The sequence below is a fragment of the Cupressus sempervirens genome, chromosome 1 (assembly GCF_028749045.1).
Source record: "Cupressus sempervirens isolate cs-2001-9-10 chromosome 1, ASM2874904v1, whole genome shotgun sequence".
NCBI classification, from domain to species: domain Eukaryota; kingdom Viridiplantae; phylum Streptophyta; class Pinopsida; order Cupressales; family Cupressaceae; genus Cupressus; species Cupressus sempervirens.
Window position 1 is genome coordinate 553,931,017 of NC_143118.1, and position 144,179 is coordinate 554,075,195.

Genomic DNA, 144,179 nt, shown 5'->3' on the forward strand with positions numbered 1-144,179 from the left:
ATGGGTTTGTATGTAGACTAATTTCAATCTTGCTTTGGTTCCTTTCTAGATTGATTCCATATTTTTTTTGCATAGAATCATCAACTACTTGCTTATTTATAAGATCCCAAGTCTGCGCCAGGGCGTGGCACTCAGTATGTTGTTTGGCTCTAAAATCTAGGGAGGTTGAATTGTATTCCTATTTTGTTTCCATGGAGCTGTTTGTTTTTCTCTGCTAGGCTATTTTGTTTTGAAGAAAAATACCTCTTGGTCTTTGAGGCATTGGTGTATGCCTTCGTTCCTTTTGTCTGGTGTTGAATTTTGATTTTTATACATTCGCCTCATTCTCTTTTTATTGATGATGGTCTTCCATTCTTGTTGGCTCTTACTAATTTGTGATTTTTGAATGGGTGCATTGCGTTCAGAATGGAGCCAAATTAGGGTTTCAAAACTTGTTGATTTTTTAGGTGTTCTAGGTTTTTGTTGAAACCCTTGGATTTTTGTTGATTCATCAAATTGATGTTTGCCTAATTTCGGATTTCTTATCCTTGGTTGAGAAGGAAGTTCGATTTTGGATTCTTCTTCAACTATCCGAGCTTCATACTCTTTTGCCATATTTTAGGAGGAGTTTTCCTTCTGATTGCCATTTGCTAATGCTTCTAATTTGTTTCCGATTGGAATGCAGGGGTGCGCTTGTCTACCAATTAGTTCTGCAGCTGGTGTTATTGTTTTGCTATCATATCTGGATATTTTATTTTTATCGTGAAAATGTTTTTGAGATGCTCGAAAATGATCTTTGCAAAAGTCTGCTTTTTTCGCATTTCCTACTTTTTTCGCCATTATTTATTATTTTCTAAAATAATTTAATGCATTCTTATTTATTTATTCAATAAATGTAATACAATATATTAAGTATTTTTCCTACATATAATCTATCATCAAACTATTTAAATATTTAATATAATATATATTATCTTAAAAATATTTTCAAAAGTGAAATATAGAATCTATTTAAAAAATATTTAAATCTATAATTTAAAAATAATTATAATTATAAAAAAATTATTCTATACTTCCTAGAAGTTAAATAATGACATTTTTAGAATAATAATAATAATAATTTAAACAAATTGTATTTAAAATTAATTATTAATATACTATGTTAAAGTATAGTGTGGTGCTGAAATGCACCCATACACTAAATTCATTCATTTAATGTACCTTATTTTTTTCAAATTAGCAAATTGTAAAAAAAGGATTTTTTAATGAGTTTAAACATTTACTTTTTCATTTGAAAATAAATGAGTTAGAAGTTGTAGTGGTCAAATCAATTTGAATTTTATAGTTTTTGATAATTTGTTGGTTTTCAATTTTTGATATAAATAAACTTATAAGTAGCGTTTATGATATGATAGTACATTTAGTACAAATAGTATCTACATACTCTTTATTGTGAAAATTTGTATTTTTGTTTGAGAAAAATGAATTTTCTCATTGCAAAAATTAGAATAAGTTAATCAAATGAAAGATAAATCAGAATTATATAATAATGTAAAATACAATATAAATACAAACATTAGAAATTACATTTATGAACTAAAAATTCTATCATTTGATTGGTAGTTTAATTGTAAAATGGAATTGAATGATTCCAATACTAGCATTTATGATATGATAGTACATTTAGTACAAATAGTACCTACATGTTCTTTATTGTGAAAATTTGTATTTTTGTTTCATTACAAAAATTAGAATAAGCCAATCAAATGAAATATAAATCAGAATTCTATAATCATGTAAAATACAATATAAATACAAACATTAAAAATTACATTTATGAACTAAAAATTCTATCATTTGATTGGTAGTTTAATTGTAAAATGGAATTGAAGGATTCCAATAATATCCTGCCAAAAGGGAACTAATAACCAGTGCTAGCTTGAATATGATACATTATAAATATTAAATATTAAATTAAATTAGCAAGAAACGCTACGCTTAAGTTCAACTGTTGGACCTCCTCCCTATAAAGTCGAAGATGGTTTTAAAACGAACTCGTTTTAGATGAAGGGAAAACGGAAGCAAAGCGGTACGGGATTTAGTTAAAATATAACTTTGTTGGCTGTTTAAAGTTTACAGGCGCACGAAGAAGAGGATGTGTGAACTGGAGAAGCTCTCCGTTTAGAAGTTGCGCAAGGCTAATGTTTTCAGTTTGCGCTCCTCACCCCTTTTGTAGGTATTTTCTCTGCTTTCCAGTAGTTTTTCATGTAGAGTTTAAGCGCAAAGTTTTTAATAATGAAAGAACGGTCTTGGACGGCCAAGATATTATTGCCATTAGTTTGGCTGGAGTGTGGATTATTCAGAGATTGCAGTTTGCAAATTTTTTTTGTTTGGTGGCTACTGCTTTTATGTTTGCAAAGCAACATTAATTCGAGAAAGACGGAATTTCAGTAGGCACTTGCCAGTATTTGTGTTTAATCTTCAGGCATTTTCGCAAACTGTAGAATACACGGTTTCATAGAGAAACTTCGGAGCATCGCGCTGGTGGTTAATTTGGTTAAAGTAAAAACGGATTACTGTATGATTTAATATGATATGTATACAAATTTATTCAATTTATTATTAGTTTTAGATTTAGCCCGGACAGGATTGTTACAATTCTGCTCAGTTATTTAGTTAATTATGTATTTAAAAATTTTTATCTTCTTTTTTAAAGACAGTTTAGATACAGCTAGGCTTTTGATGTGAGCGCTTCTTACGGTCCAAGGGTTCGCGAGAAGGAAACAGGTGGAGTTAAGTATATAGTATTTTGAGGTAACTTGATCGAAAATTTTTCCTTACAAGCTATACATTTTGGTTTGATTTTGGGGTTTTTCTCTCTTGAACTCTAAGGTTTTGTCTGGTTCAAGCTATTTTTATTTGTAAAATACAATATATTTCTTTAGGGTAGTGTTGTTTAATTAATAAATGTAATTAATCGAACATGATCAGTCCAGATTAATTTAAAATAGATGGGCTATGATAAATTGATATTTTGCACCAACTAATTTTGGGGTGATAATAAATGTATTTAATTTATATCTGAAGAATGAATGTCAAGGAGGAAGATCCTGGAATTAGACAATGCCTTAGTATTTGCACTCAATCTGCACAATGTAAGAGTGCAAGTTGCTGATATGGGAATGTCACATTCGCAAGTTAATCCTTTGTGTCATGATTAAATGTTTGCTTTACTCTTCCTAAAGGTATGGGGATTGGTAGCATATAGAAATACCTTAAAGAACTGTCAATTCATTGCAAGAAGAAAAACTCTCCTAGATCAACTCGTAGATGGTGTGCAAAGAAAAAAGATAGTTGATAAGGGCTCTCGTATGCAGATTCCTTGCTCCTTTTTAGTGCATCAAATAGCTGTCGCTATTGACTTATCCTTATTAAAGGCCTAGACTGAGAAGATCGATCGATATAACACCTACTTTTCTATGGATACACCATTGACTCAACATCTCGAGATAGTACCAATGCCAGCTGTCACCTTCCCACACCCACTTTGCTCTTTTTTCCTAGAATGAAATTTAGATTTTTTTTTTTTGTATAGGCTAATGTTCTCAAGAAAAATATGGTTCCGTAGACTAGGGCTGGGAATTCTAGTTCGGGGGTGGGGGAAGCCCGTTACCCCCCCTCACCCAACCCTACACAATAGTTCAAGTGGGGGGAATAGAAGGGTTGCCTTCACTACCTTTCTTTTCTTTGGACCACAAAGGCCAATGACAACATCAAATCGGTCCTGCTTGATCCATAGAACCTGGGACAGGGCCACTATTAGTGCTAGAAGGGATTGAATCAACAAGCTTACAGAAAAAATGAATGAGTTCATCAGCAAGCCCATTGAACTAAAAGGTAGTCATGTCCAATGACTAGAGATGGAGGCAATCATGAAAAAAAGTTTGGATTGTGAAATTGGTATCAAGATTTAATTGTGTAGTTCTTGAGTCCAACTCATTGACTCATGTTTCATGAGTCGTGGTTCACACGAACCCATCTCTTTGAGAATAAATGGAACACTTAGGCAGTTCCCGGTAGAATATTATTGTTGTCTATTTTAATTCAGCCGTAGGGGCCGTAGAATAGTAGGGGCCCTACTATTCTAAGGTGATTATTGTGGGAAGTAATAATTCTATTAATTGATAGTTGTCAAGTTACGTATAGAATCTAATCTCCTGCATGATGATGGTGCACCGATGGGATCCTGTATCTACATAGCTCGCGACCGACTGAGTCATTGTGAATCAACACTCGTCTCAACCTCAACTATATATTGAGTTGGATGCATCAATATACCGAGGATAGATATTACGTTTGTAATATAGGATAGGAACTGAAGCAACCCCTCTATATCTTTAGACAGGCCATTTTAATTCAACCCCTTGTCCATATATGGGTCATATTCGTGCACCACCAACCCCCTATGGGCCTCTACATGTACCGACAATATACATACTATGGGCCAGTTCATACAAAGGGCTACTATTCTATTGCCGGTGCATGCATAGGGTTCATTATATTGCCAGTGCATGCAAAGGGTTTATATTGTGAAGGGAACCAATCCCAATTGAATAAGTTTCATAACTAGCACCAATGACTATCTAACCACTAGCAAATGTACAACTACAGATAGGGAGATAAGGATGGGAGAGAGAGGTAGCCCCAACTACAATAATAAAAAAAGGGGTGTGAACAATGACATTATGCATGTAGAGAACCCTCCCGCTAATTCAGTATATATCGTCTCCAATTCAATACATATCGTCTCACCCTGTGGCTTAGTTTCGCCTTCCCTCCTCATCCTACCCATCCCCTGGGTTAAAGCCCATAACCTACCCACAACCCCTAGTAACAACATTCCTCAGTCCGTCCTGAACTTGCAGGGTCTCATTCGAAGCCTTAATAAAGGTGCTATTGAGATATTGAGCCCATATGGCATTTTGTACACATCAACATTACTAACAAGAGCCAAAGCCAACTCCTTAGCCCACTATATCCCTTACGATTTGAAAACCCCAAAATAGAGGGTGCGCAAACAGGCTCGACCAGTGGGCCGAATAATCTAAAATAGGGGACCCAGAACCAGTAACATTTATTTATCGTCAAGAAACAACAGTCGATTCTATTGATGCAATGGATTCAGTCGATCGAGCAAATGTTTATTCTTTCTGCCATGAATTGGAATAGCTACCCTGGCAAACCGCTAGTGTTGTGAGTTAGGCTAGTGAAGTTCTCCATTTAGGTTCTTTTGTGCTGATTGAACCTTCCTCTCTATAGGGGTGGAACCCCTACACGTTGTAGGGGGGACCAACACTCATTGGATCTAGGTGACGCTCAGAGAGGTGAAGCACAGGGACTTCTTGGGAGGTCACCCATCCTAGTAGTACTCCAGCTCAAGCGCGCTTAAATGTGGAGTTTCCTCCATGGTTAAATTGGCTCTGCATGCAACCCCATTTGCAAGCTAGGTTGCAAGTAGAGTGGGTTTAACCATGGAGGAAACTATGTAGTTAGGTGCGCATGAGTCGGAGTAGTATTGGGATGGGTGACCTCCAGTCTTGATGCTTCACCTTTGTGAGCATCAATGAGTGCTAAGTGTTCCATTTATTCTCATGAGAGATAGGTTCGTGTGAACCACTAGTCATGAAACATTAGTCAATGAGTTTGACTCAAGAACTATATAGTTGAATTTTGATACCAGTATCACAATTTGACTTGCTATGGAAAATATCTCCTACTTATTGAAAATTTGAATTTCAAATACTGAGATGGTCATAGGACGATTAGCATGAGCACATTAAATCAAAATGTCTTTAAATGGTAGCACATATCATTAGTTTTGGCAAACGTGTATTAAGTCGACTCAAGGTGGGAGCATGAATGGGGCTAGTTAGCAAAATTTGAAAAGAAAAGGGACAAGTCATTGTTTATAGGGTACCAATGTGTGTAAACAATTATATCTGAGGAGGTAATAGATAAATTGTATGTAATGCCCTAATTTTTATGCCTTTTGAGTCTATTTGATGCAGGCACTTGTTCTTGTGCTGCCTCTACCGGTACCTCTATTACTGGTTCAGTTAGTGGATTGTATACAAACTGTTTGTAATCTTTCGGCTCTTTCTTGCTTTTTTCTTCGTTCTTCTCAGAGGACTCATCTACCTTCATATTGGTAGATTCTACAATTTTGTTTGTTTGGATGTTCAAACACTAGTATGCCTTACTTTTTGTAGAGTATCCCAAAATGATACCTTAATTGCTTTTTGGCTCAAACTTCCCTTGATATTCGTCCCTTTTATGTAGCATTTGCTTCCGAATACTTTGAAGTAACTCAGTGATGGTGAGTGCAAACTATAGCTCGTAGGGCTTCTTGTTTGTAACCTTCTTCACCTGTACCCTATTTAAGGTGTGCATAGTTGTGCTCATAGCTTCTCTCCAGTAGATTTGTGCAACATTCTTCTGAATCATCAATGTCTTGGCACAATATATGACTGTTCGGTTTCTTCTTTATGCCACATCATTTTGTTGTGGTGTCTTTGGAGCTGACCTCTGCATCTTGATCTCGTGTTCTTGGTAGTAGCTCTCAAATTCTTGTGAGGTTAACTCACCTCCTGATTCTGATCTCAAGCACTTTAGTGCCTTACCGGTCTCCCTTTTCACTCTTTTCTCTGTAGGCTTTAAACATATGAAAACTTTTCCTTAAAGTAAACAATCCACATTATTCTAAAGAAATCATCAATAAACAACATAAAATATATGTCATGAGATACACTCTTAGTCCTCATATGACTGCAGAAGTTAGTATGTTCTAGCTCTTAAACCTTTTCAAAAGTAAATGACTTGCTAGAAAAACTAGAACTAGCCAACCTTCCTAGTTTACAATCTTTACACATTACATTGTTAGGATTGTTTATTTGAGACAGGCCTCTTACATATTTCTTTCTCCCTACCTTGACTATACTCTCAAAATTTACATGACATAACCTCTTATGCCACAACCAACTACTATCATATCTAGCTACATAACAAGTATTTACAAAAGTTTTAAGGTAGAAAAGATTCCTTTGCTTTGTTCGCCTATACCCAGTAGCTTACCTATCTTGTCCAGGATTTGTAAGACCCTTTGTTGAACTCAAACTCTTAACCCTTGTTGATCAATTGAGCAACACTCAACAGGTTATATTTAAGACCTTCTACTAGGTACACATCTTTACAACTAGTGAAGTCATTAAGGGATGTAGTACCCTTACCTACCATTGTGCATGGAGAGTTGTTGCTGAATATCACCATACCTCTATCGAATTCTTCTACTTCATGGAACTTGCTCTTGTCATTGGTCATGTGGTGTGAGCAGCCACTATCAATGATCCAATGCTTATTTTGACTTGTGCTTGATACTATGGCTCTTTCCACCCTTTCTTTTGTTATAATAAGGAATGCTATTTCGTCATCATCATCATCATCTGAATTGGTTGACTCCTCATCAATCACACCTTCTTCAGCAATGTAACACTGCTTCTTTTCTTTCCCTTTGTAGCTCATCCATCGTTTGTTCTTTTCTGTCCTCACAGCTTCGGTACATTTTGGTAGCTATGTGTCCTACCTTCTTGCAGTTAAAAAAACTTGTAAGGGAGCTTGCCTTAATACTTCCCCTTACCTCTCGAGAATCTTGTTGCAAATAGAGCCTTCAACTCTTCTTGTTTGGATTCTTCAGTGTAGAGATTCTCCAGGTCTCTTTCGTATCTGGAAGTGCTTTCTTCTTCCTTTCCTTTTTGGGTTGCAACCGGTGCAACTGAGCTTTGAATGGAGCTTCAACATTTGGTTGACTATTGTTGCTCAGCTCAAACGGAGTGAACTTTCCTATAAGGGCGTCAAGTGACACCTCCATTGTCTCTATTGACTTGTGCTTGATACTATGGCTCTTTCCACCCTTTCTTTTGTTATAATAAGGAATGCTATTTCGTCATCATCATCATCATCTGAATTGGTTGACTCCTCATCAATCACACCTTCTTCAGCAATGTAACACTGCTTCTTTTCTTTCCCTTTGTAGCTCATCCATCGTTTGTTCTTTTCTGTCCTCACAGCTTCGGTACATTTTGGTAGCTATGTGTCCTACCTTCTTGCAGTTAAAAAAACTTGTAAGGGAGCTTGCCTTAATACTTCCCCTTACCTCTCGAGAATCTTGTTGCAAATAGAGCCTTCAACTCTTCTTGTTTGGATTCTTCAGTGTAGAGATTCTCCAGGTCTCTTTCGTATCTGGAAGTGCTTTCTTCTTCCTTTCCTTTTTGGGTTGCAACCGGTGCAACTGAGCTTTGAATGGAGCTTCAACATTTGGTTGACTATTGTTGCTCAGCTCAAACGGAGTGAACTTTCCTATAAGGGCGTCAAGTGACACCTCCATTGTCTCTATTGACCTTAGTTCCTAATAGATGAGACTCTTATGACATACTTGGGTTGCAAGGTTCTCAGTATCTTGCTAATCACGTTATCTTCATGTATTGTGCCTTCAACAGCTTTGATGACTAGCATCACATCCTTCACTCTTTTGTCATATGTTTCAATGTCTTCTCCTTCTTGTGTTCTCATCTCATCATACTTTCCTCTTAGGCTATGAGCTTTAGCCTTTTGGACATACTTATCTCCGCTTAGACGATTTTAGGCTTTTCTCACATCTCATATGCTGTCTCCAACTCCTCTACATCCTTATATTTTGCATAAGACAAAGTGCTAGCTAGGGCATCCATTGTAGCCATGTTTGTCTCTTTGTCCTTTATTTGGTTAGTAGTGAGTGGTGTAGCAGGTTCCACATTTTTGGTCTCAATGTGACTTCAGTATGCATCTCCAAGAGTTCTTAGATGCAACCTCATTTTTCTACACCATGAGTAGTAATTTTCTTTAGAAAACTTCGAAGCTTCTCTTTTCAATGTCTTTATCTTTTACCTTGAGTTGTTAGTCTCCTTTCTTTAGAGGACCTAGGCTCTGATACCAATTGTTGGTCCACACGCAGATGAATATATTGTGGGGGGGGGGGGGGGGGGTGTGTGATTTAGTATATCCTAGATAACCTCAACTTTTACCACTTGTCTTCACACTGGTTGTTGGTTAATGATAGCTATTATTTAATCGGTTAGGTTTAAGAAAAAAAAAAATAAAGATAGTCATAGCATTACACAACATGAGTATTTATCTCTTGGAAACCTAGCTAGGTTGAAAACCACGGTGTGTGAGATTATCCTCACAAAGTTTGCACTCTCCTGAAGTGCACCCGGTCAAGCGCGTATCTCTGCTAGAAGATTACAAGGACATTGTTAAGTGCCATCCAGTTAAGGGATTTAGAGAAGACCTATAAGAGTCTTGCTTGGTTAAGAGCAACCTAGTTAAAGGACTTTTCAACACAAACTCTTGCTTGTTAAGAGCAACCTAGTTAAAGGACTTTTGGACACAAACAATTGTGCCACTTTATTAGGGGATTTGCTACAACGAACTTGTTAAAGTCCACCCTCGATGGGATTTACTGTTGTAGTGACTAGAAAACAATAGAAGTAATAATTTAAGTAGATCACTTCGATTATAGATCACTTAGATTATAGATACTATTTAGCTTGGTATAGATCACTTTGATGCTTCTTAGACCTATCTGCAACTTTGCTCTGCTCTCCCTTGACTCAACAACTCCAACACAATCACTAATGTGCTTGGCTTTGCTAGCTACTCCATTGTTTGTCACTAATGTTAATTGGGCTTACTGGTTTCTCTACAACACACTATCTTTCGCATTTTGTTCTTGACTCCTCAACGTCACTTTTTTCTCTTTGAGATTACACTTAGCTTAGCTCCGTGACACTCTTTTCTATTCAATATGCAATTTGACCTTTTTCCTTGAAACAACATTCTCTCATGTAATCTTTATGTGCAACCCTAATCTACAAATTCAAAATTTGAATTCTCAAGCCTATGCTTAGCTTGTACTTCTATTGCTGTCTTGTGCCGTTTTAGTTAGATGTACCATGTATGAATGAAAGTCACAGATGTTCTGTGACTTTGATGGCTTCCACTGGTGAAAAGAATTCAAATTTGAATTATTTTGTTTGTCCCCTGTTGGTGTTTGAAAACGCTGGAGGGTTTTCAATTATCCCAATGAGAAGATGACATATCTAGGGGCAGCTAACTCCCATTTTCAACATGCCATTTCAGACATCGGGCCAACTATAAGGCTTGACCCTTCTTCTACTTCAGGCTTTGCAAGACTTAGGCGGGTAGACCTCAGATTCAATTGATATCGTACTAGTGCAAAACATATCCCTGAATTTATTTACTGCAGATAAAACCCTTATTTCTCCTATGAACTCATGCAATAACGTAGATCTGCAGTAGCAAGTTGCAACTCTATGAAATCCACAAGCTGAGTGAGGGCATCCTTTTCAGATCTTCAACATTTAAAGGGAAATTCATTTGATTAATAATGTTGATTTTCAGCAAAACATGACATGAACAACATAACCCTATGATCCTTCAAAATGATCAGTGCCTTCTCTATTGGGCAATCAAACAAATCCCTAACACACATCCTTGAAAGTCATTGACATATGCCATATATCATGACTCTCCTGATCTATCTATCCACTTTGTGAATTAGACATCTGCATCTTTCTGGATCTCATACTCGACCTATCCCTTCATGAGATCTGCAATCCTATGATGATGAATTAAGCATTTACATAACCAATCAACAGATTGCAACTGAGTTTCACAACCTTTGTTTACAAAACACAAAAGATCACACACAGCATGAATGGGAGACAAGATACCAAAATGAAGATTAACTTGTTGCTGAATCTTATTTATCTCCTTGAAACAAATACAAGAGATGCATGAAATTGAAATGCCAAACTACATAATAGGTTAGAACTACCTGTATAAAACTTAATTTCTGTTCATACAAGAAGAAATGCTAAAGAATGGTCTCTCAGTAGTGAGTAATTTTTTCTCCCCAAAACTGGAACCTGTACAATGAGAAAGAAAGAGATAGATATAGGAAGAAGTGAATTCTCGGATCTGCTCTGCATCTGACATGTGTCCACTCAGAATTCATTCCCAAGAAGATGAAAAAACCTCTTTCTACCCTCTCTCCTCAATAGGTGAATCAAATCTTCATCATCTAGCCTCCCAAATGCAAAAATATCTCAGAACGTAATGATGAAAGAAAGTAACTGATTCTGATGTTAAAATGAATTCACAAGGTAAAAGTAACTAATCAGTTGAAAATGGCCTCAAGAATGCAAAATAATCTTTTCCAGCTTATCTTTACCACATTTAGGCTTCAATAAGTCTTCAAATCCGCCCTCTAACAAACTTTGATGCTCAATGATCAAATTTGCTCATTCCACTGAGAAGGCCTTGCGACTCAAAAAATGGCTATTAGCGAAAATTAGTGAGCAACTATGCACAAACTGACTTCATATTTGAAAAATTCAGCTCTTTCCGGTTCCGGTGGTATATTGGAATGCCTATTTTGGATAAAAAACACCCAGGTTATGGCCCTATGAAGTTTTAGGCTCCCATTCATAGTTCCACAAAAAGAATAAAATGAAAATTTTAAAATATTCTATAGTTCTCAACTATAGAGATTTAAAATTTGAAATCAAATTTTTTCATCTTCAAAATGAACGTGCACACAGGGATATATTTTTTATATTTAAAATCTCACTTTATACCCTTCAGCCAATCAAACAGCTCCACTTGTCCTCATCTTATTGGCCTGTCCTCTAGGTAAGCGCCACTTGTCAAGCTCTGATTAGCTTGCGACCTCATCCTTTGCTGCCACGTGTCATCACCACCTCTACCCTCACTATGTTGCCATGTTATCGTGTGAGCAACTTCTCTTTGGCGAGATAGCGATGGCCGCATGATCCACCACGTGGCAACATCTCCTTCTTCGGTTTGCGATTTGGCCACATCATTGCTTAGTCATTCTGTCCGCTACCATTTGGTGGTACTCGATTCGTCGTCAGATTGGAAGTGGGACCCACATGCTCATCTGACTTGGTCGGATTTTCGGCGACTCGCTATGTCGCTAGCCGGAAATCCATGGATTTTCCAGCTAGCGAGGTAGCGATCGCCGGATTCTAGACTTTTCCGGCGACCTGCAACATTGATGACATCATCATTTTTAATGTGCAAGTTCGTTCAAAATTATTTGTCTTTGACCCCGCGGGCCCCTCTACTATATGGCTCGGCTTTAGAAGCCGTGTGTCTTTCAAGACATAAGTCAACTTGCCTCTTTTAGTATTTAAGGAACAAAACAATGCTCCCATGGTAAATGTGGGATAAACCAACTGTTCACGGCTTCACCCTTTTTTATTTTGGCATGAAATCTTCTTATTATGCATGAGCCGTGAGCTTCTCTTCTTCTTACTGCGGTTTTGGCTCTGAAGTACGTCTAATTGCCTTTGATTGGCATGGAATCTTCTTATTACTGGATGTGTGACTGCTCCTTAATTGGCTGCATTTTCTTTTGTGTCATGCTTGGGCTTTGTTTTTTCTTTTTGTATAGAAAGTCCATTTTTCATCTGTCTCTTCTCAGTTCTGTCTTTGCATTACGGGCTGAGGTCTAATACTATGAGTTGGTTGGATTGAATTGAATGAAAGCAATATGTGTGGTAGTCTTCATTGACCTTCCCCTGCGACTGAACTGCTCTTTAATGCCGTGGTTCTGGCTCTTTAAGTACCTCTTAATGTTGACTGGTGTCTTCTAAGTTTGCCGCTGCTCCAAGTGTAGGTGCTCCTTGAAAATGGTTTCCTCTACCTTTTTACCTCCTTGCTGCCCCTGATTGCTTGTTATGGCGTGGAGTCGGCTAATGTGGAGGCTTCAGAGTGTGAGCTATTTCCTTCCCTTAGCGTGGGTCTTTGGCGGCATTTCCATCCAATTCACCATTTTGTAATTACCTAAAGATGTTATCCCCTCAAGTGTATTTAATTTGTCACTCACCATAAATCTTTGCAGATGAAGTTATGAGACAGGATACACGAAGACCACTAATCCCAGTTTCTACAAAACTATGACTTGTGCATAATTGAGCAAAAGGGCCTATTTCTTTACATTTATAGCACCTTGTACCTCCGGTGTGCAAACAGTTATACATTTTTAACGCTCAAGTTTACTAAGTGACTCTGTAGTAAAATCCAGATCACATTTGCATGCCTCATACATACTTTTGACACTCTCTTCCAATAGATTAGGAAAACATTTTGCAAGAAGCTCAATGGAATGCACCTTATTTTCTTCTTCATGTGATTGCAAACCCATTAGATCATCATCTAGATTACGGAAGTATAGCGCATTATCATCTAGAGGTTCCTAGTAGTGTTTATTCTAATCATTGAGAGAACTTGGATTTGAAGAGACATTTATAGCCATAGAATTTACATTGGAATCTTGGGCTGATACAAAACTCTGCACACCTGAACTGTTTGCTTTCAAAATGATTTAGATTAAAGTCTATCTCAGATTTTGCCCTGATTTCTAATTTGTAGTAGCTCATTTCTTTCCAGAAAGTACAAACTTGCAATTTGTTGAAATCAGTGGGACCCCAAAGTGGGTCCGGCTAATTTTTGTTTTGTTTTCAAACACTTGAACTATCCAATTGATCCATTGATCATCTCGAATTGATTAGAATCAAGTTCGATCCCTGAACCATCAATTAAGACTCATTTTACCACTTATCTGCAAACTGTCATTTTTGCGCTAGGAGGTCCTTTGACTGGCCTTAAAAACTGATCCGAACACCTGACTGGGCTCTGAAAACTGGCACACTGAATCTCTGTTCCACGCACTTGCACCCTGTCGAATCTCGTCTCATGAAGAACTCGAGGTCAAAAGATATTGACCGTCAAAGTTGACCCTTCAGAGCTGCCTGCAAGTAAACATGTCAGAAAGCAATAAACTGGGTTTAGATTTGGCTTCAAAAGCTAGGTAAACTGACACTTGGGAAGATGAAAATTGGTGCATTGATTCACTGTCATGAGGAGAATATGGATCTGCAATTTGGGCTCATGATGAATAACAGGGCGCAAATGGCGAGTGGTCAAAGTGAGCTACCTGGATTTGTAGACTGGAAACAATGTCAGAAAAGCGATTTTTGCAAATGGAATTGACCTGGGAAAGTGTGCAGACGGATTCGTCAAGACTTGAAACCTGGCACACTTAAAGTATTTTTGGAGGACAACACAGTGGTACAATCCATTTTATCTGACCTGTCACAGATTTCAAGATATAATGTCATGAACAGGGGTTCCAACAAATATGCAAATGCTGACACCAGTAAAAACATAGAAATTCCATTTGGAATCGTGTTTGAAAACTGATCAAACGGATTCGTCATGAGCTGAAACTTGAAACATAACAAGTCTCTGACGTTTGTAATGCAATGCAATAGGAATTTCAACATTTCGGTCAACTGTTCAAAATTTATAACACGTCAAACAGGGCTTCCCGGAATTCAGAATTAATTGCCAAAACATAAAAACAGTAAACTACCAACTTTGAGGGATTCAAAACTTAGTCAAACAGACTCGAAACGACTCAAAATCTGAAACATAGGTTCTCGGGTATGGACACTATATACTCCCAAAGTGGTAAATCATGAAATATTTCTGGGTACGAGATATTCAATCGCAAACATAGCCTATTGTCACTGTTTGACACTAGGTGAATGTAGAAATGACACTGGCTCAAAACAGGACTTCACCAAATGACTTGGAATGTCAATTTATCATCATGGAACCTTTAGACAGGCTGAATGGAAGGTGCTAGAAGCATTGAACACCTCTTAGGCCTCAAAGGTACGACTAGATACACATGCATTTATGGGCATTTAAAGGGTTTGAATTGACTCAAAATTTGAAATAGATGCTCAAAATGAGAAAGCAATTTTGAGCACCAACATCCCCAATGTGACAACACCATCACCATTAAATGCAATGTCGAGTGCATTCTACCTTCTTCATGAGGTGTTAGTCATGGGTAGTTTGCCATTAGCTTGCTCTTACTTTCATGGCTTAACCTTTCTTCATGACCACTAGTCACACCTCCTTGCCTGTATTCTTGGTATCATTCTTCATACTTAGCATGACTTCGTCTAAGTGTGGTTGGCTATTCATTGCGTCTTCTTGGCTTGTCTTTTTCATTCCTCTGGTCACACTCGTGAGCTACAGTTGCACCTTCGTGTACATAATGCCTCACCGGTCTGACTTTATACTGATCGATGATCTATCTTTACCTTGACATCAATGACAACTTAGTTATAATTGATCACACCAGTATCTCCACTGGTTAGTCCTTAAGACTTTAGACAATTATGTCAACGACATACATATACATATACACACATATCAATTATGTGGTAATTTATTTATACATATATAATCCATTTGAAGTTAGCACACTCCTAGTCTATTCCTTAATCACTTGCTATGGCCCCTTAAGACTATAGGATGGTTTTGTTAAGGAGACAGTAAATCTTCACAAGGTAGGTGAATCACAAGATAGGATATGGATGGGGTCCTTAAGGCCTAAAAGAGCCTACTTATCTTATAGATTGGTTTCGAAGTCCCCGATGCAAGTAAATTCCCATCTTCCCTAGGGTTGATGATCAAGAGGAAGTAAGGAATCGGGGCTTGGGTATGTTAATTTTTAAATGAATTATGAACTGTTATAATCTGCTTAAGTGCATAGTGATGCATGTTAATCATTGAGAATTGACAACCTCCTAGTAGTGAACATTTTAGAGACCAAGGAAATTGCATTTCCAAATTCAATCCAAACCCCGGTTGGGAATTTTAGGGTAAACCAAGTAAAGTCCCAATATAATACGTTACAAACAAACATAATATAATAATGGTAAAGCAGGTCTGAAAAAAAGCCAAAGCTACTATAAAATGAATCCAACCAAAAACAAAGAGACACAATGGCTCAGAAGAAGCCACTGCATAATGCTCCAATTGCTAACACCATCTAAGCAACCAAAGTACCACTATCTCCTTGCTTACATTCAACCATTACTTTGTTAGCATTTGAATTTCTTTAGCTAGACAACACAAAATATAACGTGTTAAGTGAATCCTCTCTTCAAATTTCGATTAGAAACTTCCTAAGATCTAAGTGAATCTAAGCATAAGCTACGCTAACCCTATGTTAAAAAGTATAGACAAAATATACAATTAGGCACCCTTCATGATTTTCTTTGAGGGTGTTTGACATAAAGAAATGATATTTACCTTATATAAATGCAAAGAAAGAAATAAAGAGACTTGAAGGCAAACCTAATCTAAATACATTATATAAATGTCTAAACTTGAATGGTGATGTGCTGTATAGTTATTGCAGAGCAGCACACATACAAGCACAAGCAAAGAGACACAAGGCAGGTAAATGCACATACAAACACTTAGATATGTAGACACACAAAAACAAACACCTATAGACATGCACATAGACAAACACATAGACAGATGTAGATAAACATAGACACACAGGCATACAGACAAATGAACACAAACACACAGACAAACATATAGACACAAAGACACAAACACAAACACACAGAAACGTAGACACAAACACAAACACACAAGACATAGACAAATACACACACACTGAAAAACACACACACATACACATAGACATGCACACACAGATATACAACTACTTAGACACATAGATAGATAGACAAACAAACACATAGACATGCAGATAGATAGACACAAACACACAAGCTCACAAAATCACAAATTCAGTCGAAATAAGAAATGTAATATGGTTATCAACATAAGTCCTGGTTTATGTCATGTAATCATGTGAGATAATATTTGAGATATAATTTATAAGATTATTTATTTCTATTAGGCTTTGAGATTCAACAACAAATATAAATACATATAATTGCAATACCCCTTTTGTTAGGATTAACCACAGACAAAAATAACAATTATGTGCAAATATAAACAATATCAAAAAATAATCAATCACAGAAAAGAGGACACAAGACACCAAGATTTGATGTGGTTCACCCAATCCCTAGGCTATGTCCACCAAACAGCGAGTCCAATAGTATTACTATCCAATGATTGCAACTTGATTACAATCTGTAATCCCTTCTCAATATCACCACAAAAAGCAATTTTTGCATCACACCTAATAAAAATCCCTAACCCTAAGCCATTTTTATACAGGTATTTTTGCCGCTTTAGGGTTAAAATTAGTTACAACATGTTGGCCATAAAATGCCGATAAAATAGCCCCAATTTTTTTTTTCCCTTATCAATCACCACAAACTAACAATCTCCCACTTGGGGACTGATCAGGCTCCACACTAAACAACAATCTCCCACTTGGAGATTGATCCTGTAGCAACGTCACTACTCCCCGAGGCTCCCACTAGATCAAACCACCCTAGACTATGTTGTTCTTTTATTGTGTTTAGTCTAGAAGACCAACCGAAGTTGAAGAGGAGTTCAACTTCTCCCTTGTCACTACCTTTGTAAACATATCTGCTGGATTGTCATTTGTATGTATCTTCTTTGGCTTTAATTGTCCATCGCCCAAAACTGACCGAATGAAATGGTACCACAACAATATGTGTTTTGTCTTTGAATGTAGAGCAAGATTTTATGCAAGATGAATGACACTCTGGCTATCTATAAACAAATAATTATCCCTCTTTGGGTGTCCCAATTCTTCTAGGAAGAACTGAAGCCATATCATCTCCTTGGCTGCCTCTGTAGCGGCAACATACTTTGCCTTTGTAGTAGATAAAGCATTGACCTTTTGCAGTTGAAAAACCTAGCTCACTGCTGCCCGACTAACAATAAATACATAACCTGTAGTACTCCACCTGGTATCAATATCCCTTGCCAAATTTGAGTCAACATAGCCCTGTAAATTAGTAGTAGAGCCCCCAAAATGAAAACACTTACTAAATGTTCTTATCAAATATTAAGAATTCATTTAACTAAATTCCAATGCTCTATCAAATATTAAGAATTCATTTAACTAAATTTCAATGCTCAAGCCTTGGATGACTCATATACCTGCTAACGATTCCCATTGCATGTGCAATATCTGGCCTTGTACATACCATAGCATACATCAAGCTTCCTACAACTGAAGCATAAGGTACCTTGGACATCTTGTGTCTTTAGACACATCTCCATAGTCAACTTCAAATGACTAGGTAAAGGTGTGTTGACAGCTTTAACATTCTCCATAGAGAAATATTGCAACAGTTTCGAAATATAATCAGCCTGTCAATTTCTTGTTCTTCCTATATCTGCAAATTTTCATACCAAAGATTTGTTTTGCTGCCCCCAAATCCTTCATAGCAAATGAACGTGTTAATTGGTGTTTCAACTCCTTAATGTGATCAATGTTAGACCCAACTACAAGCATATCATCAATATATAAACATAAAATAATGTAGTTGTCATCATCCAACCTCTTAAAATAAACACAATGATTTGAATGACACCTACTATATCCATGCTTATGCATAAAATTGTTAAATTTCAGATACCATTGCCGAGGTGCTTGCTTCAAGCCATATAAACTTTTCTGCAATTTGCACACTAAGTTCTCCTTACCTTTGACCTCAAATCCATGTGGTTGTGCCATATATATCTCTTTATCCAAATCACCATAAAGAAAGGTTGTTTTAACATCAAATTGCTCCAAATGCAAATCTTCAGTAGCCGCAATATTTAAAACAATGTGAATAGAAGTCATTATAACAACAAGAGAGGATATCTCATCAAAGTCAATGCACTTTTTCTATGCAAATCTTTTTACAATTAACTTGACTATAAATCTTTTCTTACCTCTATCCTCTTCTTTCAACTTGTAAACCCATTTATTCTGTAAAGCCCTTTTACTTACAAGCAACTTACATAAATCCCAATTATTATTTTTCAGCAAGGTGTCAATTTCTTCTTTCATTGCAGATTCTCACTCAATCTTAGTATCCATCTGCATAGCTTCATCGTAACATTCATGTTCACTAGCATTTGTTAGTAAAATAGAGTACAAAGAGGGAGAAAATCTTTCTGGAGGTCTACTTAGTCTTGTTGACCATCTGACATTCACTGGGGTGTGTGGTATTTGTTTTTGCGATCGTTAGACATCATGAGGAATTTCTGAAACATCATCTTTTGGAGTATCATCCAGCACTACATGATCATCTTCTTTCTTCTCATGTTGCTGCAATAGATCTTTGTACAACACTTTCTAATTGAATATGACATCCTTGCTTCTTACAATTTTACGATTTTCAAAATCCCAAAGCCTATAACCAAATTCATCAATGCCATATCCAACAAATATACATTTCTCTGACTTAGCTCCCAACTTGGTTCTATTTTTAGACTCTATATGTGCAAATGCTTCACAACCAAAGGTTTTGAGAAAAGAACAACTCGCCTTCTTACCAGTCCATGCTTCCTCTGAAATACCACAACCCAAAGGAGTAGAGCGACCTCTATTAATCAAATATACAATAGTATTGACGACCTCCGCCACATGTTTTAAGAGCAACCCAACATGCAACCTCATGCTCATTGCACGCTCCATTATTGTCTTGTTCATGCGTTCAACCACTCTATTTTCCTGTGGAGTTCTTGGAACAATTTTTTGTCTACGAATACCATTAGTGGAGCAATAATCTTCAAATTCATGACTTCAATACTCACCACCATTATCAGATCTGAGACATTTTAATTTCTTACTAGTCTTATTTTCAACCAAACATTTCCATTTCTTAAAAGTTTGAAATACATCAGATTTCAGTCTAAGGAAATAAACCCTTACTTTTCTAGTTGAATCATCAATAAATCTAACATAATAATGAGAGCCACCAAGGGAAGATACTTGAGCCGGTCACCATACATCTGTATGCACAAGCCCTAATTTCTCATTTTTCTTCTCCTTCCCACTCTTCACAAAACTCACTCTTTTTTGTTTTCCATACACAACTTTCACATAAATCCATATTGACACATTTCAGACATGGTAAAACTTGCTTTGAATGAAGTAATTTCATACCTTTCTCACTCATGTGTCCAAGTTTGTTGTGCTATAGCGCTGTATTAAAATCTACATCATCTGTTTGTTCTCCATGCTCAACAACAACAACTGTTCTGGAACATTCATTTATCCCTGAAACATGTCAAGTAGAAGGAACAATATGACCTATACAAAGATACAAGGTGCCTTCTTTTACATCTTTTGCTACTACAAGGGAACCTTTTGAAACCTTCCAATTTTTGTCATTAAAAGTAACCACACAACCCAAATCACCGAGTTGCCTTGCTGAAATTAAATTCTTACTCAGCCTTAGACATGTCTTACCTCATGTAGTAGCCAATGATTCCCATTTTGCAACTTAATTTTAACTTTTCTCTTTCCAACAATCTAATAGGGTTCATTATAGCCCAAATAAACAAGCCCAAAATTCCCTTGGACATAATCAATAAAATAACCTCTATGAGGTGTAGCATGAAATGAAGCCCCAAAATCTAAAACCCAAGAATCATCAACACTTTCTAAAGAAAGAAGCAAAGCATCCTCTTCGGATATGTTACTTACCACATTTGCCTCTTTGTTCCATTCTGGTTTATCTCCTTCATTGTTCTTTTGAGTCCAACAATCTTTTTTCTTGTGCCCTGGCTTCCCACAGTACCAACAATCTCACGGTCCTCTAGATTGAGACCTTCCCTTTGATTTTCCTTTTGATTTTCCATGATTTCTAGAATTATTTTCTCTCTCATTTGTTCTACCTCTGCTTTGTGCGTTCAAAGCACTTCCTAATGTAGATCCACGTGAGATTTTCTTACGAGTTCCCTCACTAAGAGTAACACCAATCACGTCATCAAATTTTAGGATATTAGATCCAAAAACAAAATTACTCACAACCATTATCAAGCCATTCCAGCTTTCAGGCAAAGAACACAAAATCAAGAGAGCCCTAATTTCTTCACCAAAATCGACATTCACAGAAGATAATTGACTAGTAACTGTATTAAACTCATTTAAATTTTTGCAACAAATCCATCTTTAGCCATCTTCATATTAAATAAACGCTTCATGAAAAATATCTAAATTGAAGCAGAGGGGGGTTTGCATCAACTCTCCCATCGTCTTCGTTTTTGTAATGTTAAATGTCACCGACGGTGCTAGGCATAATTGAATGCTTCCAAGTGCCTTTCTATCTAAAATCTCCTAGTCCTCATCTGCCATAGTTCCCTGTTTCTTGATTTTACCTTCCAATGGCTTCCATAAATCCTTCTGATAAAGATAGTCTTCCATTTGCATTTCCATTACTGAAAGTTCTGTCCATTAAACTTTTCAAAACCTTCAGCTTACCCTCATCTGCCATCACTCCCACTCAACCATGAGACTTTTCTTTAGAGGATAACTGAAAAACAATCTTGTTCTGATACCACTTGTTAGGATTAACCACAGATAGAAATAACAATTACATGCAAATATAAACAATATTAAAGAATAATAAATCACACAGAAGAAAACACAAGACACCAAGATTTAACGTGGTTCACCCAATCCCTAGGCTACGTCCAATATTATTACTATCCAATGATTGCAACTTGATTACAATCTGTAATCCCTTACAGCTCAATACCACCACAAGAAGCAATTTTCGCATCACACCTTATAAAAATCCCTAACCGTAAGCCCTTTTTATACAAGTATTTTTGCCTCTTTAGTGTTAAAATTAGTTACACCACGTTGGTCATAAAATTCTGATAAAATAGCCCCGAACTAGGAATTATGGAAATTTACTTTTCTTAATAAAATCAAAAGGAGTATGACTCTACTAACCATGTACGACCTAAGCCATCTCATATGCAATAATTCAGTAATAATCTCAAAAAAATAATTGTGAGGTGTGCGTCGCCAGTAACATGTACATAATAAACTTCGGCCTTGAGGCACTCCCAATTTATAAGCACATTTTATTACCAGCATTAGCAACTCCAATTTGGGAAATTGTTACTTACTATTCTAATTTTCTCTCACATTTAATAATCATGTCAAGGCATCTTCTGAACTATGTTGTTAATGGTCTGCCTGTATGATGGGTCATTGCGGATTACAGGCTTTTGCTAAGCGCTTCCAACATGGTAATTTTAACCAATGGTTGACTTACGTTTTGTTTTTCCAATGGAACTATGGGAGGATTACACAATTATACCCTGCTGTTGAGATTTCATCCTAGTAATAGATTGTGCGAGTGTGTCTGTTGTCATTACTATGAGTTTATTTTCGCATCACCCAAATCATTTTAGAAAGAGTCGATATGATGTACAATGATAAAACATTGCCAAATGTTATAACTACAAAAGCTCAGGTCAACATGTGCTCAATACCACTTACTTGTGAAAGGGGTATTGTCAAGAGTACAAGGGTTGAACCATCATAATGGAAGATATCATTGCAATGGTCGTTGAATGAATGTTTATCTTCCTTTTTTATTCTTTTTATTCTTACTTTGTGAAAAATAAAAATAATTGAGAAACAATTAAGTTTTGAAGTAGAAAGGTTGTCTCTTATTTTAAAATAATGCATTCAGTTATAAACCATAACTTTCTGCCCAAAATCAAATTGGTGTCGCTAATGGTGGTAATAAAATGTGCTTATAAATTGGGAATGCCTCAAGGCCAAAGTTTATTATGTACATGTTATTGGTGATACACCTCACAATTATTTTCTTGAGATTAGTATTGAATTATTGCGTATGAGATGGCTTAGGCAATACATGGTTAGTAGAGCCATACTCCTTTTGATTTTATTAAGAAAAGTAAATTTAGATTACTTCCTGGTTGTTTGAAAATTAAATATGACAGATGAAATTACGTCCTTAAAACTTCTTGTAACCTCAGTGGTGTTTGAAGTAATTAGATGTAGACTTTTTAGTCATTGTTTTCCTTTCATACATTCGATTATGTAACCATTTAATTTTCATCTTATTTAACATATTGGTTGGATATATGATTTGATGATGATATGTTTTAATGCATAATTAAGTATATGTCTTAGATTGATTGAGTAATGGTTCTACATGACCTGATTGATGAAGCCACATTACGAATTGCTTATGATGCTTATCTCATATAATTCACATGAAATTATGATGGTTATAGTGTGAATTGGAAAGTAAGGACGATAAATTTCCTTGGTTGTGATAAGATGGATGTTGACCTAATTATGAGGTTTTGTGCGTGACTGAGTAGTTGTGAATGGTTTTAGAACATGACTCCTTTTAACCACATGATTCCATTCCCACTCTTGGTTTTACTTGTTTAGACTTCCTCAATGCCGGGTTGGGTATCTTTTATTCCAGGAAAGACTTCGGGGAAGCTTAATAACTTTGTGGTAGGGTGGTAAAGCACTCCTACAATATTCTTGCCCTTGTGTTCTTAGATAGGTTCTAGAGCTTTTGTCAAAATGGTCGACATAATCGGTATCATCTTGGTATTTTGGTAACAGAATTTTGGTTTCTTTTAGACTTGAGCATATATGTATATATATCATTTTAGTTAAATTTAATGATAATTAAGCAACTAATGTTGATTGGTCAATATTCAAATGACTTTGATTCTCCTTGACTTCCGCATATTATGGGGATTGCTAATGTGGCATTGGTTTTGCAGGGGCAGTCTTTACATAGTCACCACAAACTAACACCCTTTTGGGATGACGTTGGATCTTGCCTTAAAATCACAAATTCAATTGAAATAAGGCAAGGTAAACATAAATCCTAGTTTAGATCCTGCAACCATTTTAGATAATATTTGAAATATAAATCACAAGATTAGTCCTTTATAATGGGTTTGGGATTCAACAACAAATATAAATAGAGTTGTCCATATTCATCTTAATCTACTTAGATAAGCCATGCAACTTGTTGATTTTAGAAATTTGGCACCAAGGGTTTTATTTCTCTAAATCAATTAGAGTTTTGAGAGCAAAGCCATAAAGGGTGCTTGATTACTATTCAACCCAATTAAGACCTAGAGCATGCAAAGCCTAACCAAGACAACTTGCCTCTTGGACCACTAGTGGTAGGAACTTCCTTCTTGTTGATTCCATCCCTTGGGGTGGCCTACTTAATTCGAGGGAACCCAGGTCATTGAGGGAGATCGCATTGCCCAGTTATGCCCAAGAGGGTACAACATCTAACGTAGACAACTTGTCCCTTGGCTACAAGTGACAAGAACCTCCACCTTGATGCTTATAATCCTTGGGGTGGCCCGCAAAATATGGGGGAACCCATGCCTACTACCTCTTCCTAACATATTTCTCTCCATTCTTGTAATGGTTATTTGTGGGAATTGAGAATAGACAACTTATTTAATTAAAGAAGCATAATACATAATAAAGTTTATTACTGTTGTGATAAAAAAAAATCAAAGATCATATATATATATATATATGATAACATTTATCCACATTGCATATACTAAGCATACATATCAACATATTCTCATGCATACCACAATATTTACTAGATCCAAATACGCATGCATTTTAAATTATGGGTCTCTTTTCTTATTTACTGATGTTGTGTGGATTGATTAACTGATTCTTCTCATTTCTTCTCCTAATCTTGTAAAATATGCCTTAAATGTTTTCTTGATCTGTAATATCCATCAAACACCTTGCATATATCACATTAAATGCTTCTATAACGAAGAGCTTTCATTTTTTGGCAAAATCCTTCCTTTTTATTTCTGCTTTGTCTGTATTAAATCAAAATATGATCCCCCTTTCTCCTCCACAATGGTCTGCCCTATGTAGTCCTTGAGAGAGGATGGAGAGTCGCAGCCCCTACTAAGGTTGTGCTCCTTCAGAAATGATGTATTTCTTCTTGATTTAACTGCTGCCTTTTCATAAATTTTATCGTTGCCTTCCCTTTTCATAACTGGGGCCATTCACATATATTTAGATACACCTTTTTCCTTAGTTGTCAAGCATGAATGACTGAAAATTAAGTATTAATTTGCATTGCAAATAGGGTCAGCCATAAATGTAATAATTTCACATATATAAATTTCATAGTTTATTTTATTTTTGCTATTCTTCTCCAGTCAGCCCTTTGGTCAAGATATGATTAGCCTAACCAATTTTATTTAATTTATTTTGAGTTGGCCTTAAAATACATTTTAGCTAAGTCTCCAAGTGAGCGCTAGGGATGAGGAGTTTGGCCAACATCATGTTTTTATAGGGGTATGACACACAAACACAAACACACCCACACACACACACTCTATTGTCCCATAAACCAATGTTTTATAGGGACACGATAAACACACGCACTATTAGCAGCCCTTTGGTTAGGGTACAATTAGCCTTGACCAAATTCATTTATTTTATTTTGAGTCGGCCTTAAAATACTTTGTTTGCTGATTGTTCAAGTGAGCGCTAATGATGAGGAGTTGGCCAATAGTATGTTTTTATAGGGGTACGTTTTTAGTATTTTACTTTTTATAACTTAGGTGATTCGCATAATATTTATATATGCCTTAGTCGTCAAGCATGGTTGGCTCAAAGCTAAGTATTAATTTGCATTGCAAATAGGTCAGCCATAAATGGAATAATTTCAAATATATTAATTTCATAATTTATTTTGTTTTTGCCATTCTGCCCAAGTCAGCTCTTTGGTCAAGAGACAGTTAGCCTTAACCAATTTTATTTATTTATTTTCAATAGGCCTTAAATACTTTCTTTGCTAATTCTCCAAGTGAATGCTAGTGATGAGTTAGGCCAGCGACATGCTTTTATAGGGACATGACACAGAAACACTGTTGTCCCCTAAAAAATGGTCCTCTAGCTGCCATCTCTAAAACACATTGCATCATATCCAAAATGTGTAATACCATCCCCTATTCTTGTGTCCAAAACATTGTAGAATGTTGTCTTAATCAGTAGCATATAATGATCTTAAATTGTCATTGAAAGTTTCTAATGGGATCAACCCGAAAGTTTTCATGTGGTTTAAACAGAAAAGATTATGGCTTGTGATGTTAGTAGATTGGTTTTTATGTGCGCTTGTAGATGTTCTACATGAGTAGTTTTAGATAGCATTGGGTTTGCTATATGTAAGCTAGTGTAATTCCATTACATAAAATGCAGTGTAACACCATTACTGAGGTACGTCGGATGCGAGGACGAATTTTCAGGACGCGGGGAAAATGGGCCTCATTTTCACGGAGGGAGGACGAGGCAGGGAGGGTTGTTGTATAGTATACATATAAAACTTGAAATGCTAGTTATGAAATGATGTTTCAGTAGAACATACCAAATTAAAATACTTGAACATAGCAAAATTGCAACATGACCTAGAACTTTTGAACATTCATAGTAACATATTACATACCCATGTGAGTTTTAAGGATTAATTTTCTGCAAATGTAACAACACTACCATTGTAATTGGTGTGTTTCAAATGCAGATTTGAAGACTTAGAAATATGAGAGGAGACATGTCTCACGAAGAGACCATAATATATATATATACACACACACACACACACACACTATAATATATATATTTATATTTATATATTATATACAATAATATATATTATTTAACATGGATAAGTATATATAGGAAATGATGATTTACCAATAACAATGATGTATCTCAGATCGAATCAATTCGACTGAAGCTACAACCTTAAAAGTCCCTCTTAGCTAGGGAGAATTTGTAGAACACATTATGCTCTCAAATATATGAAGAGATATCATCTTAGTATGATATTCCAAGAATGACATATTTAAGGATATCAACATAAATCCATCAACTTAGATGTTATCTTTCAATATAATCTGAAGTATAATTCAACAAGAAATATCAATCATATGATATTCATCATACGTATTTTCTTTTGGTATGTGCACTGGCATCAAATCCTTGACGCTTACCAAAAGAATATGTTACATCCTGGAAGGATATGAGTTATTTGATTTCCAACACTCCGCGACAACAAGTTAACAAGAAATCACAATGTCATGGTCTCTATCATGACAAGTATCATGATCTTTGGATCTTCGAGACAACAACTTAGAGAAGTTTGATCATGATATGTTTGTTATCATGACTTCCAACACTTTGGGACAATGACTTAATGAAGTCTGTCATAATAACAGGTCTACCATTTATAAGATTGTCACCTTACAATGGTTACCTTTTGTTTATATATGTCAATGAAATATCGTCACCTTTCATTACATATCAAGATGGTAACCGTGGTTAAGGACAGGTAGTACAATATGTCAGGATGATGTGACTAAGTGCGCAAGTTTGTACGGATAGTATGTAAGGCGTTATGCAATAAACACTATTAAAGATAGTGAACAAAGCAGAGCAGATCATATCAGGCGAATTACAGGTTAATCCTTAACTAATTAGGGACGACATCTTAGATGTTAACCCTAAGAGGGCAAGAGTTATTTTTGTATTTTGTCAAGCATGTGAAAGCTTGAAGGCCGACTAGGCAAGTTTTGTAAAATGTAAAGGTATAAAGGAAAGATTGTATTATGTGATGTAATGTGCAAGTGATGTGATATGCAAACTATATGATGCGATTTCTGATGTATGATTAGAGGTATGCGAAGTGTAGCGAAAGCATGATTAGATATTAAAGATATCAATAGTAAGAGGTTTTTGTATCTATCTCTTTTGTTAAAAGGAACTGTATTGTATAATTGCATGTTTGGGCAGTGGGCTCATCTTGCATACATTGTAATTGTAATACCAACTCCAAATAGGGTTGAAGCAACTCTTAACAGGGTTGAGGCTTTTACCAGGGCCTAGTCCTCTAACAAGGACTGAGACACTATATGTACTTAATAGACTCCTAATAGGTTCAACATCCTTAATAGGATGCTTTTGTTTAATGGATCATTTTGTGGGTACCATCCCCATCGGGGTTTTATATTGGCTAGGGTTTCCCTAGTTAACAAGATATGGTGTTATGAGTTCTCTTTGTGTATGGTTATGTTTACTTTCGTATGCATGTTATAAAATAATTAACAATATTTAGTTGTGGGCAAAAGTTTGTAGAATACTGATTCACCCCCCCCTCAGTGTTACCTATCTCTAACATAATTACCATAAACCAAGTCAGAGGGTGGTACAAGGGCTTTCACCTCAATTATCTCTCACAGAGAAGAATGCATTACAAGGAATTTCACTTCGATCTTTTCCCTTATAGAGAATAGATCACAGTTGAAATTTCTGCCTCTGAATAACGATCCTAGTAAGTCAAGTCCTCTAGGTACTCCCTTAGAGCTCTCTTCGCCTAAGGATGCTTGTTGAACTCCCTCTGAATTTGATATCAATCTTCTTGATTTTTTGGTGATAAGTCATTACTTTTTCATGATGTACATAGGAGTAGGCTCATAATCTCAAGTAGTCACACATCTATTTCTAGACCTCCTCTGAGTATCAATCTTCTAAGCTCCTGCGTTGCTTTCGAAGAAGTGTCCTACTCCCTCTTAATGTAGAAGAATACTCATAATCTCAATCATCAAGAATATTCGCTTCAAGAGCCTCACTTTATCTAGTATGGTCATCAGATGACTAATGAATTCTAGATCACAACTTATTTTGAGCCATTGCCATAAGATTGAGTCTGCACAATATTTTGGTAGCATGTGTAAATTACCAGCCTTCTTTTCCTGCAAGAACATCCTCAGACATAAGGAAACGATCAAGGCAAGTAGCTCTTAATAGTATGTATAGAAACACAAATAGATAAATGTAATACTCAAAAGATATGAAATACTTATCTGCACATAGATGAAACATCTTCCCTTTAAAGATGGTTCAAGTGGGAATGGAACATTTGTTGTTAATGCCCCTCACAATGTAAATTCTCACTTGTTCTATTGTTTAGAATTTCCAATCACTCACTTATCTTCCCCTTTACTTCTATTCTATGGTATTCCATATGGGCTTGTAGATTCATCTAATATTATTTCCACTTAACATCATTGTTGACTGTCCAACTCTACCAGGGGTATGTTCAACTCTATTGATGATGTCTACTTGCCAAAGAATAAAGTGATGAGTTCGGTTGACTTGTGTCTATTCAGGATAATGCTAATCGCATGAGTCATTTTCTATTTTACTGCACACATTTCTCAAATAAGGTGAATCCAATATGGCACCCACTATGCAATATGTTTTAAATATAATTAGCTCATGTCTTTGTTCAGTATTTGTCTCCTATATTTAAATCCCATGGACGAGATCAGTCCATATACATCATGGATTTTATTACCAATACGATGAATTGCATTCTAGTATTTCGATGCATATTTTGTATTCATCGGAGATTGTTCGATGTTTCTATCAAGAGTTTAGCCTTTTAGTTCCTTCTATAATAATTACTTTCCTTTCGATCCTTTTGTAATCATTACTTCCCTTTCAATATATTCTCCCATATTGCTCAATTTTTCTTTTATTTGATACCACTATAATGTAGCCTTCTAATTGGTGGCCTTGAAGATTGTTATTTTAATTCTGGAACAACCACATTTTCACTTCCACTGTACTATCAAAACTAGACAATCACCACATGCCTGATGCCACAACAAACTATATGAAAAATATCTAATTGAGACTCTTAACTCTGTTTAGTTTTCTTCTTCAATGCTTGTGGTTCCTTCTCAGAACTTTCATCATCTTCAACCAACATTAGATTGGCTATTTGTGTTTGGGACAAACCCTACTCTTTATCCCTATGTCATTGTAACGTTGCAGGTACATACTCTTGCTTAATCTTTCCCACTCGTGCTGTATTTCCACAGTGTTCATACCCAAAGAAATGACTCCTCAATACATTTTATCATACCAACACTTGGGCCCGTCTTTGCTACCATTGTTTCATAGTGCATGTCTGTGTGTGCAACCCAGAACATATAACATGCTCCATTCCATTTCCTTATTGACCCCTGATTAATGCCAGTCCTCCAATCAAGTCAATCCTCGTAATCCTCATGCATTCCATAGCATTCATGAAGCCTCATTGACATGTGCATCCTTATCAATTTTGGGTCTGCATTTATTGTCATAGAGATCGATCGCAATGGTACTCCATGATTCCTTTATTGTTCTTTATTTTGTAGGTCGCCCACAACTTCAAGGATGATAGTTTGTATTCCGCCCCCAATGTTCTGTTCATTTCGAGGTCTTGACCGATTCTCCCTAATCCATGATCGCTGCTTTGCTGGAAGATTGTTCAATGACATTCTCACATTTACAAAACTTCTTTTGTGCTTCTATTGAACACGAGTTCTTGTTTCTACTGCTTGTTGTAGATTGCTGCTGTAAAGCATTTCCTATATATTTTTCTTTAATCATTTATCAATAGTCAATGTGTAGTAGATCTTGTGCTAAGTGTAAATGGGAATCAACATCTGATGCTTCTTTGAGGCAAAGATTTATCTATTTTATAAGCTCCCCATCATATTTGAATAGGAGTCGCTACTAAGTTATTGTTTGCTGGCCTTATTAATAATGTTCTTAAGTATCATCCCCAGCGATCTCAACCTAGATTCCCTCGTTTGCTAGCTAGATTGGTGTATCTTCCTTAACCATAGGCTGACAAGTTATTCTTTTCAAATGTTGATTGGTTTTCATACTTTTCCTATGATTCACCTCATGGTTGTAGTTGAGCTGTAATTCCTCGTCCATAAGATTGTCAATTATATGAGATTTTCCAATCCTCCCGATGTCTTTGTTTCCTCGGTTTATTTCTTCTTGCAACGGGATCCTTCTATGGAATTCTGATTTCATCGAATTCTTCTACTGGTTGCTATCATATATTCCTTTGAGTGATGTGGGGTAAAAAATTGAATGTATATCGCCAAGTATGTACTCTTCCCGGTTCTATCTCTGCATTTCCATCTTTGTTTATTTGAAGGGTAACTTCCTTAATTGTCACCTATGTTGGACATGGTATTCAATGGATGATGTGTGTTGTCTGTATGTAGGCTTTATTGCAAGATTGTAATGATTGCTTTGTATATTGACCTCCCATCGCATATATTTTTATTGGAAGATACACTTGGAGTTGTCACACCTGTCGATCACATTTACATGATTCTCACCCTATAAGAACCCATTGATTAATCCATGATTGTTGAGTCATTGTGATGCATTGGCTAACCTCCACTATCTTTATTATAGAGTTTTAATAATTTTACTACCAAGGTTATGCGCCAATCTTCTCTGCCCCATAGTGATAATCTGCCCATGATTGGCAGCATCTGTTGTTTCCATTTCCTCCTTTGGTTCTATTTTTACACTTGCAGTTCTGCTTTGATACCATGTTGAGTTTTAAGGATTATTTTTCTGCAAATTTAACAACATTGTCATTATATTTAGTCCGGGGACATCTTATGGACGGGTACTTGGAGGTTTGGGAGGGGGTGCGAGTCCCCATTTTACACTGATAGAATGTAAACTTTTGAAGCAGTGTTCGTTTAGTAACCACAAGGCTTGCTGACTTGTTAGTCTTGTGCTATCTAGATGTAACTTCTTTGTGACAAAGTAATTTATGAATTGCGGATTTGGTACTATGTTTAGTGTTCATCTCTAATTGTATTTTGGCTTTCAAATGCTTCCAAATATCTGTTGACTTGACCTTTCGTAAGCCTGACCAATTAAAGGAGTTAATTGCTATATTGCTAGGGACTTTTATTATTCTACCCAAATTACCTCAAGCCTCAAGTTGAGACGAAACAGACCAAATTACCAGTTTCAGTGTTCAAGATCAAACTACATTTTACTACCCATTTCAAGATTCTACGGTTACTTAACACTTGTTGCCTACCAAAGAAAAGTGAGGCATCATTTTATGATGTAGAGTATTTTCTCAATTCAATGAGGTTCTTTAAGAAAACACTCTTAGAATTTGAGAAAGGTAGCAGAGGATCACCATGTTCTACAGAGCCCTTGGTTGGCTTTGTGCAAATGCAGTTGGTCCAAGATACTTAACTGGCTTCATGAGAGGCAATTAACTTTTTGCATGGACCATATGTTCAAGGCAATACTCCAGAACCAACACTCTAGAGCTTGGAGCTGACACTCTCCCTTGCATCCAGAATAGGGTCCATAGATAGGCAGTGAAGTGCTTGTGCATATCTTTGACCTCTTAGCATTGCATTTCAAGCTTGTTTCAACCTACACATATGGACAGTTCTTTACCCTTTAAGTGTTCATACTATTCTTACATATTAGACATAGAATATGAATCATTTGTAAAACTTTAATTCAAATTTGACATCTATCCTCCCTTATTTGTTTGTGTTGAGCATCTAGAATGTTTGGTTTTTCTATTTTCTTTCTTTCACGGCTGGAAATAATCCAGGACAGTGAATCAAGTTTTTATTTTTGATGGAGCCTTCAGTTGATGTTTGTGGCATTATATATTGTCCAATTGCTATGCATTTACTACAATGTGCTGTTTGTTCATGAAACAGAACAAATTGGGGAAGGTTATTGGGTGTTTCTGTCAGTCGCAGCTGTGTTTTGGTAACATTTAAGGATCTAAGGAAGGAAAAGCTTTCTAATACAAAATGTGCACATAGTTCTGCAACTTGTTCGTACTGGAGGTCATCATCACCTTTGTCATTTTATCTCAGACTTAGCTTGAAGAAGTCTGAAAGCCAAGTATTGAGTACTTTCCAATCATTGTTTTTAAAGAAATGTAACTTGGTAAGAGGAATGGCCTCTCAAGAATCTCCTCATCAATCTTTAAGCACAGATGAAACTAGTCCAACAACACTCTATCTTACAGTTCCTGGGAATTCAGTTGAAGTTGTAGCAGCTCCTGGAGTAACAGATTCCGAATTAAGGTAAGCATATGTAAAGACTTTTTTATTTGTTTTATTTTGATTTCCACAATTATTCACTATATGTTATTCGGTGATTTGTTTAAAACACCTATACTTGATTTGAATGGAATGGTTAATATTTGCCCAAAGTTAACTTCACACGTTTGAACTGCAGTTCTGGATTGCTTTGTGTATGGATGAATGTTTAAACTTTAAAAGCACTAGTCTACAGATTCTTTGGTTTTTGACATTTTTTTATTATATTTGTCTTCATGTTCTCTCCTTTGTTGTGTCAGTTTTGTAATCCACACCCCTTAATGAGTAGAATGCAAAATAATTCTGTGGTTCTGACTTTGAATATTTTTTTTTTCAGGAAAGCATTTGATTCTAGTCTATTCAAGCAATGGGCAAATAATATGCAAAGTGAGAGAGGCATTCTGATGCGTAATAGATGTTTTTTAAATAAAGTCATCATTCAGGTATTGCCATTTTCAAGCTTCCTATTTAGATTGATAAAGCAGAAATAAGCAGTGTTCCATGCGGACGCGTCCCCTATGCTTTTTGGCTCATAGCCATCCCGGGGACGAAACGGGGACGGATGTTTACCATCCCCAAAGCTGTCCCCTTTTTGCCAAATTTGGAAACGTCGATGAAATGGCAAAAATATTTGAGCAGGAAACTTGGGGACGGCCAGCAGTACCGGGGACCCTGAAACTTCTAGCTGTCCCCTTTTTTCCAGCTAGTTGGGTAAAGGAAAAACAGTAAATTTTACTTTTTGTGTGGGTCCATAGTTGTCTTAAAGACATAATAAAAATGTATAAACCATATTTGTCCATTAAAACACTAAAACACTAACTCTTCTACTCATTTTAAGCTATGATGTACTTGCTAAGAGGGAAAAAAATCATAGAGCAACTGCAGTAGCAGCAGTGAAGAAAGATTGCATTTAGTATTTCTATTTACTACTTACTATTTTAGTTGCACTTCTGTTTATTCTATTCTGATTTCATGCATAATACTTGGAGACTTTAGGCATTTTGATTTTACTACGTATGTATGTGATATGTTATAATGGAGGTACTTATTATTTGTCATTTGATAATTTTCCATGTATTGATCTTCGAAAATGTCTATGGTGAATAGTTTATCAATGTTATGATATGCATACTTGAATTTTGTCTCTATATAAAAAAATTTCCTATGTGTTTAATCGCCGTCCCCTAAATTTTGGCTTTGACCCATCCCCATACTGGAAACACGTCCTTGTCCCCTAAAATGTCCCCGTCTCGGAAACTCCGTGGATCATAGGAAATAAGCCTTTGAGAATAATAGAACCATGCTGCTTTTTTCCTCTGATATTTCTTATTAAAGATGTACTATTATATATATAATATTGCCATTAATTTTAAGTTGGACACATGAGTGTTTGACATGAAGGATAATCGACTGCCTAGTTAATTAATTAATTTTTTTGTGTTATTTTGAAATTATAAGAATATCTTTTACTTGATTTAAAATATTTAAATTCTATTATGCTTAGTTTAAAATATCTTAGATATATCTGCGATGATAAGTGTACTTATCGTGATATTTTTTGTCTCTTGAGAAGTAACGTCAACTTATCTCTGATAAATTATCATAGAGAAGTTTCAAAATATCGTAGAGAACTTGGTAAAATATTGATGCTATTTCTCTATTTTATCATGGAAATTTTTTTTTTTTTGATTGGAAAAACAGATTTGGAGAGGAGAGAAAGGGCAAAGAGGAGAGAAGGTTCTATCAGGATTGGAAAAACAGATATTTGACTTGAAAAACACTTCTGATATCTTTTTTTTGCCCTCGACAATAAGTTCCTGATAACAATAATTTCAACTATGCTATTATACGTCATGATAAACCATAGGTTGCATGATCACACACACTAGGTTGACTACACCATCAAACCTTAAATAGAAGATAAACCTTATTAAAGAACCACAGAAAAAAGACTCTAATGCTATGATGCAAAACAAGTAAATGTATGAATTTGACCAGTACAGAAAAAATAAAGAAAAAAATACGTACAATCAGATGCACTGTGATGAATTGGATTTGAATTTCTGTCTCTCAGGATGTCAACATCCAGTGGGAGGTACTACAAATGACTAAGTGTCTCAGTGTTTGTTTGGGGAATTCTTCTGGCTCTGATTGTGCTCTGTATATCACCTTTGCAAGGGCTTGCATTAACATCTATTCCATACTTCATTTTGTGTTACCTTATTGTTCCAATGTATAATTGCTGATCATGCATATTTAATTTCCAGAATGGCCTTATCAAGATATGTACGTATGCCAATTCAGTTGCTACGATTCAATTTATGATTTGCTTTTTTCTAGACAACCATTAGAGCTAGTAGCAGTTAATATACATGACCTTAATATTAGCCTTGGCTTTGTTATGAGCGGCATCTATTTTTTCAATAAAAAATTGTACAAGCACTGTCGTATGGTAGAATATCAATAGAGAACCATTGTGAACATATTACGTGATTCACATCAGAACACAAAAGATGCCATTTCGTTTATAAGAAAATTTGGGCATAAACAATAGAAGCTGAAATAACTGCATGCATATAATGTATGCTTCTTTTTTCAGTAATAGGAATCACATATATGATGAGTTCTCTAACTCCTCTATTAATTCATCCAAACTCTTACACTAAATATAGGTGGGTTGACCAGACTCAAAGAGGCTAGAGCCAAGATTAATTATATGTTGCAATTAATTATTATTATTTATTAAGCACAAGTAGATTCAAACCCAAGACCTCTTCAATAAGGGGCTCACAATTTACCATTGTGTTCTAGGCTTTTGCCTAGCTATATGAAATTTTATTGCTACTCATGTCACCTTATTTATTCTAATTTAAACACACATTATTATTCTAAGTCATGAGACTAACATGAATTCTTAAAATTTCCACTTAGTGTGAACATGGGCAGAAGGAAATATATGAACTGGAAACAAAATGTAATGTCCCTTTTTAGCATGACCATGGCAGTTGATGGATTTAGCTTATTATTGGGTCCTTGTAGGCTAATACTGGTGATTAGAGGACCCTGTCGAGAGTTATGGCTCCGTTTGGTTGTACTTATGATTTATAGTAAGTCAACGGATGGTTTAGATGAGCTTAGATGAGTTAGAGGAGTTGAATGATGCTCTCAGTTATTTTTGGCTTCTAGTTTGGACTCCAAGAATTTTAGAGGGAGTGTCTTTTTTTAGTAAGTCACCTTGTCAGATTCATTCATTGTCTTTCTTCATGAGGATCATTCATGTGCTGTTGGATTTTGATTTTGAATGCTTCTTTAGTGACTTTTGTAAGACGGGTGAATTATGATTTTTATTGAAAAGTTTTAAATCTTGGGCACAGGAAACAATGACCTTGTGTGTTAGAATATCATGATAATACCTTGCAAGGATCGAATCATTCCATGATTGTATTTGTTTTTGGTAAAAATGAAGCTCCAAGGGTTTGTGGTGCGAGTCTAGAGAAGTCTGAATTTTCCTCAAGTCATTTGCACTTTGAGCTGGGTTTGCATACCAGAGAATTGTGTCCATCTGCTGAGGTTTGACCTGCAATTTTTCTGAGGCTTTAGATGGTGTCGTTGTATACCTTTCAAGTAATTATCTGGTCTGTGTTTTGAATCTGAAAGTGAAGGGTTTCTAGAGGAATTATGATTGCTGCTGCTGCTGCAACTTAGAGAAGGGAATAGTATTCAGCCTGGGTGTCCATTTATTACTGAACTATTCCCATCGCCATTGCAACTGGTAGGCGTGTATATGTGTTGCAAACAATTCTATAGAAGTAGCATTGAAGTTAAAACTAGTGCGATTGGAATTTATTGGATTGGTGTGAGATTTTTAAGGCAGCGTTTGATGTTTTAGTGGCAGCATATATCTGCCTAAGGCTGCATTTGGAGTTGTTGGACATTGGTGTATTCTTGGATACCCTCTGCAACTTATTCCCAATGCCAAAAAATTCCTTGATAATTAGTCTTCGCTTATATGTTCGTGCTTTGTAGTAATTGCAAATCTAGATAATTGCAATTGAGATCATTGTGTTGGCATTTCATATTAGTCTCAAATTGTGTTATTTTTATGAGCAATTCTATATATTTGAAAAAGAACAAAATGAGCATGTAACTCCAAAAACCAAAGAATTGCAAATCTCAAAACTCAAAAGACAGCAAAAGTTATTCGTCAACATAAATTTAGAGTGAGCCAACAAGGTTCATTATAGTGGTATCAAAGCTTGTATTACAAGTGTTTGACATAATGTCAAACCACTTGAATTGAAGGTAGAACCGGTTTAGGTTCTTTGTAGTGGTATCAGAGCTTGCATGATAAGTGTTTGACAAAATGTCAAACCACTAGAATTAAAGTTAGAATTGGTTGGGTTCTTTGCAGTGGTATTGAAGCGGTTTTCCACCATTCTGTACAGTAGGGAAAAGAATAATATTTTTGTATTGTTGTTATTTGAGTGACCAACACTATTGCAGTTATTTTAATTATGGAAAAATACAAAAAATCTAGTAAAATATAGAAATTGATTGAATAGCAGGGATAATCTCAAGAAGAAAACGAATGTCCCGATGGAAAAGCTCTGACAAAATCAGAAAAGGATGAATGCAAGACTTTCAAATCCAGCGATAGTTTATAGGGCAACTAGGTATATGGTTCAAAAAGTCTCCTCACCGAGAATGCAGGGAGAGAAATTGGAGTTTTACACAGGTGAGACATCTAGAAGTCTTCATCACGAGTTTTCAGTAGCTGATGATCATGGTGAAGATGATCCTGTGCTTAGTGGGGCAGCCATTAGTCCATCTTGCATATATAGTGTTTGTGCCTCTTCATTGGGACATGTGGATATGACCAATTTGCTACAAGACAACTGCATCGAGTCTCACCATTGTGATGAGACCGGAATCAGTGAACAAGAAAATAATGATGACATGTTAATGGCTACAGCTTCAATCAGATGATTCCAATCGATGAAATCAAATGTTTGAATGGCCTATCACCATCAAACATTTGATATCTATCCTACACTATTATTATGGTGGAGCATTACTGTTGTTGTGTAAATTATGTTTTGGGAATAGCTAATTGTGTTAGGAAGTGTGAGTTACTGAAGGCGTTATGTCGTGATGTTTGACTAGCAACCCTTCGGGCAATATATCTATGCTTGTCATGAATGAGAAAACATATCATCATATCATATTAGGTCATAGTTGTTCTGAGTTTGAGTTGTTCAGTGATGATATGTATTGAAGAGGGACAATAATGGAATAACAATCTGGTTTCTTGAAACATTGTGTTGCATTTATTTCTGTGTTATGCTTTTCCATTACTTTTGTAGCATGTATTGAAACTAGTTTATCCATAACGTTTAGCATTTGGTGCCATTGCCAACCAAATTTGGGAAGTGATAAAGGTAATGAAATACGATGGATAAATAGGACTACCTATTAACAAGAATATCATAACCAATGAAGATGGAGTTACATAGCTTTTCGAAGGGGAACATACCTCGACCACGAACTTTCTCATTCTGTTTAGAGCAGCCATTGAGACTTCTGTATGAAGGGAGGCTGCACGGGAAGAAGTTGCTGAGGATACTTTGTGGGATGCGTTGAATGTAAGCCCCATTGCAAATAGGCCATTGCACTACCTACCCCGCCTATTAGCACAAGCATCCCATGTTTAGAGGAACTTGAGGGAGGAAATCGAGCGGGAACAAGGCCGATAGTAGATCCTACGAAGTTTTGCCAAGAATAATTGCTGGGAGGAAGAACATCATGGAACCCGACGAAGGACCAATCCATGAACTTTAAACTTTTGAGAAGGGAGAATAAAAAGGACTTTGTAAACTTGTAATGACGAGGTCATACAATTGACCCACATTGTATGGAATAATGAATGAATAAACGTGTTCTTGTGTAAATTATATGTTGTTTTAATTCCATGAATGAAAAGTATACATGCCAAACCTATTAAACAAAGAAGTAGAAAAGAACGAATACATGAAAGTGAGGCTATCCAAAAGACTTTATCACTACAACAAGTGAAACGTAGAAGATGGTTCAAGGCACTTGTTGAAGGGCCAGCCAAAGGGAACCCTTGGGTTAGGGCCGATGGTGAAGACGCCGAAGAGGAAGTGCACTGGAGGGAGGAACACTGTCATGAGTATGCTAGACATCGTTAGGTTGGTGAGAGTGATTTAATAGAAGATACAAGGAGCCTATTAGGGAATCTTACCCTTATGCCAAGGAGTGAGGTAAAGGAAGTCCAAAAGGAAGATGGAGAAGAGGTGAGGGAGTTGAGGACACCGGGGCAGCAATGAGTCTCGGAGGGACACCGCACGGTGGTCAAAGCAACAAGTTGAGATACAACCCAAGTGGTTTGGGAATACAACCAACAGGAGACAACAATAGTCAAAACAACTTGTCAGGTTCCAATCAAACTGGTCCATGGCAAACAATTGGAGTAAACAAAAACATGTCTCAAAAATAGAAACTACTGAAGTTCATTGGCGAGGGGAAGGAGGATCTTGTGAGACATTGTCCGACCTATGAAACTATCTAGACGACAAATGAAGTTACAGAGAAAGATGAGTGGGTCTAATAGTTCTTAACGACCCTTCAAGGAGTTGCCATTGATTGGTACTCTGATATTAACAAGTCAAAGATAAATACATGGGACAATTTGAGGAAGGAATACCAGATGAAATTCAAATTATTTTGGGATGACAATGAAATAGTCACAAAAATATATATCTTGAAGAAAGGAAAGGAAGAGACAGTTTGAGCTTATAATTGAAGGCTAAAGGAATTCCTTGGGAAGATGGAAACTCAGCTGATCGGCGAATTAAAGAAGAGATGGTTTGTTGAGGGATTGAATGCCTCCCCCAGGAAGAAGATGAAAAAGTGTCGCCTAGGTTGTACAAACGCTTATGACAGAGCCATGAACCTTGAGAATGAAGATAAGACATCAAAGAAGAAAAGAAGCAAGTCCTCACCCGGAAGTGATGAGTCATGTAGAGAGAGCACAAGTGATGACGAATCCAATAAGAAGGTGCAAGATATCTAGAAAGATATAGGACAAACGATGAGGGAATTTAAAACAATGAAGAGGAGAACAAGACAAAGTGTTGAAGGAGCGAAGTGGTGTACGGAGAGCAAGGAGAGAAATCACACAAAGGGGTCATGCCCAAAGAAATCATTTCGTAACATCTGCCAAGTGATGGGTTATTTCACTAAGGAATACCCATACAATATGTAGAGAAGGAGCGAACATGTGCTTTTCACTCGGAAGCAATAGTCTACGTCTGGGACAACCAACTCTAATCGATAGATAAATAATGCATCATTTGACGAGTTGCAAAACAACCTACACGGAGGGAGAGGAGGTAACAATAACTAAATTTGAATACAATACGATTCAAAGGGATAACCAATGATCTAGTGTCGGGCATGCAGTAGTGGGGCCACTTTGCCTAAGATTGCCAAAAGTGCAACACACCACAAAAGTTGTGTCGGTGGTGCGGCCCCAGATACACATGAGAGAGCGAGCATGTTTGGGTGGATAGAAGCAGAAAACGATATACTACGACAAATGTTACAAATGGAGGTACCGGTCAGAATCCAGGACCTCCATACCATGCCCCAATTGAGGATGACATTATCAAATACTTGTTTCGTACAACCTAGCACCACTTCTCAATCTAGTATTGTGTTACAGATGAATGTCTTGGGTGGGTCAGCAATGGGCCCTATGCTATTGGTGGGAATAATGGTTGACACTTGACACTCGATGAAATGGGCATTTTGGGGAACATTCTTACCTTCTATCAATATTTGGTGCATTAGTGTCCTCATTAATGAAATAAGGTTTCCACTTCACACATTGCCTGAAAACACTGCTGATCAACTCATATGCAGCTGTAGAAACAGCTTGTTATTTTCTCATAACAGCCAACAATAATGACATAAGAGGCTGAGAGATAATATCACTTTCATCAATGATTAGGATCGTAATGGTTTGCGTGCAAGAGAATATATTTTCTTCACGTTCCTTACTAATTGCAGCTAGGAAAATTTCAAATATTTGAAGAATGAGATCACCATAGTCTAAATCAATCATGAGAACACAAATTCTGACAATAGCTATCAATTTTAAATTCTTCACCCTCCTATCATAAGAACTTTTGGTATCACCTAGCCCATGGAAACTAGCAAAGATTAGTTGTAGAATCTCCATCATTGTGTCATCTTTATAAGGAACAATATGAATTGGGATCCTCATAATCTCACTTCTAATTGCAAGTCTCACATCTCTCATTCTGAATGCCCCATCACTTTGGATTGAACTAAAGCAACCAAAGGAATGTCTGTTGCACACTTCAAACAATCAAAATCAGATTGGTCCAATTTTGATAAGTGCATTTCCATTTTTCCAACTTAAGAACATTCTTGGATGTATAACGACTCATAAGTTGTTTTCCCAGACCATAGAGCACGCTGCTCACTTTAAGAACTTGTAAGAATCTCTCCTGGTTCTAACTTGAGAAACACCAAATTGCTTTATCTATTTAGCTGTTTGACATTTTGTCGAACACTATGAATGCAAACTTTATCTCGCTGTATTTTATTTTCAGATTGTGTTTTTCAGAATAAATAGAAATGCTTTACAAATAACATGAAATGAAACAATTGATAATAGTTGCCAACATAGATTTCAATTGCAGTTATATTGGAGGCAATTATTACAAACAAAACTCAAAGCAAGCAACAAATTTATGGAACCTGGATATGTCTAGGCATCTGATATAAATATTGCAGCAGATTCATGTAAGTTCCTATGCCAATTTAGAATAGGACAGCCAAGAAATTGATGTTGCCGGCAGATGCAACGTGTAGGCACAAAACCCTCAAACACAACTCAATTAAGGAATTTGCTGCTCCTCACAAATCCCACAATACTTCTCAGAACTGGCCACTCAGTGTAGAATCCAATAGCAGATCAAAACGCCAAATTGCAGCTCATAAACACCTTCAAAGTAACAGTGTTTTGAACATAAATGGAGGGTAGAAAGGGGCATCCAAATCAGTAGACATTTGCAACAAATAATGTTGATCAAGTTGGTATACTTCATTGTTGCCAAGTTTTAGTCTTTCCCTTCAAAGTTTGTAGTCATTAGTATGAAAGTGTGTGTGTGTCCAAGATATGATGTCTAAGTATCTGTTAGGTCACTTACTTCTCATCTTTCCCTAGTGCTCTACTTTATTTGTTTTCCGGGTCTCCCTTTGCATTACCTTTACCTAATCTTTCTAAGTGGGTTTCCTGTTTTTCCGATGCGCGTGGGGTCTAAATGATCTGGGCATGGTTGGGATGTGTTTTGGTGTCCTCCCGATGAGAAGTAAGTGTTCCGCATTTCATTCTCTGCTATCTTGCCCTAACATTCCATATCCCACGGTTTTTGAGCTTTCGAGCTGTTTTTCTCCTTGAGCGAACTCTATCAAGTGCGTATTCGAAGCATTAAGGCTGTGAATATGATTACGTCATGCCTAAAGGCCTATGAAGCCGTGGATAGAAGTCAGAGTGAATCCCATTCAAATTCATGGAGGTAAAATCAAGTGCTATAAGGGAACGCGGGTCTAATGGTTTTTTTGCTACTTATTCATGGAAATGAAGTTGATTAGTTCTGTTTTTGAAGTTGTATGAACTTGATCCAAATCTTAGTCCCAATGATCAAATAGTATGAACACGATGTTGAATGAACCATTTATAGGCTCATAATCAGAAAGCCATGCTTGAGATCTAGCTTTAAGACCATTAGATTGAGGTGAAAGGATGAAGTGTTGTTGCTGTGCTCTAGTTTGGAAAATGTTGATCGGAAAGGAGTTTTTTGCCCCAAGGCAATGAAAAGGGCCGCTTCTTCGAAGGCCTTGAAAATAGGAAGTCAAGTTACTCTAAAGTACGAATATCCTTTGGAGATGCTCAAAAGATACTTCTGGGAAAGTTAGTGATGGAAATGCGACCTGGATATAAAGGAGATGCAATGATGAAAGCTTTAGACGAAAAGTGAAAGGATGAAGTGCGCAAGCTAGCAAAAGGATTACTCCCTATGGTGCGATCTCGGATTAAAGGAAAATGAGTTTTGCGGAAAAGCTAAGTGTTTCTCTCTCCCACATGTATTAATATTATTAAGTGTATCTACATTCCAGATCATGAGGCAAAGTAAGGCACTTCTCGTAAAGATAAAGTATTTGTATTGTTAAGTGATTCTAAGTAAAGTAATCGAGCTTTCGGGAATTTAAGATTTTACATGCAAATGAACGAAAAGTTTAAATAGCTGTTACTCATGGAATTAAATGCAAATCCTGCTGTTATAATCGTTGGCCGAACTTAATTTCGTCCATGTGGCGCCAACGTTCTAATTCCTAAAGCTATTTCATCGGAATTGCATGCAATTGGCTTCTTGTATATATAAATAACTATTTATCAAGAACTGCATCTTGTGCAATCATAGCGAATGGCAATTAGAGCTGTTGGTTACAATAAGTTAATTGGCTTGGAGAATGAGTTAAAGGAGCTTACAGACACATCCTTAAAATTCTACGATTTGGGTGATCTTCATAGAAGACTTAATTCTCAACCCATTGACCCAATCACTCAGAGACTTAAAGAGAGCGGATTGGTTGAAGCATCTGGTTTTCTTATGGTAGTGCATGCACCTGAGCTCATAAGGGAATGCATCGAAAGATACAACCCGAAAACAAAGACGATTTTGTTTCCTGACCAATCTATTCTTATAGCAATCAACAAGGCACTGATGTAGTCCACATTTTGGCATTCCCGTGAAGGAGTAGTATTTGTGTCACTTTCGGGTCCTCCGCATCCATGTTTAATGAGAAGACCCTCAAACGGTAAGACATGTAGAGGACATGGTTCCAGACTGCTTGCTCAAAGAAGAGCAAAATGCGAAGGACCTTTTTTGGCACAAACCTAAAATGAGAGATTGTGGATATCCTTGCACTCCTCAGACTGAAAGGAAAAGAGGAGATTTTGGAGTTCATCGAACCATTTCTTCCTAGTACAAGCAATATGTGCTGAGGATATACAGATTGACTGGGCACATATTATCTGTGATGAGCTTGCATCATGGTTGAATTTAGCTAGAGGATTCCAACAATTCTACATGTTCTCTTATTTGATCTATGCTTTGGCAACTCACCACTTGTGGCCTGGCCTCCCTAGTATCTTGAATTATGATGAGCGCACCAAAGTTCATGAATTTTACCCACATCTGCAGCTACAAAGAAGGTATGAGGAGTACATAGCTATTAATGATGCCTTCACAATGAGGCTATGCTGAGAATTACAAGGATGCCCTGAAAGGAGATTCTCACCAGAGGCAATTTCGGCCATAAGCCAATTTGGATGCTCATTCATCTAGTTCCTGAGCTTCTCCTATTTACGAATAGCAGCTTATGACAACTTTCTTAAGAGGTTGTTGAGGTATCCATAAGACAAGGTGGTCCTAGTTGAACTATGTTGACAAATCTTGGAAGTGAATACCTTGTGCTCCAATCTAAAGAAGATAGCCGAGATTCCCTTCTTTATAGCGGTTGGCCCGTATTCATGTGCCCCTAGATTTGATGCTCGGAATTTGGTAAAGAGATTTGAGAGCAAAATTAAGTTGTTAGACTATGAGGTGCTTAGGCCTTAATATTATCCAGTTAACTTTGTAAGGGATCATTTGAAGTTGGGATATGCCTACAGGTATGTTCCGGATCGAAGACTTCTAGTTTGGGTGTCTCAACGAGTACCAAACTCAGGAGAGATTTTGGTCGCGGCTAACCATTGATGAGATTAAGTTGTATAACGATTTTGTTGATGTTTTTGACCTTGCAGATGATGGAGCCTACATGCACCCCACATCTTACAAAAAGATCAAAGGCACCCCAATTTTGTCTACCCCACCTACAGATCCAATCGTTGACTTTATGGAGGTTCTTATGCAGGGGATAATCAAGAGAACAGACAAATGGGTGGAGTGGACCCAAGTGAGGAAGAAGAGGACTGAAAGCGTTGGTTCTACGGGTGGAGTATCAGTTGGAGCAGCCCAGTCAATTGCAATAACAACCACTATAACCACTACATCAACATCCGCAGGGCCATTACTGTCCATTGGCCAAGGTGGAGATCAGCCTTCGGAAAAGAATGTGCCACTCCTACTTGCGGAGCTAGCCCTCTTCTAAACATGGGGAAGATTGGGCAAGAGGATGACAAGGATAAGGGGAAAGAACAAGAGAAATGAGTGGCCAAGCCATCTTCCCCTTTTCAAGTCATCAATTTGGATGGCGACACTAACCCCATGGATGGCCAAGACCAAGATGCATCTCAGCAAGGGGATACCTTAGCTCTTTTGGTAACTAAGGTCGTTGCCTTCCCTGTAGCTTCTAAGAGCAATCCAACTCCATTGATCCCAAGGAAGTTGTTTGACGCCACTGCGTTGAAATTTGCTATCAATGTGCTCTCTAGAGAATCATGGCTCAAAGAGACCATTGATAGGAAGAAGAGGACATATGAGGATGCAACCCCATCAAAGGACTTGATCACACAAGTCACCTTCTCTTAGCCATTCAAGAAGACAAAGAAGTAGAAAACAATTTTTGCACTGGCTACGGATTTAACAATTGGCCATATGGTAGTTGACATTGCTGAGCCACAGAAAGAAGGTAAATTTCATGAGCTCTCAAAGGATGATTTCCAGATTAGGACAGTGGATCTTGGCATCCCAATTCATGACTCCATGGTGAACATGTGGAAGTCTACTAATGAGAAAATAGAGGACAAGCTGGAAGAGCTTAGAGTAGAGGAGATATTAAAGTCCTTGAACAGAGAGTTAGTAGAATACATAAGGTCTGCACTTGGGAGCACTTCTTTAGTTAATTTGACCCGAATGCAGAGGAGAACAAGAACTTACTCCTGAAGCTGCAACAAGAAAAGCAATTCGGGCAAGTAGGCCGAGCATGGGTGGATCAGATGAAGGCTCAAGGTCCCCCACTGGTTGAAAACTTGGGAAGCCTAGTATTGGAGGCTCACAAGCTCAGGGAAGCGGCTTCAAATCATCAAACAACCATACAGAAGGCAGCAAACAAGCTGACAGAGCAATTAGCCCTTCTACAAGAAGTAATAGACATGAAGACAAATGTGGCCATTGCTCACGGGATTTTGAAGACTAGTAAGGAGTCGCTATTTCACTGGAAGCAATCCTTGGAGTTTGTTATAGAAAGCTCCATGATATTTGCAAATGAGCTCAAGGATGTTCATGACCTGGTGCAAAAAGTCATTGAAAAATTGTTTTAATATTTGAAGATCTTGCTCACAGAGTCCTTTGTGTCCACTAATGGCAAGCTTGTGGACATTGAGAGAATGAAATCAAAGTTCTTGGTGTTTGTCGATGAAGCCGTTGACCCACTCAATTTCCAAGTGTCCAAGATCCAGGAACTCTCAGCAACGGATGTGATCATAAGAAGGGAAATGGAGAAATTCCAGTCAAGAGTGGCTAGAATAGATGAACTGATAGAGATGCATGACTACTGGATGGTCCTAGCCGACAATATCATTATTCCAGATGTCAAAGAGCTAGACAAAGTAATTGAAGCCATGAAAGCTTAACTAGCCAAGGCATGATGACTCTGATGCTTTTCTAGACATCTGCCATTCTCCTTCGCTTTCCTAAATATAGTCTTTTTTGGCATTTTGTCAGTCTCTGTAATAGACAATGATTCAAGCTTGTCCTATTTTTAGTCTTTCTGTTTAGAGATGCTCTGCAAAGCAAATCATCCATGTAATCGGCCATTGTGAGAAGGCCTATAAATGTAACCTTCTATGAAGTTAATAAGATCAACAAAATTTACTTTGGGCAAACCCTTGTAGCTGGGACTATTGTGTGTGACTATGAGTTCATTGTAAGTTTTGCTGTTTATTAAGTTTTAGTATAGTGTATGGAATGAATGTGTTAATGTTGAAAGTTAAATGAATGTGAATGAACTTGGTTTTGTTTCCTTCATTGAATAGATTGTATGTCTTACTTTCTTCAAAATAAGCATCTCGTTTGTTTTTGTGCTATACGCTGTAGTTTGTGTGTTTAGTATAGTTTGTTGTATAAGGAAGCTAGAAACTAGTCTGTGAAGTAGTTGAGAGATAGACAATCCAGGTATTGTTGAAACAATAGCTAACTGTGTTATCCAGGAATTACTTATTTCGCCATTTGTTCCTTTCTTCCTGCTATCATAGCTGGTTATGCATGTTTCCATTCATTGCATTGTAAGTTTGAATAGATTGCATAGTGTGAGTTAGTCCCCCTTCATTTGCCTAGGTTGTTTGAAGTGTTGAACAACTTGGTTTTTGCCTCTTCTGCTCTATGGTTAAGAGCATACCCCACAACTTGAAAGACAAATTCATTGCATATCTTGCATTCATAAGGGAGCTGTACCTTTCAATTCAGGGGTCTTTGATAGATTACTACATTGACCCATTCTGTTGTTAACTTCTTTGTTTTCCTCAAGCCTTTGGGCAGTCTAAGAGTCGAGGTATAAACCAAAACATTAAGGAAGACAAATTGTTAACCAACATTCATCACCAATTTGTCAAACACAATATGCAAAATTAATTCTTAGACTCAGAGCACAATTCATTGTGTATTTCAATAGCTCAAAGTGCCAACAAAATGGAGGAATCAGTCCTCTTCTTTAGCCAATGTTGAAACCTTCATGAAATTCACAAAGTCATAAAATGCAAATGATAAGAGATCAATAAATCATAGCTAGAGGCTTGCTTTTATAATAATTAAAGCCAAAATCTTCTTCAACACACCAACCACCAATAGCTTCTTCCATACACTTTCCACTTACATGCAAACTTTTCCTTTAGTTGCATATTTGAATTTGTAATAATCTAAAATGATATTGCAGTTTCAACTTCTGCATTTGATTGTGTGAGGTTTTTTATCATCAACATTTCATGCAAAAGAAGTTTAAAATGATGAGAGCAATTTATCATCTTATGTTCCTTTTGCTCTCTTGCAGCTTGATGATGGATCATGTTGTATGATTTGTAACGTTGATGATACAAAAATTGTACACTATCAAATCCAAAAATTGAAACTACATTAGCATGGATTGTGAAAACCTAATAGATCTGAATATAATGTGATAATCATTTACTCTTAAACTTAAATTAGTTCCTTGGCATAAGCTTCCATGAATTAATTAAATAAATGGCCCCTTCCAATGATGACTCAACCCTCAACTTAAGTGAAATTATAAAGTTAAATTATAACTTTATAATAAGCCATTTAATGATTTAATAATAATTTGGCCATTAAGATAATAATAGAAACTCCGAAAATGCTTATCCTTTAAATGTCATCTAAAATAGGAGTCACACCTATTATTTCCCCATGGACCAAATGCACTTTCCTAAAATAGAAAGAGTCCCTCTCCACCATCACCAGACTTTGCCATAAATAGTAGCTGCATGAAACTAAGCGTAAACGAAGTAAGTCCAATTTGAGTCAACCGAAGACCAAACTGGAACACATTGAATTGTCAAGAAGAAAAGACCTTTCCATAATCAAGCCTTTGCCTCAAAAGACTCTCTATCCACAATAATTAGCCTACGAGGATCACAATAACAGGCTAGCAAAAACTTTGATGCTCGCAAAAATGGGGACATCACAGAACTTCATTTGAAGGTATAGATTTGACCTCTCTGAATATTTTACTGCATTGAGCTGTTAAGGGACCCCTATTAGCCATTTTCAATTATTAAATTGTTTTGGACCAATCCGCCTTATTTCAGATCACAGACACTTTGCTTTCTCATCAGTGACATTTGCAGTCAGTGATTTTTTCTGTTCTTGTTCAGATTTCAGAAAATTATAGCAAACAGTTATTATGCTCAACCTTGCACCTCCCTTTTGATTGCAACCAAAATAGGGATGCACAGAGACAATCAACTCATTCACTAGAAGAACTTAATACTGCTCTGTATTTGCCCAGCCATGGCAGTGACACCAAAGTACTCCTTCATATACACCTTCAGATTTGTAAAGTAGATTCTCGCATACCAAAACACCAACCACAAAATCCTTGCATAGCAGCAACAACAATAGAAAGAATATGCTCTGGTACCAGATTTGATTGTCACACTCTGATATTGCAATTGATTCTAGTTCTTTTTAAAATGTAATGTCCCATGTTAGGACTGTGTAATATAATTGTCAAATTGCAATGCTCTAATGTTATTGTCGGGTCCTTTTAAGGGATTGTGAAAGAGTTTGGTTTATTTTCTTATTATTCAAATTGTAATAGAACCCTTGTTATAAAGTTTAAAGAGTTAAGTCCTTGTCTGATATGAATGGTAAGAGCACAATAAATATAATATGGTGAGATAGTAGTTGTCCTTTCACTTTGTATTAATAATTCTTATGTTGTTTTTTATCTGGTCTTGTGATTTATTCACAGAAATTGGGTGTATTGTTGTTATACTTAAACAGGGTGCCATTTTCATAGAAACTTTAGACCCACTGCTAATGCAATGATGTCCGCCTGCAAAATATTGAGAAGAACAACAGTATCTGTGTTATATCTATTCTCTCTAATAATGCCCGATGTATCATCTCTTACGGATGATATTCGTGTACTTTTCAAATGCACCTAACTTCAGCATATATAGTTGTATAATGAATTTCTGTAGTATAGGAACCCTTGCAATAATACATCCAATGATTGTCTATTCCTTTCAACGCAGTTGCTGGCTGGGTCTCGTAAACTGCTTGTATAGATATTCTCTTTATTTCCTTTGGTACCCTATATTTCTCTTCTGCATTCAATCTGAAATGTTGGTCTGATATAAATCAGAATTGCAACCGATACTGTTGCTCTCATTAGTGACTGGGTGGTCTGAAATGGCTACGCAGATGATATACTATCACTGTAAATTAAGTATGCCTCCTCTGATTGTTTATGTGATACTTGTGACCAACAATGGGTGTTAAGTTGCTTATTTTATTGCTGAGGTGGCTTTGTTTTATCTGGTATTTTCTTCCTTTATTAAACGCTGCCTGAATCCTCTGATTTTCTGCCAGTTCGGGAGAATATTGAATGATTGAAGTAAGACATGATATATTTTGATATTTCTATGCTTTTTACTATTTGCTGAATTGTCCTGCATTCAGGATCGTATGAAGGGTTCTAATATTTTGAGGAATCTTCCGTTTCTCTTCTATTGTAGCTACATTCCGGATATTATGCGTGCTAGGATGTTGATGTTTATTTCTATCTAATCTTAGTAGTTTTATCCGTACCATGCACTTCCTACTAAAATTGCCCCTCTTTATATGACTTCCCTCTGATTGGGCACCTTCATCCTGGTTGTATTCAATACTCATATGCTGAATCGATACTACAGATATAAACTTTCAAATCCTCCGTAATCACTGAGTGTGTAATTTTGTATGGATGCATAAGGGTTATTCCCATTGTACAAATTTCTATTGATCAAATTTGGGATGTTGAGATCAAACTTGGAAGACTGAGTTAGATGTTCTTTTTATATACTTCTTCCTTGACCGATGACTATCATATATTCCTCTTTTCTTATAGCGATTGCATAAACTCCTCCCACCCCCATAATCTAATAATATTTAATTTTTTGTTCTATTCCCTTAAGGCATACGTTTCTATCCTCTGTGCCTCCCTTTTGTAGTGCATTGCTACCTTATACGGTGTTTACTACATAGAATAATTGATTAATGCACACAGATACCAAACAAGAACAGCAATAGCAGTACTCCGTTTATTATTCGCATATGCCAAGAGATTACATACAGAGCATAAGATGATTTACAATGATCCCAGATGGGGTATAAATACTTCCCACCAAAACTTCCCAAAGGGGTCCGTCGGCTACATAACAATCCTAATCTATCCGTCGGCTACAAAATCTTTACCGACACATGAGCCCGTCGGCTACACAGTTTCTATTGACGACATCATCCCCCCCAAAAGAAAAGTCGTCTCCTGACGACTTCAAAACAACAAAAACAGGAGACCACAAAATACAATAGAGAAGAATATACACTATAGAGGAGGTTGCGATCCTGAAGAATGCTGCTGCTGGCATAATTCGTAGACTTGTTTCGTCTGGATGCTCAAATCCTTCTAAATTCGTGTGTTAACCTCTACGGTCTCCTTTAGGAGAAGCGTTGCATCCATAGCTTGGGTCTTTGCCAACTGTAATTCCTACTCTGTCGCTTTCTTATCTCGCAACAGTGCTGCACACTCAGCTGCCCACGTTGCTTACTGGCTGGCCAAATCTGCATTTACCTTTTCCCTAGCCTCCTCCTTTGCTGCCAGAGACCTCTCTGCTGCGACCCTGTTTTCTGCCCTGTCCGCCTCCACATGCCTGCGAGCGTAGTAGACTTCCTTGTACAATCCTACTATCTCGTACGTCAGCTGCTCCATGAAAGTGTTGCATGGACCCAAGTCTAGCTCGGTGGCCCAATCCGCCAACATCTCCGGCATCTCAACTGTTGGCCAACCTGTGTCCTCAAAACATGAATGGAACCGCTACGGACAAATCCCCCTAATATAAGCCCAAACCAAATGCTACTCTCTCTGCCGAGTCATAGCTTGAAATGCCACATTGTGTCCCTTCTACAGCGCAGCCCGCATAGCCCTAAGGTAATCTCTGCATTTGTCCTCGTCTAACCCATAATCCTCCTTTGACACATCATCCATGGTTCATTCCCCATCACTGCTCGTGTCTGCCACTCCTACGGTAACCATGTTCACATTTGGTGCTGCCTCCTTTCTACGCGCACCCTCCGATTGTGGAACTGCCACCTTCTGTGGCTCTGATACGGTTGCTGGTCCTGGAGGGACTCCTTTATGGCTGGGGGACTGAATGGATGGTCCTACCTCTGCAAGAATGAGTCGGAACTGTTGCTTCAAAAATTCACTCGCTCTATCGATCACCTCCATTCTCTCGGGCTACTCTAACTGTGCCTCCATCAACAAGGAAGATGAAATAGTGACCACAAAATTTGAATCAATCACAGCCAAACGAACTTGGGGTTCAGGCTCTGGCACTGGCAACTCTGTCAACTTTGGCTCTGTTGATGTAACAGGGTCTGGCATACAATCCTGGGAAGGCAAGCCCTTGGTCAAAGCTATAGGAGACACAACATCCGCCGTGGCTGTGGAGAAAGCAACATTTGGAGCGGCCGTCGATGCAACAACATTTGTCATCGGTGGGACACCCTCAGCCACTGCTTGTGGGACATCTGCTACTGTCGGTGGGGTCATCACGACTAGTGCATGACGCTGACCAAACGGGGGAATGTGTGAAGTGTAGGTGGACAAGTGCGCTGAAGTTGACAACTGTGGCGGGTTGAAAAATGTGGACTGCCTAACTGCTAGTTCGCTACCAACTTCCGCAGAAGTACTCTCTTCCTCATACTCAACCCCACTGCTCTTTGAAGTCTCTTCCTGTCTACTGTCGGTGTCCTCGTGAACCTCCAATCCTCGAGTTACCTTCTTTTTCCCTACGACTGTTCCACCCGTGTCCAAATGTCTCCAATAAAATATTGGAGGCTCTCCTTGTGCCAACTTTCCCCGCGGTGGAGCCTCAAAATCATCCATTGGTATCTAATTAGCGATTGCCTCCAGAAACAGGCCAATGGCATGGTGCAGCATAAAGAATGTGCGGTGCTGGAGTGTCATGAACTCCTCCATCCTGTTGGCAAGAAATCAATGCATACAGATAATAGATAAGAACAACAAAACTCGTATTATTCGCATATGCCAAGACATTACATACAGATGATTTACAATGACCCAAAAGGGTGTATAAATACTTTTCGAAGAACCTTCTCGAAGGGGTCTGTCGGCTACCTAAAAAGAACCTTCCTGAAGGGCCCTATCGGCTAATACACAATTTTACGGACGAGATCACCCCCCCAAAAAAGAAAATTCGTCTTTGGACGACAATACAACAAAACTCAAATAACAAATAAGCTAAGTACATCAATATGTGAATACTAAGCAACAGGATGGGTCCATGGGGTATTGGTCCGTGCTCTCAACTCCTTAAAAGCCGTACGGTGACTCTTCAATTTTTTTTCCCCCTTTTTTTTATTTGAAAAAAATACAACTCAATTTTCCCTCGAAACTTTGCCATCCTGCAACGACGAGGGAGTCGTTCGGACTTCGTTCTGTGACAGCGAGGTCTTCCTTGCATGGTACATCTTTAGCTTCGACCCGTTCATTGCCTGAGGCACTTCCTGTCCATCCAAAGTCCACATTTTATTGCTCCATTGTCGCCTACCTCTCGGATTTGGTATGGCCCAGCCCATCTGACCTTGAATTTGCCTAGTTTGACTTCGTTCCTTCTATCATACTTCAATATCCATTGTCCAGGTTGGAATCTGTTCAGCTTCAGGTGTTTTTCATGCCATGCCTTATGCCTGTTCTGCGTCACCTCCGTGGCCCATTGTGCTAATAACCGCTTCTCTTCGAGCTTGTTCAATTTGGACAACCGCTCCCTTAAACTTTCCATATCGCTTAACTTATTTTCTAGTGCTATCCTCAGGCTCGGTATCATGAATTCCGTTGGTATCACTGCCTCCTGTCTGAACATCAATTGAAATGGTGTGTGCCCCGTTGTCACCTTGTACGCCGTGCGGTAAGCCCAAAGGGTAGAGGGTAATTTTTCCTGTCAGTCCTCACCTTCAACCGTGCAAGATTTGTAGATAATTGATACCAGGATTTTGTTTGTAGCCTCGGCCTGTCCGTTTTCTCTCTTGTAGTACGGGCTCGATAATGAATGATAGATCTTGAATTCCGTGGTGAGCAGTCGGATACCATGGTTTACAAAATGTCCACCCCTATTACTTGTTAATTGCAATGGAATCTCATACCTGGTAATAATTTGCTCATAAATAAATTTTGCTGTGCTTACTGCCGAGTTATCTAGTAGTGCGCGTGCCTCCACCCATTTGGTCAGGTACTCTACTACGACAATGATGTATCGGAACCTTCTAGTGTTGCTCACCTTTAGAGGTCCGATGAAATCCAATCCCCATTGTTCGAAGAGTTCCTGCGCGTGTGAGGGGTTAAGTGGCATAAAGTCTCTCTTCAGCGGCTTCTTGGCCCGTTGGCAAGTGTCACACCTGACAACCCATTCCTGCACGTCGTTGTACACTGTTAGCCACCACAATCTTGCCAGTAATATTTTTTGTGTTGTTGTATCAGGTCCCATGTGTCCTCCCACTGGACCATCATGTGCTTCCTTTAACACTCGTGGTATTTCTTCCTCTAACACACACCGTCAGAGAATGTGATTAGGCCCCATCTTGTAGAGTAATCTGTTGATCAACTGGAAAGTACGACTCTTGATTATCAATTTGTGCCTTTCATTTGGTGGCATTTCACTTGGGAAATGGCCTGTCGAAAGGTATTCTCCAATGCTTGTGTACCATTTCGGCAGTACTGCAATCTGAAACAACTGTGCATCAGGAAAGTCGTCGTTCACTCCGTCTGCTGGTTCTCTTGTTCTGAGGCATGACAGATGATCTGCGCTTACATGTTTCTTCCCAGGCCGTACAATGATCTTGAATGTAAACTCTGCAATAGAAGTAACTAGCGGCTGATTCTTCCTTGAATGACAGGTTTTTTGACCATATATAGCAGGGCCTGATGGTCGACATAGAACACAAAGGGTGTCGCTAGCAAGTAATGATGAAATATTTGTACAGCGCAGACCATCCCCAAGGCTTCCCGTTCGGTCGTACTGTAATTCTGTTCGGTCTTTGACAGCAGTCGACTGGCAAAGTAGATCGGGTGATCCAACCCGTGGCTACCCCTCTGCGCCAAGGTTGCTCTAATTGCATAGTTGGACGCGTTGACATGAACATGAAACTCTTTGTTCTAATCCAAATACGCCAAGATGGGTGTCGTAGCCAATTGTACCTTGAGCCCTTCAAATGCTTCATCCTGTTCTTTCTCCCATTTGAACAATTCTCCCTTCCATGTTAACCTGTCCAACGGGTATGATACCTTGGCAAAATTTTTGATGAACCTTCTGTAGTAACCTGTGTCCCAGGGAAGATTTGACCTCTGTTATGTTGGTGGACAACTGCATCTCCAATATGACTCTTACTTCGTCCGGATCCGTCTTCAATCCTTCCTTACAGACTATGTGTCCGAGCAACCTTCCTTGCAGAACCATAAACCTGCACTTCTTCGGATTCAGAGCTAGGCGCGCCCGTTGGCATCTCTCCATACATTCGCCCAGTGCTGCCAGATGTTTGTCCGCGGCGCTGAATACTGACGAATCATCCAAGAATGCCTTGAAGTTCCTATGGACATTTTGTCAAAGATGTGCAATATGATATGTTGGAATGTAGTAGGCGTATTGCACAGGTCGACTGACATCCGGTTATATGCGTACACTCCATCTTCTACGACAAATGTCGTCTTCAGTTTATCCTCCTTCGCGATTGAAATCTGATTGTATCTGGAAAATCCATCCATGAATGAGTAAGTCTTGTGTCCAGCTACCTCCTCCAAGATGATGTCTGTAAATGGAATTGGAAACGGATCCTTGATCGTGACTACATTCAAGCATCTAAAATCAATGCATATCCGGATCTGGGTGGTGTCCATCTTCAGTGAGATTACTGTGGGCAACACCCATTCACTTGTATGCACCTTGAAAATAATACCGGTTTCTAGCATCCGGTTAATCTCTTTTGTAACCTGTGCCCGGTAGTTCTTATTCATCCTGTAGGGTCGCTTCCGTATGGGAACTGCACCTTCGACCAATGGGATGCGGTGTACGCACAAGTCTGGCAGTACTTCCTTCAGATCCTTGTATGTCCATGCAAACACGTCTTTGTATCCCAAGGATATCTTGAATGCTGCTACCTTCAATATTGGATCCCAATTATCTCCTACCAATATGTTCCTTGGTTCGGCCTCATCTCCTAAATTCATTGTTTGCAGTGTGGCTTCATTGTATTTGATGGGCTCCCCTTCAGTGAATGCATGGGCAGGTGTTTCATCGAGCGGCGCATTCCCCTCTTTTACCTCCGTGAATTCTCTTGGAAATCCATCAGTGCTGTGTCCTTACTCTATTGTCAGTACATTGCAAAACAATTCATAGTCCTCTATCTGCCAATGGTAGAGACCGTTTACTGAATCCAAATTGTTGTCTCCCTCCAATCGTAGGACTCCCTCTTGATCTAGTTCCATACGCTGCCTCCCGTCATCCTCTTCTTCGAAATTTGATGACAGAGCTTCTTCCTCAACCATTTGAGTGTGTAAATCGATGACGTATTTCCGCCCCTTGCTTTCAAGTGATAGAGTATTTTTCTTCCAATCATGCTCAACTCTAGCTTGTATTAGCCACCCTCAGCCCAGAATGGCATCACACCCTTTCCTCTTCAGCGGGATCATGACGAAGTCAAACAGGAATGGCTTTGTTCCAATCATTACTGGTTGTGCTATCAGGTTTCCCAATGGTTTGATTCCGTGTTGGTCGGCAGTCAACAACTAGAATGTAGGTGGCCACAATGTCAACTGTCCCAACCTCTTCAGGTATCCTCTGGTAACACATTGACACCGGATCCTCTTTGCACAATCGTATCTGTCAAAACAATCCCAAGAATTCCCATTTTGACGACTGCCGGATGTCGTCCGAATGAAAGGGCTAATAGTATCGGGTCTTCTGTACTTGCGCCACCTTCTTTTTCCCTTCCTTGTTTTGTTGGTAACTTAGTAGTTGGAGCTATGTTCGTGAGTGTCATACGAAGTTGAGGCATAGTAAGCAGCAAATCATTTATTTTGACAGGTACCTCGGTTTGTAATATTTGCTGTACAATGTTCTGTTCTACGCAGTTCCATGTGGAGGTACCAGTAGTGTCCTTTAGGTGTTCTTTCTCTGCCTGCATTGCTTTCTGGATCTCTGCTCGCACTTCTAGTCGCTTCTTTTCTTCCATCGGGTTGGGGTACACTTTTGCTTGCTTTCGTGTGATGGCTAGAACCTCTTCTTCGTCGGTCTCAATGGTGATGAAATTTACTCCCAACTTCGAACACTTGGCATCTTCATGATTTGCCGGGTCCACACCATCTACATAATAATTTTGGTGTGTTTGCTGTTGTACAGTCTTGGGCAAAGTGGCCCCACAAATTACATGCTTTGCATTGAACTATGGGCCAGCCATTTGCATCGTACTGAATTCGACTCTTGCTGCCATTATTATTGTTGCTATTGTTGTTGTTTTGTCCTCGTCGATTATTTCTATATCCTCTCGACGTGGCACCCTTTGTACTGGTGTTCTCGCTCCCTCTTGACGCGGAAGCCTCTTGTGTCAGGAACACTTGTTGAGGACCTCGTGTTTTTAGATTGAATGGGCATTCCTTTGTGAAATGTCCCATGATCTAGCAAATCTCGCAAAACTGGTCCTTCGGATAGGATCCCTTTGTATGGCCTTCTTTCTTGCAATTAGTGCACTATAGCTCATTTCCCTTGGTCTCCTTCTGCATGTTCTTGAATTCTTTCATCATCCAAATCATATCTTTTTGAAGGGCGCGAACCTTCTTGCTGCCTTTTTCATCCTCACTGCTTTCTTCTTTTAAAGATGCGTCGTCATCTGAATCAGACGAGCTACTCTTCTTTTTTGTCTTCTGCTCGCTTTCCAGATTCATTGCCCGGTTGTATGCTTCAGTGTATGACAATGGCGGCACGATCTTCATCTTCTTGCGCAACTTCAGGTGTAGGCTTTCAATGAACCATATTTTCTGTAGCCCATCAGCCGACTTATTCTCCATTTTATTTATCAAATCTTTTAATTTCCTTGTGTAGACTTGGACCGTTTTATTTTTCCCTTGTTTTGTATTGTATATCTCTGCTACAATTTCGTTGTCGTTGCGCAACAGTTGAAATTCAACAGTAAACTCTTTCTTGAGGTTATCCGAAGTGGTTAATTTTTGGGGATCTGTGTCAGTAAACCAATCAATTGCGACACCTCGTAGGGTTGCTGGAAACTGTCGGACCCATTCGTTTGTATCTGTTATGCCATTCGCCGTCCAAATTGTTTCGCATGTTTTACAATGTTGGATCAGATCGGTTGCTCCATCGACATCGAATTTTGGCAACTTTTCCTTTGGTCCTGTCATTACTATTCGAAGTTGAGGGGTTTGTGGTGTACCTGCGTTGTTTTGCACTCCTGCACTGTTTTGGACTCCTGTGCTGTTTTGCACTCCCGTGCTGTTCTGCATACCTGCACTATTTTGCACACCCGCGCTACTCCCGACAGTCATGCTATTTGGTGAAGAAGGGTTTTCGTCAACCGAAGCTGGCCATTCCAGAAGTGTATCTCAGACGAAGAGTTCACTCCATGCTCGTGCTCCCTCGGCACTCCGAGTCGTGCTAGTCAATCCTCTTCCGTCTAGGTTCTCTTCTCTCGGCGTATGCAGGTTTGGAAACTCCTCCCTTGCTTCTTCCACCAATTCCACCCGCTGTCGAGTCTCCTCCAACAATTCTTCCGTGCTACAGTGGCCATCAGTAAGTTGTTGAAACCTTCGTCTGTGTTCGGCTTGCTGTGCCAAAATTAAGTTTTCTTGTGCGGTGCGTATTTTGTCCTTTTCCTTTAGCTTATTCTTATTCTTGTTTAGCTGATTCGGCATTAGTTTTCATCCGTCTGCTTGCATACTAGGTCCATCGGGCAACGGCGCCAAATGTTTACCGTACTGGGTAAAGAAATCAACGCATACAGATAATAGATAAGAACAACAGAACTACTTGTATTATTCACATATGCCAAGACATTACATATAGATGATTTACAATGACCCAAAAGGGTGTATGAATACTTTTCGAAGAACCTTCTTGAAGGAGTCTGTCAGCTACATGACAATTACCGAAGGGCCCGTCGGCTACCTAAAAAGAACCTTCCCGAAGGGCCCCATCGTCTGATACACAATTTTACCGACAACATAAGACAGTGTTGGCTCCAAAGTTGGTGACTCATGGTCGTTTGGCCTAACTACCTTTTTAATCAAATTCTCTTTCATTTATTATGATGTTTATTAACAATTTAGTTATATTTTGTTCTATGATTTGTCATTTTATCTTTATATCTATTATATTTATATTTTGGCTTAGTAAATAAGAGTTTAAAAGTAATTAATATTGTATAAGCTCTTTGTCATTATTAATAATGATTGTATAAATCTATTATATTAATGTATTTCGAATGTGCATATTATAATTGACTTATTTTCATCTTTGATTTGTGTCTTCTAACTATGATTTGATTATAATACATTTAATAATTATATTTGTGCTATCATTTTATATATGATAAATATAATTTATTATCATATCTATTATATTGAATTTTGATATATTGTGGTTATTATCTGAGTAATTCATTAATAGTATATTATTATATTTTTAATCATTTATATAATATCTTTAATAATATATTCTTTGGTTATTTTAATAAAAAATTAATTATTAATATATTTATTTGATTAATATATTTTCTTTAAATCTTATACTTATTATTGAATTTGGCCTTGGAAAGGGGACATTACAAAAAACCACCGCTTAATAACCACAACACTCTTCAATGGCGTACCTGTGGTAGAGTATATGTGCTCCTTAGTCCTTTGGTCAACTCTATGCATATATTTTGTAGGGAATGACAACTCTGTATATTACGAAGATTTTGAAACACAACACTTTCCCACTTCCAATTTCTCCACCATTGAAGCTCTTCATTGTTTAGGAGTTTCACACCATAAAATATGCCTTTGCCCTTTAAACTTTGAGAAAACCATTCCCTTTATATCTTGATAGAAGATTCACTACCCAGTTCATTGTGTAAAATCTTATGATAGAACTTGTGCAACACATGTATCTATGATGCTGAGCCACAAGTATCCGAAAACCCTGCCCGATGATTTCTTTTAATGGGACTGAACTCATTCAGAACTAATGATTTTAACACAAACATCTCTGTCTCATGTATTAGCACCAGGAAGAATGTTACATCTAATGGATATATATTCAGGTATTCTTTCATAATACACATGACACTGCATTCACTTCCACAAATGGCTAAGAGCATCTATGTGAGAATATGTTTCTTGTGGCTCCTGCACCCAAAGAAAGCTAGAGTAATGCCAAATAAAGGAATGGCACCATCAAATTCTTGAAACCTTCCACTGCAATAATTGATATAGGAGACTTCACGACTTTAGCTTTGTCAATATCGAACTTCCCAATGAGCATACATGGCGCCGCGAATAATGATGATGGCGAACAAGCTAGAACCAATAGAAAGACTTGATCAATCAAATATTTGATACTTAATATAATGTTTGGTAATAATTTGTTGTGCACCAATCGCTGACCCTTCTATTCAGGGCAATCGAAAAAAAAAACACCGTTTTGGAAGTCATGCAAAAGAGAGAATTCATTGGTAGGCTTAAATATTTAGCTCAATTATATACTTAATTGATATATAGTTGAACCTTATAAACACTAGGAAATATTTGGTTTGAGCTATATTGTCCAATCTCAGCTATGGCCAAATAAAGTTAATGTAAAGTTTCTGCAAATTCTGAACAACTAAATTGATATAATGCCTTTCTCTACTTGCTGAAGATGATCTTGAACATATCAGACCTGTATATGAAGTGTTATTTGGAGTATAATAACTATTCTGTAAATGTTTTATACTTGCTACTAATCGGATAGGGAAGTAATGCTAAAGGAGCTGACCTTATGTTTTTCGTGTGTCCTTTATCCACATTTTACCCCTTATTTATATTGCACTCAAGAGGCATGTCTTTAGAAAGGACATGACTCTTTCTAAGTCGGCCCTATATAAATTAGTGATTATCTTGTCAAGATTGGCATCTCAAAAGAGATTATAATTGGTTTGTAAATATACTAACTATACTATGCAAATAGAACATAATAATTGCTCCCATTGAAGACGTCGATTAGGTTATGCATGTAGGGTACTTAAGAGATCAATCCTTTCTAATGATCTCCATACTTTACTAGATTTGACGATCTGTAGTTCAGACCAGTTACGATTATCAGAGTTACATAGAATTAACACTCCCTCTTAACTTGATAATCATATTGAGAGATCACATATCGAGCACCATCAATCAAGATAAATAAGCATAGATTGATACTCTGTATCTATCTGAATCTTCTAGGTATGTGGTATCATTGAACACATGATACTATGTCATATTACTATCCCTGTGATATGACTTATACTAGTGATAACAGTATTGCACGAAATGCAACATATAGGATAAAATTCAAAGAATGATTAAATTCTTCCTTTATCCAAGTTGTGACTCATAGGTACTGACAGGCTTATATCATAATATGATCTTGAGTTAAGATCTACCAGCACATGATAAGATTCAGAGAATAATTAATTTCTTTCTTTATCCAAGTTGTGACTCATAGGCATAGAAATGTCTACATCACAATATGATCTTGAACTCATCCAGATCTGATAGTAGTTCTCTGCTGTTCAGTACATTATCTTAGAGATCATCATCTCTCATAATGTCTTTTATACAAGTGTTCATTATTTGAGAGATCGTCACCTCTTAGATAATGAATACAAATGGTGAAGCCCATAATAGTCAATAGCCTGGCAATAATAATTTTAACACAAAATTATTTTATATATAATTAAAGAATACAAGTGTATTATAATTCAACCATACCAAGTCTACTTCTGAAGTGATCTATCTTCACTCGAGAGAGGTTTGGTAAGAATATCTGCTGTTTGATCTGTAGTGCAAATGTATTCTAATTTTACAGTATTCTTGTCTACCATATCTCTTACATAATGGTAAGGAATTTCAATATGCTTGGATCTGTCATGAAAAATTGGATTTACAGAAAGCTTGATGAAACTTTGATTATCACAGTGAATAATAGTAGGATTCATGCGTTGACCAAATAATCCCACAAGTAACTTTCTAAGCCAAAATGCTTCTCAAGAGGCCATTACTGCTGCAATGTATTCAACTTCTATGGAACTCTGTGCTACTGATGCTTTTTTTCTGCATCTCAATGATATCATTGTTGTGCCTAAACTGAAACAACATCTTGAAGTGCTTTTCCTTTTTGGTAAAACTTCCAGCCCAATCTGAGTTTGTGAACCCATGTAGGTCCAAGTCAACTTTCTCATACTTGAGCCCAAGGTTAGAGTGCCTTGTAAGTATCTCATAATGTGTTTGATTGCAACTAGGTGAATTTCCTTTGACTCACACATAAATTGACTTAAGACATTAACAACATAGCAAATATCAGGTCTTATATTTACTAGGTACATAAGAGACCCAATCATCTATTTGTAAAGAGTAGAATCTATGGAGGGTGATTTTGCAAGTGCTTCCTTAAGTCTGTGTAGATTAGTCTCCATTGGAGAAGACATAGGTCTACAGTTCCACATTCCAAATCTCTTCAAGATGTCTAATGTATACTTTCCTTGATTAAGAATGACGCTATCAGAGTTCTGCCATACTTCTAGTCTTGGAAGTAATGAAGGAGTCCTAAATCTTTCATTTCAAATTCTCTGATTAGATCTTTCTTGCATTGATCTATAAGATGATCATCACCTGTTATTAGTAAATCATCAACATACAGTATCAAAATTATCATATCATCTTTATCCTTTTTATAATAGAGATTTGGATTAGCTTCATTTTTGGAGAATACTATACTGGAGAGATAATTATCAATTCTTTCATACCATGCCCTTGGAACCTGTTTAAGCCCATAGAGAGCTTTCTTGAGCCTGCAAACAAAGACTTTAGGGTTATGAGTTTCAAATCCTTCAAGTTGTTCCAAATATACCTCTTCGGTAATCTTTCCATTCAGAAATGTTGTTTTCACATCCATCTGATGTACTTTCGATCCCTTCAATGCTGCAATAGCTAGGACTACTCTTACGGAGGTGTATCTGGCAACTAGAACAAAGTTTTCTTCATAATCAATTCCCCTCTTGAGAGAATCCTTTGCCTACGAATTTGGCTTTATATTTTTCAACGCTACCATTACCATCATGCTTGATTTTAAATATCCACTTCGAAGAAACAACATATTCTTTCAGGCCTTGGAACAATTTCCCAAACATCATTCTTAATAATGGATTGGTATTCTTCTATCATAGCATTCTTCCAAGTTGTATGTTTAATAGTATTTGAAACATTGGTTGGTTTTGATTTAGATAAATCACTCATGTTTGTTGCATAACTAGAAAATCTTTTGGGTCTTTTGCTTTCTCTAAAGGTTTCAGATGGTGCAGTGAAGTCTTGTGCTTCCTTTATAGTCTTAATAGCCCAAAAGTGGTCTTTTCTTTGGATTTTGAGTTTCCTCAAGATTAAGATTTTGAATTTCATCTTCAATTTCTTCAATGTTCTCCCTCTGAAACTTAGATTCATGATTTGCCTTAGAACTAGGTCTATGTGTAGGATCTTTAGAACTAAGAGCTCTTTTAAATGCTAAAACTTCTTCAAATATTACATCCTTACTGAGTTCAATGTTTTTCTGACCAGGTATGAAAACTCTATATGCTTTAGATGTTTCACTATACTCGACAAAAATACCTTTCCTCCCGAAGGGCTCTAACGTAGTTCTTTTTTCTTTTGGAACATGTATGTATATTGGGCACTCGAATACCCTAAGATGGTTTATATTTGGTTTAACCTTAGAAAAGACTTCTTTAGGAGTTTTATCTCTAAGGTGGGAGTGAGGACTTCTGTTTTGAATATAGACAGTAGTACATGAGGCTTCTGCCCGAAGATAATATTCTAAATTTTGATCAAATATCATAGGTCTTTGCTTCTATAATTGTTCTGTTCTTCTTTTCGGCTACCTTGTTTTGCTGTGGGTTATAAGGAACTGAATACTCCCTCTTAATTCCCGCTTCTTTTCAAAAATCATTAAACAAATCTGAAGTATATTCCCCTCCATTATCAGTCCAAAGTGTTTTAATTGTGTCCTAATAGGTTTTCAGTTAAGGTTTTGAGTTTTTTAATTCTCTTAAGGATTTCTTTTGATTCTTTACATTTTAAGAAGTAAATCCATGTTTTCCTAGAGAAATCATCTATAAAAAGTATATAGTACCAAAATCCTCTAAGAGAAGGAACAAACATAGGTCCACACAAATTTGAGTGGACTAATTCCAAAAAATTGTTAGTTTTTCTAGTGCTATCTTGAAATGGACTTTTGGTGTTCTTACCTAAAGCGCATCCTTTGCATATGCTTGAATGATCTTTATTCAACTTAGGTAAACCAGTAACCATCTTCTCCATATTCGATAAGGCTTTGAAGTTTAGATGTCCTAACCTTCTATACCACATTTCATTTATATCAACAACTTCATGAATTAAGGCTTGAATAGGTTCTATGTTTAATTCATACAAGTATCCCTTTCTTTGACGAATTAATTTTGATTTTTTAAATGAAGAGTTCTTAGACCAAGTCATTACTTTACCATTCATGAATGTGACATTATGTCCATCGTCTTTGTTAATGTATAGATTAGTTGAAGAGTTACTCATAACTCTTATAATCATATTTATGTTATTTTATATAAGATATTTGATATACATACATATATATATACACACACAAATACACACAGTTATTTTAAATATATAAATAAGGCATAAGTTATGATTATAAATCTATTCACATCGATAGAGCATTCCATCGAGATAAATAATTTGAAGTTATTATATGATCGAGCGTCTATAGTAATAATTAGTATCGGCATGTTAAATCAACGATGGTTGACTTTAACGCGATTCCTGCCATTAATAATAAGTCACGCCTGATAGACGTGACTCTTGTATGAGTCACGGCTATCAGTCGTGACTCCTAAATGAAAGAATGCCCGCATATAAATATCCCGTGCATCTCTATTCTATACATCAACGAACACAGAATTCAAATTAGTCTTCAAGTAATTACAGAGTAGGGAATATCCTTTATCGACTTGTAGTACATTATTGTAGAAAATTATTCATACCAAATTTTGTCCCATATTATATTCTTATCTAGAACAGTTATTCTGTATAATCAAAGCATTAGTCTGATACTTTAACAATCTTCAAGTGCTGTAACAAAGATTAAATTCCTCTGCATTCCTGGTACATAGAGTACTCTTTTGAGATGGAGAGAAATACTTGACTTCAGTTTCAAGGTGCAATTCCCAATTCCTTTGACTTTATCACCTATGGTAACTTCGCCATTAACTTCTTCTGATATTGAGTCTTGTATTTCTTTGTATCCTGTAATGTGTCGAGATGATTCACTATCAGTTACCCATGCTTTGTTTGATACTTCATTTGATAGTGCAGAATAAAATACACGTTTCTCAGGTTCATAGTTTTTTTCTTTCCTACTAACATTTGTACAGTTTACTTGCTGCTTTGTATTCTTAGGGAAATTAGATCTATAGTATCCAAATTTTTCACATTTCAAGCATTTTATTTTGGATAAATCTCTCTTAGGTTTGTGATTTCTTTGATTATCCTTCTTCTTCTTGAAGTGCTTCTTCTTACCTTTATGGGAATTTGTGTTGAGAACATGAAATTCTTCATCTTCAGTTTTCAGTTTTCCTCCTTTTTTAAGTTTCCTAGATTCTTCTTCAAGGCAATTTACTTTAAGTCTATTGAAGTTTGGAAGATTGTCTCTAACACTTACTCTTTGTGAGAATGTTTCCCATAAATCCGGTAACCCATCTATAGCCATAAGTTTTAGCTCTTTGTCTTCAATTATGTTCCCTATACTTGCAAGTTCATCTCTTAGACTAGCCACCCTTAGGAAGTATGAATTCATAGATTCTCCCTTTTTTATCTGTATATGATTTAGTTGCCTTTTTAGTGTACGGGTTCTAGTTGCATTGTTAACCTCATATGCATTTAATAATGCATTCATAATATAAAATGCTGTCGGATGTTTCATTAGCATAGGTACTCTTTAATTTTTAACTCCATCTAATATGATTTGCATTGCTTTCCTGTTTCCTTTACTCCAGATAGTTTTATGAGGATCAACATTAGGTTGCTTGGATTCTTTCCCAACAAATTGTTTCACATCATTGTCTTCAAGAATCATAATAATTATGAATTTCCAAGCAACGAAGTGTTCTTTTCCATCAAACCTGTCTTTGGGTCTGATTGTGCTAGCCATTGGATGTAGAAGAATGTTGCTAGATATTTTAAATCTGATTGTCAATTTGTTCAACTACCAGACCTCTAATGCCATGTAAAGTTTCTGCAAATTCTGAACAACCAAATTGATATAATGCCTTTCTCTACTTGTTGAAGATGATCTTGAATATATCAGACCTATATATGAAGTGTTATTTGGAGTATAATAATTATTCTGCAAATGTTTTATACTTGCTACTAATCGAATATGACAATAATGCTAAAGGAGCAGAACTTATGTTTCATCCACATTTTACCCCTTATTTATATTGCACTGAAGAGACATGTCCTTAGGAAGGACATGACTCTTTCTACTACCAGAGCTCTGATGCCATGTAAAGTTTCTGCAAATTTTGAACAACCAAACTGATCTAATGCCTTTCACTACTTGCTGAAGATGATCTTGAATATATCAGTCCTGTATATGAAGTGTTATTTGGAGTATAATAATTATTCTGCAAATGTTTTGTACTTGCTACTAATTGGATATGGCAGTAATGCTAAAGGAGCAGACCTTATGTTTTTCGTGTGTCTTTTATCCACATTTTACCACTTATTTATATTGCACTGAAGAGGCATGTCCTTAGGAAGGACATGACTCTTTCTAAGTCGGCCCAATATAAATTAGTGATTATCTTGTCAAGATTGGCGTCTCAAAGGAGATTATAATTAGTTAGTAAATATACTAACTATACTATGCAAATAGAACATAATAATTGCTCCCATTGAAGATGCCGATTAGGTTATGCATGTAGGGTACTTAAGAGATCAATCCTTTTGAATGATCTCCATACTTTACTAGATCTGATGATCTGTAGTTCAGACCAGTTACAATTATCAGAGTGACATAGAATTAACAGTTAATATCCTGTTCTTATAATGTTTTGCTGAGACAAATGTTTTCAAACTTTCCATTATATGAGCCACTCCATATGCACAACCTAACAACACAATTTTTTGCTTCCACTACTGAGCGGGGCCACTGGGAGAATTATTTCCACGACAATGTTTATTTACAAACATTAGGAATGCAAATATTAATGCAAACAGTAGATTTTTTTGGGCATTTAATTATTTCCATGACAATGTTTATTTACAAACATTCGGAATGCAAATATTAATGCAAACAGTAGATTTTTTTGGGCATTTAACTTCAGTTTAATATTTCACACGTGCGACAATTCCACATAGAGCTTTACAAGGCGGATCCCTTAATGCTATTGGCATTATAAATCAATTAGACTTAGATGATTGTCTATTTTTGAACACATCTTTGCATTTAATACCTTGTTGAACCTATTTCTTGGCAAAACATCCTTGAAGCGGTGCAATTTGTTTCTCTTCGTACTTAAGGTTTCATCAAATGGACTTTGAACCATAAACTTTATTACAGTTCTGGTAAAATTTGTTGTTTTTTATCTAATTTTCTAAGTAACTCCCAAAATTTCCATAAACCTTTCATAAACCATGGAAGAATTTAGATGATGCAGGGCTAATTACATGTCTATAGTCAAGGAGATCACTCATGGTCCAGCCTTTTGAATGTTTGGCACCTGTAGGGGAGGCAAGAGCAATGCTATTTCTGACTAGGACCTACTAAGGTTCACTTACTTCCAGAGCTCTGATGATCCATTTGATAACAACAGCAATTCCTTGTTTCTTCAAGTCGTTAACAGTCCTGATCCTGATTACCTCTTATCCATGCAGCATCATTACCAATTTACTGTGTCTTTTTTCTTTTTTCCTTTACCACTGGACTAGAGGAAGCCTCTAATTCTCTTTTGAATATTATTCACTTGGTGGCTATGAATAGCTAGATTGGGGCATAATAAATGTTGTAGGAAGATAGATTTTCTGAAAAACCTGAATAATCCCCCCCACGGAGATGTATTTCTTGTTCCAGCCATCCAACTTCTTCTCAAATTTTGTTTTGATCCATAGCAACCTTTCCTTCTACTTGGGATTAACGGAAAATGGGATTCCCAAGTACCTAACTTGTTTGTGAGGACCTCCCATTGAAGGTCAGTTTTTTCAACCAATCTGGAGGCATTTAAGCCCATCCTAGCAGTGAGCACAACAGATTTGGCCTTTGGCCCAGAGGCAAGACAAAAACGGTCTGGTTTTTGAATTGGGTTATAAACATTTTTCTCTTCCAGATCCATAAAAACAGGGTATAATCAGCAAACTGTATCTTTAGTGAGTCATTATCAGACAATGTGATGATTTTGATCCTTGGCCAGAATCCCTAAGAAGATTATGGGCTGCATCTGAGGCTATAACAAACAGAGCAGGTACCGATGGACATCCCTGTCTGATGGACCTTTCCAATGGAAAGCTTCAGTCATGATCCCACTTATGTTAACTTGGGTAGAGACATCCTTCAGTAGGGTGCTGGCCATAATGCAAAACTTAATAGGAATCCTAAAAGCCTCCAAAGTCATCATCAAGAAAAGCTGGTTAACTTTATCATGTGCTTTTTTAAACTCTAGAAGGATCATGGCTGAATTTTGTTTAGACATTCTTGCCCATTTCAGGGCTTTCTAACTAGTGATCACATTCTCAAGTATTTATCTGCCTTTAATGAAGCCAGTTTGGGTACTATTGACAAATTTGGGGAGAACCTTCACTAGTCTCCTGGCCAAATACTTGGCAAGAATTTTGTAAGTACATTAAGGGGATGATAGGCCTCCAATTCTTAATCAAGGTTTTATCTCCTTTCTTTGGGAGCAGTTTTATCATTCCTTTGTTTGTGTTCTTTCCAATGGATTCTTTAATCAATGGTTCCTTATAATTGTTGTTGACCCATTCAATATCGGTTTTGGAGTATTCAATAGCCAATCCATCTTTTCTTGGAGACTTATCATTGTTTAGGGTAAAGGTAGCATTTTGATCTCATCCAGGGAGATTTCTTTTCTTAAAGCACTAGTATCCCCTTCAGTGATCTTCATAGGGATGATCTTTCTAATTCCTTCCTTGGCTCTAACATTACTTTCTTGACGCCCTTCAGAAATTAAAAAATTCCTATAGAAAGATGTATTTGTTTTCTGATCTGTTGTCCTTGATTGGTAAAACAGAAACCTTCATTACTGATCTTGTCAATATCCTCTGTACTACCTTTCTCTTTCAAGTACCTTAAAAAGAATTTGCTACCCTTATCATCATTGTTGATCCAGTTAAATCTTGATCTCACTCTAAGCACTTGGATCTTATAGTGCTGCAACTTCCTTAGAGTATTTGGCATAGGAAAGCTCCTCACAAAGCCTAATATTATTAGGATCTTCTTGAATCCCAGTCTCAGCCTGAAGTAGATTTTTTTGCAAAATGTTTTCTTGTCTTCTCCTCTCTATTGCAAATTTCTTTCCAATCATTTGGAACAGGGTTTTCCACTGATGCAATCCCACTTCTCAATTTCACTGTCCTCTCTCAATATCCACTTATTGATCTCTGTAAGGGTGAAAACAACATCTCTGTAATCCGCATCCTTAAGTAAAGAGGTGTTCATCATGAAATATTCTCCCTTTCTGAGTTACACATCAGAGACAGTTTTGATCAATAAACTAGCAAGGATAGGATGATGATCAGAGATGGTATATGGATAGACCTCCACACTATTACCTTCTTGATTTGATTCAAAACTGAAGAAATCCCTACTGCCATAAAACCTGTGAAGCCTGCAATAGATTGTTTTTCCACCTTTTTGAGCATTACAGAAGGTATACCAGATGTGGTTCTGATTTATCTTCTCTTCACGCGGATTAAACAGGTTGAGGCTTTCATTCTATGTTAGAACTTGCCATTTCCTTCCTAATCCATGTTTAGGCCCCCAATCTTGTCTTCTCTGTTTTCACCAAAAAAATGTGTGTCCCCAAGAACCATGGGATTTCTGGCAGACTACATAGCCACTTCCATAAACCACATCTATCCCATTGGTCATTGGGAGTATAAATGGAGAAAACACTGAAGGACATCTTGCCATTACGAGTTATACTGATAACCCATATAATTCTGTTACATGGAGAGGTGCCAACTTTTTCTATATGTTGAGCCCATTTTCTTGAAATTGGGAGGGCTGCTCCCCCACTTCCTTTCTCATGCTTAATGAAAAAATTGAAATGCATCTTTCCAAATTAGTCTGAGGTTAGTTTCAAGAGCAAAGTCAGTAGTGTTGACCTTGTAGAGCAGAAGAATATCTTTTTCTTTTTCCATATTCATAAACCTTCCAACAATATATTTTCTGTCAGGAGATTCTAGACCTCTTAACATTCCAAGAGATACATCTAATGCTCATCTTCATGTTTGTTCAAGTTTGCCAGCCAGCTATTCTTGTAACTGTAGAAACATTTAGGAAGCTTGTCAGACTCAACTCCTTTGGAGCTAGGCTCAACAATAATGAGGCTGATTTTTTTCGTCTTGGTTTCCTTTGGGAATTCAAACTTGCATTTTCTTGCCTTTACCAGCTGATATCACTTTTCCTACCTTGGTGGTTTTAATTGCATGTGAGGCTTTTGGTCTTGAATGGGTTGGATCTATAGAAATTTCCTTATCCCTAAACGTATTATTATCTCCTTCAGGATCTAGGCTAATCTCAGAGTCCTCATAATCTTAATACGATCTTGAGTCTCAGTTGCCATTATCATTGGGTTCAGGATATACCAAGAAAAACCTTATTTTCTTTGGATTCAGACTCCAATGCATTGACTTCACTCTCTTCAGGGAGAGCCATAGTGCTAAGAAGAGTCAGGTTATTGGCCCCTCTAGACTCACCCACAAATTGACCTCGAGCATGACCAGAATGATTATCTACCATGGTGACAATCCTGCTCACTGTAAGACTAATACATTTCTTGGACACCACATCCTTGACTACCTCATTAGGCCTTATATCAGTCGACTTGGGGTTGTGTGAGGGATTCTCTGCCTATCCATGGGGATAATGTTTAACCACAGTATTATTCCTCGGGATCCCTTTGTTGCTAAGTTTTCCAGTTGAAAACCTGGGACAATAGACTTAACTGGAGAGTTGTAATCAGACTTACTATGTTTGGGGTCTTTTCCACCTACCTTATTAGAACTTCAAAATCTTGTGTGCCAACCTAATTTTAAAAAGTTATTTGTCTGTATTCTCTCACAATATCACACTGTAGCAGATCGTGGCCAATACACACTTTATTTTGCAACTGACAAATATTAACTGATTTTACTACCATATTGAGATTTTTGAGTATTTTTGAACAATGAAATTATAAATCCAAATTATCACTGATACTGTTAATTTTATACAACTTAATCATTAGCAATGAATCTGAATCATAATTTATTCATTTCTGTTTAACCACTTTTGTGGCTGTTGTAATGTTGTTATGATATATTTAAGTTAATATAAATTTTTTTTTTTACAATTTTATGAACATTTTATTTTCAAACACTAACAACTACCTTGCTGCTAGGGGATGTCTGGCTGACCTTGGTGCATTTGGGAGATGTATCAGATGTTCCTGTCTGTCTTGGGGAGGAACAAACTTCCACACGGTGCTCCTATTTCTGCCACACATGTTGGAAATGTTTAGAAGATTTTAGATTTTTTGGAGACAGCTAAGGGACATCCCCTGCTCCCACCTTGTACCGAAAACACCAATGGGGATGGGGTTGGGGGCTTTGAGGGCTGGTGATGTGACCATAGAACACAGCAAGGAAGGTTATTAGATTAGGTCACATGACCTTAAGTATTATTTTATTTGAATCACCCAATAGACAAACAAGAAACAAAGATATACTATGATTAATTTTACACAATTTTTAAATTTTTTTCATTTATAACTCATTTCCTTATCGCAACATGTAGTTTTTGGTGTCATTGATGGCTAGCTTTAAATAGATAATAAAATTCCTTAATTGTAAATATACTTAATTGTAAATTCCTTGCGTGTTGATGGATTAACAAGTTTTTCCGTTTAGTCCTAGTATTCCTATTTTAAAACAACTTTTACGATATCAGGCAGTATTTAGTGTTTAATTTAATACAAGAAATTATTTATAGATGCTTAGTCCTTTGGCTGCTTCAATAAAAATTTGGTGTGGCAAGTATTAACTAGGTTGCTGGTTCTATGGCTGCCACAGTTTTGTAAACTGATTATGTTTTTAATTCAGAAAAGCTGTAAAACTATAAATGATTTCTCTTTGAGAACTTTATGTTTTCATATATCTAATATTTGGGGTTGTTTACTATTAATTATTGCTCCTGTAATAATAATCAGGGTGTAGACATGTTTGGAGAACGTGTTGGGTTTATAAAATTCAAGGCAGAGGTTGTGGATAAAGAAACAGGATCAAAGGTATTCTTAAGTTTTGTTTAGGAGAGTCTATCACTGTTATTTTTTCCTAGATAGATGCTCATAAGGGAAAAAGGCATTTCTTCCTGTTTCACTTGTTATTACTATTAATACTCAAGATACACTAGAAGTTCCAGTAGATAATCTAGTTGTGGTCATGACTCATAACAATGATATTTATACATATTGTTTGTAGGTTAAAATCGGAGTTTATTTGCAGAATGCTCCTCTTTTAGCAGTTTAGCATTTACAAAATACTTGTTTTCTTTAATTCAGTCATGTTGACTGGGATAAATCTGGGATATTCCTTAACCTCATTATCTTTGGTCAACATTAAGTGAACAGTTTTTGTACATGTCTTTCTGGACAGTATCCACCAGAGTATTTTCACTTGTTTAATTGTCAACATCATAGGGTAGGACACCCTTTTTATGTCTTTCTACCAGAAAACACATGCATCTATTGCCACTATTATGACTTATTCATGCTTTGACCTCTTTGATTCTGTATCGTTTGCATGCTGGTATTGGCTCTGTGAGCATGCATATTTCTCTTCCTTGAGGTTGATCTTCAAATTCAATGGATATTCCTTAGTGTCTCAAGTTTTTATGGTTCAAACAGTTAATTTTTTTGTAGGATATTCCTCTTCTGCATCTTTTACTATTAATAATTTAGATGCATCAACTTTTATCATTCTACTTTTAACCTCCCGCCCTTAAATGACTGTTGAATTTCTCTATGATGATTGTTTAGACTCTAGAGCATGGTACATCCTTTTTCTCATCCATTAGTTTTTTGTTGTTGTTGTAGTTATTGAATTGTCTTGAGTCTTGACTATTTAATGTTGCAACTACTGGTAAACTTTCTTAAAAAGAACCTTTTAGCCTATTTATAATGCATTGTTTTTTAAGCTCATCACCGATAAAGGTTTTCCTTACCATTTGACCAATGTTTGACATCTTTCCTTTACTATCTTTTATGCATTTATCTTATTCATGCTTTAGGCTGTTTGTATTCCATATTTTGAAAGCTTTTCTAATTTGTTCTTAACTATCATTTGTGATTTATTTATGTAATAACCCCAACTGGTTATAAGACCAAATTCTTCTCTAATTCAGTTGTTTGACATTTCATCAAACACTTTGCAAGCAAGCTCTGATACCAATGTAATATCCCTTGCCCAAACTGACTGATTTTAGCTCAAGGAATATTGTAAAAAACTTGTATGCTGCCTTTCAATGTTAAGAAATTTAGAATGTTTTCAAATGATATTACAATGCCTCTTACAATGAACTAATATGCTAGGGCAGTTCTTTTTGTATTTTCAATGCACATACATGGAAATTAGATATGGAATGCATACCTACAGCCAACTGACATTTTGACAAACAATTGACATACAACTATTATGCTGATCATATATGCTATTAGATGGACATTTCGTCAAACAAATGGTATGCAACATGTATCTTCTTTATTGAATTCATTCTCATGTACAATGTTGCTATGAATTTGCCAAGACAAATGGGCTTACAATAATGACTACAGTAATACTAAAATCTGATTCTGAATTATCACAGCAAAATCATATGCCTAAAAATTACAAAGTTAAACTACTAATAGTTGCAAGAGGAATGTGATAATAGTGATGCCCAAGGATGAAGATGAATCAAATATAAGTACTCTAGCGGGACATCGTTCTTGCGTACTGTAGCAGCCAACAATAAATGTATTCTCCAATTTAAGCACAAATAGAACTCCTAAATTGAAGCTCTCCTGAATACCAAATACAGTGGATATTTCACTACCTCAAATGGTTGCAACACTAAAGAGTTGACATTCTCCAATGGCTGATTGAAATTAGAAACCTTAGTTTCTTCTCCCAAGTTCTTATCAAATGCAATTCACAATAATCGGATGACTAACAATGAAGCTCTCATGTCTATTTATTCTTTTCCTTCACCCTTCTAGAAGGAAATAAAATATTATTTAATTGCATTCTCTAGAAGCTTCCCCCTTTCCAAGGCAGTAATTAGTTGTACTTCTAGAAAATGCACTCTCTAGAAGCTTCCCCCTTTCTAATACAATAATTAGTTATTCCTCTAGAAAATTAAATTAATTAAATATAAAGTCACCTTTTTAATTTTAATTTATTTAATGACTTTATAAGAAATTAATTTAATCAATTTCTCCTTATTTCTCCACTTAGCCTTTGGAGAACATAAAGGCTAAGAACTCCATTGGGATGCTAAAAAGATGGGGACATTACAATTTATAAGTGTATAGTTGATCTTACATTTTATGGCATATCTTGCTCTATGCCTAGGAATATCTCTACTTGCAGTTTGTCATACATGCTATCATTTCCTTCCCAATCATATTCCCAGTTCAGGCCTTGCACTGCAAGGTTTTCAATCTTTTCATCATCAAATTTGACCTGTTTGGACGTGAGAGAATACTTGGGTTCCATTTTTTTTCTCTGGTTATCTTGGATAGTAGACTTAAGGTTACATTCTTTTTCTTGAGACATCTCCTTGTCCTTGCCAGCTTGATTTGTCTTTGGACTTCTGGAGAGTATCACGGTACTGCCCGACTTTATGTTTGGCTCACTTGGTTCTAATGAAGTTGTGTTCACAAAATATTATTAGTTGTAATTTATTTGATGTTTATAAATTATATCTTGTGGTTGTGTCTTTCTCCATAATTTCACAAGCTTCCTACTTCTCATTCACTATTATTGATAAATGTAAGGAGTAGGTTCTTGAATTTATTCTGCTGATGCATTATTGAGGAGTACGAACATAAACTTATCTGCTAAGTCAACTTTTGCAACTTAGGGTTGAACAATGTAAAGCTATGTTGGGGCCAGCAGGTTCTAATGAAAAGAGTAATAAAAACAGCTGTTTACCAAACTCTGACCATGATGATCAGAAATATAAGACATGCATATATAGTTACTGGTAATAGTTAGTTAATAAAATACTATGTCAAACAGTCAATATATACAACCTGAAGTTCAATTCCAAGAGTAGCTTCAACAAAACCCCTCGGAGGAGAGTCAGAGACCTTCCAAAATCATGGTACTTTTACTAATTGAGTATTTTAAGAAGTTGTTTAGTAAAGTAGTCCAAATCCTCCCACAATCAGAATGTTTTGATGAGAGGGTCTTCCTGAGCAGTCATTTGGAATTCCTCTTGCTTAAACAAGACAAAATCATGAGATGCCTTTTAGAGTATTTTTCCCAGTAGAGTAGCTATGGGCTCATAGGAAGAGCCTATGTCCCAGACTTGGCCAGAGCAGAAATTTCCTGTTTTTCTGGTGGTACTCGTCTCTCTTACTTGATGTAGATTCTTAGTTTAGAGCTATTTGCATTTTGGTATGCATAGGATATTGAACTTCTATCAATTGTGTCTACACCAAGGCTCATCCCAAAGGCTTAATATCATTGGAGTAGTTTAAACAAGTTCACTCTAGTATTATTTCTTGTGCTCGAACATAGAAAGCATTCTAATTGTGTGATTCTTGTAATGCTGAGCTTCTGGTGTAGTCTCAACTGGAGGTACACATTACTAATTTCTTTTCTCAGCTCAGCTTCCAGGTATTGTGTTTGCTCGAGGTGGGGCAGTTGCTGTCTTGATGATCTTGGATTGTGGCTGTGAGTCCTTTGTAGTGCTCACAGAGCAGGTCCCTATCTCTACTAGTTCAATTTTTTTTTCTTATTGCTAGTCTCCTAATTCAATCTGGGAAATCTAGTCAGTATTTGCCAAAAGCTGTGATGAGTCATGACAATTGAGGCAAAAATTAATAAGATGAATTTGTGTTGCTAACAAGAAATGTTTTCTGTGCAGCCGAGAGTTCCTGTTGGAAAAACTATTCTTGAGCTGCCAGCTGGCATGCTGGATGATGATAGAGGAGACTTTGTGGGTACTGCTGCTCGTGAGGTAAAATCACTTACATTGACTACAACATCTTTGGACTTAATAAGTAACAAGCTTAGCTGATAGTAGATAATATGATATCACTTCAGAAATCTTGGTAATTGTAATATAATTATTGCAGGTATGTAATCCCCCGAACTGGATACTTGCCCCAATAACACTCCCAAAATTTTCAGAAATTAAACAAAAAACAGTTATGCAACAGATTTCAGAATAACCAAAAATTAGACCAACAAATTCTCAGATAAGTACACCTCAGAAGTGTTACTGCGTTATAATAACCAGCAATACAATAACATATTATAATCCAATTTTAAAAACAATAACAAAGTCAGATTGGAAAAAACAATACAAAAGAACCTGTAAATCTATATGCGTACTCCATTGTGAATGTGTCACAAATGATGAATTGGGTTTGCATCCAATCCACCAAGAGCCTGAGGGTTTCCATCCTCAGGTTTTGAACATAAAATCCGAAAGCTTCCCAAGTTTCTCCAAGAGAAGATTGAAATCCAAATCAATATCCAAGCATGCCCAAAATGGATCTAACCTTCTCCTTTCAAAGCCAAATGCCTGTCTCTTTCTCTTCTCGTCTTTTTTGCCCCTAATTAAATCTCCTTAAATATTACAATGACCTTTATCAATCCACATTAAGCTCCAATAAAGTCATTTTTAATACTTTATCAAGTTGGATTATGAATTTCTAATTTTCCAGAAAAGGGACATTACAGTCCTCTCTCCTTGAGATTGCTTGTCCTCAAGCAGTCATGAATCTGCATACCAATACTAGGATCCATATAAACCTAAATGTAGTTCTATAGTCAAATTGGAGCAACTGAAATCAAAACCTGTCCCATGTAATTCTAAGAGCTGCAAGTAGTCTGATTTCATCTTTTCAAATGTTTATTTGATTGTGTGTAATTGTGTCTAGTGACTCCACATGAAGTTCTTGTTTGCCTCTCATCAATTTGAGTTTTCCACATAAGATCTTCAATTTATTTTTGAGAATCATCTGCTCTTGTTAATACTTTTACAACCCTCTCCCTTGTGACCAACGATCTTTCCATCAAATCTTGCAATGATAAAGCCTTGAGTTCAAATTCATCGAGGGTGCATGGGTTGTCACGCATTAAGTTTTTGGATTTGTTCTCAATTGTGAGAACATTATCTTCATTGCGCTCCATTATATTTCTAGAAGATGTCATGCAATCTTTGTGTTGCACAAATGGGACAACATTATGATCACATAAGGAATTCTCAAAGAAGCTTCTCTCCTTATGTATGCTATCAATACGGGTCTGCAAATCACCAATAAAAGGTTCTGAATTCTCCTCACATGTGATGATTGATTTTTCCTCTATATTATCAACTTTAGCTGATTGGAGACCATTACCCTTTCTGTTTTAATCATGCCCAGTAAGAGATTTTTTCAAAGCTTTATCTTTAACCTGTTCCTCATAAGTCATGGCATTACTTTCATTTGCAACTTTTCTCCCATCACCACTCAGCTGCAATATATCCCACAATTATGTTCAAGTGTTCGAGTCTCTTGACATGAGAAACAAATCTGCTCTTTCCTCATCTGGTTCTTTCTCTTTTTTGGAGATTCTGAAAAGTGTAATCCTATTAAAATTTCTTCTTCAACTTGCTATTGTTTTTACTTCTCCATCTTTAGCTCACATTGTTGGAGTACTTTGTTGAACAACACAAAAGTAAATTTAGAAACATCTTGTGTTTCCCTTGAAATTGCTAACAACATATGCATAAGAGGCTGAAAATGATCATCACTCTTGTTTATTGTCCTAACCATAATATTTTTTATAGCTGCAATAACATTTCCATTATTTTCTTTCCCAGTTGTGCCTAAGATCTCCCCCTGTTAGCTACCCCTGTTATGCGTTAAAATCTCCCCTTCAACTTGTCAAATAATGAAGTCCTGTCCCATAGTTTGTTGTAAATAGTGTAATAGTATTTGTATAGGAGTTAGTGATGATAATTTTTTTGTGCTCATTAATGTTTCAGCAGAAAACTCCAGAGATTCATTTGCCAACATCACATAGACCTCTCATTGGTCTTGTTGAAGAAGGAAAATCACCATAATAATTGCCCGTCATAGAGCTGTGTCTCCAACAACTGTGAATATCCACTGTTGTAAAGAAAGAATTTTGCAACACCCTTCAAACCAACTGGTCTACTTCAATTTATTGTTGTCCTGTGCTTTTATTTGTCAATTATGAATATGGACACCCACTATTAGGAAGTCTGTGATCCCAAAACTGTCATACACAGATTCTGGGAAGAGCAACCTTTTCTATGCAAGGTTCAGTTACTTAACCCCTCAGTGTTGTGATTAGAAATTTAATTCTCAATCCTAGAATACCATTTGTCTTTGGTATTTACAGCACATAAGCTTCAGCATCTCATTTGGTTTAGAATTCTCTGATGATTTGAACTTATAGAATTGCCTTTCATAAGAAAGGGGTCCCACACTTTATTCACTCAGTATAATTTTCTATAAAGATGACACAGTAATTGTTCAACATTTCTTTGACACAAGACTCTTATTTATTTACAGGTCCTTAATATTAATTAAAGCTACTAGTCTATATTAATATTCACTAATAATTGTAGTCTACAAGCTCGAAATATAAAAATTGGTTCTTGTGAATATGAATATCTACAACAAAGCCAAATATTATTTTGTATCAATCACTTGAGCCAACGACTTTTAGACATGCATCACGTTTCCTATAGAGGTATGCACAAATCTTGACAAAAGAATTGGTAACTCTAGTCTCACCATTTAATGGGTATGGTTTTTTATAAAAAATGCAGGGCCTCTGTCACGAATCTTCCCAATGTCGTATTAGGCTAGGAAGCTTCTCTTTTGTCCAAATGATAGTTGAGTTTAATTCTCGATCATCATTAATCTTTTCTTATTATCTTGGTCCATGTGGCATTTACAATATTTAGAGCCTGGGTGCATATATCTGACTTAATACTGGCTATTCATCAAAGGCTATGATGCACTATAATTGTTTGACATTTCATGTTGAAGCTTAACCATTTCCATATTCTGCAACAGTGGAAGCAATTTCCTGGGAACTCCAATAATGATATTCCTGTAAAGGTTCTCGTCTTTTCTACTTTATCTGTAACAGTAGACTGCTACCTTCCTTCCTTGATTGAAAATTTAAAATAAAAAAATCAGTAATGGAAATGACAGAATTTAGGAAGAGACATCCACTATCTTGAAACTAACTGAGAGTTATTCCAGTATTCCTTAGCAAATACTTGTTCTTGTTGAATTTTTAGCTCCAATTTCTTATGTAGTGAAAAAAGGTGAACTCATGACTCGAGCTTTGCACGTCCAGTCAAATGCAACACTTTTTACCATAACTAAGTGCCCAATCAACTTTGGCCTCCTGAAAGGAGGAACTTGATAGTCATCTAGATACAACTACTACTTTGTCTTCAAGCATGAAAAAACCCAACAAACTCATAGGACCTTCCAAAACACAATCTACTCATACGTCTAGTACGTAGAAACTAATCTTTTGAAGGATTTGTGTATTTTAGAATGCTCTACTGTAGATGAGAAATCTGCTTTGAATAGGAGATGAGGAATCTCCACTGATTCTATATTAGGGGCAACAATGGATGGCATCCACGACGTCAAGAAACATTACAATTTCAAACATTATCTGTAAAATAATTAATGAGGCTCCCAAATGATTTACCAGTCACACAAATACTAAAATTCAATAAAGCTCCAGACAAGTTTCTCATTCATGGCAATACGGAATGTATAATGCACTAACTTTAGGCGGCCAGGATATTAAGAATAAATTTTTCACCAGAGATAATTTCCAAAGCTGCGTCCAAATAAATAAATAATAAAAGCAAGACTTATTATTGCCAATATTCAATTATTTTCACATCTGCAAGAATTGCAAACCCCCTTATAATCCCATCTGACTATATGAGGTAATTTTCACATAGACTGGATCAATAATACTCCTAAAATTTTCAGAAATTTAAACTGATAAAAGCTATATTCATGCTTCTGGGTAAGATTGTATGTGAGTATCATACTCCTAGATCCATCATTTTTTTCTCTCATCCTAATGATGGATCAGTGAGCTAAAAATGATGGATCTAGGAGTATGATAAACTCACACACAATCTTACCCAGAAGCATGAATATAATATCATGGATTGTGGGAATTTGTTATTGTTAAGATAAAAGTTATACAAAGATTTCAGAATAACCAATAATTAGACCAAAACACACCTCAGAATTGTTATTGCATTATAATAACCAGCAATACAATAACATATTATAATTCAATCTTAAAATGAACAACAATCAATCAAATTGTCCCTTATTAAATTTCCTTAAATATTAAAATGACTTTTATCAATCTCTCTTTAGGCACCAAAAAAGACATTTTTAATATTCTATTAAGATGGCTTTTAAATTTCTAATATCCCATAAAAGGGACATTACAATAGGCTTTGCAATTGGTGATGGAGATTATATATAGCTTGCCATCTTCTTTTTAATTTGTATTAACGCGATCCAATACCAATTATATTGGTTACAACAATCTTATTATCACAAATGAATGAATATTTTATCTTTATATAGAGATGAGAAAGGCATGAAAGAAAAACTCTAATTTATTTATGTGTCTCTTGTTTAGAAATAATGTCTTTTGCATGCATGTTTGTTCATTATACTTCGAGCATCAAAGTTTGTTGGATTAGCCTATCATTGACCCTCATAGGCTAAGGTAGATGGATAGAGGGTCCCCTTTTGGCATAGATCAGTGTTTATCTCCATCAGAGCTCAGTATATGTTTATGGTTTCTCTTTGTTTGGTTCAGTTTGGTACAATTACTATATATGGCAAGTCAATTGTTGATAGAGAGAGAACCTTACTATTTTTAGTAGGACAATTGGATGCATAGTAGACACAATGGTTAACTCCCCAGTTCAGATGAAATTGAGAAATAATGATTGTTTGTGGAGTTTGGTTTTTGATTATTAATAAAGTGAAAAATTTATAAATAATTATATTTAAAATAAAAAAGTCACTTTATAATTAATTAAGCCATGACCCTTCATTTAAGTGTCTTAAAATGCAATTAATGAATTATATTTTGGAAGCTAAAATATTAAAATATTTTATAATGTTGATGCCCACACAAATTATATTATTTTAATTTTTAAATGATATTAAAGTGCATTTATAATCCATGAATATGAGTGCCTAAGTTTGAAGACATCATAAAGTTTTATTAAAAACCTAAAAGTGGATTTAAATACTATTAAGGATATTGGAGATATAAAAGCACATCAAAGCCAAATCAACCTCATTATTGATGATCATTTGTCTTTGGAGTTTGTGCAGTTGAAACAAGGGTTTCAGCTGTACTTGGGGCATTGGAGATTGTTCAATCTTAATTGATTATACAATTTTGATGTTGTGAGACACATGCCCAGTTACTTTATACATGAGTTCTATTTGTTCTTTAATTGGAGAAATACACCAAGGGTTTGAAGGTTTCTGAAGGTTTGTTAATTGTAAACCCAAATATTCATCATTGGCTGCCATTTATACCAGATTTCTAGAATGAAATTGCAGTTCCAGTCCGATTCTCACCCAAATTTGTAAGGAAGAGCTTTCTTTGCTAGGGGGCTACATACAAGAGCTTATTTTACATTAGGTATTAGTCTAGATTTACTCCTTTAATACCCACGTGTTCCACTGAGTAATCTAGGTGTTGGAATTTGTTGTCTCAAAATTCTTGAGTGTTGATAAATCATTTTAATATTTGGTCAAAGTCTTCTATATTATTTTTGGTTCTAAACATTGATATTGGAAAGCATTTTTGAAACTATTAAACATTTTATAATAATTGACATTGAAATAATTCTTCAGAAGAATGCATATGATTGAAAAACGACTACTTTGAGAAGATTGAATGGGAGATAAGTCCATCAAGAGCAATATAAATTTTTCACTTCTATGATTTATCATTTTAAGGAATCTTGCTTTGACCTTTTCACACTATCACCCCATTGCAAATGGGAACCCACCTTTTTCGCTCATAGCTATTAGGCTGGGCAAATTTTGACGTTAAGTTTTGGCAACTTAGAGCTTTAAAATGTTGAGGGGTAATGATAAATCAAGTGGCCTAGTTGTGAGTTTAAAGTGGGAACATTAAAATTGAAGTCTCACGTTATAATGGGTTGAATGTACAATCCTAAGTGTATTTAAATTTTGGATAGTCAATTTGTTTGAAATTCTATATAAAGGCATATCCCATGCATAAGGACCTTAAAATCCTAATAAAAAATAATTTCCACATTCAAAATGGCCAAAATCGTAAGGAAAATCAAATTTTCTTTATAAAATTACACAAAATCCGGACTTAACATGAATTGCCCTTCCTATTTTGATCAAAATCCGGACTTCACATGAATTTCCCTTCCTAATTTAATCAAACTCTGGACTCAACATGAATTTTCCTTTGTATTTTGATCAAATTCGGGATTTGATAAAACTATGGACTCAACATGGATTTCCCTTAGTATTTAAATATGGACTCAACATGAATTTCATGTCATGACCCCATTCTAATGTAAGATTTTAATAATTATTTATTAATTTATAATGTTAAATCAATAAGTAATTATTATCAAATAAATATATTAATAATAAATTGCTTATTATAATAAAATATATATCATTAGTGTAATGATACATAATCAATACTATATTATAATGAACAATTATATATATGAAGTATATCTAAGTAACCTATTCTAAGTATACTAATATAATAGAAGTATTTTATATTATACTATAATTAAACTATATATATATATATATATATATATATATATATATATATTAGTCAAATTAAAAACATTACCAAAGTGACTAAATGAATAGTCACTCACTCACATATATTAAAGGAAAATGATGATATCAAGGAAGGATTATTAGATATTTTTTGTTCTTTACAGAAAGTGGTAAATCAAATATCCCACATTTCTTATGGGAACCAAATAAGAGGCAAAACAAGTATATATAAAAGGAAGGTTGCTGCTTGTAATGACCCTTACTATAAAGGCCACTGAAACCCTCAAACTGGACTTAGGAATTTTGTCAAACAGTTGGCATGTAACCGAATAAGGCTGCAATATTACTAATTGTTGTACAACGAAACCTCAATATATGATGCCAATAATGTATGAACAACAATTCCAGATTATAACACTACCAATCTAAGAGATAGATGACAATATGAAACTCAAATATGAAGTCCAATGCAATTCTGATTTTATGACAGCAAATAGAACTGGTTACGATGAGAGACTGTCACAACTATGCACTTCTAATAAATCAAGCTCTTGACAATGCAATGTTATGACATGAACAATAACCCAGTTCAGATTTGGAATGCAAATGACGAAACTTTTACAACAGTTATTAATGACTGGAAAATAACTATTTATGCAATGACAGTGCTGACTGTTCTAATCCTTAACATGCAATATTTTGGCAATCAATATTTTGTGCACCTGGAATAGCTCCAATTTTGCTGGATATGAATGCTGGATTAATGCCACACGAAGACCTCACAATCTGCCCCAAACCGACTCACAAAATTGTTGCTGCTGCCCAACTGACAGGGCCGTACAGGTACGGCCTGGTACGGCTGCTAGATAAAAATATTGCAACGTTTTTTGTCACTCCAAAAGCAATAAATCTGGGCGCCTAGGGTTGCTGAATAACCCCCTAAAATATGAAATTCATCCGTCAAGCCAATTAGGAGTTATGAGCAAAAACGTGGGTCCAAACCCTGGACTGGCAGTTTGAAAATAATGCACAACTGTGTCTTCAAACCCTGTTAATCAATCCACAAATGCTAGGGCACAACTGAAACCCTTATTCCAACCAAAGTAAACCCTTATAACTGAATCTCAATGAAGTCCAAATGAGATGGCTGCATTACCAACTCCTCAAATGCAACAATTCAGGTGATATTTCACACCCTCAAAGTCGCCAATCCAAGGGAATGATTCGTTCCCAAAGATCAAATAATAATTTGCAGACCCAAGAGACTACAAATTTGCTCCACAATGGAAGAAGTAGAAGAAATCTCAAATCCAAGCATGTCCAAATGAGAGGCCCAGCCCTCTATTTATTCACTTTTTTAAGAAGTTGCTAGAACTTCTAGAAACATCCTTTATAAAATCTCATTATAATGCACTTTTTATAATAAAGTAATTTTATAAAATAAAAAGTGCAACTCAACTTAAAATTATAACATGTAGGCCCCAATAACACATAATAATAAAATATAACTTCTTAACACTTCTTCAAGAGCAAGATATGACCATCTGATCCGCAGAATTGACTCTCTTTCCACACCATTTGCCTACGAGAGTCTGGAATAGGCAAATCCATGATCAATGCCATGTCGAACTAAAGAGGGGACATTACAGTCCGCCCCTCCTGAAATTGCTTGGCCTCAAGCAATCTCAACGCCGGGTGCTGCAAAATAGCTTCCCCCTCCCAAGTTGCATCCTCAACAGGTAGATCTTTCCACTTAACCAAGTATTCTCTGATCACTCTTCTGCGAAGCTGCTTTTCTCTGCTCTCCAGGATGGATTCTGGCACTAAAATCAATTTTCCCTCATCGTCTAAAGGAGGTAATACTGCGGAAGGCACCACATTCTGACCCAACGCCTTCTTGAGGCGGGACACATGAAACACATTGTGCACCCTGCTGTCTGCTGGAAGCTCCAACTCATAAGCCACCTCACCAACTCGCCTGATAACCCTGAATGGTCCGTAATAGCGTGGCTTGAGTTTCTCTGCACCACTCTTCTTAAGAGTAGATTGCCTGTATGGCTGCAACATGAGGTAAACCATATCATCCACCTCAAAACTACGCTCAGTCCTCTTCTGGTCTGCATACTGCTTCTGCTGGTTCTGAGCTCTCGCAATATTATCTTTGAAAGTAGCAACTATATCCTTACTCTCCTGTAATAATTCTCCTGCACTGGGTACCCGTCTGTCGCCCAACAACAAATCCAAGAAACTAGGTGCTTCATAACCATAAAGTGCCATGAAGGGTGTCATCTGTATAGTGATGTGATATGTAGTATTGTAACAATACTCGCAGAGATATATCCATCTGACCCAAGCTCACTGCTGAGCTGCCACATAATTCCTTAAATACCCTTCCACCCATTTGTTCACAATCTCCGTCTGACCATCGATTTGTGGGTGATAGCTAGTGCTGGGTGTAAGCTCTGTGCCACATAACCGGAATACCTCCTGCCAAAAATGACTCATGAAACGGCTATCCCTGTCACTCACAATGTTCCGAGGCAATTCGTGCAATCTGAAAACCTCCTGAAAGAAAACCTCTGCCACCTGAGCTGCTGAGTGGGTAGTGGTGATAGGAAAGAAATGAGCATATTTTGTTAATCTATCTACCACCACATAAATACAATCCCGTCCTTGTACCTTGGGAAAACCTGTGATAAAGTCCATGGAGATGCACTCCCACTTCCTGTCAGGGATCGGAAGTGGCTGTAGGAACCCTGCCGGATAGGTGTGTTCTTGTTTGTTTTGCTGGCAAACAAGACACTCTCGAACGTACTGCAAAACATCAGTTTTCAGCCCCTTCCAAGTGAACCGCTCTCGAACTGACCTGTAAGTCTTGAAGTACCCGGGATGGCCTGCTGTCGGTGAATCGTGAAATGCTCTCAAAATCAGTTGCTTAACCTTCGATCCTGGGACTAGGTAAATCCTGTTCTTGTAAATGATTAAATCATCTACAAGTGTGTATCTGGTATCAATCACTGTTCCCTCCACTATATCGGAGGCCCATGTATCCTTGGCATACTCTGCTATAATCAAGTGTCGCCAATCCTCTGATATCTGAACCATTAGAGTGAGGTGTGGCCTTCGAGATAGAGCATCTGCAACAACATTCTGAGTTCCCTTGACATATGAGATGTCAAAATCATATGCCTGCAACTTGCTTACCCACTTTTGCTGGCGATCATTCAGGTCCCGCTGTCCCAAGAAATGCCTCAAACTGTTATGATCAGTTTTAATACAAAACTTGCTACCCACAAGATATTGTCTGAATTTGGCCAAAGCATGCATGATGGCCAACATCTCCTTATCATATATACTGAATGAACACTCGGGGCCTCTGAGCTTCTTGCTCTCATAAGCTATGGGGTGCTTATTCTGCATAAGTACAACACCTACTCCCTCTCCAGATGCATCACATTGAAGCTCAAATGGCTTCGTGAAATCAGGTAATGCTAGAACTGGGCACGTAGTCATTATCTCCTTAAATCTCATAAAACATTCCTGTGCCTTCTGAATCCACACAAATTCCCCTTTATTCAGTAGATCTGTCATGGGAGCTGCATGTCGTGAGTAGCCACTGACAAACCTGCGATAGAAACCACATAAACCAAGGAACCCCCTCAACTGTGTAAGGTTCTCTGGTGGAGGCCAATCAACAATAGCGCGAATCTTTTCAGGATCCATCCGCACTCCATCTGCACTAATAATGTGTCCCAAATATAACAGCTCGGTCATCCCTAAGTCACATTTGGACTCTTTTGCATACAAGGACTCCTTCTGTAAAATGCTCAACACTGTCTCCAAATGCTCTAGATGCTCTTGCCATGATCGGCTATAGATCAAAATGTCATCAAAAAACACCAGCACGAATTTCCTCAACTGATGGTGGAAAACTCTGTTCATAGTGGACTGGAAAGTGGCAGGTGCATTGGTCAGACCGAAAGGCATGACTACAAACTCAAAGTGCCCACAATGACATCTGAAAGCAGTTTTCTCAATATCCTGTTCACGGACTCTGATCTGGTGATTTCCTGTTCTCAAATCAATTTTCGTGAAATAACAAGCCCCATGCAATTCATCTATCAACTCATCAATGCGAGGAATGGGATACCTGTTCTTAATGGTTCTCTTATTTAATTCCCTGTAATCAACACACATCCGAAGAGTTCCATCCTTCTTTTTTACCAAAACAACAAAAGATGCAAAAGGTGACTTACTTGGTCGGATGTGCCCCATAGCTAACAACTCCTCGATGGTCCTTTCGATCTCATCCTTGAGTCGCTTTGGGTGTCGATATGGTGTGATCATGATAGGCTTAGCACCTTCCTCCAGCTCAATAACATGTTCAATGCCTCTGTCCGGTGGCCTGCCTGGTGGAATCTCACTGAATACCTTTTCTTACTTAATCCTCAATTTCTGAATATCAGGATGATATTCCGTCTTATGTTGCTCCTCCTGTGTAGGTGTCAAAGTACAAATTGCTGCCCACTCTATATCATTATGCCTAGTTAATCTCTCCAGCCGCCTAAATGAGATAGTCCTGATGTCTCCATTACGGAAAGCCTTAAGCACATGAGTCCTACCATTCACTTCGAATTGTATCTCCATATCCTCTAGTCTCAGGGTAACCACCTTCAATGAATGTAGCCACTGCATTCCAAGTACTATATCCATGTCACCCATGTTGACCACATGATAGTCCGCCTTAAACTCATAGTTGTTCAGGCGCAAAGGTAGGTCTCGTACCATCCTGTCACAACGAAGAGTGTATCCATCAGCTACCTTGACTCTTAGTCCCACGAACTCCTCAGTAATGAGTCCACGCTTCTCCACGAATCGTGCATCAATGAAATTATGTGTGGCACCTGTGTCCAATAATGTAATAACCTTCTGCCCAGCCAAAACTCCCCGAAGTTTGAAAGATCCCTCTCTGGATACTAGACAGTCGTGCTTCCTGTAAATGTAGCTCTGTTCCCTGCTGTTGCCCTGCACTGTCTATCTCCTGCTCTCCCTCTGCTTCATCAGGATCCTCATCATGATGTTCTGAACTATCTGAATCTGAGCCTTCGTAATAAGCTCACATTGCTCGGTTGGCCTTCCCTTTTGGCCTCATAGGACAGTCATGGCCATACTCATACGGGCCTTTGCAATAGAAGCATAGCTTCTTCCTACGCAAGTCATTAAGTGTCTCCTTGTCCAACCTCTTACTTTCCTCCTTAGGTAGCTGTGCCTCTCTATGAAAGGGTTTCCTGTCCCTATCTTTTCCTGAAGGGAAACTCTTTGCCTGGAATTTATTTTTAGAAGCTGAAGAGGAATCCATGTCACGAGCTTTCTTAATGGCTTCCTGCAAAGTGGGAGGGTTGAGAGCTTTAATCCACCCTCTCAACGGATCAACTAGCCCATCCATAAATAAAACCAATAGCCTCCGTTCAGATACATTTGTTACTAACACTGCAAGTTTCTGAAACTCTGAAATGTATGTTTCCAATGATCCCCATTGTTTAAGCTGAGCTAACTCCTTGAAATGGAGTTCTGGATCCTTCTTATCAAAACGTTCAGTCAGTCTCTCCGTAAACTCCACATATGAGGTAATGTGTGCATGACCCATAGTGATCATACCATGATGCCACCACTCGTGTGCTAACCCATCCAGGTGAATTGCTGCATACTTAATAGCTTCTTCCTCAGACATAGGGTTCAATTGAAAGTATGTGTCAAGTTTTTGAACCCAAGCTCTTGCTGTAGACTTCCCCGAGCCATCATAATATGGTAACTGAAGTTTCCCTACTTTCTTTCGTAGCTCATAGCTCTGAGTCCTGTCATGTCCACGGGGCATATGCTTCATCTGCACATCCAAATACTCTCTAAAGGTGATTGCAGCTGTAAAATTTGGACCTCCTGCTTCCCAATCTCTCCTCAGCTGATCCTGTATGTCAGTGATCTGGGGTTCTGGTACTGGTTGCTCTGGAGCTCTAGGAAGGAACGTGGGAATCATAGGTCTCGAACTCACTGTCCTAGCTTGCTGGGGTGCATGACCGAAATTGTTCCCAATTTGTTCGCCTCCATTATGTATCCCATCCTGATTATTCCCATTCTGATTGTTACCATTCTGATTATTTCCTCCACCTATGTTAGTGTTCAACCCCATTTGACGAGCCATCATCTGCATCATAAGCTCCATTCTCTGATTCTGTTCCTGTGCTCTTTGTTCGGCTAATCGCTGTCCCTGTGCCAAGGTGTCTAATAACTGTAAAAATCTTTCCTCTTGCTGATCTGGACCGGCATTCCCGCCTCTATCCATATTGTAGTCGTAGTCTTGATCAAAGAATACCTCCCCTGTGTCTGTATGACTGGATTCTATGTCCACCTGTACAGATGAGCTAGACTGTTCGCTCTGCAGGTCTAAAATCCTATCTTGTCTTGCTTTGGTATTGCGGAAATTATAAAGCCTATGTCGCATGCTCGTAAATGTTCTGATTTTAGTGTTTTGATATTTCGTCAAACACTTTCCCTTCTATCCAGCTGTTCCAAATTCCCTATAAGACCTCCACAGGATGGCAGGACTTATAGCTCTGATACCACTGTAATGACCCTTACTATAAAGGCCACTGAAACCCTCAAACTGGACTTAGGAATTTTGTCAAACAGTTGGCATGTAACCGAATAAGGCTGCAATATTACTAATTGTTGTACAACGAAACCTCAATATATGATACCAATAATGTATGAACAACAATTCCAGATTATAACACTACCAATCTAAGAGATAGATGACAATATGAAACTCAAATATGAAGTCCAATGCAATTCTGATTTTATGACAGCAAATAGAACTGGTTACGATGAGAGACTGTCACAACTATGCACTTCTAATACATCAAGCTCTTGACAATGCAATGTTATGACATGAACAATAACCCAGTTTAGATTTGGAATGCAAATGACGAAACTTTTACAACAGTTATTAATGACTGGAAAATAACTATTTATGCAATGACAGTGCTGACTGTTCTAATCCTTAACATGCAATATTTTGGCAATCAATATTTTGTGCACCTGGAATAGCTCCAATTTTGCCGGATATGAATGCTGGATTAATGCCACACGAAGACCTCACAATTTGCCCCAAACCGACTCACAAAATTGCTGCTGCTGCCCAACTGACAGGGCCGTACAGGTACGGCCTGGTACGGCTGCTAGATAAAAATATTGCAGCGTTTTTTGTCACTCCAAAAGCAATAAATCTGGGCTCCTAGGGTTGCTGAATAACCCCCTAAAATATGAAATTCATCCGTCAAGCCAATTAGGAGTTATGAGCAAAAACGTGGGTCCAAACCCTGGACTGACAGTCTGAAAATAATGCACAACTGTGTCTTCAAACCCTGTTAATCAATCCACAAATGCTAGGGCACAACTGAAACCCTTATTCCAACCAAAGTAAACCCTTATAACTGAATCTCAATGAAGTCCAAATGAGATGGCTGCATTACCAACTCCTCAAATGCAACAATTCAGGTGATATTTCACACCCTCAAAGTCGCCAATCCAAGGGAATGATTCGTTCCCAAAGATCAAATAATAATTTGCAGACCCAAGAGACTACAAATTTGCTCCACAATGGAAGAAGTAGAAGAAATCTCAAATCCAAGCATGTCCAAATGAGAGGCCCAGCCCTCTATTTATTCACTTTTCTAAGAAGTTGCTAGAACTTCTAGAAACATCCTTTATAAAATCTCATTATAATGCACTTTTTATAATAAAGTAATTTTATAAAATAAAAAGTGCAACTCAACTTAAAATTATAACATGTAGGCCCCATAACACATAATAATAAAATATAACCTCTTAACACTTCTTCAAGAGCAAGATTTGACCATCTGATCTGCAGAATTGACTCTCTTTCCACACCATTTGCCTACGAGAGTTTGGAATAGGCAAATCCATGATCAATGCCATGTCGAACTAAAGAGGGGACATTACAGTCCGCCCCTCCTGAAATTGCTTGGCCTCAAGCAATCTCAACGCCGGGTGCTGCAAAATAGCTTCCCCCTCCCAAGTTGCAAAGACTTAAGATTGCCAAAATCTGAAGCAAGAGGTCAAGTTAAAGCATGATCCGTCCTTGGTGATTGGAGTCTAGGTGAAGAAGGAAGATATCTTGCATTGAAGAAGGGTTGAAGGTGACTAAGGAAGCCATTAAAGGGCTGTAAACAAGGTATTTTCAGACTTCATTCTGAAAACCCCTTCTATGGTATGATTTTCTTTGAGAAATTATAAAAACGCATTTTCAAGGAACTTCATTCATGAGTCATGTCAGGTTGTTTGAAGGTATTTTTCTCAGAATTTTGAAGGCATGGGGAGGCTGGGAGTGTGAATATTCCAACCAAAATCTAAAAAATACTGTGGCAATTTTTTTTTTTTGAAAATTTCTAGAAAATCATCCTGACAGTGAATCTTTCCAAACTTAATTGTTGAGTCTTCCCTCGCCACTCGCTCATCATTTGCAACCATTTTCAGGCATCAAGGAGGTGTGGTAAGACTTCCATGAATGAATGTCTGAAAACTATGCCCAGAAATTTGATTTTTTTCACTTGACTTGGGTTTGGTTTGAAATTGCACTCTGATTGGGAATTGATTACGGGTCTTTCAGGAGTGATCTGAGGCCCATTCTAAAGGGCATTCGAAGTCTGAAACACAACTTGTAAGACCAATATCATCCAGAACAGGTAAGTTTCGGATGTCTGAATTTCATCATAACGATAAGGCAAGTTTGTTGTTGTGATGGGTTTGCAATATGATTCCTACTTCATATGGGTGGCCTAAATCATGATCTGGAGTAAATTTGATAAGATGTTAGGACTGTTTTGCCATGTCTTCAGACTTACCGTACCCTATCTTCAAAAGAATTTCAGAATAATGATGATGAGTTTGCTGTTATGTTTGACCTCCAGCTTGATTCTTACTCCATAGTGAGACTTTGATTCACGATCTAAGATAAATGAGGGCGGGTGTATGGCTATTTTCAGACTATCCATCTTTTTCTTTAGAAATTCGAACTTTGCTCTAAGGTTTGATTCTATTTCTTTCTTTATGTGATGGATCGTTGTTCTAACACAAGGATTAGTGCAAACTTAGGTTCCACATTACATTTATTATGCATGGATTTTGAGCATGGTTTGGATCAATCACAACTCATTTTCAAAGTTGCCCTCAAAATTTTTTTGGTTGTTTTTGATCATTAACTTTGTTTCAGCACTTGATCATTTTGTTCATTGTTGACCAATGAGTTTGTAGACTTGGTTTTTGCTTTAGTTTGGAATGCTGGGATCATCTTAGGAGGGATTAAAATGAAATTCCATACTTATCAGAAGTTTGAACTTTTTAAGTTACTAGTTCACTGCCATGATTGAATTGTTATTTGTTTCCAAGGTCTTGTGAGAATCCCAGGTCATGATTTGAAGTTCATTTGACAAGTTAATAGAGCGGATTTGAGGTTGTTATCATGATTGGTTAGGAAATCAGTATTCATTAGTATTTCTGAGTATTAAAGATCCTTGGCGTCTTGATATTCTTGCTTGCATTGATTTTTTCTTTCCTTGGATTAGTTCATTAAAATGAAATATGGAATTTATCACCTAATCCATGGATAAGTTCAAGCAATTACATGATCTAAACTTAGTATTTTTTTAAATCTTTAATCCTTACTAACTATGAGTCTTGAACAGGATGGCAAAGCCCAAGGGATTTGCAGTCAGGACAATGCTAGTCAAGAAGCTATCTAAGGGCTTCTATTCAGAGTCCTCAATGACATCCAAGTGGAGAAAAGTCATAGATACTAACTTGGAATACCTCATTTGAAGAAAATAAGGAGATGAACGGTGATAGAAGACCATTTGACTTCACAACTGGTAGTAAATATAATAAACAGTGGACTTTAACAGGCAGCTGGTTTTTCTCCAGCCATCCAATGCAGCGAGCTCATGGTTGAATGTGCAAAGAGCTATGATCCAAACACAAGGACAATCCGAGATCAAGGAAGGGTGTTGCATTCTTGAACAAAGAGGTGGTAAGAGAGACTTTTGGAATCCTCGATCATTTTGGAAGATATTGGCAAAGGAAGAGACTAAGAAATTATTTGAAGAAAGGCATGATACTTGCAAGGATATCATAAATAAGAAATGGATTAGTGAACCTAAGAAAAATCATTCTAAACTTCCGACGAGGTTGGTGAGTCAGGACTTCAAAGATGAATATAGTGACAAGGTGTTTATGCTGAACAAAATTATGGGATCACTTTAGGGGGCTTTCTTTGACACCTAGATGTTCTACTTTATTGAGGTAATAACAGTTGGAGAGGTAATGTTAAAATGGGCAAGGTTAATAACTTACAAGTGACCACATGTATACACAATTGAAATACTTAAAGAAGACAAGTCAATTCGATATGAGTTCCTACATAGTCTACTTATTAGTAAGAAACATAAAGTATCCAAGCCTCATATGCAGGAGCGTGGTAGGAAATGGGAAGGATCAATTTAAGAGTATGACTGTTATGCTGAGTTGCAGTTACATTGGAAGGTAAGTTACAGGAGGTGAACATCACTTGCACACTCCAGGGAGAAGCATTTAGTAGGTTGTCCAATGAGGTGATTACACTAATCAAGCAGTATGGAAATTGGTGTATTTAATTCCCACTTTTGCCTATATCAGGGTCGAAGGATTTTTTTTCATAACCATATAGACTCCCTAGATATCCTACAAACAAGTAGGTTCTATTGGAATTGGTTAGAGAACTTTCAGAATTTAATATTATGCAAAAGTAGAGGCACAAACAAGGGGCGTTATGAGCAAAAGCATGAGACTCACATAGGCTGATCAACCTCCATGACAACAGATTATGAAGGTCTCTAATGATCTTGCTCAATAACATAATCAATCTCAGCAATACATCAGCTGCTGAAGTAACTTCTTCATCAAATGCAAGAATACATCAGCTGTTGCAAGTAAAATAATACATCAACTATTGTACTCAAATAATCTCCACCGTGAAGCATAAGATTGGACTTTTGAAGTAAAACCCACAATTAGCAATAATTCAGCTGGTATCTCACAGCCTCAAAATTGCGCAACCAATGAAGGTTTTCGTCCCCAAAGATCCTCCAATGGCTGAAACCCTAGCTGGCTTCTCCACCAAATAATCACATCAAACAATCATCAATTCCTGGATGATGAGAATGAGGCCCATGATGTCTGTTTATACCTTTTCCTCAAGAGGTTGGCCCAAAATCTAGAAGCTTTAAAAAATTATTTTATTTTTATTGACTTTATGATATATTATTTTATTTAAGTCACTTTATTAAATTAATTAAATATAAACTTACCTTTTAATATTTATTTATTTGATAACTTTATAAATAATTAACTTAATACCACTTATTTATTTAATTAAAATAATTAATTAGTCATCCTCATAAAATATTTATTATTTTGGACAACTTAATTAATTAAATTAATTAAATCAAATTACCTCCAAAACGGGGACATTACACGTTCTTTGCCATTGCTTTGGAAAAAAATGCTTCAGTTGCCCTTTGTTGCAGGGAGAAAAGATAGCGAGTTTAGAGGTACAATTCTACCAAATGGGAACATACCACCAAGGAAAGATTTTGATCCATTCCAAAAGATCTAAGACTAGGTTTGAAAGACAAGCATAGGACAAACATAGAGGATTATTAGATGAATCTTGTCGATGAAGAGGCTATGAGGAGGAAGATGTGGTCAAGAATGACAGCAGATTTCATGAGGAACTGTGGAATCATCCCCATTCCTGATCAAGTTAAAGATGATGGGAACCCATTCCATCCTAATTATGAATACGAGAAGAGTAAGTCAATTGAGCCTCCTAATTGGTCACAACAGGATGAGCTTTTAGATTCGGGAGTCTTGATGAAAGTAGTGAGTAAATCAAGGGCATGGGTAGGGACAAGCAAGTAAAGAGATTGATGAAACAAAGTATCACCTTTACCTATGCACATATGCAAAATGAAGACTCTTCTTCCAAAGGCGATGAGGGGACTATCAACACTTCAAGATTGCACATTCAAGAAGCAAGGTGAACTTCAAAGGGAAAGGGAATTGTGGCAGGAACATCACATGCATCAAGTGTTACATCCTAAATTTTTGATCTTTTAAAATAATGTGATAAGCCATTGTAATGGGTAGTTAGATACTCTTGGATGTCATGATCTTGTGAAATGGAAGTTATGATTTACTGAATTGATTCCATCTGAAAATGACTTGTTAGTTGATTTATGTTATTTTGACAAAAATGAATGCTTATATTTTAATATAAAGATTAGTGCTAGTTAGCCGTTGTGATAATTATTAGTTATTTTGTTTTATTGATATTTCAATTTAAATGGAGGAACGTGTTATTATTGTGGAAAATGCATTTTTGGTTGCAGGAGTGGACAAAGGGGGGAAGCATTGCTAAACGGGATTGAACGAATGGGCACCATTTTAGTTCATCGTCAGACTATCAAGTATGGGCTCTAACTACCTTGATGAAAGATTTAACGACTAGGCAATGGGGTATACTTTGGACAGTCATGAGCTACTTGGTCAATTTTTATAATAGGAGAAATATTAAACCTTTAATATCATGAAAAGAACTATTACCTCTTTTTCATTTTTGAGATTGTGGATGTGCTCTATATAAATGTGTTCGTATCTAGAGAGAATATAAGGATAAAAATAAATTTTATGTACTTTCAAAATTACACATGCGTATAGATATATGTATATATAGGTAGAATCATACACAAAATTCAATAGCATGATGACATAATATTTAAATGTATATATTTACTTATAAACATATATTTGTTTAAAATTATGGAGAAAATATAAACTACTTTATGATTCCAAAACATGAGAGTTGTCACCTTTTATTGAAGTTAAAGAATTTTTGTAACTGTAAATTGAGCTCCTTTTTGTAACCATAATGGGAGACTATATTTTTTGTTCCCCATGGTTGAGAGAGCATTCTTTCTGACATGCCCTCTCTCATTATTGTATACGATTCTCTATGAACCAAGTTTTTCTTATCTCTCTGTTTGATATTAGAAGCATAATACCATACTAATAATGCAATACTGAGCTGCTTAGTTGAAGCCAATAACACCTCACTATTACTGCATGCTGACTCGCATGGGTGAAGTCATATCATACATAGTGGTTGCTACTGCATCAAAGATTTGCACTGTTTCTCTTTGTATCCAGGTCATGTATCTTTATGAAATTATTTGCATTGTATGTAATGCCTTACGATTCAAGAAAGCTCCTTTTATTCAACTGCAGTATTAGCTTGAGCTTGATTTTGTATCTGAGAAGTGTTGGCTCTGCTCTTTATTTTTTTTCTATATTATGACAAGTCCCTATGCCCATAAGTATGAACTGCTATAAAGGAATGCCCAACCAATGCAATCATATAGAACTTTTATGTTGTGTAAAATCTGCTGTATCTTTGGTCTTGAAATATCTTCTGTTTTTCTTTGCTATTTGATATCTACCAGCTGTGATTGATTTCAAAATGGTTCTCACTACCAATTCTGATTTAAAAGAATCTTATGATTATTAGTAGTCTCCTAGGATTCACCCAAGGCCGATAGAGCCAAGTGTAAATGGGTGAAGAGGAGAAGAATCCTGCAAGAGAAAAAGCAACTAATATTCAGTGTCTTAAATATATGATCAATTAATGGAAGAGATTGCTTAAGTCCAAAGTCAGCTCATGATTGTCCAAGATGTAATTAGTTGTCAAGTAGAGTGGTGTTGATCAGGTTTTTCAATACCCACCTAAATCCTTGGCCAAGGTAGTATAGAGTCATGCTTGCCATAAATGATCATTAGAGGTTAGGAGTGCTAGCTAATAGAGGAAAGGTTGATGGAAGAATTCCTCATCCTGGTCTACTGCTTGGCCAATATTCTAACACCTGTATGCTTAGGATTGCAGGACTATGGTGTCCCAAGCCTAACCTGGGGTAGGGAGGGCCTTTCTCATAAGAGATTGTGTGGGGTTATGTTAAGGTCCACGGTTGGGAGTATAAACCTATGTTAATGCTTCTCCTCTTTGCTAGATGCCGAGGCTTGCACAACACATTGTTAGTTAATTCAGTTAACTCAGTATGAATCCTAAATCTTTTACTTGTATGTACCTTTATATTACTTGAATGTATAGTCGTAGATGTGGTTAAATTGATTTGTTCCGTTTAAAATGAAATCATAGAAATTAGTTAAGGAAGTTAATTTAGTTGTCTTTCATATGAAATGGATATATTCGTTATTTAATTTTGGATTTATAGTTATGACGTATTGTTTCTCAACTACTTCATGTCATTGTGCTATAATATTTGGTTATAATCTTTGAATATGTACTTTATTTCCAGCTCAATAAAAATGGTACGTTACATCAAGTGATAGGACTATCAATAGAGAATTTGGGAGCCAAAGGAACAAACCCACCATGCCTACTTCTATTCATAGCTCTTCATCACCTAGGGAGATAGAGACAAAGATTTTGGATGATGATTCAATACAAAGTGGAGATACAAAGATCTTACCTTAGGACAGTCAGGAGGGAGCTTCTTCCACGCATTTAGTTTAATAGGATATTGCTATCGTATAATTGGTTGTAGATTTGGGTGATGATATAGGACAACATAATCCTGGCACTCAAGAGGTAAAAGATTAAGTCATCTCAACATTGAGGGGATTCGATGAAATTGAGCAGATGAATGTGATATGAATTTAATCAAGGTTATGGATAAGGGAGGACATGAAAAAAGGAAAAGGGTGGAAGAAGTTCTCCTTGTAGAGGAATTGAATACATTTTTTAGAAAAAAGGAAACCCGAACCAACAAAGAAGATTTGTAGGATTTCCAGGGATAGGATAGGATCTTGCATTGTGCATTTGGCTGTTCTTATAGGGGATAGGAATGAGGATGATATTACTCCTAATGATTACCACAACTCCTCATTTGATATTGGGCCAACAACTGTTGAGCAAGAGTTTCGGGAATTGAATACCGCAAAAGAAAAAATGCATGAGTTGACAAAAGAAAATGAAAAAGTATAGATAGAAGACCTAATGCTAAAGTAGATCAAAGACGTGTATGTGAATCCATCAAGCCATGAGAACACAACACTTACCCCATATGTTCCCACTCCTCAAGGTTCAAACATATGAAAAGACCACCATCATTGTAGAAAAGGTGCAGGGATCAGAGGAAATGTGGAAGTTGTTTCAACCCGTCAAACATAAGGTCATTCCTCGTCCCAAGACATTGAGAGCCATCCCTACATTGGTCCTGATGCAGGAAGGAGTTATTGACAGAGGAAGTGCTTATGAATTTGGCCATTGGTATCTCTTAGTGATCACCAAAAAGACTACATATGAGCATTTCCCACACAGTGTAATGATTTGGAGGATCTTATCTTGAGGACATGTTCAAAGGTCCTTATTGCAATCAAGGAACTGCTTGATCTTGATTTTGACGCTTCTTGTGAGTTGAATTTGGTAGAGTTGATGGAGAGATTGAAATCAATTTATTCCAAAAACACAAATTCTCTTGAAGAGAGTCACTTGAATGGTTTCCTCTCACTTATGCTACCTATTAGTGATCTCCAGTGACACTCTTTGGATTGGGATAGAACATTAGAAACATGCATGGAATAGTTGGCGGCTATGGAGATGTGACATGCCAAACTTCATAGTATTGATATAGAGGAACTTAGTGCAATTTTGCTTAGTTTCATTGATTTTGCTAGAAGGGAAAAGGAAAAGGAGGTGTATCTTCGTGATTTGTATGATGATGAGGCGACTTCCTTGCTTCTTATTGGTTCTCAAGCCTTTGAATTTTCTCATTGGGTTAATTTGTGGTGCTTCGTTTCAATTGGCTACGCTGAGTTGGCCTTAATTAGGGTTTGTAATGGATTAATTTGGCCTTTGATTCTAGATCAATTCTGGTCGTTCATTGTAACTAGGGCTCCTATATAAACCCCCTTTATCTCTTATTTGTGAGGTTGGTTGTTTGAGAATTGTTGCTGATATAATGTCAAATTTGATCTACTTTTCATTGTTCTGTCTTCCATGATGAATTGTTGTGATCAAGTTTGCATTATTGCATGGTTATCTACATCTCTCATATAGATTATATTTTACTTAAAGTTGTTAGAATAGATTTTGTTTCAAGTAATTAGGTTTTTGTGGATGAAATGAATTGTGGATGTTCACTTGTTAGAATCGAACAAGTTCGGGCCACTAGCTTCTTGCGCATTGTAAAAATTACCTTAAATGGTGCTGATAAGTCGATGATCAAAACACATAACTTCAATATTGAGTCTTTAGTGTGCATTCATTTGATTGGGTTAAAGGAGAGATATTGATTTGAAAATCTTTAGTATCTACCATAGAAGCTTGCACTAGGTGGGTGGAGTTGTTGGCGAGTGTACACCTATTAGAGTCCAAGTCCATCAATGTTTCCTTATGATCATAGTTGGAGATAAAAATAGTAGGACAAATGAATTTAGAGTCCAAAAGTTGGAAAGCAAAAGCATACTTTCATTGCACATTGTGAAGCGAAGTCTTTCTTTAGAAGTGCATTGTTGATAAGTTTTGAATGAATCAACTTAAGTCGCCTTGATGATCCTACAAATCACATTATTTCATTGAGCAAGTATCCATAGTTGGAAGAACCTTGAAGTCACTTTATGATCTTACTTTGCGAGATCAGCATAAGTAGTGAGCTTATATCAAGAGAGAATTAAGTGTTAGGTGTCTCATCTTGAAACACTAAGTGTTTGATTTTGCATGTTGTAGTGGACAAAAAAGCGTATCACTAGAATTGGCACTAGGAGGGCAGTTCAAAGTTCATTTGAGTAGTCATCAAATTTAGGATGGTGTGATATGGGGATATCTAGACCACAAAAGCCAAGACAAATTGGGTGACATATTAGAGTGACATCATCCTAACATTCAATTCTCTTGCTTGGGATCATAAAAGAGGTGAACTCAAGTTTTTGCACGTTGCTGATGTAATAGAAAAGGAAGAAGAAGAGGCTCAAAGGATTGAGAGGGAGAATCAAGAAAGGTTGGAATGCAAGAGACAAAATTGAGATGAGCGTTGCCTTCATACATTCACTATCCAATTGTGCAACTTGGGTTGGACATAAACATAAGGCAAGAAATATCATCTTAGATTTGGGAGCTTTCATTTGGAATCAAAGAGAAGACAATGCACATTATGTAGTTGCTCGAGTCATCTTGGAAGAGGAAGACAAAGTTGGTATTAAATTTGTAAGAGAAAGGAAAAGAATTGAAAAACACATTAGAGAAATGTTGGAATGTGAGGAAAGAGAAAGGATATAGAAAGAAAGGGAACTGCACATGAGAGCTCAAAGGACGCTCCTAACAGATTCAACTTCGAGAGACGCTCAGAACTAGAATACAAGCTAGATAAGAAGATTGGATCTTTCTCTCTTGAACAATTTGAAAGACTACATTCAGAAAGAAGACAAAGGATACTAAGGTCCACACCACATCGAGAAGAAGAGTGGTTGAATTGACATTCCAAAAGAAAGGAAGGAATCATTGGGTGGCAAGCACTTAAGTCGAGCAGGTTCCTCTCGTAGTCCAATTCAAGCAACTCCAGTAATTTACCTAGTTCCAACCACTATGATGCAACCTACACCATGGATTCAGAACAATGCTCCACCTCTCACATTCAATTTGTACAATGATTTGCCAAAGAATCCAAAATGTTTTTGTTCCAAATTTCATGTGAATGATCCCAACCGCACAAGGAAAGAACACATCAAGATTTTCAAGGATGCCCTATGCAATAGGAGAACTCACTGTGAGGATGTGGCATGTAGGCTCTTTTCTCACTCTTTGGGTGAAGAAGCTTTCTATTAGTTTGTGCATTTGCCCACTTTATCTATAAGTAGATAGGATCATCTGAAGAAAACATTCATCAGGAAGTTTGGTATCCCCACCTGTCCATTAGATTTGTATAGATGTTTTGCAAACATTAGAAGACAAGACCAAGACTTGATTAGTTCATTCAATAATCACTTTCATAAAGCCTACATACAGTTGCAAGCTCCATGCATAGTTCAAGATGTGGGTGAATTGGAGATGTACTACAATGCCTTGGATTTTGGAATAACCCCATTTACAAGGGTCTTTGCTTCAACTCCTACCAACTTGAATGAAGCCTATGCCAAAGTGATGGAAGTGGGCAAGCAAATAGAAAAACAAATAGCCAAGTGCCACAACTTACTTATCAAGCTCCATCAAATCAGTTGGGGCTACATCTAAGGGCTTCACTTTTGCAAGCGCCTATAACAGTGTTGTTATGTCTTCAAGGTGCAAGAACATCTATAAGAACACAAGAAGAGAAAGATAAGACGGAGTTAGTTGAACAATTTAAGAAGTTGTCCACAAAAGTTATATATTTGAGGAATCAAAACAATCAGTTACAAATTATGCAAAGGAATTTCCAAGGGAATAGTCAAGGTGGCTTTCAGGGAAATTACCAAGGGAATTATTAAAGAAACAATCAAGATAAGAACTACCAAATAAATAATCAGGATATTAGATACCAAAGGAATAACCAAGGAGGAAACTATCAAGGTGGTGCTTAATCAAGCAACTAGGGGTACAACAACAATAAAAAATGACTGTGGAATACTATTTCAAACATTGGTAATGCGATGTTCTTCTCGACAATCCACGAGCTATAGAGAATAGACTAGCAAATAAGACATTCCTAGCTGAAGCAACCCTATCAACTGGGGGTAGGATACATGAGACAAATCAACATTTGGAGCTGCAATGTCTTGAGTTTAAGAAATTACAAATGTATTCCAAAAGGTAGTGTAGATTCATTTGCTAATCAAGAGAATCCTCTAGTTAGAGGACTTGAAAGCGTCCCAACTATGAGATATGAACAATGCTTGACTTTCAAGGAGTTCTTGTTCCCTCTTGAATTTTATGAAGATCATATTGGGAGATTAATGCTAGTGTTAGCCAATGGTCCAGTGGAGATACCACACACTAAGTTTCCACCAGAATCTATTGAACCAATGAAGAGAGGTTGTTATCATTTTCCACCTATGGATAATAGTGTTTTAGTTCATGGAACACAATAGGTGTAGGCATTTCAACAATATCAAGGGAATGGATTGAAAGTTTATTAGAGGAGGTATAAGAATTACGAGCCTTTAACATCATCTATCCCTACTAATAATTTCAATACTGCTTCGCATCCAAATGCAAGCAATATACATGGTTATCTAAAGGAATCTCTTGCACATAGATAAGGTGGAAATAATAGTCAGAGTATAAGCAATTCACAAAGCAACAATCGAACTCAAAATAATAACAGAGAGCTACTAGCCATACTTTGAATGTTGAAAGTTTGAGGAAATTGGAACATAGTGTAATTGAAGAGCTAAGAAAGGTAAATATAAACTTACCTTTGTTTGAGTTGATGAAGGTAGCGGAAGTAAGAGATGTGTTTTTAAATAGCTTGAAAGATATTAAAAGCCAAGGTGCTCATAGTCAAGCCTTAGAGAGTAATGCACAAGGAGTAAGTAGATCCTCCCATAGCACATCCGATGTGGTCCAAAATACAAATATGGGTAAGGATGTTCCTTACTAAGATCAAAATGTGTGCAACAATTAGAGCTCATCACACCCAATTTACATGGCTTAAAGTACTTCAACTTCGAATCCAAAAGTAGCTAGATCTGGAAGGACTATAAATGACCAAAATACTACAAGGATAGAGGTCAATGAAAAAAGAGACATCTCAATTGTGTTTTTCCAAGGGAAGGATGAGCCTGCCCCATTTTCACTATATAATTGTTTAATTGATTCACGGGCATCAAGCAATGTTATGCCTTTGGCTATTTGTAGGAGATTGTGAACTATCTCGGCAGATACAAACAAGGTCACATAGCTAGATAGAATGAAAGTATTAGTTGTGAATGAATTGAATAACATTCACATGCAATTGGCATCAGAGCCTAGAAAGGAATAACATTTGAATAGATATGCGGTCACTGATTTCTCACACGTGGTTTCTATGGAGGGGATTCCTAACCAAATAAGAATTGAAAGCATCCCTAGGTTGAGGCTGATTACTACAAAATATGGGGAGCAGAATAAGATCTTATTTTCTTAAATAGACTCGGGTCTATATCAACCCCAAAGGCAAGAAGTATTGATGTTGTATGTTTCACAAGGAGATAAGGAAGCTGGTTATTTAGAGAGAAAAACTCTATAGAGATTCATAGAGAATGATGAAAGCTCTTAGTTTGAAGGAGGAATTCTATGCTAAAAATTATGAAACAAGGACTTGAATTTACTGACTACCTAGTTCATTTAGAATTCACAAAACTTTTCATTTGAAATTGTCTTGCACCATGTGCAAGATAGCATTTGAACAAGTAGAGAAACTAATGTAGGATCTTTAAAGATAGATGATAAGATGGAGACACAAGAAGTTCCTCCACAAGAGGATATGGCTTGAAAGTAGTAAGATGGGAGAAGAAAGAAATCAAGCCTGATTAAATAGGATGAACAAGAATGCCAAATCAATTGCATCAAAGGAATCCAAAAAGGAACATTAGGGAGACAATCAAATGTGGACTTTGGCATTTGTTGGTTCCAAGACTAAAGTAGGATCAGGATCTGGGTATGTGTTGACTAGTCCAACAGGAGAAACATATGTCAGCACATAAATTGCAATTTCCTTTTACAAACAACATGATCGAGTATGAAGCTTTGATTTTTGGATTGGTATGCACTATCAAGAAAGGTGCGAAGGTAATTCATGTATCAAGAGATTTGCACTTAGTAATATCCCGAACTTGACAAAAGTATGTGTGCCATGAAAAAAGATTGAAGAGATAGAGAAACAAAGTGTGGGATCTAATTGAGAGCTCTGATGCCTTTTAAATCAAATTTGGTTAAACATATGGTAACAAAGTGCCAAATGCTTTGTGCAGGTAACAAGCTCGTTGACACCGCTTTCATTGGAAGGTTTGAAGAAGTTCAAAGTGGAGCTTATGTTAATCCAATCAATACTAGATAATTTGACAAACTTCCGAGTGTTTGAAGATGACAAACACATTAGATTTCTTGAAAAATTCATGTTTGCTCAGCATAAATAACTGATGATGACAAGATCAAAGAAGCATAAATAAACTTAGATGGGATCATGAACTTGACAAACATTATACCAAAGGGTATGATCCAACTAGAAAGGATGTTTGATGTGGATCAATTTAGTAAGATTAAGTATCATCTCATAGGAAGGGATGAATGTAAGAAGGTAAATTTAGGAGCAAAAGAGGAATTGAAGATCATGCACGTTGGGAAGGTTTGCACTCTTGAGGAAAGGGAAGACATTTTGAAGTTGATAAGGGAATTCCTAGACATGATAATATGGGGATATGAAGATTTGAAAACAAATGATCCCTCCATCATCACACATACCATACTACTAAAGGAAGGAAGCAAGCCATTCAGGGAATGCCAAAGGTCAGTCAAGTCCTTGCTAGAACTTTGATTTATTAGGAGGAAGTGAAGAAGCTATTAACAACAAAGATAATATTTCCATTGCAATACTCAGTGGGGGTCACCAATCTAGTCTCATTGTGGAAGAAAAATGGAGAGATAAAGAGTATATGTGGATTTCAAAAATCTAAATAAGGCATCAAAAACAAACAATTATTGGTTGTCATCATTAATTGAAGTACAAATTTTGAACGGATCCCAGATGAAGTTTGTGGATGGATATTGAGGATACAATCAAGTGATAGTTGAAGAAGATAGGTTGAAGACAACTTTCATCACTGAGTGGAGGACATTTGCATATAGGAGGATGTCTTTTGATTTGATTAATGCTTGAGCAACATTTTAGGGGGCCATGGATTATGCCTTTAGGAAATTAAAAGGTAAATGTGTTATCAATATGGACAATATCACAATATTTTCAGAGAAAAGAGATGACCATATCCTAGATTTGACGAAGGTATGTACTAGATGCAGAAAGTTTTGGATATCTCTCAATCCCAAGAAGTGCATGTTTGGGGTGACTGAAGGAAAATTGCTTAAACACGTTCTTTCAAAAATGGAATTATGATTGCTCTTGAAAGAGTGGAGGCTGTTTCAAAGCTAAGTTTGTTTGCTAGTAAGAAGGAATTGAAATCTTTCTTTGGGAATATTAACTTTGTGAGAAAATTCATTTCAGGATTTGTGGAAATAGTAATATGCTTATGGATCACATGCTCAAGAAAGATGAGATGGATTAGACCCTAGAAGCTAAGAAAGTTTTTGAAGAAATAAAAGAAGCCATTGTTAAGGCACAAGTTCTTGTGAGTCCAAATTATGAAAAGCCATTCGACATATACTTAATTGCTTTAGATCATGCTTGTGCAACAATTCTTACATAGAACTGAAGAGAATGGAGGGCACCTTGTTGCTTTTATTAGTGCTCCCTTTAAAGATGTGGAACTAAATTGACCTAGTTTGGAAAAGAAAGCTTATGCATTGGTCAAGACGATGAAGAAATTTAGACCTTGCATCTTGAGAATTAAAGTACATGCTATAGTTCTTGATGTTGTTTTGATAGCCTTATTGATGCAAAACGAATTAGGTGAGAGGAGGAAAGTGAGTTGCCACTATACATGAATATGACATAGATATTCGGCCAATGAAGCTAGTTAGAGGACAAAAGATGGCACAAACATTTGCATTTGAAGGCTCATACTTAGTGCAACAAGTTTACAAATTGGATTATGTGTGTCCAGGCACAAAGTTATTATCAGTTACTTATTGAATCACAAAAGTTCTTTGCATTTGAATCTAGTACACAAGAAGACATTGAAGTTGAAAAGTAGAAGGTACATGTTGGAAGCGTTAGTATTATAGAAGCAAAAGCATTAAATCATCTATCTAAAATGTGTTGGGAAAGATGAATCAAAGAGAATTCTAGAGCATTTTCATGACAAGTTTGGAACAAGGCATGGAGCAAGTCTAGCTAGAACACATAAAATACTAAGAGCAGACTACTATTGGCCAACTTTGTTTAAAGATACACATGACCATATGAAGACTTGCCGCATTTGCCAAACAATTGATGTTCGTGTGAACTTTATGATGCTACTCCAACCTATCATCAAGGTGAGTCCATTCTCGAAGTGGGGACTTGATTTTAGTGGTACAATTAATCCACTTCCTCAGTGCAACACAGGTATATTTTGATCGCTATTGATTATTGTTCTTGGTAGACGAAATCCCTGGCCTTAAAGAATTCCAAATCTGAAGTTGTTATTAAATTCCTAGAAGAGAAGATAGTTACAACATTTGGATTTCCTTATGCTTTGGTTTGTGATAATAGTTCTGTTTTTTTTTTAGTAAAATGTTCTAACTGGGTGTTTGATCATGGGATTATGCTAAAATTTTCATTTAATTACTATGTTCAATGAAATGTTCTAGCATAATCAACTAATAAGAACCTACTTACTGCTATCAAGAAATTGTTAGACAAGAATCCAAGAGATTGACACATTGAAGTTTGTCTTATGGGCAGATAGAACAAGAACTAAGGTGTCCTTAGGGACATCCCCATACCATTTGGTATATGGACAAGACTTGACCTTCCCAATTCAACAGAGAATCCCAACCTTGCAATTTTTGCAAGATTATTATGACGAGGAATGGGCCCCAAAAATGATAGGTCAGCTAAATACCTTAGTAACAAAGGATTGGACATCTTTTCACATTGACTCCATGATTAGACAGAATCATGTGTTTTCCTAAGAATAACACACTGACTTCATTTTATTTTGTCAACCCGAGATCGTAAGTTTGAGAGGGTGGCTGCAAAGTATATGCTCTAATTCCTCTTTAAGTCGTTACAACTAAATAGAAAAGGAATGCTGAAGGAAACTAAGCTAGGAACTAAAATGACATCTTATCTTAAAGCTTAGAGTACTGCTGCAAACAATAAATCTATCTATGCACCTATGCTGCACAGTTCAATGATTCTGTTATCAATGGCTGTAGGAACAACACAAGTCTACTTTGCAAAGAAACAAACAAGGAAATGAAATCTATTATAACAAAGCAGTTCACTCACTAAGTGGGCCCCCTTGGATGAGTGAACAGAAAAGACGATCAAGATAGAAGATGGAAACTTGAACTTTGTATTCTATTCATTCATAGTAAGAGATTACATCTGATTAAAAACAAGATTACACACTATTGTTATGAACAAAGAATCTATGCTATCTTTCTCTCGGCAAAAACTTCTTTCAAAGCTACAACGGGCATTATTTAAAGGAAAGTTACAACAACTTTCTACTTCTACGATCACTCCATCAACAAGGATCAATTACAGAGTTATAAAGTTTACAATAGAAATATCATTAACTGCGATTTAACTCCTCCAAGAATATAGAAGGTTGCGGAAGCTATATTCACACGCTGCCATAATAGAAATCACACAATAATTTGCTTGTTATGGTGATTCATCAATCTGGTCGGCTTTGACTTAGCATTGAAATGTTGACTTTGAATATGCGTGACAAGTACCTATAAAACATTAAATGTAACAACTTCCACACACACACACACACACACACACACACATATATATTTCATCATCAATGTTAGAAAATGTATAATGTTCAAACTATCACTCTTTGCAAATCCTACGGCTACAAGAAGGAATCTACCAAAACATAGCATGAAACAGGAAACATTTATCAGTATGTAATATTCCTTCATTATACCATAAAAGTCCATAGATTCAAGCAAACACAACATATCTGAACTATCTATATATCAATCTTCGTGTCTTAACATATAGATAATATATTCATAAAAACATAAGTTCCTTTGCTTAAACCATAGAGTCATAAAATGCTTCTGCAAGATAATTGTCTAAAAACAAGATAAAATGTTCTCAAAATAATGGCCTTTTAGAGGCTCATCATTCCCCTCAACTGATCTATTGTTGGTCCCCAACAATCATGAAGTTCCTGATCTAGGCCTGCACTCTCTAGTCACTAGGTGTCCTTTCTCCAGGCTCATTCTTCACATAATTGGAGTAACCATAATTTGTCTTGAGCCTCTTCCAGTGTCGAACTTCAACAGTCATGTCATGATCTTCTGCATTGTCATTTGTTGCTAGTAGTGGCTGCAAGAGAATTGGGGGTTGATACCTTAATGGTAACCAATGTTTGCACTTATTTCTCCCCAAGTCTGTATACCAAGGAATCCTAATTGTAGCAAGAGTCAAGTTTTGTGGAGAGTGGGGTTCTCTTATTTTTAGATCACGTGGCATTCTAAACCATCGCTGCCTTGAGGCAACAATTGCTGTCTCAACATTCTGAGATAAGTGTTGTTCCTAGTCTGTAAAGGCCCGTTCTCTGATTGTACTCACCTTACCAAGTCTTGCAGGATTGCCCAAAATAGAAATCCAATCCAGATATGTTCGTCTAGAATGTTGAACTTCCGGTCTCATGAACAAGGGTGCTGTCATTTCATTCTCCTTGTGGGGTGCAAGTTGATGTTCTCTGCTTATTTCATTTTGTATCCATGACATTACTGCTCTTAAATGTACATCCCCTACATATAGGATTGGGTTCCACTCAGTGTAATTAGGCACGGCCAGGTTATGAAGATACAATTCACACAGTAAATTTTTCAAAGCCATGGGAACAGATCGAAATGCATCATAAAACTCATGTGGGGTAGAGATAGAGGGATTAAGACCTTCCACAATTCTAGTCAATTTATAATTTGCAAATTGTTCGAAATAAAACATATATTGGTGATGGCGACCTACATTCCATTAACTCAGGAATCAATGCTATGATGAGCTCAATTCTTCTCTTTAGGACTTCATTCTGATCTGAACTTTGTTTCAACTGGTAACTTTCCTCATTAATAACATGCTTTAATTTGGCTTTCTCCAATTTCCATTGAGCTCAAACTCATAAGAGCTTTTGAAACAAATTAATTCGTGTAGACAGATTGGGTGGTGGCAATGGCTCTTGGTTAAAGAGGTCTATCCATTTAGGTGCCAAATAGGGAGTTTTGTTGACACTTTGCGATGTTGAGCACTCTCCTTTTCTTATGACAATTGTTGTCTCCACATCTTCTTTCCTACTGGATTCAGTGGTTGCTGTAGTTAATGTGTCTACCCTCCTCTTGATCCAATTTTTCTAGTACTTCCTTAACAATTTCAGGTCTAAATTCTAGATAATTCTCCGAAGGGAGTTCTATAGAATTTTTACTAATATCTTGCATATCAGGGTTTTCTTCAAACACCTTAGATATTTCAAGCTCAGGAGACCCCTTATCACTGTCAATAAGCACATAATCAACACTACAATCAGCTTCCGATTGTAGATTCTGGGTTTTGCTCTCATTTTCACTGGCTTGAGTTTGCTGCAAAGAGGAATTCTTTCCATATTCAAAAAACTCAAGGGTAACTATGGGAACAGATGCTTTAGGAACCCTACTCTTGGAGAGTCTCACAATTCGCCTCATGGGTGGTGTTGACAAGCATGGAGGATCCTTTCGTTTCCTCTTGCTTACAGGTATTTCCGCTGCAGGTGCTTTAGGAGGTTTTTCTAGATCTTCCTCCTCTTGAGGGTGCAGGGGTTCATTAAGGTTACTCCCCTCATCTGGTTGTTGTTCTAACCTTTCTGCTTCCAAAATTTTACCTTTGTCTTTCTCAGTAGGAGACCTATTCTTAGCAGATGATGTGGCCTCAAGGGCACTAGCAACTTCTACATCTTTGCTTCTTTTTTTGTTAACAATGGAGGGTTCAACTTTGTAAATCCTCTTCTTAGTCCGTCTACGACTAGAGGGAGAGGCTTCAGGAGCATTTTCACCTTTGGCAACAACTTTAACAAACAAGCACCAAGATGATCCACTTGCCCTTGTCATCTATCAAGCACCACTGCCATTGCCCCCTCCAGGAATAGCTCAGCCTTAGCCTCAACCAACATTTCCTTTTCCTATCCCTCCTCAGCAAGGTAACCAAAATTTGAAGAACATACCTGCTGTTGCACTTCCCAAGTTTTTATTAAGATAATATCTTATACTTTCTATAATAGTCAACTACTTGTCTGTAGTCCGTCTTTCAGTCTAGATAGGAATGTTTCCTATCCCGTCTCTTTTTTCTTCAGTCCAGATAGGAATGTTTCCTATCCTGTCTCTAGTTTTGTTTCTAATTTCGTCTTCAGTCTACGTTGTTTCTTTTAGAAACGTCCTTGTAATTCTTTATAAGGAACACATTTGTTCCTTTGTTAATCAATCAATCATCTTGAAATCCGTTAATCTGCCAACTCTTCTTGAATCTTGTAACATGGTATCAGAGCCATGATAAGGAATTTTTCGAAAAATTTATAATTTCTTTTGAAATTATTTGCACACCACGACAGTCGTCTCTTTTTTGCAGCCTCTTGGTTTGCAAAATCCGTGCCTGTATCTTTGGAAAGCTCGCAATTTTTTTCTGCAAATCGCGTCCAAATCACACGCGTTTGAAGCAACTCGCATCCATATATTTTCCAGCTCATTTGACAGCAAAATCGCGATTGTAGGATCAAGGATTAGTTCATTTTGTTTACATTCTTCATCATTTGCGCTCTCCTTGGAAAAAATCTGCCATTTTTATCAAGAAATCTGAAGTTTTTTCAAGCCTTTTTCAGCCAGGGCCGTTTTTTTCGAAACCCTAATTTTTGGCTTCGAAAAAATATTTTGTTTGCAAATTCTTGGTGGGTTTTTCGAGAGCTCAACTGGGTTGTCGTCCGTTTTTCTGGGTGCCTCGATTTTTGAGCCAGCGGATCCAAAAAATGACAGTAGATTCCTTCTGGGTTTCTCGAGCTCTCTTTTGAGTCATTCTCTGATTTTTCTGGGTCTTCCGTATTTTTGCCTTGAAGAACGTGCCTTCACAGATTTTCACAGTTTTTCATTGAAAAACGTGCCATGGCATCTCTGACAAATATTCTGCTCGAACATAATTCCAAATTCAATGGTCGTAATTATGGAACCTGGAAGCAACGCATCATCGCAATCTTCGAATATCGAAACACCGATCAACTTGTTCTGTGTGTTATGTAGCGTCCGACTTCTTCGGGTCCTGATCAAGGCGAAGCTGCATTTTTCGCCTTTTGAATTTGTTTCTGTTTTTTTGGGTTTGTTGATTTTCTCCTCAAAAATCATTTCAAGTTGTCTGTAATACGCAAGGTTGCGTGAGGTTCTGGGTTTTACCGTTTTTTCCACAAAAACGAAGTTTTGTAAATGCAACTTATTTTGAGTCATAGCACTCTTCTGGCAAAGCTTCTTGGTTTCAACATACTGTAGATCCAGGGAGGGTCTCAATTATCCCAAAATGTTCTGACATTCGTACGTTGACCATTAAGGGAGGGTATTAAGATAATATCTTATACTTTCTATAATAGTCAACTACTTGTCTGTAGTCCGTCTTTCAGTCTAGATAGGAATGTTTCCTATCCCGTCTCTTTTTTCTTCAGTCCAGATAGGAATGTTTCCTATCCTGTCTCTAGTTTTGTTTCTAATTTCGTCTTCAGTCTACGTTGTTTCTTTTAGAAACAACGTCCTTGTAATTCTTTATAAGGAACACATTTGTTCCTCTGTTAATCAATCAATCATCCGGAAATCCGTTAATCTGCCAACTCTTCTTGAATCTTGTAACAGTTTTATGGCCTGATCACTGAGGATCCTGAAACCTTTGTCTTTGAGTTTGACATTTTATTTAGAAGTTATGATTATACAATTAATGCCCACAAAACGAAGTTGTTTCCTTCTACCGTCAAAGAAGCGACTCTGAGATTGTTCATGGGGTTGGGTGCCGATACTATAGCAGATTGGCCTACAATGAGCAATTTGTTTCTCACAAAGTATAAGGAATATTGTAGGGGTTGAGATTTAAAAGGGGATGACATTTTCAAAATGTCCCAAAAGGATGATGAAACCTTAGAAGATTATGTTTCTTGGTTCATGTTCAACCTATAGCGTAATACACAACATCAATTGAATGAGGAGTCAAAGAAACATCTTTTTTTGAGAGGTGTAAATGATGGAAGCATTGAAGCTTTAGACCTTATGGCAGGAGGAGATATCACTCAAAAGACTTGGGTTGATATACAAAGTATATGCCTGAATTATTCCAGAGCTACTGTGAAGAAAGGTAGGGGACTTGGAGATCTACCACATAAGTCCAATGGTAGTTCAGGAGTGTTCAAGATGGAATTATCTAATGCAGTTGGATGAGAAGAGAGACGAAGCCCTAGATAAATTTTTGAAATATCAAGGGGTAGAGAAGAAATAAATCTAGAATCAAGGCCTTCAGGATTTCTGACTTAGTTCTATATTGGGATAAAGCACATGAGAAACAAGGTTATCATGATAAATTTGACAAACTTTAGAAATGATTTTAAGCTGAAAATATTGACTTGAGAGGATGTCTCATTGCCTGTTAATGGGCAATTTCTCCAGTATTAGTTATGTACCTACAACTTCTCCTCAGGTCCTTTTGTACATAATTAGAATTGGTTTCCTTCCATTGTTTAGTTTAGGTGTTTTCTTGAGTGGGTTAGTTAATTCACCTTAAACCATTTGGCTTGAGACCTTTCATAGCTGCCTCCTTGGGTTTGTTAAATACTTTAGCACTATATGAAATTCTGGAATATATAAATGTCAAATTTATATTAAAATATTTTCTAACAGATTTTTGGAGAAACATCGTATTTTGTCTAACACAACAAGTGTCCTATTCTACAACGACTTCTATTCCTCTCTCTTTCTGGGTTCTACATACTCCTATACGAAATTATCCTTATCTGATGTGGTGACCGTTTTGGTTAATTTGCCTTAAACCATTTGGCTTGAGACCTTTCATAGCTGCCTCCTTGGGCTTGTTAAATACTTTCGCACTATATGAAATTCTGGAATTTATAAATGTCAAATTTTATATTAATATATGTTCTAACAGATTTTTGGAGAAACATCGTATTTTGTTTAACACAACAGATGTCCTATTCTACAACGACTTCTATTCCTCTCTCTCTTCTTGGGTCCTGCATACTCCTATATGGAATTATCCTTGTCTGATGTGGTGACCGTTTTTGTCAAAGAGGAAGTTTATTATTGTCGCATCTTATCCAAGTCTTGTGTAACGGATGTCTTCATGCAAGATATTTATCCTGGCACCGCTCGCATTAGGTTCCTTTCCACTCTTCAAGCATTGATGTTATGGACGGCTTCAGACACATCATCTGATGCATTTTCTTCACCGCATGTATTCTCCCCATTCGTGATCAATTAGACATATATGTTCATGCTCGGCTTCTGATGGTGTTGTTGAAACATTATACTCTGCTCGTATCTGATATACAGAAACTGCGTACGTGGCTCATATCAGTCACGTGATCTGCATAGACGTCTAGTCTCTATTATATGTTCAGCTCTCTCAGCCAGCATACATATCTCTCTCTGTTTTAATTGATGTATTGATCAGATTAAGGTGTTCTGGAGCTACAATCTCGTATCTTCATCATAGGTGCTAATTGGAGATTTGTTGTCATATGTTTATAGAACTATATCTCTGATTCGTTGAGCTGAGTCACAAAATTTTTAGAGCAGTGTATCTAAAACTTTGTAATTGTGATTTCTCCATAAATCTCAGGATTTGTTTGGGGGGGGCTGGGTTGTTTCCCTCATTGTAGAGGATTTTTCCCAGGATATATAGTGTGTTTTGTTTATGATTTCTAGTACTGTTTTCAACGTGGTATCAGAGCTCGGTTTGATCTTTAAGGTTGGATTAGATTTCTTCTTTCTATCCTGCTTCCTTATTCCCATCATGGTGCCTGGTTTGAAGGTTGAAGATAGATTGGAAGGAGCATCTAATTTCATTTCTTGGAAATCCAGAATCTTATTAGTTCTTGAGGAAAATGATCTTCTTTCATTTGTGGAATTTGAAGTTCAAGAACCTACTGATCCTGTAGAAAAGGCAACTTGGAAGAAGAATACAGTTCTGACCAAGAGGATTATCATTGACTCCATGAAGGATCATTTAGTGCCTACTATCTCCAAGCTAAAATCCACCAAGGAGATGTTTGACTCCCTGCATAGTGTGTATGAGATAAATAATACTAGCAGAACTCTGACACTTCATATGCAGCTTCTTCACATTAAGATGTGTAAAAGCGACTCCATTGTCTCTTTCTTCTTGAAGATTTTTCAGTTAAAGGATCAGTTGAGTACCATTGGAGAGTCTGTCAACGACAAAGAGCTGGTTATGCTCGCTATGGATGGTCTCCCTCATTCTTGGGAATCCTTTATCCAAGGCATCAGCAGCAGAAATGATTTACCAACCTTTGAAATGTTGAGGACTGATTGTATTCAAGAGGAATGTCAGTTGGAGGCTAGAGGGAGTTCTCGTAAATCTCACAATGTGGAAGATTAAGTGCTTATTTCTCACACTTCAAGGAAAAGAGGGAGAAAGAAGTATTTCAAAAGGTTTGAAGATAAAAATCCTTTCTCATCTTCTGATTTTAAAGAAAAAAAGATTTCTCCAAGATTAAATGTTTTAGGTGTGAAAAACTCGGTCATGTTGCTAAACATTGTACTGTGAAACTCAATCTTCACAATGTTGTTGTGTCTGATTTGAAAGACTCTTCTCCTTCAAAGGATTCTTGTGATCATTTAGAAGGTCTTGTACTTATATCAGCTTTGTCTAGTCATGTACAAGTTGATCGAAATGCTTGGCTGATAGATAGTGGTGCTTCTCGTCACATCTCCTTGGGTTTGTTAAATACTTTAGCACTATATGAAATTCAGGAATTTATAAATGTCAAATTTATATTAAAATATGCTCTAACAGATTTTTGGAGAAACATCGTATTTTGTCTGACACAACAGGTGTCCTATTCTACAACGACATCTATTCCTCTCCCTCTTTCTGGGTCCCACATACTCCTATATGGAATTATCCTTGTTTGATGCGGTGACTGTTTTTGTCTAAGAGGAAGTTTATTATTGTCACATCTTATCCAAGTCTTGTGTAACGGATGTCTTCATGCAAGATATTTATACTAGCACTGCTTGCATCAGGTTCCTTTCCACTCTTCAAGTGTTGACGTTATGGATGGCTTCAGACAGATCATCTGATGCATTTTCTTCACTGCATGTATTCTCCCCATTCGTGATCGATTAAACATATATTTTCATGCTCGGCTTTTGATGGTGTTGTTGAAACATTATACTCTGGTCGTATCTGATATACAGAAACTGCATACTTGGCTCATATCAGTCACGTGATCTGCATAGATGTCTAGTCTCTATTATATGTTCAGCTCTCTCAGCCAGCATATATATCTCTCTGTTTTAACTGATGTATTGATCAGATTAAGGTGTTCTGGAGCTACAATTTCGTATCTTCATCATAGGTGCTAATTGGAGATTTGTTATCATATGTTTATAGAACTGTATCTCTGATTCATTGAGCTGAATCTCAGAATTTTTAGAGCAGTGTATCTAAAACTTTGTAATTGTGATTTCACCATAAATATAAGGATTTGTTTGGCGGGGCTGGGTTGTTTCCCTCATTGTAGAGGATTTTTCCCAGGATATATAGTGTGTTTTGTTTATGATTTCTAGTCCTGTTTTCAACAGGGTTTAGGTGTATCAGTTTAGTTTTCCTTAGGGTGAATTTTCTTAGGTTTAGGTGTTTTAGTTTAGTTTTTTGTAGTATAGGTGTCCTTGCTTTAGTAGGCTAGGTTTGAGAGGGATCCTATTTGTGAGCAAGGTGGTGTGTTTTTAACGCATAGACTGGTCTACTTCTGTTAGGTTGTGTTTGGAGTATTTTCTTGATATTCCTCTGCGAGGATTCCTTGAATTGAAATTGTTCCTAATAACTCGTCTTTGGAAATGGATTTGTACTAAATTGTTGTGTTTAGGATACCCAAGTCTTTTAGTTACAACTTTTTATCAACATTTAACTGCTCCAGGTTCTTAGAAAGTTCTCAAAGTGAAGTTAGAATTAGTGAAAATTATACATTTGTGGTTTCTCCAAACCCTTTACAAGTTGTAAGTCAAAATAGAATTTGAAAAGGAAAGAATGAAAGAAATGTCAAAAGAAAAGAGGAAAACGAAAGAAAAATCAAAAAATGAGAAAGAAAAGAAAAGAAAATCAAGGCAGTTTGGCTTTGGGTGAGTGAATACCTCTATCGGTTCTATAAAAAAATACACTAAATCATATGGTATTTTTGAAAAATAGTGAAAGTATGGAGGTCAAAATCCAAGCATGCTATGAATTTCCACCGCTTTGTATTATGTTTGCTTGAAAAAATTTCTAATGGAAGGGGCAATTTTCCCCAAGGGTGCGCTTGAAATTTTAATAAGTTTGGAAGTTGTCCTGACTAAGCTTGTTTTTCCCTTGGAGGGAGTTGGGAACTTGGAAATTTTTCTAAGTTTGGAAGTTGTCAAGATAGGGGTTGTTTTTCCCCAAGACGAGTGTTAAGTATGGAAGTTATCCAGACTAGGGTCATTTTTCTTCCTTGAGTGGCAACTATGGATTCTAATTTTTTTCTGAAGTGTCGAATTTGTCTAGACTAAGGTTTTTTTCCCCTTGTGGAGAATAAGGAGTGATGCTAAATTTTGTAAGTGTTGGAAATGTTTGGACTTGGGTGTTTTTTTCCCCCACAAGGGGAGTATGGGATGCAGAATTTTTTCCGAGTGTAAGAATTATCCTAACTAGGGTCGAATATCCCCTTTGGAGCTAAATTGCGAAATGTTTTTTAAGTAAGGATGTCCACACTAGCGGTGATTTCCCCTAATGATGTTAAAGTAAGATCAATTTTTTCTGTGTAAAGTGGAATCTATCCAAGCCTTGATCAACTTCCCCCCACCTTGCATGGATGTAGTTGTGGTTTTTTATTGACTTTGGCAAATTTGGGAATCCCAACATGGATTATTTTTCCATTATACAAACATTTTATTAAATTATCAAAATTAATGTTGGAAATTAATAAAGTCAAATTAGATGGTAAATCTTTTATCCCACATTGCTTATAGGAAGCAAATAGGAGGCAAAAACAAGTATAAAAGGAAGGTTGCTGCTGTTATAAACATGAATATCTTTGAAAAACAAAGACTAAGATTGTTAAAATCTGGAGAAAGAGGTCAAGTTGAAGCACAATCTAACCTTGGTGATTGGAGTCTAGGTGAAGAAGGAAGATATCTGCAATTGAAGAAGGGTTGAAGGTGACTCAGGAAGCCATTAAAGGGCTATGTATTTTCAAACTTATTCGGAAACACAACTTATCTTCAGACTAAGGTCTAAAAATACTGAAGCAGGAATGACTTTGAGAAAAAGTCTCATAATCTACTTAATTGCTAAATCACTATAAGGATTGTTGCTGTGTGTTTGTGTATCATTCGTGTGCAAAGAAAACCAGGTTTGAAGACCAATATCATCCAGAAAAGGTACGTTTCAATAACAATATTTTCAACTGTGGTTCAGCCTACATGGATATTTGGATCAATTAATTATAGAATAAATATGAACAACTTGAGTAAGTTGTTTGAAGAAGCAAAGATATTAAGGGTTGCAAATTTCCTGATCAAGATACACAGCTGAAGATCCAAGTTGCAGAAGGAAAAAGAGATATAGTTGGCCTTGTTTTGTTCTTTTCTGTTTCGGGCTTTGCTCACTTATTTATTTGCTATCTGTGGATCCTATAGGCTATCTGTTGTCTTCGACATTATTAAAAGCATTCATTTATTTGTTCAACAATATAGCATTCTCAGATGCTTGTGCCAACAACCAAGTGTAGGGCTATTCATCTTGCTGGATAAGCAGAGATAATAAACTAGGATTTTACTGCTCACAGGCTTTATAAGATTCCTCATATGATTAAGTGCAATCTCTGGATCAGCAGGATTTCTTGCTATTGATTACTAGTGCATATGCTTGTTGGACTACTTGTTGAAGAGCCAAACTCAACTCTGGTGGTCAATAACTGTGTCCTATCCATTTGGGGCCTGCACTTCAGCACTACAAAGTCAATGCTTGCATTCTATCGAAGCCTTTGCACACATGGTTACCTGACCTTGTAGTTTTTAGAAGCTTTACAAGCATTTGTTAGTTGCATTAATGTTGCAAGGCCTGCTAGCTCTACATTTACTCTCATGGTTGTATGACTTTCTACAGTTCATGAGCATAACAGCGCTCTGTGTAGTGGCAGTTATCTTTTTATTTAATGCTTGTCATGATTTATTGGGCATTCACTGGAATATGAGAAATTTCAGAACTGGTTTTCTAAACAGAAGGATATTTCATAATTCCTTTTTTCCCTGATTGTTTGCAATATCAAGTACAGTAGAAACAGAATTTAATCAATTTTAGATTGTCTTGTAAAAGACTAAAGTTAGAATGTGACAAGCTCTTAAAATCAATGTCTTGTGCATAGGTGAAGTTAAAAATTCCTGATAAGCTGTAAGAGGTGCCTAGACATGTCCTGTATGATTTCTAGAGTTTACATGTGTAGCCTCCAGTCAAAGGCAAGCATCTGGAAACTAGGGTTGGTAGATTATAAAGGATTCAGAATAGATCTCCCTTCACTATATTTGCTCATCACTCTCCTATCTTGAGGAAGAGTCTGGCTTAGTTGATGGTATATTGACTCCTGTGACTAAATGACTAACTGGGTTATCTTAGAGAATATCTTCTTCCTTGAGAATTCCCTGGAAAATATGATATTGAGAAAATGAAAAAAACATATCTACCTTTTTTATATTTTTGTTACAATCTCAAGAAAGTAGCTCAAGTTTTTGTTACTGGGCCTTGAGTCAAATCCTTGCCAACTGATTATTTTAACAAATTGTTTACATACAAATCTAACAAAGTAATTGAAAAGGATACATTGGACATGTATTAAGGAAATAGTATGCAAGGTACAAAATTCTGATCATTCGATGATGGAAATTATTCTGATATTGATGTATAATTGCAGGTCAAAGAAGAAACTGGAATACATATGAATTCGAAAGATCTTGTTAACCTTACTGCTTTTCTGGATCCTTCAACAGGCAACAAGATGTTTCCCTCTCCGGTACACCATTTACATGTTAGGATTCCATTTTATGCAGATTTTAATTGTAAATTTTTGTATGGATGCCAACAAACATGTCTACCATAATAAACATTTTGTGGTAGTGTTTGTTCTCTTTGAATCACAAAAATAGTTAGTCTTTTTGGTGATCACTAAGAAAGGATTAAAATAAGTATTTTCTCTTTTAAGTGAACAATTCTCCTCCATTAAATTACTGCATAACTAACATTTTTGGTCATCAATGATTTAGTGCGAATAGAATAAATTTAGGACTTATACCATTGGTGATTCTGTAGAACTCATTTCCTTGGCTTTTGAATGTTCCGCATGATGCATCATTCAGGGTGGATGTGATGAAGAAATCTCTTTATTATTGTATAGGACCCATGTGGAAAAAGAGGTCAGTAAATCACCTTTCAACCTTTCTTGGAAATGTTTTATATACTATATAGTTCATTCATTGTATTCTGAACTACTCTGGCTCTTTTGCTGTTGGTTAGATAATCTTTCTGATCAAAATAATGACAATAGTGCATTGCTATTGGTGGAAGTCTGTCATCTATTATTTATTAACATTGATTTGACAGGTTATAGATTCATTACATGGGCAAGAAACAGGCCTTCGTGATGAAGGTGAATTAATAAAGTTGCGTATAGTACCCTACGCAACACTTTGGCGTGTAACTGCAGATGCAAAGGCTCTTGCTGCAATTGCATTGTATGAAATGGCCAAGAGAGAAGGTCTTTTGCCTCAATAGAATACAATTGAGTTGCTTGGTTCATGGTTGTGTATTTGGCCACACAATCCATTTCAGGATATGATGTGATGATATGATATTGATAACTTTTGCTCACCTAGGAAGGTTGTTGATCATGGCGCATAATTATCTATACATATTTGATTGAGTTGAATATTGATGGTAAGCCACAATGAAATATGAAAACATACTGGATAAATATAAATCATGAATAATACTTGAATACATCTCATTCTGTATTTTCACTAGATAATTAAGGCCATCTTACTTGTTGGAAAATAATATGCATAATCCATTTATAGATTTGGCCTAAGTAATTAACACTTTAGAAGGATAGTAAGCCAATTGCTAGCCAACTGAGAACTCTTGACTTGAAGCTACTCGCTTATTCCAAATGGTTTGGATTCTTCTTCAATCCCTTTGAAGAACGTCTTGCAATGGAGTAAGAGCATCAAGATATGATGACACCCTATAGTATTCCAAAAAAAGTCAAGATACATTGTACAAGTACTGTTAAAGATCCGGCTTTTCATACATAGGAAACAAACTGAACAATATTGGTATAAACCTTAAGCATTAAAACCTAATATGAACACAAGTACCCCAAAGTTGCATTAGGCCTTTTAAAGAGCTATATCTTGCAATAATTATGGCTCACCACTATATAGCCATCCTACATGGTGGTCACAAAAAATATACATGGAAAGTGCTAAGCGTTATAACACTTTAAATAGATCTCCTTATTTGTTTGTATACTGGTATGGATTAGTTGTCCTTTCAAAGGATCTTAGCCAAGCATTAACATCTAAGAACTCTTAGTATGATGGTGCTCATAACATAATAAATTCTATTTGGTCTTCATGTAGTCTCTGAAAAATTATCATTCGATGTTAGGGTGAAATTTATCAGTCAATGTCATAAGGGTGCCAAGAGAGAGAGAGATAGAGAGTTTGATTTCATAGCATGAAGGGATAGCTCATGTGGATCCCAAAGATGTTTAAATCCATACACATAGAGGTGCGAAGTCAATATAAGATTTCTATGTTATTGCTAGGAAAAAAATCCGCTAATCATAAAATAGGATTCACAATTAAAAAGAGCTTTACCATATACTAGGCCACATCACCATTCTAGATGACATGTTCTTTATTAATAGAGCATGCTAGAGATAAATAGGGGCAAAGCTTTACTTCACCTAGGTTTAATTTAGACATAGTTTGTAAGCTTTTCACTAATTATAATAGATGTAATGAGTTCTAGGCAAACAATCTAACTAATATAATTTTGAAATCAATTTTTTTGGTCTATCCAAAGTTAGTTGAGTTATACAACATATCATTGTGCAAAGGAGTTCTTGTAAATTATGCCAAGATATTCATAGAAAATTAAATAGTTAAAACATTGAGCATGTGCTAAGACATTCATAGAAAAATTAAATAGTTAAATATTAGGTATATAGATAAGATGATTTAAGATGAGATAATTTTATTAATGTCCAACAAAAGACCACACCTTGGGTCTATGGGACTAGAAGCTTACACCAAGAAGATCAAGTACAATAATGAAGAAGAAAGCAAGAGACATCATGGAAAAGATTAGGTATCCATCCTCAAAGGGAAAAAGTCCAACAACGATTGATATGGTTGGCGATTACCAGAGGCCTTATGGTGAGGTTGAGTGCTACAATAGGAGTGTTGCTGGTGAAGAGGTCCCTCGCGGGGTCTCACAGATTTGGAATGGCTTGTGTTAGTGAAACTGCATGGTCGCTTCACACCCTGCGCTAGAGCTAAGGGCAAGAAGAAGGTCGTAATAAGTTATGCCTAGTTCTAACTCGTGGGAAATGATAGTTGTAAAGTATGGCTGCAAAGCTATAAGAACTCATGAAAATAGAGCACAATGGAACGCTGATCTGTGTACTTGAAAAAGTTTGAGAGGGACTGCAATCTCTAAATAGACAATAAAATCTTCCTCTAATCTTGTAGTATATGGGGCATTTGAAAAGGAAATGAATCTTAGATTCTGCCTTTGCTAAGATACAAAGTCTACACAATCGATCCTTTCTAGCAATATGTTGATTGACCTGGATTTGGAGTCTCTACGAGCCCACCCTGAAGGAACCAAGGGAGATATCCAGGGTGTGTGTACAATATCTGTGTAAGTACTTAGGACGTACTCCATCCCGAATATCTAATAAGTGCTCGAAGTAGAAAGCCATCCTCAGGCATAGTCCCCCTAGAGGATCAATCCAAGTTCGTATAATATAATGCCTATAGATGTCAAATCTGACATGCCCGTTCAACTCTTGCCGATAGGGGAGGAGATGAGCATGAGCGTCCAATGAGGACTAGTAGGGAGGGAGACGGTAGATGTCGATCCCAATTGAACTCAACAGGATAGTAGCCTGAGCATACCAACAACGGGCTCTAGTAGCTGGATCAGAGTTTGTAATGGCAACTGAAGAGCAGTAGGCTAAGTAAGGGTATCTGTGTTGGCCTTCAGCCGAGTCTGCAAAGCCACAAAGATGGTGGAGAAAATAGATCAGGATGGGTGAGCTCCAAACTCAGCCAAAATAACACCATGAGGGGTTGATCTATGACATTTGATAATTCGATAGAGGAGCAGACTTTGGGTTGTTAGTTTGTGGTGACTGATTAGGGAAGTATTGTACATGTTGTAATCCTAAAGTGGTAAAAATACTTGTATAAAAGGGCTTGGGTTAGGGATTGATTCATAGTGGTGATGCAAAAATTGGTTCTTGCAACGGTATTGAGCTGTAAGAGATTACAGATTGTAATCACTAGATCGTAATAATATCAGACTTGCTGCTTGGTGGATGTAGCCCAGGGATTGGGTGAACCACGTTAAATCTTGGTGTCTTGTGTTCTTTTCTGTGTGATCTATTATTTTATGATATTGTTTATATTTGCATGTAATTGTTATTTTTGTCTGAGATCTAATCCTAACAAGTGGTATCAGAGTGAGGTTTTTTCAGTTATTCTTTGCATAAAAGTCTCACGGTTGAGTGGGAGCGATGGCAAACGAGGGTAAGTTGAGGGTTGACAAGTTTAACGGGCAAAACTTTTAGTTGTGGAAGATGCAAATGGAAGACTATCTTTATCAGAAGGATTTATGGAAGCCGTTGGAAGGCAAAACCAAGAATCGGGGATGTATGTCAAATGACGACTGGGATCTTTTGGACAGAAAAGCACTTGGAAGCATTCGATTATGCCTGACACTATTGGTGGCATTTAATATTACAAAAGCAAAGACAATAGAAGAATCGATGCAAACGCTAGCAAAACTATATGAAAAGCCCTTCACTTCAAACAAGGTATTTCTCATGAAGCGTTTATTTAATATGAAAATGGCAGAAGGTGGATTTGTTGCAGATCATTTAAATGAGTTTAATACTATTACTAGTAAGTTATCTTTTGTGGGTATCAATTTTGATGAAGAAATTAGGGCTCTCTTGATTTTGTGTTCTTTGTGTAAAAGATGGAATGGCTTAGTAATGGCTGTGAGTAATTCTCTTCCTGGATCTAGCGCCCTAAAATATGATGATGTGATCGATGTTATTTGGAGTGAGGAAACTCGTAGGAAATCCTCAGGTGGATCTACATCAGGAGGTTCTTTGAATGCACAAAGTCAAGGTAGAACAACTGAGAGAGGAAGTAATTTCGAAAATCATGGGAAATCAAGAGGAAAGTCAAAGGGGAGGAGGTCTCAATCAAGAGGACCGAACAATTGTTGATACTGTGGGAAACTAGGGCATAAAAAAAAAAACATTGTTGGAATTGAAAGAAAAATGAAGGAGATAAACCAGATGGAGATAAGGAGGCAAATGTGGCAAGTAACAAATCCAAAGAGGATGCTTTGCTTTTGTCGTTAGAAAGTGTTGATGATTCATGGGTTTTAGATTCTAGTGCTTCATTTCATGTTACACCTCACAGAGGTTATTTCATTGATTATGTCCAAGGGGATTTTGGACTTGTTTATTTGTGGGATAATGAACCTTGTTAGATTGTTGGAAAGGGAAAAGTTAAGATTAAGTTGCAGAATGGTGAGCATTGGCTACTACATGAGGTAAGACATGTTCCAAGGTTGAGTAAGAATTTAATTTCAGCAGGGCAACTCAGTGATGAAGGTTGTGTAGTTACTTTGAATGATAAAAATTGGAAGGTTTCAAAAGGTTCCCTTGTAGTAGCAAAAAGTGTGAAAGTAGGCACCTTATATCTTTGTACAGGTCATATTGTTCCTTCTACTTTAATTGTTTCAGAGAAAAATGAATGTTTAGGAACAATTGTTGCAGTTGAGCAGGGAGAACAGATAGCTGCTATAAATTTTGATACAACAATGTGGCACAACAGACTTGGGCACATGAGTGAGAAAGGTATGAAAGTACTTCATTCAAAGAAAGTTCTACCTGGTTTGAAATGTGTTAATATGGATTCTTGTAAAAGTTGTGTGTATGGAAAACAAAAGAGAGTAAGTTTTGTGAAGACTAGGAAGGAAAATAAAAAGGAGAAATTAGAACTTGTGCATACCGATGTATGGGGTCCAACTCAGGTATCTTCCCTTGGTGGCTCTCATTATTATGTTACATTTATTGATGATGCAACTAGAAAAGTATGGTTTTATTTCCTTAGACATAAATCTAATGTATTTCAAACTTTTAAGAAATATAAATGCTTGGTTGAAAATGAGACTAGTAAGAAATTAAAATGTCTTAGATTTGATAATGGTGGTGAGTATTGCACTCATGAATTTGAAGATTATTGCTCCACTAATGGTATTCGTAGACATAAAACTGTTCTAAGGACTCCATAGGAAAATGGAGTGGCTGGACGCATGAACAAGACTATAATGGAGCGTGCAAGGAGCATGAGGTTGCATGCTAGGTTGCCTTTACAAATGTGGGCGGAGGTTGTCAATACTGCTGTATATTTGATTAATAGAGGCCCCTCTACTCCTTTGAGTTGTGGTATTCCAGAGGAAGCATGGAGTGGTAAGAAGGTGAGTTATTTTTTTCTGCAGACCTTCGGTTGTGAAGCTTTTGCTCATATCGATTATGAAAATAGAACCAAGCTGGAAGCTAAGTCAAATAAATGTGTATTTTTTGGATATGCCATTAATGAATTTGGTTATAAGCTTTGGTATTTTGAAAATCATAAAATTGTAAGTAGTAGGGATGTCATATTGAATGAGAAAGTGTTGTACAAAGATCTATTGTAGCAACATGAGAAGAAAGAAGATGATTACGTAGTGTTGGATGATACTCCAAAAGATGATTTTCCAACCATTCCTAATGATGTGCAACAACCGCAACAAGTACCACACACCAATGAATGTTAGATGGTCAACAAGGCAAATTAGACCTCCAGAAATTTTTTCTCCCTCATTGTATTCAATTTTACTTACTGATGCCAGTGAACTTGAATGTTATGATGAAGTTGTGCAGGTGGATACTAAGATTCAGTGGGAGTCTACAATGAAAGATGAAATGGACTCTTTGCTAAAAAATAAGACATCGGATTTATGCAAGTTGCTTGCAGGTAAAAGAGCTTTACATAATGAGTGGGTTTACAGGTTAAAAGAAGATGATGGAGGTAAGAAAAGATTTAAAACCAGGTTAGTTGTAAAAGGATTTGCATAGAAAAAGGGCATTGATTTTGATGAGATATTTTCTCTTGTTGTTAAAATGACTTCTATCCGTATTGTTTTAAGTCGTGTGGCTACAGAAGATTTGCATTTAGAGCAGCTTGATGTTAAAATAACCTTTCTTCATGGTGATTTGGATGAAGAGATATATATATAGCTCAACCACAGGGATTTGCAGTCAAAGATAAGTAGAACTTAGTGTGCAAATTGAGGAAAAGTTTATATGGTTTGAAGCAAGCACCTCGGAAATGGTATATGAAATTTGACAGTTTTATACATGAGCATGGATTTAATAGGTGTCATTCAAATCATTGTGTTTATTTTAAGAGGTTGGATGATGATAGCTACATTATTTTATGTTTATATGCTGATGATATGCTTGTAGCTAGGTCTAACATGGATCACATTAAGAGGTTGAAACACCAGTTAGCACATGCATTTGCTATGAAAGATTTGGGGCCAACAAAACAAATCCTTGGTATGAAGATTTGCAAAGATAGGAAGAACATAAAATTGACGCTATCTCAGGCTGATTATGTTGAGAAGGTGTTCTAACATTTCTTTATGGAGAATCCTAAAGTTGTCAGTACACCTTTACCTGGTCATTTGAAGTTGACTAAGGAGATGTGTCCCAAGACACAAGAAGGGGAGGATAAGATGTCCAAGGTACCCTATGCTTCAGCTCTAGGAAGCTTGATGTATGCTATGGTATGTACAAGGCCAGATATTGCGCATGTAGTGGGAGTTGGGAGTCGTTGGAAGATATATGAGTCATCTAGGAATTGAGCATTGGAATGCAATCAAATGGATTCTCAGATATTTGAGAGGAACATCCAATAAGTGTTTACACTTTGGAGACTCTACTACTGATTTATAGGACTATGTTGGCTCAGATTTGGCAGGGGATATTTATACTAGGTGGAGAACTACAGGTTATGTCTTTACTATTGGTGGGGTAGTCGTGAGTTGGGTTTCTAGGTTACAGAAGGTTAATGTTTTATCCACTACAAAGACAAAGTATGTTGCTGCTACAGTGGCAGTGAAGGAAATGATATGACTTCAGTTCTTCTTGGAAGAATTGGGACACCCTCAGAGGGATAATTATTTGTTTACAGATAGTCAGAGTGCTAGTCATCTTGCCAAGAATTTTGTTCTACATTCAAAGGCAAAACACATTCAGTTGCGGTACCATTTCATTTAGTCAGTTTTGGATGATGGACAATTAAACCTGGATAAGATCCATACAGATGATAATACAACAGATATGTTTACAAAGGTCATGACAAGGGAGAAGTTGAATTCCTCTTCAGCTTCAGTTAGTTTTCTAGATTGAGCATGAGTAAAAGAACAATAGAGTCTATGGTGGTTTGATCTAGTGGGAGTCTCATGTAGTCGCGGTATTGCTACAGGATCAGTCTCCAAGTGGGAGATTGTTGTCTAGTGTGGAGTCTGATCAGTCTCCAAGTGGGAGATTGTTAGTTTGTGGTGATTGATCAAGAAAGTACTGTACATACGTTGTGGCTGATGTATGGCCGACATATGGCTGACATGTTGTAACCCTAAAGTGGTAAAAATACTTGTATAAAAGGGCTTAGGGTTAGGGATTGATTCATAGTGGTGATTTGAAAATTGGTTCTTGCACCAGTATTGAGCTGTAAGGGATTACAGATTGTAATCAAGTTGTAATGATTGGATCATAATAATATCGGACTTGCTGTTTGGTGGACGTAGCCCAGGGATTGGGTGAACCACGTTAAATCTTGGTGTCTTGTTCTTTTCTGTGTGATCTATTATTTTCTAATATTGTTTATATTTGCATGTAATTGTTATTTCTGCTTGAGGTTTAACCCTAACATGGGTGCGCTCGATCATGGTCCAATCTAAGTCTAAAAGGAAGGACCCCATACCACTGAATCAAAGAGCACTGTGGGTCTTACTAAGGAATCTAGGAGGAATAAATTAGACGATGTGTCCTGAAAGTGGTGTATGAAGCAATGTCTCTCAAGCATGGAAAGGGAACCCAACCCTTTGTTGATTTGAGGTTGAATGGTTGATCTCAAGCTGAAATGAAATCCAAAAACTTAACCCCAAGGTATGTGTAATTGAAAACCATGAATTTGTAGATATCAATATAATTTAGATTTAAATTTAATTTTCTATTGGAGGGACCTTCAAATCAATTCCAAGAGATGTATGGAAAGAGAATACTCACCAACGTCTAGAATTTCTAAGGCATAAGGATTTGTTGAGAGTATCATTGACAATTTGAAGAAGATAAATACCATCTCCATAATCAAGTCTTCCTTATAAGCTTTGAAAGGGAGGCTCTTGTGAATGTGGTTGATAATGTAAAATTATGGAAGAGTAAAGTAAAAGTTGAAAGATGTTAGGTCACTTCATTTGAAAAATGGATGTGTAAATTGTGAATTAGAAGATTTAATAGAGCAATGTTAGGTGATACCTTGTGTTAGTTTTTAGAGGATTGCCATAATGTATGGTATGTGTTTTCCAAATGGCAGTGACCTCTAAAATTCATTAATTACATAATTATTATAATAATGACTCTCATATAATAAACTTACATCTCATATATGATGAACACATGTATATAAATTATATACCATACATAATTATATATAGGTAATTTATCTGACTGAAGCTATCAAGCATCAACACTCCCTCTTAGCTAGGGAGGATAAACACACGTATCACCTCAAAGTAATATCAAGTCAGCAAGATTAAGGACATCTTTGATCAAAAGATATCTATCATTTTGATATCACATTTGATATCGAGTATTGGCCTTCATAATATATGATATTCATCGAATACTTCGAGTAAATGATCTCTAAAGTATCAACGCTTAAAACTCACCATGTACTCAAGAAGGTAATGGTCTACATAATATCATATGATATTCACCATTTTAATATCACATTTGTATTGGTCTACAAAATACCAACACATGATATTCACCATTTTAATATCACAGTTGAGTATTGGTCTACAAAATATCAACATATAATATTCACCAAGAACTATGAGTACTGGCCTCCAAAAAATCAAGTTGTATGATATTTACCACGTACTCCGTGTAATGGCCTCTAGAACATCAATTTACATAACATTCACCATATACTCAAAAAATGTTTATAAGGTATGCGCATACACATTCTCTTAATGCTTACCATATAAACATCTACCGTACAAAAATATAATCTATTATCATCTACATAGATTATTGTAAGATATCCATCATAATAGAAAATTAAGTTATGGTAAGATCACCACCTTTCAATAACTTCTACAAATATAAGTGATGATCCTTTGAAAGTTGGCACTTCCTCATGTTGTACATGGGGGATAGGCCCATCAACATAGTCATAAAGTATATTCATGAATCACAATCCTCTTAATTGCTACAATCTATTGATCACAGGAGAACCCATCTTCAACATGATCTACTCCCTTTGAATCAAAACGACTAAGATCATGGAAAATTGACTGAACCATATCCTACATTTTCTCCCTCTCTTTCAAGGTTGCCTCTAATGAAATTTTTGGCTTCCTCTTCCTTGATAAACTTAAGTCATGTGGTGGGTCTAATGTCACTTAATTCCATGCTTTTATTACTTATTATTATGAATGCCACTTACTTTGGTTCGAACACTTCCTTACTCGTCATTGTTTTGATCTTTAACTTTGGGGGCTCACCACTTACGTAGCATTATTCCCTTTAATTCTAAATATTTAAAAATGAATGAATTAGTTGTGACTAGGCTCGGGCTCCACAAGCAATACTAAGGGGTATATGGTTTCTTTATGGAAATATGTTTTGTCCTTATTGCTTCTATCTTAGTCATGCTTATCCATTCACCCAACGTTATGAACTTGTATTTAGTATCAATCACTTCCATGTGTGCAATCGACATCGTACTTTTTTTTGTATGTCTACTTATTAATACATATTGTTTTAATATATTTTCCTTAAATGCCCATGACATTATCTCATGTATTTATCCATGTAATTTCCTACATTTTTGGTGGATCAATAAAAATTCTTCCTTATAATCCCCTCCCTTATCGGGTTTCCTACCTTTTCCTTTTATCAAAAATTAATACCGCTTGTTTCACCCTAGAAAGGAGTTCGAGTTGTTTGCTACCCATCCTTGGTTACAATATATTAGTTCCATGTGTCTTATGGCTCTCCTTTCTTTATTTTATTCTTATTTTTATGGTGAATAACTCCACTTTTGTTTGGTACCAGTGAGTCCAATGTTAAGTCAAACCATTTTATTGTTTTAATTTTTCCCATGCGAATGTATTACCTACAATCTTATTTTTCTACACTTTACACTTTTTGTACTCCACATCATCTCCTTAGCATGTGATTTGTTTCCATAAACTCAATGCTGGTCATTTAGTATAGTTAATATTTTATTCACTGTCATCTTTTGTTGTGGGAATAATAAATTGTCTATATTTATGTTCCATCATATCCCTTAAAAGATCTCTCTCGATGAGTCACCGCTCTTTCTTGTTGGGCATAGCCACTACCTTTTGATTTGTAGTTGTTGAACATAACACTTTACTTCTTATTCGTATCTCTATTATCATCTAATTAGATCTTCCTTATTCTGGTCATGAAGATCTACCTTCAAGCTATTAGGCTTTATAAAAGGAACCTAGCATGGTTGATGCAAATGTAATAGCACTTCCATAATGTATGGTATGTGCTTTCCAAATGACAACGACCTCTTATTTTTAAAATGAGAATAAGCCATGGACATACATGTCCCTTCACAAGACATCTCTATTCATTAATTATATAATTATAATAAAACTTAATCTCTCTCTCTCTCTCTCTCTCTCTCTCTCACACACACACACACACACACACACACACACACACACACACACACACACACACACACATTATAATGATTGCCCTATAATAAACTTACATCTCATATATGATGAACACATGTATATAAATTATATCTCATATATAATTATATATAGGTTTATTCGACTGAAGCTATCAAACATCGACAGCTTGAAATAAAGATTGCATGCAATTAAAACTGTTTGCCCACTATAAGGTTATATGTGGATCGATGGGACTATATAGATACACCTAGGTTTTACAATAATAAATTAGGTATTGACACGACCCATCGCCTAAAATTTTGTAAACTAGTTAATTATGCTCAAAGACTCAAAGGCAATTTACACGTCACCTTAATTTTCTATAAAAATTATAATTTTCCAAAAGGCAATACAATGATTCTTCTAAACCAATAGTGGTTGTGGAACTAATAAACTATGGAGTAGGCAAAACAATAATCAAGAAAAGGGAAATGTTTGAGAAGTGGCAAATCATGTTTAAAGTATCATTTCATTAACAAGAATTAGTACTACATAAAATAAGATTTTTTTTAAGAAATGAGAAGGCTCATTCTATGAAGAAGCAAGGCTATGAAGCATGTAGAAGAAGCATGAATATAAAAGAGTGGGGTGACCATACTTGTAGCTATATGTTATGATTGACATAACATACTAATTTTCCTAGCCTTAACTAATGACTATTAAATTATTCAACTTGGTTACTTTTCTTATTCTCATGCATGAAAAGGTTGTTATAATAGCTAATTTCATATTCACATGAAAAGAGGTTAATGGTTTTAACAAATAAATTGAATTCCAATAGAATGAAGGAAAGTTTACTTTTAATATTTAACTAATTGCTTGAAAGTATTGAACAAGATTTCATCAGCAACTAACTATAACATAATTCAACTTCAACTTGAAAAACATAGCAATAGTACATTACCTAATAAATGAAGGAGACATGAAGGCAGATTCGTTCTATGTTGAGCAAGTCCTATCATCAGGTGGAGAGGAGAAGCATTGTCAGAGGCTTAACCTCCCAATGGTAGGCCCTACGTATCCCCACAGAATCTCAACTGAGAAAGATCCTCCTTGTACATGATAAGGCATGTGAACACCCTTGTCTTGCCACTAAGCATCTTGGTGTTAGAGTGTCAACTTCACAACTAGATAGGTTGTGAACTTTCATCAACCCATCCATCCGATTGCAAGTTATCTTGACCTCTAGTGATCACAATAGCATAATATGCCACTAAACCTACCTTGGCTAGGGATTCACATGGGCATTGTGTGCTTAATCACCCAATGCTTGATTTGACAACAAGATCATACCCCTTGCTCACCATGAGCTGACTAGTTAAGATCTAGTTACTAAGTTCTTTTTAATGTTTATTAGGTTCCGATTTAACTTTTTTTCTTGTAGGAATTCTCCATGGTTACCAATCTATACTTCTCATCTCGACCATACTTAGTTGTGGGTGTGTCAGTCCTTTATTCTTAGTTCTAATAGTCTTTACAATCATTGATTTTTTTGCCCAACAAGGAAGCTTGTATGGAAGCAAAATAATATGCAATTTATTTTAGGTAACTACGTCTTCTCCTTGAGAAAATCTTCCATTGTCTCAGAGGTATATGGCACTATACCCCTATACGACATAAGTATCACATATGACATTATTAAGTTATGGACAAATGATCAAGGGATTATAACTGAAAGACTACTAGTCGTGCCTACTGAAACATGCATTAAAACTTTGTCATGAAATATTGGATAAGCTACCAAAATATCATTAATGTTATGAATTGATATTTACTGAAGCACTTAATCAACATGCACATGAACAATCCCTTAACATCATTAGTTGTGAAAATGTGACCCTATAATGATATTGCTACAAATTTGGCCTTAATGAGTTGGCCAATAATATGTAAGAGCAAAATTGTATGAAACGGTAAAGCTAGAAAAGGTGTTACTAGTCACAACTTGTGATGAATGACATCTTAGAATCTCCTACAATGATCGAGTCTTCCCATGAGTCGTTGACATTATGATGACAACAACTGCTAGTTCCACACCAATGTATAGGGAGATGTAGGTATCATATTGATTGGAATAGCTTAGAGAGATAACAAACTATGAAAATGGAGATAGCGATGTACAGACTGGTGATCATATTCTTGGAGAGAGGAAGGAGATAAGATAAGATAAGATAAATTAATTAATGTCCAACAAAAGACCACAACGTTGGTCTATGGGACTAGAAGCTTGCAACAAGGAAAAAGTAGACAAACGGAGCACCAAACGGTGTCCAAAAAAGAACAAGCACAACAAAAGAAGAAGAAAGCAGGAAACATCACGGAAAAGATTAGGTATCCGTCTTCACAGGGAAAAAGTCCAACAGTGACTGATTTGTGCAGCTACTAGAAGCCCTGTGATGAAGCTGAGTGCTACGAGAGGAGTGTCGCTGGCAAAAAGGTCCCCTGCGAGGTCTCACCGATCTGGAACAGCCCGTGTTAGGGAAACTATACGGTCGCTTCACACCCCGAGTTGGAGTTAAGGGCGAGAAGAAGGTCGTAATAAGCTATGCCTGGGTCTGACTCTTGGGAAATGAAAGCTATAAAGTATGGTCACGAAGCTGTAAGGACTCGTGGAGATAGAGTGCAATGCAACGCTGATCGGTGTAACTGAAAAAATTCGAGAGGGATCTGCAATCTCTAAATAGATAGTAAAATCTCCCTCTAATCTCGTAGTATATGGGGCATCTGAAAAGAAAATGAATCTCAGATTCTACCTCTGCTAAGGTACAAAGTGTACACACCCAATCCTCTCTAGCAATATGGTGATTGACCTAAATTCGGAGTTTGTGCGAGCCCACCCTAAAGGAGCCAAGGGAGATACGCAGGGTGTGAGTCCAGTATCTATGTAAGTACTCAGGGCATACAATAATCCCATCTCGGATAACTAAGAAGTGCTCAGCGTAGAAAGCCATCCTTGGACGTAGTCCCCTTGGAGGATCCACCCAGGTCTGTGTGATATACTTCCTGTAAATGTCAAGTCTGACATGCCCATTCAACTCTTGCCGAGAAGAGAGTAGATGAGGAGGGGCATCTAGTGAGAACTGGTAGAGAGAACGAAGTGTGTCTCGCATTGGGAAGAAAAATCATATATGCTTAAATGCTTGATATCTCTTGAAGGAGTTACAGTTCTTGGAAGCTTAGCAAGGAAACAACAGTTATAAAATGCATCCATTCAAAATAATAATAAAAAGAAGTTGGTGACATTACATGTTTGAGCTTAAGTTAAAAAAAAAGGGCAACGATAGACCCCATGATATTTTAAATTGCCATCAAAAGACAATAAATATAATATCATCCTTCCCCATGAATTATTTTAATAAAACTATAGTATCTACATATGGTTGCACATATTATATATGTATGTATGTATGTGTATGTAAGATGTGCAATCTTACATAAATACTATGGTGTTATTAGATTAATTCATGTCTAACAAGGGAAAGATTCTAGTACATCTAGATACTTAGTTCAAATGTAATAACTGATTTATTTCATTTATTACTTGGAAGTATATTAGGTTTGAACCTAGTTAGCTCATGATGGACTCTTGGTACACTCTTGTTGCCTAACATGTTTTTCCCTAACCAAAGTGGCTTAGGTTTATACCTGATGGCTCAGTGGAAGTAGGTTGGCACCCTCATACCCTATTCCCTCTCTGGCAATGTTCCTCCCCCCTCGCCATGTTCTTGCAAAAGAGTTAACAGGGTGAAAGCATTCGTCTTTCAAAAGAAATATAGTCATTATAATTATTAACTAACTTGACTAACTATCAAAAAATACAAAAAATGACTAACCACATCTTCCTTTCCACAAGGCATATAACAGTTAACAAACATCCCCATTCATGTGAAAAAGAAAGGAAAATGTAGCAACTACTCTAATCATCCATTTTGAATTATCCTAAATATCAACAATTATTTTAAAAGAAACCGGGTGTAATATACCCTCCCCTTTTGTTTCGTCATCCTTGATGAACTTTGAAAATTTTAAAATATTACAACAATATTCAAAATTAAAAATGTAATTGATATATAGTAGCATGAAATCATCATGTTCCAATTTGAATCACAATTTATTCATATCATCCATAGTTCAAGTTCTTGAAAAGAAATGTAAAAATTTCTAGAAGATTTCATCATAATCTTCGCAATTAGGATTCTCTTTGGCATACTGGTCCCACTGAATGATATCTTGATTTTGCAAGCGGAGCTTACACACCTTGAGTATTCTAAGTGGTTCTATTTCTACCACCCCTAGATCTCGTGCCTGCAAGAAATTCCAATCAATAACATGTTCATCACTAGCTATATATTTCTTAAAATAAGATACCCATAACATTATGCATCCTAGCAAGGGTTGGACATAGGGTAATTTTATAGGCCACGAGATTTATGAATTCCAACACTTTGGAGGGTCCTAGATATCTTGGGGAAAACTTGGTGTTTCTACCACACTTGATGGTACTTTTCTAGGGTTTTACTTTTGGGAGCACCTTTTCTCCCACTAAAAATTCTTGGGGAATCCTTTTTGCATTTGCATAACCTTTTTGTCGATCATTTTCCTCCTTAAATCTCTGATGGATTTGAACTACATGTTCCTCTATCTCTAAAACCATCTCAGGCCCAATGATAATTTGATCCTCCAGCTTGTTCCATCTTACAGGGGTTCTGCACTTGCATTCATACAAAACTTCAAAAGGTGTCATCTTAATGGCATATTGATACGAATTTGTAAGAAAATTCAAGCAAAAGAAGATAAACCCCCATTGATATTATTGTTCCATGCAATATACCCCCAAGAGATATTCTAATACCGAGTTTACCCTTTATGTTTGTCTATCAGTTTCTAGATGGTAGGAAGAAATAGTATTTAGCTTTGTCCCCGAGGTATAGAACAAAGTTTTCCAAAATCCAGATGTTATCCTAGCATCTCTATCTGATATAATCTTTTGTGGAACTCCATGAAGTCTAAAAATCTCTCTTACAAACTTATTGGCAATCTTTTGCACCCCATAAGTTAAGTTCCCTAGAATAAAATGTGCTACCTTTGTTTATTGATCCACCACCACGAGGATGGTGTTATGACTTTTTCTAGTCATGGGTAAACCTTAGATAAAATCCATATTGATTGTTTTCCATTTTCGTTCTAGAACTTCATTTGGGTGCAACAACCCATCTAGGTACCTATGCTCAGCCTTGACCCTTTGACACTTGAGACAACCTACAACAAATTCAGTTGTTTCTTTCTTCATGCCCTTCCAAAAATATAATGGTTTCATGTCGGCCAACATTTTAGTTACTCTAGGGTGCCTTGAGTAAGAAGCAACACAAATTTCCCTAAAAATCATTTTTTGAATTTATGAGTCTTTACGTATGTACATCCTTCCCTTATATCTCAGAAGTCCATTCATTTCCAGTTGATATTCTTCATATCCAATGTCTTAAGGATTCTTCTGTAGTACTCAATGTACTTCATTGTAGAACCCATCTCTAGGTAGACACTTAAGTAATTTTCCCCTAAGTTTGGTATATGTCTTCACATTCTTAAGATGTTAGCTACTCAATTTTATTTACCTTTGATATAACTGATCTCAAAATCATAGCCTGCAAAAAAAATTTAACCACCTCCTTTGGAAAGTGTTAAGGTTGGGTTGAGTGAATATGTACTTCAATACATCATGGTCAGATATGAGTTCAAATGATTTCCCAATTAGGTAATGCCTCCACATTTTTATAGCATGAATAATGGTTGCTAATTCTAAGTCATGTGGTGCATAATTCTGCTCATAGTTCTTTATCTTCTTGGACTGGTATGCAATGAGTTGATCTTCTTGCATTGTAATTCCCCCAATCCTTCCGACGCATCAATAATAACCACAAAGTGGCCCTTAGAGTCTGGTACCCTAAGTATTGGTGCGATAGCTTCTCTTTTAAGTATTCAAAAGTTGTTTGAGATTTTTTGGACCAAATAAACTTCTTCCCCTTTACAACATAATGATGGAGTGTGCTATTCGAGAGAAGTCTTTAACAAATTTCCTATAAAATCCTACTAAACCCATGAAGCTTTTGATCTTTGACAAATTCCTAGGTATTGGCCACTCTTTGATTGCCTTGATCTTGGTGGGATCTTTTGCAATTCCTTTTGCTGATGTAATTTTCCCTAGACACTAATTGTCCTTTTGATAAAAGCACTTAGATAATTTCCCATACAACTTATGCTCACACAAATATCTATAAGACTATCTCAAGGCACTTTTGGTGTTCTTCCCCATTCTAAGAGTAGATAAGAATATTATCGATAAAAACCAACACAAACTTGTCGAAAAAATCCTAAAATATGTTTTTCATGATATTCATAAAGGCGATAGGGACATTAGTCAACTCGAAGGGAAGAATTATGAACTCATAATGTCCATAACAAGTTCTAAAAGTAGTTATATGAATATCTCCCTCCTCAATCCAAAGGTGGTGGTAACCTGATCTAAGATCAATTTTAGAAAACACCGTTGCTCCTCTCATTTGATCAAACAAATCATCAATCTAGGGAAGTGGCTATCTGTTTTTGGTGTTCCCCTTGTTAAGCCTCCTATAATCTATGTACAACCTCACGATTCCATCTTTTTTCTTAACAAATAACATTGGGGCTCCCCAAGGAGAAACATTAGGCCAAATGAGCTTCTTATCCAATAATTCCTGTAACTATACTATACTCCAAATATGGACATCACTCTAGGTACCAAGTCTATTGTAAAATTGAATTTCCTAGAAGGGGGAAAACTAGGTAGGTCTTCTGGAAATACATCCTAATAGTTCCTAAGATAAGGGTATCTTTCTTCAAAGGATTCTTTTGATCTTTCTCGAATCTCCACATCTTCTAAGATGTAATCATCTTTGATACATGGTTTCTTGAGATCTTCTATTTTCATGACAAAGATTTCACACCCCCTTCTTTTACATCTCTTAATTTGCATAATTGATATCTAAGGTGATTTCACTTCAAGCAATAGTCTTTGAATGTTCACATGATTTCCTCGATCATCTAATCATTTTACTATCTTTGCAAGACAATCCACTTTCACCTTGTGCTTGCTAAGCCAATTTATTCCCATAATAATATCATAGGATCCTAGGGGTGCTACATACAAGTTAATCTTAGTAGAGAAGTTTGGAAAGTCTACCTAAGCCGTAAACATACATTGATCTACATGTGCCTTTAACTAGTTTGCATGTTCAACAGTGCAATGGTTTGCCATAAAATACTTCCTTTATTGAAATCTACTCAATAATTTTATGGATATAAAGCATTTTGTGGCTCTAGTATCAATTAATATGGAAATAGGGTTCCTGTATATCATACCTGGGGTTTATATGGGGCCTAGTTGTTCTTCTTGATGGTTATCCAGTGCTGCATGCATCCTCTGCTAGAAGATGGCTTTTTTGGGATGTAAGGGAGGTCATGTTTTCTAGTTGGGGGTGCCTTTTTTAGGACACTGGTTGGCATAGTGGTCTCCACCACAAGTGAAATATCCTTTGGTTGGCCCCTTCCTCTTATTTCCCATGTTGCCATTGTTACTACTGGAATTTTCTTTATATTCTTTATCACTATTCCCTTTGAAATCATATTTGTTGGACTTAAAGTCCTTAAAGTTCTTTTTATGAACCACTAATTCAAAAGCAGGTGTGGTCCAAGTGGCCTTCATTTTATTATCTTGGATGGTATTATCATTCTTTACCTTTTGTTCCTGATGGATGACCGTTTCAAGAGACTCATCCATGGTTCGTAGTGCTAGCACATCTACTGCTCCTCGATCTTGTTATTCAATCTCATGATAATTTTTTTGACCTTTAAATTCCTATCTTGATGATAGTTAGGAACATATTTCAATAGTCGAGTGAATTTTTTCCAATACATGTGCACTATCAGATACCCTTTCTCAAGATTTTGAAAGTCTAATAACTTCTTTCCATGGAAGGTTTATGGTAACCATCAACTCTTAAAGATAGTGACGAACTTATCTTAAGGGATGCCAATAGTCTTAATATTCAATTCTATTTTATTGTTTTCCTACCATGTAGCTATTTCCCTAGAAAGATGGTAGATTCCCCAAATGACCTTGGAGGATTCAATGAAATTTCTAGTATCAAAATATTGCTCCATTTCAGTCAACCGGGCCTTAGTGGCTTCACCGGATTCAGATCCTAATTTTTTTGGGGGTTTAATCTTCTTAATATCAATAGAAAAATCACTAACTATTTCATTATTCTTTTGCATTTTAGATGGTGTCAAAGGAAGTCTAGTTTCTTGTGCATTGTGAGTTGATAATTTTGGTTCAATTCTAGGATGAGGTGTGGAGTGAGTGTCTTCCTACCCTTTCCCAAGTTGGGTTACTAAATCATTCATCCTTTTCTTCATATTCTCTATTCTAGTTTGAGTGTCACCTAAGACTTGGATCAAAAGGTCCATGGAACTTTGAGGGTTTGCCTCACATGATACCTCATTTTCTAAGAAGTCATTGTTCCCATTATTTGTCATAAATATTTTTGTTTTCCTCAAAATATATATAGTGGGTCCATTTATTAGTTACACATTCACATATATGTTTGTTAATGAAAAATGAGATTTGTTTTGCTCACTAGAAGGGACAAAATATACAATTTACAAGATTCTAATAATTCTCATCATTTTAAAAAAATGGGTTTATATTATGCTTGTAACTTTACTTATTTACAAAATTTCTCACTACTATATCAGACACCCTACCCTTGGGCATTCTGTCCATTTCCTTCCTTAGGATTATCCTACCCTTTACATGATACATGATAAATCATAAGTGGATCAGTTTGTTCAACATTCAAAGTTTGGATAAGATGGGTTCTAATAATTGCCTTCCTATGAGGAGTCCACCTGACTCTTTCCTTCTTGATTTGGAGCAAGGCATGGGATAAAGTTTCATCATATTTAGGCATGGAACAATAGGAGTAGTCAAATTTTGGCATGTTCTTAATCAGAAAGAAGAATATGAGGTGGCATGGTTTCTTTCAAGGTGTAATCCACATTTTCATCCTGTCTAATTCAACATTTCATTTTCAACTTTGTTACCCAGACATTTTACAGAGAGTTTTAATTAAATAAATTAATCAGAGAGAGAGAGAGAGATTAGTCATAAAGAAAAATTAAACTTTCTCTCTCCCCCTACTTTTCTCTCTCCATGTACTCCAACCTTTAGAGAGAAGTACAGGTTTTGGTTTTGGGTTTGGGTTTTCACTCTCTCTTCCAATTTTTCTCTCTCCACGTACTCAAACCTTTTAGAGAGAAGTACATGGTTTGAGTTTGAGTTTCACTCTCTCCTTAACATTTTCTCTCTCCCCGTACTTTTCTCTCTCCACGTACTCAAACTTTTAGAGAGAAGTACGGGTTTGGGTTTGGGTTCTCTCACTCAAATATACTCTCTCACTATGTAATCCAACTTTTTGCCCTAATCCTAACCCAAACTTTCCAACCCAAACTCCATCTTTCAAATAACTGCAAGTGGTAGATACAAGGCAGAATTTCCAGCATGTTAATCCTCAAGAAAAGCTTGTAACTCCGTTGCATTTCTTAGCAAACCATGGCATTCTAGAGAACCAAACAAGGCATGAGAACTATTTGGAAAGTGGACTTCAATTTACTTGCAAGAATCCTAAAGATTGAGAATTGAAACTTAATCATTTCACATGAAATCCCAAGAAGTGGCATCTACATCTACAGAATGGTGGGACATTCTACATGAAGAAAGTTGTGTTAAGCTCCAGCAAAAAATGATTGGTAAAGTTGTTCAAATGTCTTGACTTCAATTTACTTCCATAACGTAATTGACTTGAGCCATGACATTCCAATGGAAACATAGTCAAGGCACATATACTATTTCTCTTGTGTGACCTGCGGCCTGGAGGAAAATCAGCAATATCATCTGTAGAAACCATTTTCAAAAGGCCTGATATAATGCATTAATGCATTGGAAATTATGTGAGCATTTACCAAGTCAAAATTTCAAGCTAGATGTGTGCTCGTATTTGTGATGTGGTAGCTATGGCACAAATTATTAATACCACTCTAGCGATTTTAGAGCTAGACAAATAATCATTCTGGCAACATTCAAACAAGTTTTCTAATGTTTTTGATGAAGATGTACTTTATAAAATGTTTTTGAAGCTGGTCTAGTGTTGAATATTATCAAGAGGAATTAACTCTTTTGTATTAAGAATTCAAAGAGATTCAGGAAGAGTGTGGCTTTTAGGCAATTCTTATTACTTCTAAAATATTTAGAAGAACCATTGGAGAGTCAATGCTCTTAAAAGGAGAATGTGAAATAATCTACATCTTCTTAGCCTGCAATAATTCAATGAAAATATCAAAGTGCATGGAAACTACTTGACAAAATGCCAAATCTATGTGTACCCACATTCATCTAGCAGAGTTGCTGAATTGTTTGACAAAATGCCTCTATTGCATATGGGATGTGTGCATTGTTTAGAAGAAGAGAAAATAGACATATGGTTGGAAAACATCAGATGGAAAAATGATAACATGAATCAACAAGTGAGTGAAGAGGAGCAATTCCTGAACTCTTGCAAGTTATTGAATAGAAAAAGGCCTTGGGGGATATACCGATGATCATAGAAGGCTTTCCTTATTAGTGTAGAGGCAAAAATCAGCACCGAACTTGGCAGTACACAAAGTTCAGATGCTAGCATTGTGACAAGATTGAGCAGTCTCTCAGTGCATTGGACTCTTGTACTCAAAACTTATCTGGTTATGTCATATAGTTGGATGAAGTTAAAAAGAGACATGAGCTATTCAAGTTGAAGATGCGGAGTTTAATCATCATTAAACGCAAGACTTTGGCTCAGGTCATCAAATCATTTAGAGCGTACAAGACAAACTTGACTTACCTACTCACAACACCTATAGATCAAAGAACGAGTTTAGGGAATATCAGTGATTAGAGTCAATAGTTAGAAGTGTATTTGTCTAAAGTTGTCTTAGAATTTTATTTATGTATTTTGTAAAAAGGTCAACTTTAGAATTAAGTTTGGTTGGTTTTTCTAACTATAGTTAAGCTTTAAAATTTAGAGTTGGTTATGAACCATCTTCGAAACAGTCCAAACTCTAACTTTTTGAGTAGTTACGAACCCGAAAGGTTAGTTATTCTAGAATAGCTATAAATTCCTAAAAATCAATGTAATAAGGGAGTTTTTGGACAGTGATACAGGGAACACTTATGCTCTGATAACAAAGCAATTTTTGGAAAGTGTGTACAATTGTTGTTTTTGTAATCAGTTATTCCTTACTTTCTTGATGCAAGGAAATAAAGGAAGTACATTTGGCATTCTCTTTCTAAGGGTCTGAATTGTTGAGTGTTGATTCATTTTATGAGTATTTCCATTGTATGGTGTGTGTATTCATGAATGGTTGAATTAGCATTGTGTTGGTGAAAGTCCTCAAGCGTAGTCCTTGATTGCTCTCATTAATGTACATCATTTTTTTGAAAACATTGAAGGCGTGTGGTGCATTCGCTGTCAATGGTTTTCCTTTCTATTTTCTAAGTTTTATTTATCTTTATTGAAAAGGCACAAATTTTATCTTACGAGGGAGCTGCCCCTCTAAACGCAGAGGAAGGCCAGATATTCAAAAGCCTATCCAACTGTTGTGAATGGTTTGCCACACACTCCATTGGGCACATTCTACTGTGACAAATCTGTTTACCAACAAACTTCCTTGAAAACTATGATGAGCCCAATGTTTAGTGTCGAACCCAAAGCTCTGATACCATATGTAACATACCATTTTTCCTAGCCTTAACTAATGACTATCAAATTATTCAATGCAATTACTTTTCTTATTATTGTGCACAAAAAAGAAGTTATAATAGCTAATTACATATTCACATGAAAAGAGGTTAATGGTTATAATAGATTTAGTAAATTCCAACTGAATGACGGAAAGTTTAATTTTAATGTTTAACTAATTGTTTGAAAGTGCTAGACAAGATTTCATCAACAAATAACTATAACATAATTCAACTTCAACTTGAAGAACATAGCAATAGTACATTACCTAATAAATGAAGGAGACATGAATGCAAATTCATTTTATTTTGAGAAAGTCTTAGCATTAGGAGAGGAGAAGCATTGTCAATGGCTTAACCTCCCAGCTGTGGACCCTTATTATCCCCACACAATCTTAACAGAGCAAGGCCCTCCCTACATAGGATAAGGCATGGAAACACCACTGTCTTGTCACTGAGCATCCTAGTATTAGAGTGTCAACTTTCACAACCGACTAGGCTATGAACTTCTTTCATCAACCCATCTATTTGACTGCAAGTTATCTTGACCTCTAGTGATCATAGAAACATCATATGCCACTCAACCTACCCCAGGTAGGGATTTAAATGGACATTATGCATCTAATCACCCACTGCTTGACTTGACAACAAGACCATACCCCTTACCCACGATGAGTTGACTTGGTTTAGATCTACTTATTAAGTTAGTTTTTATGTTTATCGGGTTCTTATTTAACTTTATCAGGTTCTAATTTAACTTTCTTTCATGTAGGAATTCTCCATGGTTACCACTATGTACTTCTCATCTCGACCATACTTGATCATCTTGGATGATCCTAGGTGTGACTGTCCTTTTCTATTAGTTCCAATAGTCTTTATGATCATTGAAATTTTCTTCCTAATAAGGGGGTTTGTATGGAATGAAAATAATATGCAATTTATTTTAGGTAAATACATCTTCCATTGAAAAAATCTTCCCTCGTCTCACTAGCATATGAAACCATACCCCTGTACAAGGGAAGTATCACACATGACATTATTAAATTTTGGACAGGGTGATCAAGAGATTATAACTGAAAGACTACTAGCCATGCTTGCTAAAACATGCATTAAAACTCTATCATGAAAGATTGGATAGACATTAAGGTTTATGATTTGATATTTATTGAAGTGCTTAATCAACATGCACAGAAACAGTCCCTTAATATCATTGGTTGTGAACATTTGTGACTTTGTAATGATATTGTT

General features: G+C 36.6%; 1 protein-coding gene across 1 annotated transcript; it reads left to right on the top strand.

Moving 5' to 3' along the window:
• Positions 1 to 2,036: 2,036 nt before the first annotated feature.
• On the top strand, positions 2,037 to 120,705 carry NUDX14 (nudix hydrolase homolog 14). The gene is made up of 9 exons (XM_089830630.1): positions 2,037 to 2,215; positions 32,578 to 32,952; positions 33,305 to 33,410; positions 72,576 to 72,653; positions 76,242 to 76,334; positions 76,499 to 76,591; positions 119,622 to 119,720; positions 120,064 to 120,120; positions 120,308 to 120,705. Exons 1-9 carry the CDS (start codon positions 2,181 to 2,183, stop codon positions 120,476 to 120,478), a joined length of 1,107 nt encoding a protein of 368 aa, XP_089686756.1. The 5' UTR covers positions 2,037 to 2,180; the 3' UTR covers positions 120,479 to 120,705.
• Positions 120,706 to 144,179: the final 23,474 nt, after the last annotated feature.

What these genes read in the sequence shown, in the direction of transcription:
- NUDX14 (XM_089830630.1), top strand. Translation starts at nt 2,181, where the DNA reads ATGTTTTCAGTTTGCGCTCCTCACCCCTTTTGTAG. An exon ending in GTAACAGATTCCGAATTAAG is followed by an intron (nt 32,953 to 33,304) that starts GTAAGCATATGT and finishes TTTTTTTTTCAG; the next exon opens with GAAAGCATTTGATTCTAGTC. An exon ending in GGACCCATGTGGAAAAAGAG is followed by an intron (nt 120,121 to 120,307) that starts GTCAGTAAATCA and finishes TTGATTTGACAG; the next exon opens with GTTATAGATTCATTACATGG.